The sequence below is a fragment of the Salmo salar genome, chromosome ssa03, assembly GCF_905237065.1.
Source record: "Salmo salar chromosome ssa03, Ssal_v3.1, whole genome shotgun sequence".
NCBI classification, from domain to species: Eukaryota; Metazoa; Chordata; class Actinopteri; order Salmoniformes; family Salmonidae; genus Salmo; species Salmo salar.
Genome location: NC_059444.1, coordinates 42,836,932 through 42,958,827, shown reverse-complemented (window position 1 = coordinate 42,958,827; position 121,896 = coordinate 42,836,932). Strand labels below are relative to the sequence as shown.

The window sequence follows — 121,896 nt, the reverse complement described above, 5'->3', positions numbered from 1 at the left end:
GCATAAGCAGAAAATAACCCCATACCTAATGTAAAATATTGTTGTGGGGCCCCTACTAATGACAAGCATCAATCACTACATCAACCATTGTCTCCTGACTCCCACTAAGAACTAAAGAGCAAGTATATGATATTACAGATGAATTAAACATTGCTACATAAAAATAAAGATCACCCAATCTCAGAAATGCTTTCTTGTATTTTATTGTGATGGTGGGGTCATAAAAAAAAACATATAAAAACAGAAATTAAACAGAAAATGTATAAAACAAAGTGTAGCCTCTGACATATAACAGTACAATGTAACAAATTGGCACACAACTGAAAGAAAGAGTATGTTGACAAAAAAAGGGAGTTACGTATATCTTCATAACAACAGCGAGGACTCATGCATTTAGTCACACAGTTAGTTTTCAGTAGCTTCATATCAAATTAAGGACAAGTCAGTCTAACAACTAGTCTGATGACGGATGCACATGGAACACTTTTCATTTCTCTCTTCATTTGTGACTTTTCTTGTTCTTTTTTTTCAGCTTAAACAGACATCATGTTAACGTAATACTTCAGGTTGTTTTTTAAAAAACAAACTTCATGACTCCTAGAGCTGTACTTCAGACCGCTCTGGATTCATTGACCTTCAAATCATTTTTCATACTAAAATATATTATTATTGTATCAATTCAAACTACAGTATTGTACACTACAATGTGTGTAATAAATAACCATAAAGAAATATAAAAATAAGACACATAAATATAAAAAGTCCTCTAAAAACTAAATAGGTACACTTTCATCAGTGAAAAGGGTTCTAATACTGCCATTGTTGAAAATGCACACATAAAAAAAGTACTAAAGCCAAACTGAAAGAATTAAGTAACACTGTTAGGTAAAATCAACTGAAACACGTCATAAACACAGGGACCATATTCACTAACATTTGTTACCTGAAGTGAGGGTTAGTTTGCCACCATTTTTTAAAACAAGTGCACTCAACTAATAATGGCTGACGCTCCAACACAGGAAAATCCCCTTAAATACAGTAAAAACCTTTCCATCTTATTCTCTTTGTCACTTTTTGTTCACACACACATGAAAGATTCCTTATTCATGCTATTGGCCGCATCCCAAATGGCCACTTTTTCCCTACATATAGAGCCCTATAGTGCACCAATAGGGAAAATGGTGCCATTTGGGATGAAGCACAACTTAACAAAAAATGTGTCCAAGCAAGTAAACAAACATTATTCAATATGGGCCTTGCGCAGATTGAAAGATGTACTGGCTACATCTGTGAAGTAAAAATAACACTGTTCAATGGCACTTACAGCACACAGGACTGGTCTTGCATAAGGCTGGAGGCATTGGGGTGGGGTACAATGCAGAACTGCCCCCCTCCTGCTTCATATGACCCTATAACACTGATGATCATTGATTAACAACTAACCTAACCAAAAACAAGGCGTATGTCCCAATAATCAAACCTTTCCCCAAACGTGTGCACTTGTTCTCTTCCCTTCATGGATTTGAAAGGAAATGACTGGTATACAAAATATTGTGGAAACTTCTTCTAGTTTAGCCCATGCCTACACCAATCCAATGCTTTTCAATTTGTGGGGAGTATTAACCTTTTAGGGTATAGGGGGCTGTATTTTCATTTTCGGATGAAAAGCGTGCCCAGAGTAAACTGCCTAATACTCGGGCCCAGAGTCAAATATTTGCATATGGCAGCGTGGCATAGAAACGACTAGTTCCTGCAAAGATGTTGGGAAATGCAAGATGTCTTGCAGCTAAGATGTCGAGGGAACTCCTCACTCTGTGCAAAAAGGGGATTTAATGTATATTCTCAGTTTTTTGGAGTTCCACCTGCAACTGGACACGGAGAGACAAGTTTCTTACAAATCTAGAACAATAAAAGTATCGCCAAAAAAAGGTTAGTTAAAATATTGCTATCAGGTGTAACAGCTGTATGGAAGCATTCACATATCACGTTACTATGTGTAGCTAGGCTGTGTATCTAAACTGATTTTATTTCATTTATTTTGTATATTATTTAACTTCTTATGGATGGTGGCAGTATTGAGTAGCTTGGATGACTGACGTGCCCAGAGTAAACTGCCTGCTACGCACGCCCAGAAACTAAGATATGCTTATTATTAGTAGATTTGGATAGAAAACACTCTGAAGTTTCTAAAACTGTTTGAATGATATCTGTGAGTATAACATAACTCATATGGCAGGCAAAAACCTGAGGAAAAATCCAACCAGGAAGTGTGGAAATCTGAGAATTGTAGTTCTTCTTTTGAATCCCTATTGAAACTACAGTGTCTGTGGGGTCACGTTGCACTTCCTAAGGCTTTCATTGGCTGTCAACAGCCTTCAGAAAGTTTTTCCATCATTCTCCTGTTACTGGGCAGAGAATAGTAGCTCAGTCAATGAGTGGAGCGCTGAGGACAAAGGGCTTGGTGATGCGCGAGCCCGACAGCGCGCCCCTCCTTCTTTTTCTTCTTGAATGAATACGCTATTGTCCGGTTGGAATATTATCGACGTTTTATCTTAAAAATACCCTAAGGATTGATTGTAAACAATGTTTGACATGTTTCTACAAACGGTAATGGAACTATTTGACTTTTCGTCTCTGGCACTGCGCTCGCGCGATATGCCTTTGGATAGTGATCTGAACACACAAACAAAACTGAGGTATTTAGACATAAATATGGAGTATTTCGAACAAAACAAACATTTCTTGTGGAAGTAGGAGTCCTCGGAGTGCATTCTGACGAAGATCAGCAAAGGTAAGAGAATATTTGTAATACTAATTCAGAGTCTTGTTGATGCCAGAACTTGGCGGGTAGCTGTATAGCTTGCTTCGATGGCTGAGCTATGTACTCAGAATATTGAACAATGTGCTTTCTCCGTAAAGTTATTTTGAAATCTGACAAAGCGTTTGCGTCAAGGAGTAGTGTATCTATAATTCTTTCAATAACTGTTGTAAATTTTATCAACGTTTATGATGAGTATTTTTGTAAATTGATGTGCATATTCACTGGAAGTTTTGGTTGGAATACATTTTCTGAACATCACGCGCCAATGTAAAATGCTGTTTTTGGATATAAATATGAACTTTATCGAGCAAAACATACATTTATTGTATAACATGAAATCCTTTGAGTGCCATCTGATGAAGATCATCAAAGGTTAGTGAATATTTTAGCTGTACTTTTGGTTTTTGTGATGCATGTCCTTGCTTGGAAAATGGCTGTGTGGTTTTTCTTGTGAAGTTTATGTCCTAACATAATCTAATTTTATGCTTTCGCCGTAAAGCCTTTTTGAAATCGGACAATGTGGTTAGATTAACGAGAGTCTTATCTTTAAAATGGTGTAAAATAGTTGATTGTTTGAGAAAATGAAATTATGAGATTTTTGCTGTTTTGCTGTTTTGTATTTCGCGCCATGCTATTTCACTGGCTGTTGAATAGTGTGTCCCGCAGGTGGGACGGTAGCGTCCCACGTAGCCCTGAGAAGTTAAACAAGTTTACACTTCAGGAAGGAGAGATTATTGGGACACGACCAAGGAGGAGCATGGTAAGAATGCTGGATTTGAAGTTGTGACACCTTCCCTGATAGGACAGTTTGGTTATGGCGTCAGATGCCACATCATCATCCACACCCTCTCACCCCTCCCTAGCCCGTTCCCAGATCTGTTTGTGCTTTTGCCAATTCCATTGCTGTCCTTGACAAGCCAAACATGGCAAGACAATGAGTGACAAGGAGTTAACATGATAGAACAAACAGACTGGCACTCAGGCTAACCCCCTCCCACCCATACCCCAGAAGCCTCTTTTCTTCTTAAGGCTAACAATCCAACTTAAAACAAAATGCTATGCGAAGGTTAGCTAACATAAAGAAGATCTATAGCTAGTGTGTACATAATCATACTAAAGGGTGAACAACACATCATGAGGCATGTTTTATCCATAGGTAAACCAGGAATACTGTAGTGCAGATGTTTTGTTTTTTTAGAACTCAATAAAATACTGATTTTAGCAAACACCATCATTTGGCAATAAAAAGGTATAGAAATCTTTCTTCAACTGTACAGGTTAAAAGGTTAAAACATGAGCTGCAAAATTAGTAATAACACTGACAAACAGAAATGACCTGGGATCGGATGTCTCACTCTCAGTAACAAATGTCCATGGGTGTTTTTTTTCTTCCTTCTTTTAAAATGTATAATACTTCTATAAACAAGGTCTAAGTAACACTGATTTTTTTCCACAAATAAAAGTCACTTATTTTTTGTCTAGTTCAGGCACACCTGGGTTTGAACACAGTAGTGGACCGACAACACAGCATCAACATGGCAGCCATGTTTGTTTTGTTTCTTCTTTTGACAACAAGACAATATTTTCCTGTCCTGCTATTTGACATTATCAACACAACATTTTTCATTCACTGTTCATCTTGTTTTCCTCTGTTTCTTTCTGTCCATTTTCTAATGTATCTGTAATGTTCTCCTTGTCCACATGCGGTTCTTTGTCCTCTGTTTCCTTACCTTTCTCTGTTACCACAGTTTCCTTCTCTGCCACTCCTTCCTCCCCCTCCCCCTCCCCATCTCCCATCACCTGTACCTCCATCTCCTCCTCCTCCTCTTCCTCATACACATCCTTCTCCTGCTGTACAGACTCCTCTCTGCTCTCTTCCTCTCTCCTCCATTCCTCTTCCTCCCCCTCCTCCTGGTGTGCCTCCTCCTCTCTCTTCCCTTCTTCCTCCACCTCCTCTCTTCTCCCTTCCTCATCTTCCTCACACACCTGCTCCTGCTGTACAGACTTCTCTTCCTCTCTCCTCCCTTCCTCCTTCTTTTCCTGCTGTGCCTCCTCCTCTCTGCTCCCTTCTTCCTCCTCCTCTTGCCTCTCCTCTCCAAACTCCTCCACCTCGTAGATCTCACTCTCTTCATCATCCTCGCCCACCTGCACCACTCGTATGTCGTCCATGCTCATGGCTTCCATGCCTTCCTCCTCTCCTTCCTCTTCCTCCAGCTCCTCCTCACTCTCCCTCTCGTCTGAGTCCAGTTGGGAGGGAGGGGAGGTGGGTCGGCTGTCTGACTGCTGCTCCTCTGCTTGGGGGCTCATTTCGGGGGTCATCCTGAGCCGACGCCCCACCTGATGATCTCCTTGGGGCTCCTTCTTGCAGTATGAGTATCGGTGGTTCATGTGCTGGGAGTAGGAGCCCGAGTGGGAGAAACACTTGCCACACTTGTCACACCGGTAGGGCTTCTCTCCAGAGTGCAGACGTGTGTGCTCTATCAAGTGGTGCTTGTGTTTGAAGGCTTTGTTGCAGATGCCACACTCGTGTGGACGTTTTCCTGAAAACAGAAGAGAGAAGAGTAGACTACTTTAGTGTCCAACAGAAACTTTATTTAAAACCCTCTGAAAGACACGCAGCCACATACTGAGTTTGGGTTGGAAAAGTTGGAGAGAGAAACAGAGTTTCAAACTCAACCAACTTCTCCATTAAACACACCACAAACCCTATAAAAACGATTTTTGGGGGGTGAGAAATCAATCCGTAACCCATTATTCTTGATTTGCTGTGTGTTTGTGTGTGTGTGTGTGTATGTCTGCGTGCGTGCGTGTGTGCGCACCTTGCTTTTACCATTACATCAGGTCAGTCACTCTCTACATTACACTACACCTGCCTGTAGACTTACAAACTGTGAAACCAACAGCATTTGTTATGGAAATAGTATCATAACTCAAACCCTCACAATTAAATATACTGAACAAAAATATAAAGGCAACATGCAACAATTTCAATGATTTTACTGAGTGACAGTTCATATAAGAAAATCAGTCAATTTCAATAAATTCATTAGGCCCTAATCTATGGATTTCACATGACTGGGCAGGGGCGCAGCCATGGGCTTGGGAGGGCATAGGCCTATCCACTGGGGAGCCAGGCCCAGCCAATCAGAATGAGTTTTTCAACACAAAAGGGCTTTACTAGAGACAGAAATACTCCTCAATTTCAACAGCTGTCCGGGTGGCTGGTCTCAGACGATCCCGCCGGTGAAGAAGCCGGATGTGGAAGTCCTGGTCTGGAGTGGTTACACCTTGTCTGCGGTTGTGAGGCCGGTTGGACGTACTACCAAATTCTCTAAAGTGACGTTGGAGGCAGCTTATGGTAGAGAAATTAACATAACATTCTCTGTCAACAGCTCTGGTAGACATTCCTGCAGTCAGCATGCCAATTGCACGCTCCCTCAAAACTTGAGACATCTGTAGCATTGTGTTGTGTGACAAAACTGCACATTTTAGAGTGGCCTTTCATTGTCTAAAGCACAAGGTGCACCTGTGTAATGATCATTCCGTTTAATCAGCTTCTTGGTATGCCACACCTGTCAGGTGGATGGATCACTAAGAGGGATGTAAACAAATTTGTGCACAAAATTGGAGAGAAATACACTTTTTGTGCATATGGAAGATTTCTGGGATATTTTATTTCAGCTCATGAAACATGGGACCAACACTTTACATGTTGCGTTTATATTTTTGTTCAGCATAAAACACTTCAGAATATTCCCCCAAAAGGATTCCAGCAGGTCTGTTGCATAGGAATATTTTTCAGTAAAATAAACAAACATCTTAGGGAGAATGGAGATCAAGCTAGCTGCCAAATGCTGAAATGTTCAAATATTCTGCTTGACCGGTCCCCTAGGGGCCCTGGTAAAAGTAGTGCACTATAAAGGGTTCAACTGGGCCCATCCAACGGGGCCGCTAAACACCCCTGTTTCTGAAGTAATTTGGACACTGCCTGCCTGTCCTACGCCAGGCCAGGATTGCTTCCCAAATGGCACCCTATTTCCTATATGGACCCAGGTCAAAAGTTGTGCACTGTATAGGGGATATGGGGCCATTTGGGAAGCAGGCCCAGGCTTCACAATGCCACGGGCTATGTGTGGTCTGAGAGTAGTGTAGTCATGGCTGGACCAGACCAACACCCACCTGCCCTCTCAGAATAGAATAGAGCATGGCTAATTGTAAACAGACTTTGTGTCCCAAATGGCACCCTATTCTCCTGTGGGTCCTGGTCAAAAGTAGTGCACTACATTTGCACTACATGTGTGCCATTTGGGATGCACTCAGAGCCTTTAATGGCAAATCCAAATCGAATCAAAGTGCTGGAGCCAGTGGTTACGCATGCATCTCACAGGAAATAATTCATGTGTGTTTTAGGAGGACATTAGGTGGTTTAAAGATGCACTATGCAGAAAAATCGCTCCTCCATTTCCTGGTTGCAAAAATTCAAATAGTTTGCCTAATTTCAGTTAATGTGACAAAACAAGCAGTTATTGGGTAGAATCTGTACCATCTAAACCGCTGTGAAATATATTTTCCATAACGAAAAATATTGTATTTTCAGCTGTTTGAAGCTGGTGTACAAAACCAAAAGTAAAAGACACAAAAATGTAAAATACCAGCTTCAGGGAAGAACCATTGGTTTAGCATATGAAAGTAACAGGTAAAGTAAAGACCTTGGTCTTTTAAATGCCTGTCAATGCTATCCACATTCTTCATATCATGCAAGAAGTGAAGTAATGTCTCATAGCACAGACGAGAAGGAATGACATAGGCCGGGCAGCACTCATTAAAAAGTAAAGAATTATCAGAGTAGGAGTGCTGATCTAAGATCAGGTTCCCACCTGTCTGTATAATCTTATTCATCGTGATCTAAAAGGCAAAGCTGATCCTAAATCCACAATCCTACTCTGAGATGCTTTATATGGCCCCTGACCCAATGGACCCGCAACCGCCGGGCATATGATTTACCTGTGTGTTCGTATTTATGCCTGAGCAGGGAGCTGCTCTTCTGGAAGATCTTGTCACATAGGTCACAGGCATACATGCCACTCTCCAGCCGACGCATCTTCTTCTGTGGAGGGGCTGAGTCCGAGTCGTTCTGCTCCTCTACCGCCGACACACTCTCTGAACTGGTGTCAGCCTTCTCCTCCTCCTCAAAGTAAAAGAGACATGCTTTAATCATTTATCATTATTATTAAGTATTTCACTTAGTATGCTTTTCATTACATAAACATTTTCCCAGTGCTTAAAAAGCTAAATAATTATAATGAAAAATTTGAAATCTGTTCTAATGTGACATTGCTATTACTGTATAATCATGCGAGACTAGACCATAAAAGCAGGAGTATGTGGAACACAGTGTTTCCACTGTCAAAGGCCTTTGTGTCAGTTCTAGTGAGCCAGCAGGAGTACTTAGAGAGATCTCTCTGCCAGACACTGACAGACGTGGGTTTTCAGACAGACACTGACAGACGTGGGTTTTCAGACAGACACTGCGCTGTGAGCTGCTCACATGTATAAACATGCAAGGATTCATTCTGCTAGTCTTTCTTCTCACACACACACACACACACACACACACACACACACACACACACACACACACACACACACACACACACACACACACACACACACACACACACACACACACACACACACACACACACACACCATCCCCTGACTCCTACAGGAAGAATCCAACTCAACTCCAGGCTGCGGCAGATAATTCTGTCTGCTGTCATGCACGCAGAGTATTAGGTAACTTCACCTGGTACATACATCATCCAGCTCCGGGAAGCCTGGAGGGAGCCCAAACCATTCAGCCAGGACTGCTTTCATTTTTCCACAGGCAGAGGGAATGTGTTCCAAATTGCACCCTATTCCCTATATAGTGCACTACTTTTGACCAGAGCTCTATGGGCCCTGGCCAAAGGTTCTACACTATATAGGGAATAGGGTACCAATTGAGACGCAGTCTTACTTCTTGGTGCTGGGTTATTCAGCCTAGTCAGTAAAGCTGCAGGAAACTAAGGGAAACTCACAGTGCATTCCTTCCACTGTGTTCTTCTGCTCTGCTCTTCAACTGAATCAATGTGTGCTGTTAGACATAACACTCTCGTCTGTTGGTGTCTGTACAGTGTGTGTGTGTGTGTGTGGTATCCCTCTCCTTCACTGATTGATTTTCCCTTAATAGTAATGAATAACCATCTCTGTGTCCCATCTACTTTATATCTTTCTATTGTCTCATCTCACACATTTCAAACATTCTGAATAGCTTGTTCACAAACCAACCTGGCAGCCATTCAGTATGACGGTCTTCTGGGCTCCGTCGGCCCCAGTGGCGTTGCTGCCTGCTTTAGTGGTGTATGTGTAGGTAAGCTGGGGGATAAGGATAGTCCGTTTGGTGGTGCCAGTGGAGATGGCCCTGAGACAGGGCACGCCACTGCCCTGGTTGGTGATGGCTACTAGCTGGGTGGTCATGATGTTAACCGGGCTGGAGGTGGCCATCTGGGGGGGGGAAGTGACGTAGATGGTGTTGGTGGTTCCCTGAGCCTGGAGCTGAGTTTGGAACCCTGGGAGCTGGGCCTGGAGCTGGGCCTGGAGCTGGGGTTGGAGCTGGGACTGGAGCTGGGGATGGGGCGTTTCCTTCTTCAAACAGGTGAGGTTGAGGGGTTGCTCCTGGGGGACATGGGGGACCTGGGGCTCTGATTGGGGCTGCTTGGGAAGGGACAGGTCCAGGGGAAGATCTTGAGACTCGCCCTCCGAGTCCTCCTCCGTTTTTACGATGACCCGGCCGCTGGAGGAGAGGTTTAGTGGTGAGGGAGCCGAGGCTGAGACCAAGGGGGAGGCGGAGGTGGAGGCAGGGGAACTGTTGGGAGGTTGGGAAGATGATGTCTCCTGGGTTTGGGCCGAGGCGAGTTGCTCCTCTGTCTGCTCTCCGCTCTTCTCCTGGGCCGCCTGGGTCTCTGTGCTAGGACCTGTTGAAGGTAGAGGGGAAGAGGAACCAGGGGGCTCGACAGTAATCTGACCGGACTGCATCTTCTCAAACCATTTCTTGACTATGTCCACGGGCAAGCTGACGTTGTCGGAGATCTTGGTCAGCTCTTCCTCGGTGGGCTCTGCGTTTAAGGCAAAGTAGGCCTTGAGGAGGGAGAGCAGGTTCTTCAGAGGGGGCTGGCCTGGTGTTATCCCTGCTTCTGCCAGCAGGGCGGCGATAGAGGGGTCCAGGGGGCTGCCTTTGCCCCCCTCCCCATTGGTAGGTTTACAGTGCTGGAGCATGTGTAGTGCATCCAAACCACCAGGACAGTCATCACACAGCAGACATGTTGTCTTGCCTGTCTGGGCCTTTGGTGTCTCACCCTCCTTACTCTGCTCTGCCTCTGCCTCGGTCTGAGCCTCCTCTGTCTCCATCTCCTTCTCAGACTCAGAGTCGGGCTGCTCGGTCTTGACGATGCTGAGGTCCTGGGTGAGTTTCTCTGTTACTTTGGAGGCTGGCTCTGGGTTTGTGGTGGTGGGGGCAGGGGGAGGTTCCTTCTTGAGGAGCTGAGGTGCGCTGGGCTGTTGGGCCAAGCTGGGCTCCAGGGTGTAGTTAATAATGATCTTGGTGGTTCCGTCCTGGTCCACGAAGCCAGGGAGGCTGATGGCTGAGATGACCTGCTGCCCAGCCTGCCCCACCACCCCCTGCTTGGACGTCACCAGCCCGTTGGCCGTCCCCAGCACCTGGCGAAACACGTTCCCATCCATGGCCACCTTGGAAATAAGAGGACCACAATGGAAATAAGTAACCTTTTTTTGTGCTATCCTTGATGAGTAGTGGTACTAAAGCTTATTGTTAAAATGTGTAAAAATCACTGGGATGATAGACACACCAACAGCAAGGTTAACAAATGCCCACAACATCAAGGGGCACCATACAATAGCTAGATTTGGCAATTTCTGACCGCAAGGGGCCCTTTAAACCTTTTTGTATTAATTTTTTATTTATTTTTAAATGCATGGTTGAATTCTGTTTTTAAATTGCCAAACAAATACAAATCAAACCTTGAGTACGTTCTGCAGGTCGCTGAGATTAATACTGATAGGAGACATCAAACCAACGGTGGGCAGTACCACCGCTTGGACCATGCCCTGTGGCAGCGCCGTGCCTTGGGGTACTGCCACGCCACCGGTAAACACTGTCCCGTTAGTCCCTGCTGCCCCGTTAGGCCCCACCGCCACCGGCTTGTACTCATATTCCACCGGCTCTGATTTGATCTGGTTGACGGGGAGCTGCTCCTGAAGGGGCTTGCCATCTGTCTTCTCCCCCCGGAGGAGCAGTCGGGTAGGGGCTACGGGGGCAGTGCTGGAAAGCTGGTTCTGGGTGGTGGGGGTCTGGGAGGCCTTCATGACTGGTCGGGGGGTACCGTTGACAGGCACCATGCCAACACACTTCTTACTGCTGATGTGGGAGCTGTAGGACCCCGAGTGAGAAAACCGCTTCTTACAGTTGGGGCACTCGTATGGCTTCTCTCCTGAGAGAAATTTGTAAAATAAGAAGAATAGAGTAATCAAATAAAGCTACTTCCAGGAAACATCTGAAAACATAAGGTTTCTGTCCCAAATGGCACCCTATTCCCTATATAGTGCACTATGTTTGACACCTATGGGCCCTGGTGATGGCACCCTATTCCCTATATAGTGCACTATGTTTGACAGCTATGGGCCCTGATCAGAAGTAGTGCACTACCTGGGGAGCAGGGTGCCATTTGGGATGCAGATGAACCTATTATTAACAAACAGGCTGAGGTAATGGAGTCATGTCCCTGAAGCCAACAGCAACAGAATTATGACACATTGGCCAGAACCACAGATTCAATAATTATCATAATCAAGAATCAGAAATTAAAGAACTGCATATTATAAACATATCAAAGGAAATGGTTAGTTAGATACATCTGGACCAACAGTGCTGTGAATATATTGGTGAGTCACTAGGGTTCTGTCCCAAATGACACCCTCTTCCCTATAGCCTATAGTGCACTACCTTTGACCAGGAGAGTGTCCCAAATGGCCAATAGGGCTCTGGTCAAAATTAGTGCCCTATATTAGAGAATAGGATAGCATTTGGGACTTAACCATGTGAGTCATCCCATGTGTGCGTTGCCACGGTGTTGCCAGTATTACTCACCGCTGTGAATACGCAGGTGCTCCTTCAGGTGGTGCTTGTATTTAAAAGCCTTGGAACACTCTGTACACATGAACTTCCTATTCCCCCCTGTTGTTGTCGTGGTTTGGGGCACGTGGCGCTAGCAGACAGACAGAAGGACAGACAGGGGTGAGTGAGGACACTCTCCAGTCAACGGGTACAGCATAGTTTATTCTTGCGTCCCAAATGGCTCCCTATCCCTATGTAGTACACTACTTTTGACCAGGGTCCATTGGGCTCTGGTCAAAAGTAGTGCAAAGTAGTGCGGTATATAGGGAATAGCATGCCATTTGGGACACAGACAATGTGTTTGTTGTGCATGGTGAGAAGTCTCTTCAGTCAATGTGTACAGTGTAGTTAATGTGTGAGTTGTTCATGGGGATGTTTTGGTCTGGGTGAATATATTATGTCCTAGAATGTCACAACAGTACTCTGTCTAAAGTCAGCGCATCCTCATGTTGCTGTCTGAAGGGCGTGTAATGCATTCCTAGTCAACAGTAATAGTAATCCTGCGTGGCTCAGTTGGTAGGGCATGGTGCTTGCGATGCCAGGGTTGTGGGTTAGATTCCCATGGGGGACCAGTACTAAATAGTATGAAACTGTATGCTGTCACTCTGGATAAAGACAGCATTGTTCAAATTGCTCTGTCAAAGAATAAAGGGAGAGTTCTGTACAGTACAATTCAAATACGGGTTTAAACATTTAACAGGTCAGCTAAAATGTTGTGTTCATCCCAAATGGCACCCAAATGCACATTTCTGACCAGAAAAAATAACGCACTATATAGGGAATAGGGTTCTATTTGAGACGCAGATTTAGTTTGCATATGTGTCAGCAGACAGTGATAAAAACAGCGTTGAGTTAAGACAGAATTATGAATCGTAATGCAAAACAGAAATCCATAAAGTTCATTTATTCAACAGGAGCAGATAAACATCCAGGAATTTTTATAATATACAGTATCAGTCAAAAGGACACACCTACCCATTCAAGGATTTTTCTTTATTTTTACTATTTTCTACATTGTAGAATAATAGTGAAGACATCAAAACTATGAAATAACACAAATGGAATCATGTAGTAACCAAAAAAGTGTCATACAAATCAAAATACATTTTAGATTTTAGATTCTTCAAAGTAGCCACCCTTTGCCTTGATGACAGCTTTACAGACTCTTGGCATTCTCTCAACCAGCTACACATGGAATGCTTTTCCAACAGTCTTGAAGGAGTTCCCACATATGCTGAGCACTTGTTGGCTGCTTTTCCTTCCCTCTGCGGTCCAACTCATCCCTAACCACCTCAATTGAGTTGAGGTCGGGTGATTGTGGAGGCCAGGTCATCTGATGCAGCACTCCATCACTCTCCTTCTTGGTCAAATAGCCCTTACACAGCCTGGAGGAGAGTTGTGTCGCTGTCCTGTTGAAAAACAAATGATAGTCCCACTAAGCCGAAACCAGATGGGATGGCGTATCGCTGCAGAATGCTGTGGTAGCCATGCTGGTCAAGTGTGCCTTAAATTCTAAATAAATCACAGGCAATGTCACCAACAATGCACCCCCACACCATCACACCTCCTTCTGCATGCTTCACGTTGGGAACTACACATGCGGAAATCATCCGTTCACCTATCTTGCTTCTCACAAAAGACACGGCGGTTGGAAACCAAAATCTCAAATTTGCACTCATCAGACCAAAGCACAGATTTCCACCAGTCTAATGTCTATTGCTTGTGTTTCTTGGCCCAAGCAAGTTTCTTCTTCTTATTGGTGTCCTTTAGTGGTGGTTTCTTTGCAACAATTCGACCATGAAGGCCGGATTCACGCAGTCTCCTCTGAACAGTTGATGTTGAGATGTGTCTGTTACTTGAACTCTGTGAAGCATTTATTTGGGCTGCAATTTCTGAGGCTGTTAACTCTAATGAACTTATCCTCTGCAGCAGAGGTAACTTTGGGTCTTCCTTTCCTGTGGCGGTCCTCATGAGAGCCAGTTTCATCATAGAACTTGATGGTTTTTGCGACTGCACTTGAAGAAACTTGAAAAGTTCTTGAAATTTTCCGGATTGACTGACCTTTATGTCCTAAAATAATGATGCAGTGTCGTGTCTCTCTACATATTAGAGCTGTTCTTGCCATAATATTGACTTGGTATTTTACCAAATAGGGCTATCTTCTGTATACCCCCCTACCTTAATGCTCAAACGCATTAAGAAGGAAAGAAATTCCCCAAATTCACTTTTAACACACCTGTTAATTGAAATGCAGTCCAGGTGACTACCCCATGAAGCTGGTTGAGAGAATGCCAAGAGTGGCTACTTTAAAGAATATAAAATATAAAATATATTTTTATTTGTTTAACCATTTCTTGGTTACTACATGATTCCACATGTGTTATTTCATAGTTATGATGTCTTCACTATTATTCTACAATGTAGAAAATAGTAAAAATAAAGAAAAGCCCTGGAATAGGTGTGTCCAAACTTTTGACTGGTACTGTATATCAAGTGGGAGGACTGCCCACTTCATGGTATATTAATGACAGGCAGTCTGTGAGGGGGAGTGAGTTCAAGCAATGACAGCATTAGTGTTGCAAAAGTCTGGTAACTGTCCCAAAACACACAGGTTTTCCAGAAATCCCATTTGGAGATCCCTGGAATCAGGAGGGAATATGTAGGAAAGCCAGAATCCTCCAACTGGGAATCCTCCAATCACAGGGACAAGGAAAGAACCAGGCACAGAGACAGGCACACGCGCACACACACACACACACACACACACACACACACACACACACACACACACACACACACACACACACACACACACACACACACACACACACACACACACACACACACACACACACACACAAACCAACATGTTGGTTGTGGTACCTGTACAGGTTCCTTGTGTTGAGTCTTGTGTTGGGTCATATGACGGTCCAGCTGTGTGCGGTAGGCGAAGGTGTAGCTGCACTGGGAGCAGCTGAAGTTGTCCTCACTCTTCTCGTGGCGCAGCTTGATGTGCTCCTTCAGGGCAGTGCAGCGCTTGTAGCCCCGCGAGCAGTACGGGCAGGTCAGGAGCTGGGAAAGAGCGTCTGGCGTGCCTGTATATATAGATAGAAAATACATTAAACACTGAAGACCACGTTTTATGTGCCGAATCACTGAAAAGCTCTGCTATCTCTCTGAAGATAGCGTCATTATGAGTAGAAAAACAAGGTACGAGTTTTACGGTGCAGTGATGTACCATTCTCGTCTGGGACCTTTCTCTCAGGCATGCTCTTCTGCTCGTCCTCTGGAGCTTCGGGGTAGATGACCGCTGTATCCCCCTGATGTAGCATCTCCTCTACCAGGGCATCCTTACCCCCATCCTCCTCCTCCTCCCCCTCTTCCCCTTCCTCCTCATCCTCCTCTTCAGAGCCACAGTCCTCCTTCACTGCAAAACATAAACACAGGGATACATGGCTTATTATATCATGAAGCTATTGCAGGTTCAGGTCGTTTTGTATGTCTCGTGGCTCTCTCAAACATTTGTATCTACAAGGAACTCGATGCATATAACCATAATCTGTTGACAGGTTAACGTGGACTAAAACGTCACTGCAACATATTAGGGTTCTTTCTTAACTCGTCCCCAAAAGCCATGTGAACTTTAAAATAATTTCAGATCTAGTCTGTAGATTGTGATATTGTTTAGGCATGTGGAGACATTTATTCCATGAGAGAATAGTTCTCCCTTCTCCCTCTGTGTGACTAGTCTCTCAGATAACCGCAGTACTGTGTGACCAGTCTTCCAGACCGTGTGCAGTGTGACAGCAGACAGCTGGAGGGCGCCTCAGGGCCTCTGTAACCTCAACCAGCCTTCAACCAGCTCTCCCTTCACATGGTATAGCCATGACTACAGCACTGTACAAGACCCTGGGCCATCTCTCTCTTTATCTCTCTCTCTCACATATTACTCACAAACGAACACACACACACACACAGCACGTTGAATTTCAATTACACCCAAAAACAGTGTCTAAAAGAATAACAATTCCAACCATGACCTGAAAATAATGTAAGGATAAAATGAAAACATGCATATACCAAGTTGATGTAGGTCTATACCTTACTAATACTGAACAAAGGTTAACCATAACCACATATTAGTGTAAAACTCACTGCTCCAAGCCTTCACAATGACTGACTCTTTCCATCTAATAAGGTGGCATGAGAGCCCTACAAGTTGACGAAGGCCGTCATCGACACGTCCATTTGACCTCTGCTAGACTTTCCTTCCCAGCCCCACTAACACCCCACTAAACCTTCCTTCCCGGCCCCACTAACACCCCACTAAACCTTCCTTCCCGGCCCCACTAAACCTTCCTTCCCGGCCCCACTAAACCTTCCTTCCCGGCCCCACTAACACCCCACTAAACCTTCCTTCCCGGCCCCACTAACACCCCACTAAACCTCCCTTCCCGGCCTCACTAACACCCCACTAAACCTTCCTTCCCGGCCCCACTAACACCCCACTAAACCTTCCTTCCCGGCCCCACTAACACCCCACTAAACCTTCCTTCCCGGCCCCACTAACACCCCACTAAACCTTCCTTCCCGGCCCCACTAACACCCCACTAAACCTTCCTTCCCGGCCCTACTAACACCCCACTAAACCTTCCTTCCCGGCCCCACTAACACCCCACTAAACCTTCCTTCCCGGCCCCACTAACAACCCACTAAACCTTCCTTCGGGCCCCACTAACACCCCACTAAACCTTCCTTCCCGGCCTCACTAACACCCCACTAAACCTTCCTTCCCGGCCCCACTAACACCCCACTAAACCTTCCTTCCCGGCCCCACTAACACCCCACTAAACCTTCCTTCCCGGCCCCACTAACACCCCACTAAACCTTCCTTCCCGGCCCCACTAACACCCCACTAAAACCTTCCTTCCCGGCCCCAACACCCCACTAAACCTTCCTTCCCGGCCCCACTAAACCTTCCTTCCCGGCCCCACTAACACCCCACTAAACCTTCCTTCCCGGCCCCACTAACACCCCACTAAACCTCTCTTCCCGGCCTCACTAACACCCCACTAAACCTTCCTTCCCGGCCCCACTAACACCCCACTAAACCTTCCTTCCCGGCCCCACTAACACCCCACTAAACCTTCCTTCCCGGCCCCACTAACACCCCACTAAACCTTCCTTCCCGGCCCCACTAACACCCCACTAAACCTTCCTTCCCGGCCCCACTAACACCCCACTAAACCTTCCTTCCCGGCCCCACTAACAACCCACTAAACCTTCCTTCGCGGCCCCACTAACACCCCACTAAACCTTCCTTCCCGGCCTCACTAACACCCCACTAAACCTTCCTTCCCGGCCCCACTAACACCCCACTAAACCTTCCTTCCCGGCCCCACTAACACCCCACTAAACCTTCCTTCCCGGCCCCACTAACACCCCACTAAACCTTCCTTCCCGGCCCCACTAACACCCCACTAAAACCTTCCTTCCCGGCCCCACTAACACCCCACTAAACCTTCCTTCCCAGCACCACCTCTCCACCTCTCTAACCACCAACTCACCCTCTACTGCGGACACAACTGTTACACTTGTGTTGTCGAGAATATTACACAACTAACATTTTCCTTGCAGACCTGTACTCCACACGAGACCTGTTAATTGAAATGCATTCCTGGTGACTACCTCATGAAGCTGGTTTAGAGAATGCCAAGAGTGTGCAAAGCCATCATCAAGGCAAAGGGTGGCTACTTTGAAGAATCTCAAATGTAGCTCAGTTGGTAGAGCATGGCGCTTGCAACGCCAGGGTTGTGGGTTCGATTCCCACGGGGGGCCCGTATGTAAAAATGTATGCACTCTACTGTAAGTCGCTCTGGATAAGAGCGTCTGCTAAATGACTAAAATGTAAAAAAAAAAATATATATATTTTCAGTTGTTTAACACTTTTTTGGTTAGTACATGATTTCATATGTGGTATTTCCTCATCTTGATGTCTTCAGTATTATTCTACAACGTAGAAAATAGCAAAAATAAAGAAAAACCCTGAAATGAGTAGGTGTGTTTAAACTTTTGACTGGTACTGTAGCTCTACCGTATAGCCTTTCTTCTTAGTAACACCATAGTAACAGATGCAGATCACATATTTTACAACAACCAATAGGCAATCCCTTAGCCAGCCACATGAAAGGATGCAGTCAATTCTTTCAAGCCCTTAGTTCTACCGCACTACAGACATTGGTTCATTGAAAGTCTAAGGATAAAAGAGAAACTCTGAGAAACTTGAGCACAGGTATTATAGTGTTCACAAGGTATTGTTATTCTGTTCTACATCTGCTGTCTCAATATTGGACTCACACCACACTTATGACACACTCACGTACTTACAAGCCTTAACCAGCTTGACAAAACTGTGTGTTTGAGTTTAAGACAGACAAGAGAGAGAGAGAGAGAGAGAGAGAGAACTTCTAACACGAGTGGGGCAGGTGTGGCTTTCATGACAATGATCAAGAGCAGTCACTCACCAATTTGACAGCTCCAACGCTGTTACAATTCCGACACGCCAAATCATCGGCTATGCGGGTGTCGGCTATCGCCGGTTAACGCTTGTTCTGATTGAATCTAGGCCTTAGAGACAATAACGAGGTCATTAAGGTTGATTAAAATGTGACACTAGAGAGGAATGTGACCTGTGTGTGTGTGTGTGTGTGTGTTTGACCTGAGGATGTAATGATACACAGCTCTGCTCTACCACGTTCACCACCCTTCCTCCACTTCCTCTAATTAACACAACATACTCTGCTCAAACTGGCCTCAGGGCACACACACGCTCACACACACGACTACACACATAACTTGGTTATGATGAGTAACGAGAGGGAGCTTTTCTTCCTGTATACCGCTCCGTGGGAATTCTCTGAATCCAACCTGAGAGAGAAGCTGAATTCCCATGGATGGGTTTTATGTTAGGTAGCAGGGATAAGATAAGAAGACACTTGATTCTAGTATGACTGACAGTCAGAGCTACAGTTTAAAGTCTCAGTCTCCTCCACTGAAAAGAGCTCTTACTGGTTCCACCACTCAGTGGATCCGAGCCACCGCTTAATACGACTGAAACTTCTGCAGGTAGCTATAGCGTTGCCATGGGGATTAAGCATTTTAAACAGTGCCAGGACCTGTGGCAGGAGGCCCTGGCCCTTCCTGCTGAGAGCAGCCCAGAGAGGGACAGGTGCAGCTTGAGAGAGAAGATTCTGCCATAGAATTAGAATAAAGTAGAACGGACATCCCCATTCACCAGCCACAATTGCCATGGTCAGAGCTTCTGCCCCTGTTCTACTCATTCTAATTCTATGGGCTCTGCTGCTAAAGGCCGTCTCATAAAAGGAGGGGAGGAGCCCAGGCTACAGGACTCCTGCTAACCCTCAATCCTTTCACTTCCCATGACCTCATTTTTTACCAGCTCTCCAAAACAATCCTGCTCTCTCTACCTCTCTCTCTCTCTGCCTCTCCCCCTTTCTCTTACTCCCTCGCTATCTTCCTTTCTCTATTTTACTCTCTTCTCTTTCTCTCTCTCTCTCTCTGAGCTCATTCTTCAGAGACCTCTGAGTATTTTCTTCCACATTCTTTAATTATGTGGCTTGATCTCTCTGTGAATCATCAGACTTGAGTAATTCCCATTAAAATACAAAAATGAACGGCAGCAGTCAAAGCCTCAATGGAAAATGTTCAATATCAGTGAGGAGGAACACAGTAAATCATCAGACCTCGGTTCAAATACTATTTGAAATATTTTTAAATACTATATCTGTGCTTGATTGAGCTTGCCTGGTACAATGGCACTAATAGAAAAGTTGAAAAGGTGAAAACCCTGCCCATCTGGCACTCCAGGTAGGCTAGAACAAACACTCAAAGTATTTGATAGATTTCAAATATTATTTGAACCCACCCAGGTCTGAATAGCTTATGGTGCACCACTGTTTAGGCTTCCCCACACCGCGCTACAACATTTCACACAGACCCAACTGAATGTACAACCCAACATGGTCCAACTGCAATGGAAAATATATACTGTATATAGAACCCCACATAAAAAAATGCTATAATATACTATGGTATAAATACTAGTATTCACTGTAGTGTTTCTGCAGACTTTACTGTAGTATTTACTGTAGTATACAATCAGTCTGCTACCATTCTCAATAGTTTCCCATCTAGGTTGTCTATACCTGGTGGCTTATCATTACTAGTGGATCAAAATAATTTCCCCACCTCTTCCACACAAACTTGACCAAATTAAAAACAGCAATCGTTCTCTTCCATTATTAAATCTTCAATACACAAATATGATGGTTCACTGTTCAATGTTGTCATTTCACTTCTCAGTTTGTCCACTTCCAGTGAAATAGTCATTGAAATGATTGGCTATATCAAAAGGTTTTGTTATAAATGGCCCATCATGAACGATGGAGATGAATTGGGTTTTCTGCCCATAATATCATTTAAGGTGTTCCAAAGTCATTTATCTTGTTTTGGTAATATAAAATACATATATTAGTTTAGTCACTGTCACTTGAGACATGTTGTATGTCAACCAGTCAGCTGAGCAGCCTGACTTGTTTTCCACTGTTTTTTTGCATAATTTCTTTGAACCATACCATTTTTCAGTTCTCACAGTTAGTTTCTTAACAGGTGCATCTTTGCCAACAATTGGAAATAATAATTTTACAAATACTAGATTCTGGATTATCCTCCTTTTTACGCATCAGACCAAAATAGATGTTTTACATGTTCAACAAAAGAGTCCTGAGAAAATGTTTTGGATGATCTCATATTTCCTTGTTATTGCCACAATGTCATGGCCACTACAGCCAATGGAAACTGATTCTATTTTGGAGCAAAGCCTGCATCATTAGTGAAGATATGATCAATATAAGTGGACGTCACAGATCCAACACTATTGGTATACACTCTAGTTGAGTTATAACCTGGGTCATGTTACAGGCATTAGTCAGAGTAAGAAACATGACATAATACAGAACATTAATAGACAAGAACAGCACAAGGACAGAACTATATAAAAACATTTTAAAGGCCTACGTAGCCTACATACCAATACATACACACAACCTATCTGGGTCAAATAGGGGAGAGGCGTTGTACCGTGAGGTGTTGCTTTATCTGTTTTTTTAAACCAGGTTTGCTGTTTATTTGAGCAATATGAGATGGAACAGAGTTCCATTCAAAAATGGTTCTATATAATACTGTACGCTTTCTTGATTTTTTTTCTTGATTTGGGGACTGTGAAAAGACCCCTGGTGGCATGTCTGTTGGGGTAAGAGTGTGTGTCAGAGCTGTGTGTAAGTTGACTATGCAAACAATTTGAGATTTTCAACACATTAATGTTTCTTATAAAAAGAATAAGTGATGCAGTCAGTTTCCTCAACTCTTAGCCAAGAGAGACTGGCATCCATAGTATTTATATCAGACCTCTGATTACACTGAAGAGCATGCTGCTTTGTTCTGTGCCAGCTGCAGCTTAACTAGGTCTTTCCTTGCAGTACTCGACCATACGACTGGACAATAATCAAGATTAGACAAAACTAGAGCCTGCAGAACTTGCTTTGTGGGGTGTGGTGTCCAAAAAGCAGAGCATCTTCTTAGTACGGACAGACCTCTCCCCATCTTTACAACCATTGAATCTATGTTTTGACCATGACAGTTTACAATCTAAGGTAACGCCAAGTAATTTAGTCTCCTCAACTTGTTCAACAGCCACACCATTCATTACCAGACTCAGCTGAGGTCTAGAACTTAGGGAATGATTTGTACCATGCAGCAGGAGATAGTTGGTGGGAGAGAGAGATAGCGAGAGATGGGTTGTTGTGGAGGGAGGCCATCTGAGGGGACCTTAACCCAATGCAGCCAGGGTATGTGACTAAATCGAGAGATTGTGTGTGAGTGTCTGCGTGTGATAATGATTTAACAGCTGCCTCCAGATCCAATGACCTTTCACCCTTACTTTCTGATCCTTAAGATCAGGCCCGTCAGCCTCCTGTCTCCTCTGTACAGAGAGACATCACAGAAAGGCATTTCACTGTATCACAGATAGGTATTTCACTGTATTTGTACACATGAAACAGTGCCCGCTTCCAAAATCGCACCCTATTCCCTATTTAGCGCACTACTTTCGACCAGAGCCCATTATATAATGAATAGGATGCCACTTGGAACGCCACTACTTTTCTGGGACACATCATTCTAGACTGTATAGAGACATCACAGAAAGGCATTTCACTGTTTCACGATAGGAACTGTATTTGTACACATGAAACAGTGCCCGCTTCCAAAATCGCACCCTATTCCCTATTTAGCGCACTACTTTCGACCAGAGCCCATTATATAATGAATAGGATGCCACTTGGAACGCCACTACTTTTCTGGGACACATCCACTTTCTAGACTGTAAATAGCTGTCGATGACTAATTACAATGTTTAACTCTCTGGAGCTTCCGGAGAAAGGCAGGTCATACACAGTCAGGGATTTTAGCAGGTATAGCTGCATGCCAGCAAGCCCACTACACAACACAACACTAAAGAATACATTAATTGCACTATAACGGTGACAAATGATGCCCACATACTGTTAGGGCCTACATTAAGCTGTCCCAACAGCAGAGTCCCAACAGCATTCCCAACATTTTACCACTGCTACACCTGGCTATCAGTGGAGCCTTTTCTAGCAGCGAAACAGTTCATTTTATGTATTTATTTCACCTTTATTTAACCAGGTATGCCAGTTGAGAACAAGTTCTCATTTACAACTGCGACAAGTGCGGCAAAAACAACAACACAGAGTTACACACAAACAAAGGTACAGTCAATAACACAAAAGAAAAGAAAAATCGAAAAATCTATGTACAGTGTGTACAAATGTAGAAGAGTAGGGAGGTAGGCAATAAATAGGTCCTAGAGGCTAAAATAATTACAATTTAGAACTAATACTGGAGTGGTAGATGTGCAGATGATGAATGTGCAGGTAGAGATACTGGGGTGCAAAAGAGCAAGAGGGCAAGAAATAATATGGGGACGAGGTAGTCGGGTGTGCTATTTACAGATTGGCTGTGTACAGGTACAGTGATCGGTAAGTTGCTCACATAGCTGATGTTTAAAGTTAGGAAGGGAGATATAAGACTCCAGCTTCAGAGATTTTTGCAATTCGTTCCAGTCATTGGCAGCAGTAAACTGGAAGGAAAGACGGCCAAAGGAAGTGTTGGCTTTGGGGATGACCAGTGAAATATACATTTACATTTAAGTCATTTAGCAGACGCTCTTATCCAGAGCGACTTACAAATTGGTGCATTCACCTTATGATATCCAGTGGAACAACCACTTTACAATAGTGCATCTAAATCTTTTAGGGGGGGGGGTTAGAAGGATTACTTTATCCTATCCTAGGTATTCCTTAAAGAGGTGGGGTTTCAGGTGTCTCCGGAAGGTGGTGACTGACTCCGCTGTCCTGGCGTCGTGAGGGAGCTTGTTCCACCATTGGGGTGCCAGAGCAGCGAACAGTTTTGACTGGGCTGAGCGGGAACTGTGCTTCCTCAGAGGTAGGGGGGCCAGCAGGCCAGAGGTGGATGAACGCAGTGCCCTTGTTTGGGTGTAGGGCCTGATCAGAGCCTGAAGGTATGGAGGTGCCGTTCCCTTCACAGCTCCGTAGGCAATCACCATGGTCTTGTAGCGGATGCGAGCTTCAACTGGAAGCCAGTGGAGAGAGCGGAGGAGCGGGGTGCGTGAGAGAACTTGGGAAGGTTGAACACCATATACCTGCTGGAGCGAGTGCTACGGGTGTTGCTTTGGTGACCAGTGAGCTGAGATAAAGCGAGGCTTTACCAAGCAAAGACTTATAGATGACCTGGAGCCAGTGGGTTTGGCGACGGATATGTAGTGAGGGCCAGCCAACGAGAGCATACAGGTCGTAGTGATGGGTAGTATAAGGGGCTTTGGTGATAAAACGGATGGCACTGTGATAGACTACATTCAGTTTGCTGAGTAGAGTGTTGGAGGCTATTTTGTAAATTACATCGTCAAGGATCGGTAGGATAGTCAGTTTTACGAGGGTATGTTTGGCGGCATGAGTGAAGGAGGCTTAGTTGTGAAATAGGAAGCCGATTCTAGATTTAATTTTGGATTGGAGTTTTTTCATGTGAGTCTGGAAGGAGAGTTTACAGTCTAACTAAACACCTAGGTATGATAGTTGTCCACATATTCTAGGTCAGAACCGTCCAGACAAGTGATGCTAGTCGGGCGGGAGGGTGCGGGTAGCAATCAGTTGAAGAACATGCACATAGTTTTACTAGCATTTAAAAGCAGTCGGAGGCCACGGAAGGAGTGTTGTATGGCGTTGAAGCTCGTTTGGAGGTTTGTTAACACAGTGTCCAAAGAAGGGCCAGATGTATACAGAATGGTGTCATCTGCGTAGAGGTGGATCATGGAATCACCTGCAGCATGAGCGACATCGTTGATATATACAGAGAAAAGACTCGACTGAGAATTGAATCCTGAGGTATCCCCATAGAGACTGCCAGAGGTCCGGACAACAGGCCCTCCGATTTGACACACTGAACTCTGTCGGAGAAGTAGTTGGTGAACCAGGCCAGGCGGTCATTTGAGAAAACCGATTGCACAGCGGAGAAGGTACGGTGGGTTTTGAAATGGTCAGTGATCTGTTTATTAACTTGGCTTTCGAAGACTAGAAAGTCAGGGCAGGATGGATATAGGTCTATAACAGTTTGGGTCTAGAGTGTCACCCCCTTTGAAGAGGGGGATGACTGCGGCAGCTTTCCAATCTTTAGGGATCTCGGACAATACGAAAGAGAGGTTGAACAGACTGGTAATAGGGGTTGCAACAATGGCGGAAGATAATTTTAGAAAGAGAGTGTCCAGATTGTCTAGCCCAGCTGATTTGTACGGGTCCAGGTTTTGCAGCTCTTTCAGAACATCTGTTATCTGGATTTGGGTGAAGGAGAAGCTGTGGAGGCTTGGACAAGTAGCCACGGGGGGTGCAGAGCTGTTGGCCGGGGTTGGGGTAGCCAGGAGGAAAGCATGGCCAGCTGTAGAGAAATGCTTATTGAACTTCTCAATTATCATGGATTTAACGGTGGTGACAGTGTTACCTAGCCTCAGTGCAGTGGGCAGCTGGGAGGATGTGCTCTTATTCTCCATGGACTTTACAGTGTCCCAAAACATTTTAGAGTTAGAGCTACAGGATGCAAATTTCTGTTTGACAAAGCTAGTCTTTGCTTTCCTGACTGATTGAGTATTGGTTCTTGACTTCCCTGAAAAGTTGCATATTGCGGGGACTATTCAATGCTAGTGCAGTCCGCCACAGGATGTCATTGTGCTGGTCGAGGTCAGTCAGATCTGGAGTGAACCAAGGGCTATATCTGTTCTTAGTTCTACATTTTTTCAAAGGGGCATGCTTATTTAAGATGGTGAGGAAATTACTTTTAAAGAACGACCAGGCATCCTCGACTGACGGGATGAGGTCAATATTCTTCCAGGATACCCGGGCCAGGTCGATTAGAAAGGCCTGCTCGCAGAAGTGTTTTAGGGAGCGTTTGACAGTGATGAGGGTGGTCGTTTGACCGCGGACCCATAGCAGATGCAGGCAATGAGGCAGTGATCACTGAGATCCTGTTTGAAAACAGCAGAGGTGTATTTGGAGGGCAAGTTGGTCAGGATAATATCTATGAGGGTGCCCATGTTTACGGATTTAGGGTTGTACCTGTTGGGTTCCTTGATAATTTGTGTGAGATTGAGGGCATCTAGCTTAGATTGTAGGAATGCCGGCATATCCCAGTTTAGGTCACCTAACAGAATATACTCTGAAGATAGATGAGGGGCAATCATTTCACATATGGTGCCCAGGGCACAGCCGGAAGCTGAGGGGGGTCTATAACAGGCGGCAACAGTGAGAGATTTATTTCTGGAGAGATTAATTTTTAAGCTGTTTGGGCATAGACCTGGAAAGTATGACAGAACTTTGCAGGCTATCTCTAGAGTAGATTGCAACTCCTCCCCCTTTGGCAGGTCTATCTTGACAGAAAATGTTGTAGTTGGGATATATCGGTGGTGACAGTGTTTCCTATTCTCAGTGCAGTAGGCAGCAGGGAGGGTGCCCATGGATTTAGGGTTGTATCTGGTAGGTTCCTTGATGATTTGTGTGAGATTGAGGGCATCTAGCTTAGATTGTAGGACGGCTGGGGTGTTAAGCATGTCCCAGTTTAGGTCACCTAACAGTACGAACTCTGAAGATAGATGAGAGGCAATCAATTCACATATGATGTCCAAGACACAGCTGGGGGATGAGGGGGGTCTATGAGGGACTTGTTTCTGGAAAGGTGGATTTTTAAAAGTAGAAGCTCGAATTGTTTGGGCACAGACCTGGATACTATGACAGAACTCTGCAGGCTATCTCTGCAGTAGATTGCAACTCTGACCCCTTTGGCAGTTCTATCTTGTCGGAAAATGTTATAGTTAGGGATGGAAATTTCAGGATTTTTGGTGGCCTTCCTATGCCAGGATTCAGACACAGCTAGGACATTCGGGTTGGCGGAGTGTGCTAAAGCAGTGAATAAAACAAACTTAGGGAGGAGGCTTCTAATGTTAACATGCATGAAACCAATGCTTTTACTGTTACAGAAGTCAACAAATGAGAGCGCCTGGGGAATGGGAGTGATGCTGGGGGCTGCAGGGCCTGGGTTAACCTCTACATCACCAGAGGAACTGAGGAGGAGTAGGATAAGAGTACGGCTAAAGGCTAAAAGAACTGGTCGTCTAGTGCGTTCGGAACAGAGAGTAAAAGGAGCAGTTTCTGGGTGCGGAAGAATAGATTCAAGGCATAATGTACAGACAAGGGTATGGTAGGATATGAGTTCAGTGGAGGTAAGCCCAGACATTGAGTGACGAGCAGAGAGGTTTTGTCTCTAGAGGCACCATTTAATCCAGGTGTAGTCACTGCACGTGTGGGGGGTGGAACATAAGGGAGGCTCTACAGTGAAATAAGACAAAAATTACTAACCAAAACAACAATAGACAAGGCATATCTACATTAGGGAAGGGCATGTGTAACAGAGTGATCATAGGGTCCAGTGAGTAGCTAGGCTAGCTGGTGGCACGGCAATTCAGACAGCTAGCAGGCCGGGGCTAGCAACAAGCTAGCAGATGGGCCTCAGGTGGACGTCGCAACGGGAGAGTCTGTTGAAACCCCCTCGGACGGTTACGTCGGCAGACCAATCGTGATGGATCGGCGGGGCTCCGTGTCGGCAGAAAATGGTCGAGGCCTATTGGCAGAAGAGGTATTGAAGCCCAGGAATTATCTGATAGAATTCTTCAGCTAGCTGGGAGAAGGGCCTAGCTCGAGGCTAGCTCCAGGCTAACTGGTGCTTGCTTCGGGACAGAAACCCGACCGGACGGTTACGTCAGTAGACCAGTTGTGATGGATCGGCGGGGCTCCGTGTCGGCAGCAAAGGGTTCAGGCCAATTGGCAAAAGAGGTAATTGAAGCCCAGGGATTGCTTGATGGAATCTCTTCGGCTAGCCGGGAGATGAGCCTAGTTCGAGGCTAGCTCCAGGCTAACTGGTGCTTGCTTCGGGACAGAGACGTTAGCCAGGAGTCGCCACTTGGATAGCAGCTAGCTAGCTGCGATGATCCGGAGTAAAGGTTCAGGAATCCGGAGATGTGGTAGAGAAAAGCAGTCCGATATGCTCTGCGTAGATATCGCACTGTGCAGGCTGGCAGGAGTTGCCCGGGCTGAGGCTGGCAGTCCGCGTTAACGGTGACGACCGCTAGCAGTGGCTAACTGACTACTAGCTAGTTAGCTTCTGAATGGGGTTCCGGTTAAAAAATGTAAAAATAGCAGATCCATATTGGGTGAGGCGGGTTGCAGGAGAGTATGTTCAGTCCATGGAAAATTAGATTAAAAAATTATACAAATATATATGAAATATTTACGAAGAAAAACGATATATACAAGGGACAGGACAAGACAAAACAGACTGCTACGCCATCTTGGAAATCATTCAGCCTCATTTACTGCCTTTTAAAAAAACATCGCTGATATGGCTGACTTGATTAAACAAATGTGGTTTCTACTGACAATTGAGATGTACAAACTACGGCATAAGGGGACAACGAGCGGATAAGAGGCACTCCGTAATTTCAATTTAGACATTAACGAGCGAGCTGGGACGGACATAGTTAATATAACTATATGTTCAGAACTTTTGAAATGTACAGTGACAGAATTCAGAACATAGGCCCTTCTTACAGTATTCTCCCTGTACACCAAGTCAGAACCGTAGGATAAATAAAGGGGGCATATAAGCAGATAATGAAAGCTCTTACAATATTAGATCATTACATTTCTCTAAAACAGGCTATAGGCTACATGTGCAAGTCAGAACAATAGGCGAAATTAAGAGGGGAAATGGGACCAAATTACTAGGGTGATGCACATGAGCCACTAACAGCTTACTACACAATATACACTTAGAATTACTTTCTCAGCTACAGTATACCCATCTCCTTGGCATATTACATAATTTATGCAGCAGCATACAAGACATTTTTGGACTCACCTTGTTGTGCTTTGTTACTTGAACAGGGAGGTGGTGCGGCGGTCCTTCGTGGGCAAATTTTGTCATCAAACTTTATCATCAAAGTCTGGCTTTCTCTGGATTTATGGTGCTTCAAGACAACTGGGAACTCGGACAAAAACAAGGTTGAATCATGATGACGTCAGTGATCTTCAGGTCTGAACTCTAAAAAGAGGCCAGAGTTCCCGACTTGCAATTCCGAGTTGGATGACCGTTCAAAACATATTTTCCCAGTCGGGGATCGTTTTTTTTCAGAGTTCCCAGTTGTCTTAAACTTACTGAAATCTGATTTCCCAGTCCTGAGTTTCCAGGTTGTTCTGAGCGCGGCAGAAGTCATGCTGGATTGACACCATGGCCAATATTGAATGTTTATCATTTTAAGCTTGGAAAAGACACCCTTAAACCCAGACTTGGGACCACACACCCACTCCACTGAATAGCAGGCTAGTGATTGCTTTGCAATGCTTGTCGTTAGTCACTGATCCCATCCAAACCACTCATTGTTGAATTTGCGATTTCCAACTTGTTGTGTAATGATTATATCCAATGGCCGATGAGTACCGAGGCTGATACGTTTTATCTATTATTTCTTTAAATTAATTATCCTCATTATGCCAAGGATTAAAAAGGATTTGCCAGTAGACTGTCAACTTGATTCATGATGATGGCTGCTAGCTTGCTAGCTAAGATTTTGAAAGTCCAATCAAAGCTGCTGTAGATATAACATGATTTGACATAATTTTATCTGTGGCCAATGACCTCGAGCCTTCTTGGATGGGCGCTTCTAATGTAGATCTATGGCAGCACCCAAGGGGCTTGAATATTCTAGCTCTACCCATAGATTTAGCGGTCACGTAATGTCCCCATGAGTGACAGAAGACTGAGCCAATCATGGCACAACTAGAGAACATTACCAACCCCTACGCTCTGTATTTTCTGCTGGCTGCCCCACCACCACAGAAAGCACTGAGCTAGGCTGAAACACCTACATTTTGGAGCTGCCTTACTCAAGGAAGAAAAAAAGAGACCAAGTTTGTATGCGGCTTTATTAACTGGTACTGATATGTGACTCGTATTAATGCCAAAATAACATGCAAAACAGGCACCCCCCCAGGGTTTTTCTTTATTTTTCAAAATGTTCTACATTGTAGAATAATAGTGAAGACATCAAAACTATGACCTAACCAATTTTTTTTTAAACAAATCAAAATATATTTTACATTTGAGATTCTTCAAAGTAGCCACCCTTTGCCTTGATGACAGCTTTGTACACTCTTGGAATTCTCTCAACCAGCTTCATCAGGTTGTCATCTGGAATGCATTTCAATTAACAGGTGTGCCTCGTTAAAAGTTAATTTGTGGAATTTCTTTCCTTCTTAATGCGTTTAAGAAAATCAGTTGTGTTGTGACAAGGTAGGGGTTCTATACAGAAGATAGCCCTATTTGGTAAAACACCAAGTTCATATTATGGCAAAGCAGCTCAAATAAACAAAGAGAAACGACAGTCCATCATTGCCTTAAGACATGAAGGTCAGTCAATCCGGAAAACTTCAAGAACTTTTAAAGTTTATTCAATTGCAGTCACAAAAACGATCAAGTGCTATGATGAAACTGGCTCTCATGAGGACCGCAACAGGAAAGGAAGACCCAGAGTTACCTCTGCTGCAGAGAATACGTTCATTAGAGTTCACAGAGTTCAAGTAACAGACACATCTCAACATCAACTGTTCAGAGGAGACTGTGTAAATCAGGCCTTCATGGTCAAATTTCTGCAAAGAAACCACTACTAAAAGACATCAACAAGAAGAAAAACTTGGGCCAAGAAACAATAGACATTAGACCGGTGGAAATCTGTCCTTTGGTCTGATGAGTCCAAATTTGAGATTTTTGGTTCCAACAGCCGTGTCTTTGTGAGATGCAGAGTACGTGAACTGATGATCTCAGCATGTGTGGTTCCCACCGTGAAGCAAGGAGGAGGTGTGATGGTGTGGGGTGCTTTGCTAGTGACACTGTCAGTGATTTATTTAGAATTCAAGGCACACTTTACCAGCATGGTTACCATAGCATTCTGCAGCGATACGCTTTCCTACCTGGTTTGCCCTTAGTGGGACTATAATTTGTTTTTCAACAGGACAAATGACCCAACACAGATCCAGGCTGTGCAAGGGCTATTTGACCAAGAAAGAGAGTGATGGAGTGCTGCATCAGATGACCTGGCCTCCACAATCACCTGACCTCAACCAACCTATTTTTTTTATTTAACCTTTAACCTTTATTTAACCAGGCAAGTCAGTTAAGAACAAATTCGTATTTACAATGACGGCCTACCCCGGCCAAACCCTAACCAGGACGACTTAGACCACTGCACCACTCGGGATGAGTTGGACCGCAGAGTGAAGGAAAAGCAGCCAACAATTGCTCAGCATATGTGGGAACTCCAGTTGTGGGAACTCCATTCAATCTCTGTCTTTTGTTTGACAAGCTCTTTCATTAATTGAGTTGAACATGAAATTAATCCACCCCCACGGACGGGCTGTCCCCACAGAGATGGAACTGTTTTATTATCTATGTTGGCCTGGGTCTTTTTATTTAAAATTGTAAACAACACGGCAACTGTTTTATTCCTCAAGCTTCTGAAGTAGCAACCGTGTAGAATGATGGAGACAGAAACGAGAGAGGAGACCAAAACATAACCAGCTGAGAGTAGAGTGTAGAGAGTAAGAGACACTACTAATATGATATACAATCCTCCCTGCCTCTCCTCTCCCTGTTCAGTGCTCTACGGGCTGATTCCGACCCGAGTTAAGCGAGCGTAAATGGAAAGTAATTCCCTTTTTATGCACTTTTCTCTCTGTGCGTATTCTGATCTTGAATTTAAACATGAGAATAGCATGCTATTCACCCGCTCGCTATTCGAGATGACGGTGTGGCCGAGTGTGTCTACAGATACACCGTATTCTGACCTTGACTTAATTCTCTCATAATATGCACGAGGAAACCATGAATAAGATCTAGCGAACCTATCGGTTCCAAGTGGAAAAAGCATCTAGGCTACTTCATTTTTTTCCAATAGAAAAAACAAAAGCTACTGATAAGAGCTAGGTAAATGAGTAATTCGTTTGGAGATAATTTTTCCTTATGATCCCTGGAGATGAATGTGAAACCAGTCAAATAGAAGCAAACTGAAAATCATATAAACATGACATATATTGTGGCCCCTTTTCCACAGTGAAGTAGGCTATAAATAACTGCGCCTTTATTTAGAATTTTTTTGCGTGCCATCATAATTTGCATGGATGACATTTGGAGACGCTTCTGTAGGTTTGAACCTGACGAGTTCATGTATGCGCTTTAGAATGTTTTAATTATATAACCAGGCTTTTCACCTTTTTATTTTACAATTTGTATCATTTTAAATATTAGCCACTATCAGGAGCCACCCATCAGTAATACCCACATACATTTATAACTGTTACTTTAGTGTTAGTTTTCTTCATTTGTAGTTTATATTTTGCATCATTCCATTTCATTCCGTTTACCTTTCTTTCCTCTGTCATGTCTGTGTAGTTGTTCCTGATGGTGGCTAGCATTAGTGGATCATATTAGCCTAATAATGTGCAATAATCTGGGACATGTAGCCTATTTTAATCATTATGGAACGCACAGTTTACGACGACTCGACCGCTGTCATACAGTTCCATGATTAGTGAGGATCAGGGTAGCTTTATAGGATTATTGTCATACAGTTCCATGATTAGTGAGGATCAGGGTAGATGTATAGGATTATTGTCATACAGTTCCATGATTAGTGAGGATCAGGGTAGATCTATAGGATTATTGTCATACAGTTCCATGATTTGTGAGGATCAGGGTAGATTTATAGGATTATTGTCATACAGTTCCATGATTTGTGAGGATCAGGGTAGATTTATAGGATTATTGTCATACAGTTCCATGATTAGTGAGGATCAGGGTAGATTTATAGGATTATTGTCATACAGTTCCATGATTAGTGAGGATCAGGGTAGATCTATAGGATTATTGTCATACAGTTCCATGATTAGTGAGGATCAGGGTAGATTTATAGGATTATTGTTCAACCTTTATTGTACACTTTTTTCAACCTTCCAATATTTTACTGATGGAACTTGAATATGAACATTTTCAGGATGAATCAAATCACTGTATTTTTGATTCATCAATATATTTTGTGTGTAAAGGCTCTCCAAACCAGATTTTTTTATGATTCAGACATACTTTACTAACCCTAAATAATCTACAAAATCTGAGTGTTTTTAAATCTACCAATTGGTGCTGAAACGGAGACGATTATGCATATATTTAGATGGCTTCCTTTCATTGATCCCTATATTCTGAACCCGTTCTCTTGATGTATTCTAGTCTATCGACAAAATTGTAATTAAAGGTAAACCGTATTTAAAGGAATAGCTTAAGATAATTGTACTGAAAACCCTATTGAATGAAAACTCCACGAGAAAATCTGTTGGCCAGCAAGTGGGAGGGTTTTCAGCATTTTAATTAAATGTATTCAGCGTGCGCAAAGGGAACCACGCCTGCAAAGCCTGTTACGCACCTACTTGAGGCAAGTCTGAATACCAACTACTGACATAGGAAAGGCGTGCATAGGAAAAAAGTACATTTCCTAAATCGTAATCGGCTCATAGTGCACTTCGGACTGTACAAATGGTGTGGAGTGGAGTGGCTCAGCGTCTGATTTAGCAGTGTAAAGTCAGATGTTTTTCTATTATCAGGCCAATCGAACAAGGTGACAGCAGCCATTACCTGCTGCAGTATATATCTCTTCTGCTAGGCAGGAGAGAAGGGGAACTAGAGCAGGGACCAGGTTTAAATACAGAGGAGAGCCTTTCACATAACTCAACCTAGGTTTTAGTCAACACAGAGTGAGAAGGGGGGGGGTGGAGACAGAGAGTTTAACACTGAGAGTACTAGGTTTACTGAGGTAGGTGGGTGCAGATGGTGATGGCAGCATCATGCTGTGGGGGTGTCTTTCAGCGGCAGGGACTGAGAGACTAGACAGGATCGAGGGAAAGATGAACAGAGAAAAGTACAGAGAGATCCTTGATGAAAACCTGCTCCAGAGAACTCAGGACCTCAGAGTGGGGTAAACGTTCGCCTTCCAATAGGACAAACGAACCTAAGCACATAGCCAAGACAACGCAGGAGTGGTTTATGGACAAGTCTCTATATGTCCTTGAGTGGCCCAGCCAAAGGCCGGACTTGAACCTGATCGAACATCTCTGGAGAGACCTGAGAATAGCTGTGCAGCTACATTCCCCGTCCAACCTGACAGAGCTTGAGAGGATCTGCAGAGAAGAATGGGATAAACTCCCCGAATACAGGTGTTCCAAGCTTGTAGCATCACACCCAAGAAGACACAAGGCTGTAATCGCTGCTAAAGGTGCTTCAACAAATTACTGAGTAAAGGGTCTGAATACTTATGTAAATGTAATATTTCAGTTTTTTATTTTGAATACATTTGCAGACATTTCTAAAAACCTGTTTTTGCTTTGTCATTATGGGGTATTGTGTGTAGATTGAATATGAATTTTAGAATAAGGCTGTAACGTAACAAAATGTGGAAAAAGTCAAGGGGTCTGAATACTTTCAGATGCACTGTATATAGCCATTTCAAATAAGCTGCTCTCTCTCTCTCTCTTTCTCTCTCCTCCTTTAACCCCCTCTCCCTCTCTCGGTGTATTTAGGAGTCCAGCCAAAACCAAATGGAGTTTTATTTTACTAATTATCCCTGCCGTAGAGGAAATTACCAGCTTTAAGTGCCAACAGGCTCAACAGAGACTGTTTGTTTGGGCAGTGACTTAAAGTGATGGAGGTTAGAAAGAGTCTAAGAGGTCAGGGTTATTGAGAGAGAGAGAGAGCGAGAGAGAGAGCGAGAGAGAGTTTGTCTGCCTGTCTGCCTATCTGCCTACCTACCTACCTACCTGCCTACCTACCTACCAACAAACCTACCTACCTACCTACCTACAGTTGAAGTCAGAAGTTTACATACACTTAGGTTGGAGTCATTAAAACTAATTTTTCAACCACTCCACAAATTTGTTGTTAACAAACTATCGTTTTGGCAAGTCGGTTAGGACATCTACTTTGTGCATGACACAAGTAATTTTTCTAACAATTGTTTACAGACAGATTATTTCACAATTCCAGTGGGTCAGAAGTTTACATACACTAAGTTGACTGTCCCTTTAAACAGCATGGAAAATTCCAGAAAATTATGTCATGGCTTTAGAAGCTTCTGTTAGGCTAATTGACATCATTTGAGTCAATTGGAGGTGTACCGGTGGATGTATTTCAAGACCTACCTTCAAACTACGTGACTCTTTGCTTGACATCATGGGAAAATCAAAAAAAATCTGCCAAGAATGGGAAGAATGGGATAAACTATGCAGCCAAAGTCCGACGAGAGTAGATACAAATTCATTGCTTTTAACTAATTATGACAAATGTTAAGAAAATGTTTAGCAACGTAATAAAGTAATGCCTTTTCATAAGTTACATTACACGTTATGTTTTGTTAGCTACACTAGCCTTACGAACCGCATAGCATATCATTACAGCAGTTGCTTGTATGTACCGGTATGTTATGTTGATTATTCACCTCATTATTAGCTAAGCAGTACCGTTGTTGTGCGTTCTCAATGGATTTTGTTAATGAAGTCGTAAGATGTCTAGCTAGTAATTTGTTAGCCATACTAACAAGCTAGCAAGAAGCATCAACTTCCAGTAGACAGGCGAAGCGCTAGTACACTCAACTGAAAGGATATCATTTGTTTACAGTATACTAAAATGAACTAATAGTATGTAGTATATACTCATTAAGTATGTAGTATACAGTATGTTAGTATGTTAGTATTCAAACACAGCTCTGGTGTTTTATCTTTATTGCCCGTGAATTAAAATATGCGGCCAGATTCTCTCTCTGTGCTTTGGCTCCAACAATAATTACCTCATTCTTGTCTTGATTTAGCTTAGGAAGTTGTGAGCCATCCAAGTATTTAAAAAGGGTTAGGGTTAACCCTAACCCTAAAATCCTCTGGTGACACAAAAATATAAAGTTGTGTATCGTCTGCATAGTATTGAAAATCAATGCTGTGCTTTCTGATAAACTGAACAGTACCGGACCCAAAATTGAACCTTGTGGAACCATTTTCTTTGAGTTATGTTCACCAAGGGTGACAAAAAACTCTTGACCGGTAAACTTGGTCTTAATCCATTTAAAAACTGGACCGAAGAGGCCAACCCACTTCTCCAGTCTGTCCAGAAGAACATCATGGTCAACAGTGTTGAATGCAGCACTTAAATCCAAAAGTACAAGGACAGAGAGCTGTTTGACATCTGTGTTGGCTCCAAGATAATTTACCACTTTAACTAAGGCTGTGGTGGGCCCGAAAACCAGAATTGAAAAATAAAAACTAAAAACAGTTGGCACTTAAAAAAAACATTTAGGTGTTTGAAAACCAATTTCTCCAGAATGTTGCTTAAGAATGGATGGTTGGAGATTGGCTGGAAACTGTTAAGAGCTGGAGAATCTAGATTACTTTTCTTCAGAAGGGGTTTCACCATAGCAGTTTTAGTGCACTGCCTGTGAACAGGGAGGGATTAACAATAGCTTGCAATTCTTCAGATATGCAATAAAACCTGTTTTGAAGAAGGTGGTGGGGATAGGATCGAGAACGCAGGTGGAAGGCTTAAGTTGTGATATCACTTTCCTGAGCATGTCTATGTCAACCAGGGAAAATAAATCCATAGTCCCTCTGCGTGGTAAGCTAGGGCATATATCAAACTTCTCATCCGGTCTTGCTTGACTTATACCAAGCCTAATGTTTGTTATGTTATCTTGCAAACTCATCACATTTAGATGTGGAGGAAAGTTTGCATAGGTCTGCGGGGGTAGGATGTATCAGGCCATCAATGGTGGAGAAGAGCACACCCACATTATTCTGATTATTAGTGATCAAGTCAGAAAAATAAGCCAGTGTGGTATTTCCAATTGCCTTGTTATATATGCCTTGTTATATATGCCAAGTCTCAGAATATCATAACGGACCTGCAACTTTGACTCCCCACTCCCACTCTGCCTTTCTGCAATTTCTCTATAATTTATTAGTTTCTTCACTCATCCAAAGGGGTATCCGTTTGGATGTGGCCTTTTTCAACTTCACTGTAGCTATGGCATCAATGGTTGCCCTTAATTTAATATTAAAGTTATCAACTAAATCATCACAAGAGGAAGGCAGAATAGGTGATGGAGTATTGTTCTTACACTCAATAAAATCTGCAGCAACTTCAGCAATAAGATAGCGTTTCTTAATAATGTATTCAATATTAACCTGTGCTATGGCAACAAGGTAGATAAAAATACACAGTGGTGATCAGATAAAGCAACATCAACAATAGAAATCCCCTTAGTAGGTCTAGGTCCAAAGTATGCCCACGGTTATGGGTGGGCCCAGTAAAATGGGATAAAGTATAGACCTAAAAGATTATAATTAATGGCCTTGGAGTCAGTCTCTTTGTCAACATTAATTTTAAAATCACCCAACACAATGATTTTTTTTCATAGTTCTCAAGGACAACAGACAATAGTTCAGAGAAATCAGTAAAGAAAGTGGGGCAGTGCTTTGGTGGCCTATACAGGGTTATGGCCAGCACTGGTGGCTGACATTTAAACAGTATAGCATGATCCTCAAAAGACCCAAAGTCGCCAAATGAAATGTCCTTACAGCTGAGAGCATTAGTAAAAATAGAGGCTGCCCCTCCACCCTTTTCCCCTTTTTTGATATGAAACGCTGTAGCGGGGGAGGCTTCAATAAGAGTGGAGCTACAGCTTGAAGACAGCCAGGTTTCAGTGAGAAACATGCAATCAACTTTATGCTCAGTAATGAGTTCATTTACAAGAAAGGTTTCACTACTGATTGCTCTAATATTTAAAAGTGCCATATTCAATTAGTGTGGGCCACTCTGCCTTGGGGCGTCTGCCTAGAGGTAACCAATGGAATAATAACCAAATTATTAACGTTACAACCACGTTTTCTGACAGTCTCCAATCGATCAGAATGGTAGGAGATGACAGTTTGTATAACTCTCACTAGAGTTAAAGGAACATAACCTAGGTTATGTTACTTACAATAACCATAGTGTCACAGGCGTCATAGTGAACAGACCAAGGCGCAGCGGGTATAGTGCTCATCTTAACTTTTATTTTTAGAGAACACTTAAGCAAGATAAACAAACAACGACCAAAAGTTCCGTAAGGTACAAAGACTAATACGGAAAACAACCACCCACAAACCCAAAGGAAAAAACAGGCTGCCTAAGTATGGCTTCCAATTAGAGACAACGAAAAACACCTGCCTCTGATTGGAAAGCATACTCGGCCAAACATGGAAAAAGAAACATAGAAATTGAAAACTAGAACCAAAATCCCCTAGAACCAAAAACCCCAAAACACACAAAACAAACACCCCCCTGCCACCCCCCCAAATGTGCAGACCCCGACTGCACCTCCAAAACAAAAAACCCCACAAAACCAACCCCAAACCTAAAGGGAGGGAAGGGAGGGTGGCCACCGTCAACGACGGTTCCTGTGCTACACCCCCCCTTCACCAATCCTCCCACTACGGAGGTGGCTCTGGTGGCTCCGGGCTGAGGAGCGTCGATGGAGGCTCCTGACTGGGGAGCGTCGCTGGAGGCTCCTGACTGGGGAGCGTCGCTGGAGGCTCCGGGCTGAGGAGCGTCACTGGAGGCTCCTGACTGGGGAGCGTCGCTGGAGGCTCCTGACTGGGGAGCGTTGCTGGAGGCTCCGGGCTGGGGAGCGTCGCTGGAGGCTCCTGGCTGAGGAGCGTCGCTGGAGGCTCCTGACTGGGGAGCGTCGCTGGAGGCTCCTGACTGGGGAGCGTTGCTGGAGGCTCCGGGCTGAGGAGCGTCACTGGAGGCTCCGGGCTGAGGAGCGTCCTTGGAAGCCTCCTGCGTAGAGCTGGGACCGGTCTCCCCAGACTGGGAAGACTTACAGGACACTGGGTGCGCAGAGCAGGCACGAGGCACACTGGGCCGTGGAGGCGCACCGGAGGTCTGGAGCTCAGGGCTGGCACACTCCGTCCTGGCTGGATGGTCCCTGGAGCCCGGCACGGGCGGAGCACTGGCACAGGGCGAACTGGGCTGTGCTGGGGAATGAGGGCTGCCGTGTGTAGAGCGGGCGCAGGATAAGCTGGGCCGAGGAGACGCACTGGCGGCCAGACACGCTGAGCAGGCACACTCCTTCCCGGCTGAGTGCCAACTCTAGCACGGCAATGCTGCGGAGCCCGTACCGACCGCACCAGACTGTGTGTGCGGATTGGCGAGATAGTCCGCATCACCCCGTAATGCATCGCTCGCCCCTCTGCACGCCTGCTCAGTCGTGCCCTCTCCGCCAGTACCTCCTTCCGGAATCTCGCGTCAAGCTCGGCGCTCGACTCCTTTCTCGGCTCTGGTTTGCTCCACGGCTCCCTCCGAAGTGGCCGGGAAGTTAGGTCAGGGTTCCCCCCTGACCTAGCAAAACTCCCCTTATGCCCCCCCCCCAAAATGTTTTGGGGCTGCCTCTTCACCTCCTGAATAGGAGGATACAACGCCTCGTACCTCCGTCGTTCCCTCTTCGCCTCCTCCAGCTCCTCCTTCGGGCGCTGGTACTCCCCAGCCTGGCTCCATGGACCCTTTCCATCGAGGATCTCCTCCCATGTCCATGACTCGAGCTCCTTACCCCGCTGCTTGGTCTTCTTTTGGTGGGTGGTTCTGTCACAAGCGTCGATGAAAGGGGACCAAAGCGCAGCTGGTATAGTGCTCATCTTAACTTTTATTTTTAGAGAACACTTAAACAAAATAAACAAACAACGACCAACAGTTCTGTAAGGTACAAGTCAGTGTACATGTCATTCGTGTTCATCGTGTTAAGCAGGTTTTCCTTTTCTCACAGCCTGCTAACAGCCAGAGGATCTCTTCCTAAAATGCTTGATGGTGGTGGATTTAGGGCAGACAAATCCCTGTCCATTTTCCAGTTCCACCTTATCTTTATCTTGTGATTGTGTGGAAATCATATCACACCTGAAGCATTTGTGCCCAGCTGTGGATAAAAAAACTTGTGGGTTAGCACTGCTAGCGTTAGCCTGATCCATTTTCATGATGGCTAGCAGCTAACTGCTACTTAACAGGAATCCGGGACACAAACTTGCAGTCCCAGCTGTAAAGGCTGTCTGCGTCGTGGAATCAGTAACAATACAAACTTTAGCTATGATTAAAAACGATTTCATGAAAACGATTTCATAAAAACAACAAACCGAGTGTAGACAGTACACTGTTCTGTTGCACGCTATAGTAACCACTTATCAACATAGACAAAGCTTGTATAAATTATGTTGAATTTGTACCTTTGAAACAACATCAGATCTTCAACGTTATATCCATTAAAAAAAGTTGGGCAGCACCGCCTACTGGAGAGTTGCTCTATGTACAGCTATCCATTTGGTCTCCCATCCAGGGTTTTAACCAAGCCCACCTACTGGAGAGTTGCTCTATGTACAGCTATTCATTTGGTCTCCCATCCAGGGTTTTAACCAAGCCTGCCTACTGGAGAGTTGCTCTATGTACAGCTATCCATTTGGTCTCCCATCCAGGGATTTAACCTTTATTTACAACTGCGACCTGGCCAAGATAAAGCAAAGCAGTGCGACAAAAACAACAACATAGAGTTACACATGGGATAAACAGACGTACAGTCAATAACACAATAGAAAAATCTTTATACAGTGTGTGCAAATGTAGTAAGATTAGGGAGGTAAGGCAATAAATAGGCCATAGTGGCATTAACACTGGAGTGATACATATGCAGATGATGTGCAAGTAAAGATACCGGGGTGCAAAAGAGCAAAAAAGAACAACATGGGGATGAGGTAGTTGGGTGGGCTATTTACAGATGGGCTGTGTACAAGTGCAGTGATCGGTAAGCTGCTCTGACAGCTGATGCTTAAAGTTAGTGAGGGAGTTATAAGTCTCCAACTTCAGTGATTTTTGCAATTCATTCTAGTCATTGGCAGCAGAGAACTGGAAGGAAAGGCGGCCAAAGGAGGTGTTGGCTTTGGGGATGACCAGTGAAATATACCTGCTGGAGCGCGTGCTATGGGGGGGTGTTGCTGTGGTGACCAGTGAGCTGAGATAAGACGGGGCTTTACCTAGCAAAGACTTATAGATGACCTGGAGCCAGTGGGTTTGGTGACGAATATGTAGCGAGAGCCAGACAACGAGAGCATACAGGTCGCAGTGGTGGGTAGTATATGGGGTTTTGGTGACAAAACGGATGGCACTGAGATAGAGTACATCCAGTTTGCTGAGTAGAGTGTTGGAGGCTATTTTGTAAATGACATCGCCCAAGTCAAGGATCGGCAGGATAGTCAGTTTTACGAGGGTATGTTTGGCAGCATGAGTGAAGGAGGCTTTGTTGCGAAATAGGAAGCCGATTCTAGATTTAATTTTGGATTGGAGATGCTTAATGTGAGTCTGGAAGGAGATTTGTCACTGAGTACTACTAATGTGCTATCATGAGAATTACTACTGAGAAATGTCTTAATAATTAAATAGATGAGTTACTACTCGTTCTAAATAGTATAATCTAATCTGTTCAAAAAAGTGGCAGCATGTGCAGCAGTGGTCATTCGGTTTTTGACATGCAAAAGTGAAATAGGTGTATTTATGCTGTTGTTCAAATGCACAGATCGCTTTATATATCTTCTCAAATAAACTACCGGTAGTTCGAAAACTTGCCATCATATTTCTGTCATGCTGCTTTGTTGACAACTCCGACCACCTTGCACCCCCGGTATCCAGCCAATCAGCAACCGCCACTGTCCAAGCATTAGATACAGTACATCTCAAGCATTCCAAGATGGCGTAGCAGTCGGACGTGTGTTTTGTCTTGTCCCGTCCTGTCCCGTGTAAATATCGTTTCATATATAATTTTCTTTCGTACATATTTTAATCTCACTTTCCATCTATGGACTGAATATACTCTCCTGCAACCTGCCTCACCCAATGTGGTACGGATCTGCTATTTTTATACTTTAGAACCGGAACCCCCATCAGAAGCTAGCCAGGTAACTAGCTACTAGCTAGTAGTCAGTTAGCCACTGCTAGCGGTCGTCACCGTTAACCCCTGGTCGGGCTCCGTCCCGACATCCAGCGAAAAGTCCTATCGCCATTAGCATAACGAAATTTAATATTATTTTTTTTTCAAATATAGGACTATGTTATATCGTTTTATAGATACACCTCTCCTGAATCGAACCACGTTGTCCGATTTCAAAAAGGCTTTACAGCAAAAGCAAAACATTAGATTATGTTAGAGGAGTATATCGTAAAAGTAGCCACATAGCCATTTTCCAACCAACCACATGCATCACAAATAACCAAAAAACAGCTAAATGCAGCACTAACCTTTGACAATCTTCATCAGATGACACCCCTAGGACATCATGTTACACAACACATGCATTCTTTTGTTCGATAAAGTTCATATTTATATATAAAAATAGCATTTTACATCGGCGCGTAACGTTGACTAACTATTTTCCCTCAAATGCATCCGGTGAAACAGGGCTACAATTTACTAAATTACTATTCGAAAACATTTTTAAAATGTAATATTGTCATTCTAAGATTTATAGATGAATATCTCTTGAAAGCACCTGTAATGCCAGATTTAAAAATAACTTTACTGGGTAATCACACTTTGCGATAAAAGGGGATGCGATACTCAGAAAAATAGGCTACCGTTACAGGTCAGCGCCATCTTGGAACAATCGCATATCAAATCTAGTCTTGTATACTATTGTCAATAATCCCTTACCTTTGGTTGTCTTCATCAGAAAGCACTTCCAGGAATCCCAGGTCCACAACAAATGTATTTTCGTTCGAAAAAATTAATCCTTTATGTCTTCTTGTTAGCGCGTTCTGAAGGCTGCTCCAAAACCTCCGTCGTGTGCGGGACACCTCTTTCGAAAAAAATGCATATTTTTTTTATTTAGGTTCGTTCAAACATGTCAAACGTTGTATAACATAAATCTTTAGGGCCTTTTTCAACCAGAGCTCCAATAAGATTCAAGGGGGATGATTGCATTGTCTTTCAAAACGTTTCGAAAGGGGAGGGTAGCCAGGGGCGCCGGCGTCATAATGGTGATGGCCCTCCTCATGTGACCAATTTCCACAGCGTCTCATTCATTCAGTTTTCACAGTAGAAGGATCAAATCACTTTGTAAAGACTGGGGACATCTAGTGGAAGCAATAGGAAGTGCTCAATGAACCATTGCTCACTGTGTGAATTACAGGCAAAGTGGTGAAGTTGAGTCCGCAATTCAGAATTCCACATCCTGTTACGATCGGTCTCGGGGTTGTGACTGCCATATGAGTTCTGTTATACTCACAGACACCATTCAAACAGTTTTAGAAACTTTAGGGTGTTTTCTATCCACAAGTATTAATTATATGCATATCCTAGCTTCTGAGTTTGAGTAGGAGGCCGTTTAAAATGGGCACAAATCTTTTTCAAAAATCGCTGTAAGCGCCCCCTATCCTAGGCGACCGTCAAGAGGCTAACTCGGATAACAGCCAGCCTCAGCTCGGTCAAGACCTGCCAGTCTGCACAGCGCAACCCAGAGCATATCGGACGGCTTTTTCTCTACCACATCTCCGGATTCCTACCGCTAGCTCTGAACCTTTACACTGGATCATCGCAGCTAGCTAGCTGCAATCCGAGTGGCTACTCCTGGCTAACGTCTCTGTCCCGAAGCAAGCACCAGTTAGCCTTGAGCTAGCCTCGAGCTAGGCCCATCTAGTAGACAGCCTAGTGGTTAGACTATTGGGCCGGTAACCAAAAGGTTGCTAGATTGAATCCCCAAGCTGACAAGGTAAAAATCTGTCGTTCTGCCCTTGAAAAAGGCAGTTAACCCACTGTTCCTAGGCCGTCATTGTAAATAAGAATTTGTTCTTAACTGACTTGCCAAGTTAAATAAAGGTTAAATAAATAAATCTCCCAGCTTGCCGAAGAGGTCTACCAGCTAATTCTTGGGCTACAATACCTCTTTTGCCAATTGGCCTGGACCATTTACTGCCGACATGGGGCCCCGCCGATCCATCACGACTGGTCTGCCGATGTTATCGTCCGAGGTGGTTTCAACAAGCTCTTCCGTTGCGACATCGCCGAAGGCCCATCTGCTAAGCCCGGCCCGCTAGCTGTATGAATCGCTGTGTCTCCAGCTCACCTAGCGTAGTAGTGACTACTGAATCGGCTCCCTGACTAACCTATTGCTACTCATTGGACCCTATGATCACTCGGCTACACATGCCTCTCCCTAATGTCAATATGCCTTGTCTATTGCTGTTTTGGTTAGTGATTATTGTCTTATTTCACTGTAGAGCCCTGCCCAATATGCCTTTTGTCCCACCACCCACACATGCGGTGACCTCACCTGGCTTAACTGGTGCCACTAGAGACAAAACCACTCATCGTCACTCAATGCTTAGGTTTACCTCCACTGTACTCACATCCTACCATACCCATGTCTGTACATAATGCCTTGAATATATTCTTCCACACACAGAAATCTGCTCCTTTTACTCTCTGTTCTGAACGCAATAGACGACCAGTTCTTACAGCCTTTAGCCGTAGCCTTATCCTACTCCTCCTCCTCCTCTGTCCCTCTGGTGATGTAGAGGTTAGCACCACTCCCATTGCCCAGCTGCTCTCATGTGTTGACTTCTGTAACCGTAAAAGCATTGGTTTCATGCATGTTAACATTAGAAGCCTCCTCCCTAAGTTTGTTTTATTCACTGCTTTAGCACACTCCGCCAACCCTGATGTCCTAGCCGTGTCTGAATCCTGGCTTAGGAAGGCCACCAAAAATCCTGAAATTTCCATCCCCAATGTCACGACTTCCGCCGAAGTCGGCCCCTCTCCTTCTTCGGGCGGCATTCGGCGATCGACGTCACCGGCTTACTAGTTACCACCGATCTATGTTTCCTTGTTCGTCTGGTTTTGTCTTAATTATACACACCTGTTTCATATTCCCTGATTATGTTCATTATTTAACCCTCTGGCTTTCCTGTTTGTCTTGTCCGTGATTGTTTCCTGTTTTGTAATTGTTGAAGGAGTTTCTCCCAACCATGTTTTATTGCTGTGGGAGAAGTTGGATTATTGTTTTGAGTAAACACGTTTTGTTTGCACTCATCCCTGTGTCCTGCGCCTGACTCCGATACTTCTCCTACGAAAATCATTACACCCAACTACAACATTTTCCAACAAGATAGAACTGTCAAAGGAGGTGGAGTTGCAATCTACTGCAGAGATAGCCTGCTGAGTTCTGTCATACTATCCAGGTCTGTGCCCAAACAATTCGAGCTTCTACTTTAAAAAATCCATCTTTCCAGAAACAAGTCTCTCACCGTTGCCGCCTGTTACAGATCCCCCTCAGCCCCCAGCTGTGCCCTGGACACCATATGTGAATTGATTGCCCCCCATCTATCTTCAGAGTACGTACTGTTAGTTGACCTAAACTGGGATATGCTTAACACCCCGGCCGTCCTACAGTCTAAGTTAGATGACATCAATCTCACACAAATTATCAAGGAACCTATCAGGTACAACCCTAAATCCGTAACCATGGCCACCCTCTCAGATATCATCCTAACCAATTTGCCCTCTAAATACACCTCTGCCGTCTTCAACCAGGATCTCAGCGATCACTGCCTCATTGGCTGCGTCCGTAATGGGTCCGCGGTCAAAAGACCACCCCCATCATTGTCAAACGCTCCCTAAAACACTTCAGCAAGCAGGCCTTCTAATCGACCTGGACCGGGTATCCTGGAAGCATATTGACCTCTTCCCATCAGTAGAGGATGCCTGGTTGTGCTTTGTTTATGTGTAACTCTGTGTTGTAGTTTTTGTCGCACTGCTTTGTTTTATCTTGGCCAGGTCGCAGTTGTAAATGAGAACTTGTTCTCAACTGGCCTACCTGGTTAAATAAAGGTGAAATAAAAAATAAAACAATATATAATAATCTCCTTTGAATGTTGATATTTGTCTGCGTTGTCAACCAAATACAATTTCATATTAATTTTGTAATATCCTAAAGTTAATCTTACACACGAATGTAACCGTATTTGTTTAACCTTAAAATGAGTAACACATCTATGGCCACAATCTGAGGTCACCGTTACTAAATGTCTTCTTATGTAATCATAGAAAGTGTGCATGTTCAAGATAGCATGTAAAGGTTGCAGGTCGTGGAGATCTTCACTACTGCTATAATAATCTGCACTAAATCTCAAACAGCAAATTAGGGTTAAGTGCCTTGTTTAAGGGCAAAAGTTTTACCTTGTCGGCTCGGGTAGTCAAACCAGCAACCTTTCGGTTAGTGCAATCCAGGACATTTGGTTGTGCTATTAGATGAAGCACAGTGATAACTCATTAAGTTTCTGTATAAATACAAAATATCTGACATTGTATTCCCATTTGAACTTTGTTGTGCTTTTACATGGTTGAAAGGGGGTGAATAAAAGTTGAAATCTCATTGATCAAAGTCTCAACCAAATATTACCCAAATGTCCATGTTGAAATGACATGGTGTTCCCATTGAATGAGTATGTGTGTGTGTGAGTGTGTGTGCACGTGTCTGTCTCAGATCTCCCAAAGGTAGCAGCCCTGCCTGAGGAGAGTAGAGATAATCTGTTCAGGGAAAGAGAGAGAGGGAAAGAGATTACTCCCAGGCTCTGAGTACAGTACTCCCAGGCAGCTCCCAGCCCACACTAAAACACAGTACCACACAGGAAGCCGGGTGGCGCCAGCCAACAGGGGCTATATGAAATCAAGAGTGTAATGGAGTAACCTCCCATCAAGTTTCCCATCTCTCTTCTTTCCCACAGCATACAGAATGGACACTCACAGAGGATATCATGTTCACCTTCATTATTTCCTAGAAAGGTGTTTTTTACAGAAGAAATGCCTTTAAACGCCCTTAACATACATTTTATTCAACAATTTTCAGAAAGACTCATATTCCAATAGATTGAAGGAGAAAAAAGAGTCACTGCTTTGGTTGCGTTCTCTGCTTCTAAATCCCTACTCACTCAAGATATTCTCACGATGAACCAACCCTGGCGCAAGAGGGATTTGGTGAGTGAGGCATGTTTTTGGCACTCGTACTGTGTGAGACGTATTGGAGCAGGTGGAGGGATCAGGGTGCACAACTGTTTCCAAATGGACAGAGTTAGTAAGGCTAGTGTTGGCACAGGATTACAGTACGCTCTTAGATAAAAAAGGTGCTATCTAGAACCTAAAGGGGTTCTTTGGCTTTCCCCATAGGAGAACCCTTTGAAGAACCCTTTATGGTTCCAGGTAGAACCCTTTATGGTTCCAGGTAGAACCCTTTTGGGTTCCATCTTGAACCATTTCCACAGAGGGTTCTACATTGAAACCTAAAAGGGTTGATCATTTGAGTCAGCTGTGTAGTGCTAGGGCAAAAAACAAAACGTGCACCCCGGGACCGAGTTTGAGAAACCCTGACCAATATAGTGCACTACTTTACAACAGGATGCAGCCTATCAAATATAACATGGTCCTCTGTGGGTCTATGTGAGGAAGATTTGCAGTATCAGGGGAAAGTGGAGTAATGCAGTACTGATTTGAGCAGCACGTGGGACTAGACAAGCATTTTTCAATATGAAAGTGTGTAAATAAGATGGCAGCAAGTGTCCGCGGAATACCATCAAAATCCAATGTTCTGTGACATATCTAGTCTAACTGAAGAGAGGGAGCGAGAGGGAGCGAGAGGGAGCGAGAGAGCGAGAGAGAGCGAGAGAGAGAGAGAGAGAGAGAGAGAGAGAGAGAGAGAGAGAGAGAGAGAGAGAGAGAGAGAGAAGCTGGGTAAATAGTGGACAGAACACGTTGAGTTATTTTCGACCCAGCCAGTTGGGTCACTTAGTTGGGTTATTGATCAATGATCTACCGGGTCAGATCAGAAGACTGAAGGTGCGGCTTGGTAGGATTGTGGCTTTCAGATAGTTATTTTTGGCCACATGTGAGAGTAAATGTCATTAAGGTTAATCTGTTCTGTTGTATTGTCAACACATGTTAAGGTTAAGCACTGACACTTTTGTAGCTTAATGAGTCTTACACAATTTGAGTTCCTCAAATGCCTATGCATATACCAATGTCGGGATAGTTACCACTTTGTTATGGTATTTAAATAATAATGTAATTCATTTTATATACAAATATGTAATGTGCAAAAATATTGAAGGGAAATTTAATTTTGCAGTGTACAAACATAAAAAGCATGAGCTGGCGCACACCCAGATAAAATTATTTAGTGTAGAGGTACTGACTAATGGCGAATAAACTGTAAGCTATAAAAACAAAGAGAGTCGCACACTCCATATGTATAAACTCCCAGTTATTTATTGGGTAAACCGCCAATGTTTCGGCATCACTGTGCCATCTTCAGGGTGAACATAACATGATGAACAGGAACGACATTTACTCTCTCCTGAAAATAACCTATGGATTACATTAAAAAAAGACCCCTCTGCTGGATCAACCCAGCATGAAAGTGAATAAAAACCCAACTGATGGTTAAATTAACCCATGTTTGGGTAATCCAAAGTTGTGGCCTATTGGGGCGTGGCTTTCAGATAGTTATTGTAGGCCACCCGTGAGAGTCAATGTCATTCATGTTCATCGTGTTAAGTTTGTACACTGAAAATTTCAATGTTCCTTCAATATTTTTGCACATGAGATATTTTCATATACAATTTATAATTATTTAAATATTATAACAAAGTGGTAACTATCCCAGCATAGGGATATATATAGGCATTTAAGGAACTCCTACTCTTGTGTTAGCCTTATTAAAGCTACAAAAGTATCAGTGCTCAACCTTAACATGTGTTGGCAACACAACAGAACAGATTAACTGGAATTACATATGCTCACAGGTGGCCAAAAATAACTATCTGAAACCCACACCCCTACTAAACCACTTCTCCAGTCTTCTGATCTGACCCAAATGGATCATAGCTCAAAAGGCCACCATCAACAACTCAACTTAAAGAAAACAGTGGGTTGTTTGTGACCCAACTGGCCGAGTCAAAATAAACCAATGTGTGTTCTGTTCAATATTTACCCAAATTGGGTTGTTTGAACACAGCATTGATTTGTGTGTGCGCGCAGACAACAGCATAAATGGTGCATAAACTGCCAGCAGTCATGTAGGTGTCCAGTCCATGTGTGCAATATTCAATACTATAGCACGTCCTCAAACAGACCACACCTAAAAAGACATCTTAACCACAACTATTGTCTTTACAGTGCACTAACTTTTGACTAGGGCACATAAGGCTCAGGTCGAAAGTAGTGCACTACATAGGGAATAGGGTGCCATTTGGGAATCAGCCATAGCGTGAAGGAAGACTGAAATTCACTGCCTTAAGACAGACCACGTGAAACAAACATCACGGAAACCATGTAAGAACATTCCAGGTCCAGGGGAAAAGTTCTGTCTTAGTTGAAGCTTAGGCCAAATGCCCAGTCTTTGGCGAGCAGGATAATGTAAATGTAGTTGTCCTACCTCTTGCATATGCCTGATGTGTCAGTGTCATTACCAGTTGAAGTTGGTGTGTTTCTAAAGTCAATGAAAAGATGTTAACAAAACAACGAAACAGCACTGTGGTTGTATGTTCTGTTTCTTTCACTCACACCTACAGTTGTTTTTTTCTTCCTGGCACGGATTCTGCTGATAGCAGCTATTTCGAAGAAGGACAATGACTTGCAATGACTGTCATATGCAATATTTTTTCCCTACTAAAACTTAGTTGATGCATTGACTGTAAATCGCTCTAGATTAGAGCGTCGGACAAATTAATACAATTGAAAAGTAATTGTTCTGTATGTACTGTATAGTCTAACCACACACACACACACACACACACACACACACACACACACACACACACACACACACACACACACACACACACACACACACACACACACACACACACACACACACACACACACACAAAGTTATCGTATTCTATGTTCCAGCCTAGAGTCTCACCTCCATCCCAAGTGTCTTGGTGCGTCTCTGTACCGTTCTGGGTTAATACTACTGAGGCGTCTTCTGGCACCATGCTGTCACCATCAGGGTCCTCCTCCACTATGTGTAGCTTGTCCTCATCATCAGAGTCTGACTGGCCCTCCACAACATTGTTGTAATTTGTTACTGTGGAGACACAGAGAGAAGAGAAAGAGGACGGTCAATGAATAAGTAAGTAAAGAAGTAAGCCTTGTCTCAGCCAGAACAGCCCATAGAGCAGGAGCCTATCTCCTGTTTCTGTAGTAAGGTAGCTTGATGTACAAGTACACCCCCTGGACAGGACGCTAAGTCAATGAGAGATAGCTGGAAATAATCTGGTAGTCGAAGTGCCTGGGCTTACAGTTTAGTGGGTTACTGTTGCATTGTTGTTGCAGATATCTAACATACTATTATAACTGCTTAGTAGAAAGATAAGAGAATTACTAGGCCTACATATAGGTGCGTTGGAATTGTTAAGTGGGAAAAACAGATATAAAAAGTTTGGAAAACGTAATGGAAAATGCTAAAATCATTCCAAATACAACAAATAAAGAGTAACCTTTGTCCTCTAACCTTTGCTCTCTACGACATGTTGAAAGTTGAAATGATCCATAATAACACTGCTAGCTATCTTGAATGTAATTTTCTCAAGTGATGAACCCTGAGACCTCTGTTCCAGTGTTTACACAGCCCCATTGACAGATAAAAGAGAGAGAAATAGAGAGGGAGAGAGAGAGAGAAGAACGTGTCGATTTGATGCAGAGCAGCAGCACCTTTAATAAAGCTAGGCAGTGTATGCTAAGAATATTTGTGTGCTAATGCTGCATCCCAAATGACACACTATTCCCTACATAGTGTACTACTTTTGACCATACGGGCCCTGGTAAAAAAAAAGGCTCATATTGTTACTAAGCAGTCATTGGTAGATTTTATAGTATTCTGCCCAGTTTCACAGAGGTCGTCAGAAAACAAGCTACATTTAATAGGTAGGCTATGTCTTAAAAAAGATGAAAGGTGACCCAGGTAAGTATAAATAGCTTTCTAACTTTGAATTCATGATTCATGCTCTTTCAGGTCGTCACACACAAAGTGGCGTCTCATCTTTTCTGTAAAGAGCTGCTATGCTGAGTTGGTGATGTGTGTGCCAACTGGCACCTTATTCCTATAGTGATCTACTTTGGCTAGAGCCCTATAGAGGGGGTTGGCTGACAACGTCACGAAAATGATGAGCGCGCATCGATGGGGCCAGAAGCCGTGCTTTGTTATGATTCTGAATGGTCAGATCGCTAGCAACAATTTGGGGAATCATAGGTGGCTCATTTTATCTTGTCTTGATACCATGTCTTGTTTTGAGGTGTTTTCACTGATTTCATGTCAATGCTAATGCGGCTCAAATTCGCTAGCTAGCTAACCAACAACTGTAACATTGTATTTGAGAGACAACAAGTGCTCATTGTGCAAATGTATTTATGTTTTCAATAAACATTTGGAGACAAAATATAGTTTACATCAGGGACGTCACTAGACATTCAGAACATCGGGGGCTCAGCCCTGAAGACCTGGGGCTAACTCCAGAAGGGGGGATTTTATCTCTGCGTGACCAAAATGAAGAGCCCCGCACTCTTGGCCTCGCACGCTAGCAGTGAACATTTTGCAAAAATATAAGGCTATGTTGCATATCTCACTGCTTTCATCCATGCGCTGTGCTCTCCTGACACCTAATAATTAAAACTTCTTAATAGTAATTCAATGGATTGGGGTCAGTAAACCCATGGAATATGGTGTCAATATTTAAAAAAATATATATTAGCAAGTACAAATTACAAGTCCATAACTATATCTTAATTTTCCATGAGGAACATTTTTTGGAAAAAGAATTTATAATTTTGTTGCAATGTTTTCATAAACCATGTCCAATATTTGATTGGCCATAGAAAGAAGCCTCTTGTTGATGTTGGTGATGTTACTGCTAACTAATGTGATGCTGCGCGCACTGTCATGCTGCGCGCACTGTGCAGTTTCAAAATAATCAAAATGGTGGCAGCCTACACCACTAATGAATGTTTTGCACAAAACACTTTTCTAGTTACATGTAATATAGCAGGATTGGGATTTTAGGTTGACTTCCTTTGGATTATGTTTGAATTGCATAAACTCACGTTAGCAGTAGGCTTGAACTTTAACTGTAGAGTGTGGGGGGGGGGGACAACTTTTGCAGATAATATGTACAAACACGCTTGAAAATCATGATTTTATCATATTTGGGGTAATAAATCACAGATTCCAAGGTCAATTAGCTACAGGACAATATTTCTACCTAATTAATTACACAAAAATAAATACACCCCCTCCAACAGCCCTGTAGTAACAACACTTCACACTTTTACACACATGTACAACTAATTATTCACTATGTTACACACATGTACATACCAGCATACACTCCCTTCTCCAACTAATCATTCACTATGTTACACACATGTACATACCAGCATACACTCCTTTCTCCAACTAATTATTCACTATGTTACACACATGTACATACCAGCATACAATCCTTTCTCCAACTAATTATTCACTATGTTACACACATGTACATACCAGCATACACTCCTTTCTCCAACGAATTATTCACTATGTTACACACATGTACATACCAGCATACAATCCTTTCTCCAGCTAATCATTCACTATGTTACACACATGTACATACCAGCATACAATCCTTTCTCCAACTAATTATTCACTATGTTACACACATGTACATACCAGCATACACTCCTTTCTCCAACTAATTATTCACTATGTTACACACATGTACATACCAGCACACAATCCTTTCTCCAACTAATCATTCACTATGTTACACACATGTACATACCAGCATACTGTAACGCCCTGGCCATAGAGAGGGGTTTTTTGTTCTTTATTTTGGTTAGGCCAGGGTGTTACATTGGGTGGGCGTTCTATGTTCCTTTTTCTATGTTTTGGTATTTCTTTGTTTTGGGCCATGTGTGTGGCTCCCAATCAGGCACAGCTGAAGCTCGTTGCTGCTGATTGGGAGTCACACATAAGGAGCATGTTTTTCCTTTGGGTTTTGTGGGTAATTGTTTCTGTTTTGAGTATTTTCCTAACAGGACTGTTTGCTGTCGTTTTTGTTCATTTTGTAGTGTTCTCTTGTTTTTTTAATTAAAATTCTAATGATGAACACATCCTCTGCTGCACCTTGGTTCCCTCTTCCAGACAGCCGTTACACATACACTCCTTTCTCCAACTAATTATTCACTATGTTACACACATGTACATACCAGCATACACTCCTTTCTCCAACTTATCATTCACTATGTTTGCAAGTTATATTACACAGTACTAGAATGTTAGTCCATCCATAAAGATAAAAAATCTAACAAAATGAAACTATAGGTGCAAACCTGTCTATGACTTCACTCTTTCCCAATGGTGTTAGTATGTACAGTACCAGTGAAATGTTTGGACACACCTACTCATTCCAGGGTTTTTCTTTATTTTTAAATAATAGTGAAGACATCTAAACTATGAAATAACACATATGGAATCATGTAGTTACCAAAAAAGTGTTAAACAAATTTAAATATATTTTATATTTGAGATTCTTCAAAGCAGCCACCCTTTGCCTTGATGACAGCTTTGCGCACTCTTGGAATTCTCTCAACCAGCTTCATGAGGCGTGGAAGGCATTTCAATTAACAGGTGTGCCTTGTTAATTTGTGGAATATCTATCCTTCTTAATGCGTTTGAGCCAATAAGTTGTGTTGTGACAAGGTAGGGGTGGTATATAGCAGATAGCCCTATTTGGTAAAACACCAAGACAATATTATGGCAAGAACAGCTTAAATATTTATGCCCCGTGGAAGCGCACACATCGTTTTCATGACGTTGTCAGACAACCCATCTATGTAGCTAGATGCTAAATAATTGTAATGTAACACACACACACACACACACACACACACACAATCTATTCACTTACTCCTGCAAATACAACAACCGCCTCTGTGTTTGCTGAGCTACATCTTCAATTCTGTATGGCCAGCTTTGTTTTTTCAACAGACAACATTAATGTTAGCTAGCTAATTGAGCTGAATTTAGCCATGTTAGCCTTAAGCTATCTTTATTAGTAATTTTAGCATATTTGGACAGTACTTGATTACACAGTAATTGGTTACCGTAATTTCCGGACTATTAAGCGCACCTGAATATAAGCCGCACCCACTGAATACATTTTTTATTTTTTATTTTGAACATAAATAAGCCACACATGTCTATAAGCTGCAGGTGCCTACCGGTACATTGAAACAAATTAACTTTACACAGGCTTTAACGAAACACGGCTTGTAACAAAAATAAATAGGCTTTAACGAAACACGGCTTGTAACAAAAAATTAAAAATTAGCAGTAAGCTTTAGTTGTCTTTTTGCACTGAGTCAATTCCTCACGCTGCTGTTTCCAATGTCTTATCATCGACTCAATAAGACCAAGCTCCCGTGCAGCAGCTCTATTTCCTTTTCCAACAGCCAGATCAATCACCTTCAACTTGAAAGCTGCATCATATGCATTTCTCTGTGTCTTTGCCATGATGAGGGTGACAAAATGACTACCGTAATCAGAATGATGGGAAGTTTGAGAGCGCTCGATTTAATCTAAACAGTAAACAAAAAAGTTGTTTGACCTTAACCTGTTCGGCAACTTCATTGGTCTAATGAAAGCTTCATGCCGCCAAAAAAACTGAGCACGTCACAGAATGTGTTTTTTTGGAAGAAAAAAAATTGAAAGCGGGAAAAATCCATATATTAGCCGCATCATTGTTTAAGCCGCGATGTTCAAAGCGTGGGAAAAAAGTTGCGGCTTATAGTCTGGAATTTACGGTAGTTAGTGATACTTTGTCGGGTGCTGATACAGAGCTCCAGCAGTTGTATTCAGTGTTCAGATAGCTAATCAATAACTGTACTGACAAAGTAAAAATCTGTGGTTCTGCACCGCACCTCTCTGATTCAGAGGAGTTGGGTTAAATGCGGAAGACACATTTCAGTTGAAGGCATTCAGTTGTACAACTGACTAAGTATGCCCCTTTCCCTTTCCTGTCAAAACCCTGCGCATAAAATGTGCTAGGTTGCTAATGAAGCAGCACTGCTAGCTAAACTGGGTAGTCCGTCAGTGAAGCTTTTGAGTCAACATGTTTAATGTAAATTACTCGAATCTGGCTTACGAGGTCAATAACTCTGAATAACATCATCATGGGCTAACAGAATGTGCTACAGTAACAGCAACCTAACAAAGTTTACCTCCGGTTCTCCTTCTCATCTTTGCGCTCTCTCCCTCAGAGAATGAACAGTCACCAGCACGCCGGATTATAATTTCTTTGGGCAAATAAGAAAATACTTTGGAAAACCACTTTGACTCTGCCTTCTAAAGTGGCAGGGCAGGGTAGGGCTAATGTTTGGGGGTATTAATTGCAGTGTGTAATGCAGTGTAGCCTAGCTTGTTTTAAACCATCCCAGCAGGGAAAAAGCCTCGGGACGGAGACAAAATTATTTGGGGCTAAAGCGCTGAAAGCCCAGGTCTGGTGACCTCAATGGTTTACATGTTGTCAGCAATCTAAGCCAGGGGTGTCAAACTCATTCCATGGAGGGCCTAGTGTCTACAGGTTTTTGTTTTTGTTTTTTCCATTCAATTAAGACCTAGACAACTAGGTGAGGGAAGAGATTTACTAATTAGTGACCTTAATTCATCAATCAAGTACAAGGGAGGAGCAAAAACCCTCAGACACTTGGACCTCCGTGGAATGAGTTTGACACATAATCTAAGCCAATCCCATCTGTTTTGCCCCATAGTTGTGCACACGTCTATGGGTTGTGACAATATGGTGTATAGTTTTTCACAGTTGCTATTGCATTGATAATGAAGTCTCCCAAGTGGCGCAGTGGTCTAAGGCACTGCATCTCAGTGCTAGAGGCGTCACTACAGACACAGGTTCGATTCCAGGCTGTATCACAACCGGCCGTGATTGGGCGTCCCATAGGGCGGCGCACAATTGGCCCAGCATGGTCCGGGTTAGGTTTTGGCCGCGGTTGGCCATTGTAAATAAGAATTTGTTCTTAACTGACTTGCCTAGTTAAAAAAAGGTAAACATTTTTTTTTAAATCACCTCAATTTCACCAGCAGTACCTTACATCACTGGCTGAGGCATTGCTCTCCATCTTGACCACTGGCCCACTACTCAAGCTTCTCTCCTCTGCTATCATATCATCATGGCCCTGCTCTGCCAGCTTCCACACAAAGACAAGGGAATGATGCCACACCCTGCCTCACATCATCAGTAGCAAGCTGTGCCTCTGTCATAGGAGCCTCTAGTATGAGCAAATAGAATTAGAGTCTCTCTGTGTTGCTACATTCCCCCCACTAGCCCCCCAGCTGCGGCTGCACCCATGATTGTCTATGTCCAACCCAGCCCACCCCTCCCTACCCCACACCATCCCACCAGCTGCACACAGTCATACTCACCCTGTGCATGCCTTGTTTCAGCCAGGTGTGTATGCAGGTCTAATTACACACAGCCATAGGAGGAGATGGGAAATTGATTTAGCGGCAAGCTGTGACGACTGGCTGTTATCTAAACACTGTGAGTGTAGCATGGTGATAACACGCAGGTAAGACTTAGATGCTCCGGGGCTGCCATCTGTCTGTCTTACTACTGCCTCTCTTAAGAACAAAGCAGATGAATGGTTAAAAACAGCAGAACGCCGTACTATCGCCTCTGACCACAGAACATCGGCCGTCATTTTCGGTTAATTTCACAACGATTCTAGCCTAGGCTATATGTTAAATCTGGTTTTTCAGATGTACTTTCCAATCTATGGCTGACAATGTATCAGTATGGCACTTCTCATCACTCATTTCAGGTTGGAACCAGACATTATTGTTCCCGCCCGGCTGCCCAACACATCATCCCAGAGCTATTTCTCCTGGAGAGTTCATCTGAAAAGGACAAACTGCAGCCAGGAGGAAAAATAATCACTTGCTTATCACCCTGGAGAGAGCAAATGTATTTCACATGGCTGCAGTCACTGATTTTATCTGTAGGCACTTTGTTTTAATGGGGGACTGTGTGAAAAATTGCCACCCATACTGCTTGAATGAACTGCTCCTGTACGGATGCACAGGGAGGCGGGTGAAGAAGGCTACGGGTAGGAGGGAGGCGGGAGGGAGGAAAGATGTTTGCATGGTGCTGGAGTGAGGAACGAGATCCATTTGAAAATGCAGGAGGGTGTGTGTGTGTGTGTGTGTGTGTGTGTGTGTGTGTGTGTGTGTTGGGAGCGATGAGGAGGTTGTTTAATGAGGGCTAAGAAGTGGTTGTTTGTTCACAGGTGACAGGTGCTGCAGTCACAGTGCTTCTTCATTACTCTGTGGTTAGGTGCATGTACCGTAACTCTACACACACACACACACACACACACACACACACACACACACACACACACACACACACACACACACACACACACACGGTCACTAGCACACCCACCCTCCACATCGATACAGATTGTCATCGACCCCGACCTGCTCTTGTCTGGTCATGATGGCATGATCGTCTGCCTGCCCGGCAGAAAACACCGCATCAGCCCAGAAGGAAATATGACTGGACTAAAGGGGAGGAGGAGGCATAGGCTGTGTCCCCATGGTGCCCCATTCCCTATATAGTGCCCTACTTTTGACCAGGGCCCATAGGGCCCCATAGGGCTCTGGTCAGAATTAGCGCACTATGTAGGGAATGGGGTGCCATTTGAGACGTATCCAGATGGTGCTAACACCGCCTTTACTGAGTGGTCATATAAATCAGTACAGATAGGGGGCAGCAAAGAGCAGGTTTAGCAACAGACAAAACAATACAAAAGCTACTACATACACCCACACTGCTAGTTATTTACTGAGCAGCAGCTTCTCCTGGTATTGTGTGTGTGTGTGTGTCTTTCTGGAAGTAGTACACTACATAGGAAAGAGCGTGCCATTTGGGATGCAGAAAGAGACAAGTACATTCCTGCATTCACACGGACACAGCCTGTCTGTTCGATTGAGCTGTTAACATACAACAGGGAGGCCCATCAACAACGTAGGGGTCCTCTGTAGCCACGTCACAGCAGAATCCGCTGTTAGACAAACCTTCCACGTTCTCCGGCCGCTCTGACATAAACTGCCGAAGCAAACAGCAAGAAAAAGGTCAACAGTGGAATCATATAGGAAATATGAAGAACATACAGGTTGCCATGTTTCAAAGCACTCTCAGTATAAAGACGTGCACAGACAGACACACACACACACACTTGCAAACATACACACTCACACACTGTGACAGCTGGGGTCCTTAGGTACATTGAATCAGTTCCTCTCACAGGTTGGAGTTGGACCTGTGTTGCCCCTGGCTTGAAACTCTATCACATAGATTTTCATTATTCTCCACTCTCTTTTCTGGCATTTGTGTGCTAGCTGAGTGGTTTCTGAGAGAGACAGAGTGACTGAATGGATGCAGCAGAACCGTAAGCCCTCTGGCTCTTCTGCTCTGCTCTGTGAAGAAGCATCGTAGGTGACATCAACTACACACAGCACAGACCCATTTCCTTCTCCTCCCACCTTAGTGTGTGTGTGACTTGTTCCATGTGTGTGTGTGTTTATGAGTGCTTTACACTATTTGCTTACATTATATACGTCTGTATTTTCTACAGTATAGGCTATGTGTATACGTCTTATAGTAGTGTATATAGGCTGTATGTGTGATATGTGTGTGTGTGTGGGATATGTGTTATTCCTGTGATAAGTTGTGTAACGTACTTCACGTCACTATCCTCTGGGTCAGTTTCAAAGAAGGAGGGAAAGGGGGTCAGCACAGTTTCTCCTAATCTCTTATTCTTGGCAGAGCAGGCTTAGCTGTGACACACACACACACACACACACACACACACACACACACACACACACACACACACACACACCTGTGCTATTTCTGCTCCAGTCCCTCCCCTCAGCCCTGCACCAGCCCAGGGGGAGGCTCTTACCAAACACAGACATGCCACGGCCACAGGGAGGGGGAAGGCCATTTTTGTGGCCCACCCAAATGGCACCCTATTCCTTATATAGCGCACTACTTCTGACCAGGGCCCATAGGGAACACGGTGCCATTTGGGACGCACCCTAAATCATCCTCTAATATTCCAGTCAAATAAGGCTCCAGGAGGAAACTCATGGAAAACCTTGGCTGTATTCACTCGGCACCAAACGCAAGGAGGGACTACATGAACTTGTTTTCATTTTCCGTTGCAAATAGTTTAGTACTGTGTACTAACGAATATGACCCAGAGCTAGACACATACAGTTGTGGCCTGATCACTCCCTCTCTAACCACCTCACAAACATGTTTACATAATACCACAGAATTGATTTAGGCTACATCAGTATTTCTCTGAGCCCGGTGTATAAACACAGGAAGGCTACATCAGTGTTAAACACACTGTATAAACAATAGAACAAAGAGCATGATGCAGATTCATTCATTAATCATAGATTATAAATCCCTATAATCCAGGAGAGAGCGTATATCAACAACAGTGTCACATGAGATTATGAGGCTGGTTGTGTTTGGCCTGTTGTTGTCACAGTAGATTAGTACTGTACTTGCTATCTACAGTATATCAGCTCTGATCATCTATCTGCAGGTTGTTTGGAGAGGAAGAGGGGCCACGCCCTGTGTGTGTGTGTGTGTGTGAGTGTATGTGTGTGAGTGTGTGTGAGGGACTTTGGCAGGCGGGCGGTCGATCATGTTACATGCACCAGGCACCTCGGAGTGCAACACACACTAACACACACACACACACACACTAGTGATGGGAAAAAATCAATAGTTACATATCAGGATATTATTTCTGACGATTTCGTTTTTGACAATATCGCAATATTATTTTGACACTAGTTGGCTGTACCTGCACCAAAACTACAGTATTTTTCCTTCACAGCTTGTTCTGCATCTTTTCAAAATAGGGAACCAATTTGTTTTCAGCACTTTTATTTCCATGATTGATCAAAATGTGTTTACTCATGGCTCTCTCTTGTCCCTCTGCAGCAGACATATGGTGAGCAATATGTTTGAAAAGCTCTATCGCATTAAAATCACAGTATCGAAACGCAATACATAATCGTGAGAATCGCAGAACAAAGTATTGTGATAATTTCATATCGTGAGGTCCCTGGCAATTCTCAGCCCTAATACACACACACACACACACACACACACACACACACACACACACACACACACACACACACACACACACACACAGCAGACAGATATCACTTGGTAACCAGATACCCCCTCCTCTTTAACGTGAGAGCTGTAAGCGGGCAGGCGTGGTGACTTCTTGATTTGATCACTGAAGTATTTAAAGACCATGTGCCACCATGCATAATGTAACACACACACACACACACACACACACACACACACACACACACACACACACACACACACACACACACACACACACACACACCAGTGTCTGTCTGCTATCTAACAGATGATCCCTTGAGTGATCCGGAAGCTATTCGAAGAAGCTAAATGGAGAACTGAGAGTAAAGGGGGTGGAGACAGAGGGAGTAATCTCAATTGCATACTCCTCCCATCCTCTCTCCTCTCCTCCTTCTCAAAACCCATTGGATAAGAAAGCCAGAGGTGCCTCCCCCTCTGACATTCTCCTCCAATGGTTTTGAGGAGGTGAGGACTCTGCCCTCTTCTCTGTAGCTATACATCACATCCTCATTGTGCATTCTATTTATTAGATCATCTGTCTTCTCTATGGGCTCAGAGAAGACAATTCAGACATTTTGCTAGATTTTCCCACATATTTACTCAAGGGTTTTTGCGGTGTGTGCGTGTGTGTGTGTGCTAGGTTGTGCTTATGTGTGATTATGGCTGTATTGCTACAGTTATCTGGTCAGGGAGCCGGTGGGTATTTTAAATGGCTGTTGTCACGCTTGGCTGCTTCCAATCACACCTCACTGGACAGATAGCATGGTGTGTGTGTGTGTGTGTGTCTCCAGTCTGCCAGGTTACACTGCCCTGCCCTCTCTCCTAGATAAATAGCCTCTCTGAATGAAGCTGACTGACTGGCAGATAACTCTCAGGAACTGACTGCTCTACTTTGTCAAATCACAGTATAAGGTTGTGGGTCTGCTCTGCTAGCACTGTCATACTGGTTTAGAACCACGGAAAACACTCTGCGCATAAAGACATAACACACAGATACATGTGTGATGATGGTGGTGGTGATGGGGATTATGATGGTATTGTAGTGTACTCACTGAGGATGCTGCTGACACTGTTTGTGTGTCTTGTTAGCAGCCCTTCCTTGGTGATTGGTCCAAAAGGTGGAAGAGTGTGTTAGGTACTGCTGAAGGTACACAGTACAAACATGCACGAACGCACGCACAAATGCACACAAACACACACACAAATTCTCTCTCTCGCTCTCTGATGGACTCTGTGTGATTGTGATGACGTGTTACCTTGTCTCCAGTACAGCAGTACAGTAACTCTCTCTGGCAGGTAAATGTCACATCCTAAAGTGTTGTCTGGATGGAAAACCACATTATTAAGCTAACACTCCACACTGTAAAGGGGTTACCATGAATTTGACAGTAGCTTACAGGCAGCTCAGTCGCAAGTATAATACTGTATTTCATATTACAGTACACCTACTGTAATATAAATACGGTATCAAAGGAATTATACTGTAAAAAAGTAAAGGCTACTGTAATCGGTATGAATGAATGGATTAATTAAATTCTTTGAGAGGAGGGGTTTGTATTTCACAGTATTTTACTGTAATTACAAGGGATTGGTGCAAGCTGGTTGGCTGCTAGGTAAAGTGTTTACAAACATTACAGCATATTAATGAATGATTGGTGTTTTACATCACTTGACTTCTAGAGGTCTACCAAACTGGCAGTGACTACAAGGCAAAACAGACAAAAAGGACATTGTCACGGAACTTTCATTACGCACAACTGGCCCTTATTCCCGGTGATTAGTAATTGTATAAGTGTGCCCTTGGTTTACCATTGTCCTGACGATTATTGTTACAATGTCCGTTGGTTCGTGTGAGTACCTGTGCTGTGTGTTTTGGCTTTCGTGCCATGTATATTGTGCAGATGATTACGGGTCTCGTCCCGTGTGATAATCATTGTGCGCTTGTGTTATTTATTTTAGGTACTCCTCGCTCTTTTGTTTGGGTTTCAACCCTGTGTTTTGTATACGTGTTTGTCCCCGTGCCTTTACATGGCACGCCGTAATTTGGGTGTAATAAAAAAAAACGATTACGCATTCCTGCGCCTGTCTCCCGACCCTTTATGTCAGCGTGACAGATATGGCAAAAATGCTCAACCATTTAAATTTTAAGACTAGCTGGCGAAGGTTTTTGGTGCTCCAAAGATATGGTTGAGTACTACTGTATTCTGTTGGGTGGAATTACAGTACCATTATAAATACAGCAATTTTCCCATTTACTGTTGATAAAACCTAAAATTACCATACACAGTTTTCCATCACAGTACAGGAGAAAGGCTGAAAGGACATTTAAGGAGTTGGTTACAAAAGTGTATTTCTGAACAATAGCCTATCAGCAGTTCGGTGTTTTACCATGTGGAGAAAAGGTAGCCTAATTAAGATATTACTTCTATAGAATGTTGGATGGTTCACACACACACACACACACACACACACACACACACACACACACACACACACACACACACACACACACACACACACACACACACACACACACACACACACACACCTCAAAATCTCCCCCACACTTCCCTCTAAGCATCTGCGCTGAGTGAGAACGGAGTCACTAAATTTCCCCTCCGACTGCATTACTAAATCATGATGATGTCATTGGATTTGCCAGGTAGCACACACACACGAACACAGCAGACTGATTTCACTACATCACTAGGTTTGCCAGGTAGAGTCTCATCTGATCCACTCCGAGCCACCGTTAAGGCAACCTGCCCTGTTCTGCCCTGGGCTCTAGTCTAAAATCCTAGAGCTTTACACTGGAGCTCCTCCAATATTGATTAGACTCAGACATGCACTATGAAAGTCTCTGCAACCAGAGGAAAGCTAATCTCATGAAGAGTGACTGTGTCAAATTGGACTTTGCCCAATATTTTCCCCTGGGGGTTCTCAGTGTAATCGTTACTCAGTGTATTACTGTTAAGAGACTGACTTTACCTTAGATAACCAATGGTTACAGATCTGGGGTCAGTTCCCCCTGTCATCCATCAGCTAAACGATTGTGGCCAGAGAATAGTCGAGGTAGTGAGGTCATGGCCCTTAGTTTGGGATGTTGTTTGTTTGTGTTCAAACACTGACGAGGGAAGGGGGAGCTATTAAGGAGACTGCTTGTGTGCGTAGTGTGTTTGTATGTGCATGTGTCACAGGTGGCACCTTTCCACAATTTTTTTCATTTTTTATTTCACCTTTATTTAACCAGGTAGACCAGTTGAGAACAAGTTCTCATTTACAACTGCGACATGGCCAAGATAAAGCAAAGCAGTGCGAAAAAAACAACAACACAGAGTTACACATGGGATAAACAAACGTACAGTTAATAACACAATAGAAAATCTATGTACAGTGTGTGCAAATGTAGAAAGATTAGGGAGGTAAGGCAATAAATAGGCCATAATGGCGAAATAATTACAATTTAGCATTAACACTGGAGTGATAGATGTTGATGTGCAAGTAAAGATACTGGGGTGCAAAAGAGCAACAACAACAAAAAATAACAATATGGGGATGAGGTAGTTGGGTGGGCTATTTACAGATGGGCTGTGTACAGGTGCAGTGATCGGTAAGCTGCTCTAACAGCTGATGCTTAAAGTTAGTGAGGGAGATTAAGTCTCCAGCTTCAGTGATTTTTGCAATTCGTTCCAGTCATTGGCAGCAGAGAACTGGAAGGAAAGGCGGCCAAAGGAGGTGTTGGCTTTGGGGAGGACCAGTGAAATATACCTGCTGGAGCGCGTGCTAAGGGTGGGTGTTGCCATGGTGACCAGTGAGCTGAGATAAGGCAGGGATTTACCTAGCAAAGACTTATAGATGACCTGGAGCCAGTGGGTTTGGCGACAAATATGTAGCGAGTGCCAAACAACGAGAGCATACAGGTCGCAGTGGTGGGTAGTATATGGGGCTTTGGTGACAAAACGGATGGCACTGTGATAGACTACATCCAATTTGCTGAGTAGAGTGTTAGAGGCTATTTTGTAAATGACATCGAAGTCAAGGATCGGTAGGATAGTTAGTTTTACAAGGGTATGTTTGGCAGCATGAGTGAAGGAGGCTTAGTTGTGAAATAGGAAGCCGATACTAGATTTAATTTTGGATTGTAGATGCTTAATGTGAGTCTGGATTGAGAGTTTACAGTCTAACCAGACACCTAGGTATTTGTAGTTGTCCACATATTCTAAGTCAGAACAGTCCACAGTAGTGATGCTAGTCGGGCGGGTGCGGGCAGCGAACGGTTGAAGAGCATGAATTTAGTTGTACTAGCATTTAAGAGCAGTTGGAGGCCACGGAAGAAGTGTTGCATGGCATTGAAGCTCGTTTGGAGGTTTGTAAACCCAGTGTCCAAAGAAGGGCCAGATGTATACAGAATGGTGTCGTCTGCGTAGAGGTGGATCAGAGAATCACCAGCAGCAAGAGCGACATCATTGATATATACAGAGAAAAGAGTCGGGACGAGAATTGAACCTTATGGCACCCCCATAGAGACTGACACACCTTAATTGGGGAGGACGGGCTTGTGATAAAGGCTAGAGGTGGAATGGAATCAAATACATCAAACACATGGCTTCCTTGTGTTTGGTGCCGTTCCATTTTCTCCATTCCAGCCATTATTATGAGCCGTCCTCCACTCAGCAGCTTCTACCGATATGTGTGTGTGTGCATGTGTGTGTTTTTTGCGGGGTTTTACTGTCCTTGTGGGACCCAGAGGTCCTCACAAGGATAGTAAAACAAGGAACATTTGGACAAGTGGGGACATTTCGCCGGTCCCCACAAGGAAAAATGCTATTTTAGGTTAATTCAGGTTATTGTTAGGGTAATGGGGTTAGGTTGAGGGTCAGGAGTTAGGGGTAAGGTTAGGAGTTTGGGATTAAGGTTAGGATTAAGGTTAGATGAAAGGTTTAGGGTTAGGGAAAATAAGATGTTGAATGAGAATTAATTGTTTGGTCCCCACAAGGATAGTAAAACAAATGAGAGAGTTAGTGTGTGTGTCATGTGTGTTTGCTTCTGTATATGTCTATGTGTGCTTGTGTATTTCTGTCTTGTGTGCCTGTATTTGTGTGTGTGGAGGCACAGAGGTTAACTCCTCTCCCATTCCAAGTTCCTGCCATTCTGTGCTGGGGGCCTGCACTGGCTCTGTCTGTGTCCCAAATGGCACCCAATTCCCTATATAGTGCACTACTTTTGGCCAGACAACATTGGGCTTTGGCTAAAAGTAGTGCACTCTATAGGTAATAGGGTACCATTTGGGACTCTGGCGCAAGCTGTGTCTCTGGGGGGAGAAAGGGCCTGAGCACCTGGGTCTCCCCACACAGGAAGCAGCTGGAGAGGCCTGATTACTGCTAACCCTGATGACTCCAACACACTTCCCTCCCTGCTGGGGTCTCTCTCACTACATTCCACTATGTCACACACACGCACATGTGACACGAACACACACACAGCGCACACCTACAAACACACAACCATATGTACTCAAAAGTTTTGGGGGAAGTCCCTGGCTTACAGCACTGGCTACCTCTAGAGGGGCTTTCCTCTGTGTGTGTCCGGGTGTGCATGAGTGTGTGTCGGGGTGTGTGTGTTATTTGCTGAGAGTGGGCATGGAAACACTCGTAGTGTGCCTGGGAATTACTGGCTGCCTCTCATCTCCATGGAAATGACGATTCCTGAGTCTTACTTCATGATTCAGAATTTTGCCAGACACGCCATATGACACAAGGAAAGAGCTGTTTTTAACCTGCATCGTAACTACGATACTGGATTCATTCCAATGATGTCCTAAGCCACATAAACATTCATATTCATCTCTCATCTCCCTCTCTCTATGTTGCCATTTATCATGGTTATATTCACACTGTATGTGGGTTATTTGTTGCGGTATTCATGTGATTGTCAGTGCTTAAGTGAACGAGCTAGTAAAGTGATCCACGCACCGCATTGTTTGTCAGTGTCAATCTGCACCGTCATTCATCACCACCTGGCAAAAACAATGGAGGGAATGCCATCAATTGACCAGCGATTCAGCATCATCAGAGGCGTGACAAATTACAACGACACCTGAATTCAACTGTTAGTTGCTATTCTTTTATAGAAACGCAGCATTAGGCCTCTCTTTCTCTCGCTCGCTCTCTTTATCTGTCTCTATCTCTCTCTCTGTGGTTCTATCTACTCTCTCTCTCTCTCTCTGGGCCTCGTCACTAAACTGTCTGTCAGAGCAGCTCAGAGCAGAGCATCGTCAATGTCTTACCTTTAACACTGACAGAGAAAAGGAGCGCAATGCTGCAGAGCATCCCACCTTAGTTCACCTCTGCCCCCTCCCCTTTGACACTCTCTCTCTCTTCTCCCTCTACGCACCCCGCTCTTCACTCTCTCTACCTCTCTGTCCTATCTCTTCACCCTCTCTCTCTCTTCTCCCTCCTCCTGGTCTAACTCTATCGGGCTGTCCGCTGTGACACACTCACCCCCCCCCCCGGCCGGCTTCATGCACAAATGAGCACCAAGGACTGACAAGCCAGGTTTTGTGTTTTTGAGTCATTAGCAGTTTCTCCTCCATCTCAGTCTTCTCTCTCTATCTGCTTCTCTTATATCACTCACCAGACAGAGCAGGCTAAAAATGGGGTCCTCACTTCACCTCACTGTAGAAAGCCTGATTCAGATTACTCCTGTTTTCAAGTAGGCTATTACAGGCAGTTGTTGAGTTCCTGTTTTGGCAGTAAGATGTGTGTGATTAAGCCAGGGGCAGCAGGAAAGGAGGGCTCAGGAGAGGAGGGCTCAGGAGAGGAGGGCTCAGGAAAGGAGGGCTCAGGAGAAGAGGGCTCAGGAGAGGAGTGGAGGTAGGAGGAGTTTCTCCCAGGGGCTTGGGGGGTAAAGCAGGGTAGAGCAGGAGGGGTTGAAGGCGAAGCGTTCCGCCTGGCTGAGATTACTGACTTCACACCTGGTGCCCAGCAGCATTGACCCTGGCAGCTGGGGGGCGGAGGGAAGAGGGGGCTGAGGGGAACAGCTACTGGCACAACAGAACTCCCTCTGGCTGAACAGCCTGGCAGAGAGATGGAGTTTGTGACCCAAATTACACCCTATTCCCCATGGGGCATAGTAGTACACTATGTAGGGAAATGGGGTGTCATTTTAGAAGCACCCGGAGGGGCAGAGACAGGCCTCACCACTGCAGGTCATTCACAAAGTAGTTAACCACTGACATTCACTGATCTAATCAGGCTTACAGTTACTAGGGTCCGGAGTTAGTTTTTTTACCACATGACCTGATCAGGAACAACTCCCTAGATGGCCTGATTGGTCATTTGTGAACCACTGTAAATTGCCAGTGTCAGCAGTTCTGGCTAGACACCTATTTTTCCCCTCTATTGTTAGACTCAAAGCTCTTATACATAATCTATGATGCATCTTTTCTTTCTGCTACCCTTGCTAACAGGCAATAAGTTATTAGACTATATGTGTTCAGAGAAGCTTTATCAGAGCCATATGGTTTCAGGTGAAGGCAGTGTTAATATGCAGTCAGCCATCATCCAGGCACCCAGAAGTCTCGAGTGAGTGAGTGAGTGAGTGAGTGAGTGAGTGGGTGGGTGGGTGAGTGAGTGAGTGAGTGAGTGAGTGAGTGAGTGAGTGAGTGAGTGAGTGAGTGAGTGAGTGAGTGAGTGAGTGAGTGAGTGAGTGAGTGAGTGAGTGAGTGAGTGAGTGAGTGAGTGAGTGAGTGAGTGAGTGAGTGAGACTGACTGGCTGGCTGGCTGGGTGGGTGGGTGGGTGGGTGAGTGAGTCTGCATGCACTACAGTCCCCTCACCTTCTCTCATAAGCAACAAGTAACAACCACACCATGACCAAAATAGTGCCGATATTGGGCATGTGTTGGTTAGGCTATATGAGAGAGAGAGAGAGAGAGAGAGAGAGAGAGAGAGAGAGAGTTAGAGATTCTGCATAGCATTTTTTATTCTTATTTTCTATAGTGCCTGAGCATTAGGGTTTACTTCAGTGTTTAAACTTTAACATCAGGAGTTTGAGTAATCGCATAAGTTTAAAAAAAAGATAAGTGTGAGAATCTTTTAAAACTGTAGCTATATGGGAATACTTGTGGTATTCTGGTATTCCCTTAATAATTGTACATATACAATGCTGAGGAGTATGACTGAAACAGCAGTGTATTGTACTGTATGGTACATAGCAAATTGTCCTGTTTTACCTAGTGTTGATTTTTCAGTGTAACCTTTCTAGTGTTGATTCAGGAGTTAAATTAACACTCAGTGGTGTAAAATAACCCTAGTGTTGTTAATAACCAGAGTGTGATTGTGTCATTTTTACTCTGCGTTGCTGTGTTGAGTAAAACACTCAAAAGCCAAATTATTATAAATGACGTCCCATACATTGTAGAAGGTGCGCAGAGTAGCCACTTTTTGTCTTCTACCATCACCAATACCAAAACGATCAGGTGGTTGTTTGACGAAACGAAGCTTCGGACGTCATCGATAAACGTGCTTCTGATAAAGTGACGGAGGCATCAGGCAAAGTAAACCGCTTAGCGATTTCAACCGCATGCTTCGGAGCTCCGGTATGAAACGTAACATCACTAGTCCCAGGTAAAACCATTTACATTCGGTTCTATGAAAACCCCAGCATAGAGGGTTTCTACGTAGCACTTTCTTCCTAACAATGGAGGGGACGGAATCCCCCTGACCCTTTTTTGATTCCTCTTTCTTTTTCTCCCTCCCTTTTCTGTCTTGCTTTCATTCTCTCTCTTTCTCGTGCACTCTCTCTACTGAACTCTCTCTGCCACACCACCAGGTCTCCCCCCACGTAACAACTCCCGTAACAAGAATAACACTTTAGAATCTTACTCTGGAATGCCCAGACAGGCTCCAGTCAGTCACCTGTTCCCACAATGCAGCAGCTGAGCTCCCCAGAAGCAGTTCCACCTAGGTGGGATTGAAACCGGTTCAATCCGGTTGTGGCCCCTTCTCTACTCTGAGCTGAGGGACCTGTCGAGGTAGAAATACTTTCAAGCCTTTTACGACCTCAGAGTGCAGCAGTATCACAGCTGATCCAATCCACATTGACTCTATCATGAGAAAGAGAGGGAATGAAAGCAAGATAGATAGGGCGGGAGAGAAGGAAAGAGGAACAGAAAGAGTGAGGGAGGTTTCTCCTATAAATGAGCTCCACACCTCTCTCCTCTCTCTCTCGCTTTCTCACTCTCTCTTTCTCTCTTTCTCTCTCTCTCTAGGTGTAGGCAGCCACCCTCACAGTCTATAGTTCCTGTAAAATCATGTTGTGTCTGGGAGCAGAATGAGGCACATGCAGGGCAGAAAAGCTATTAAACCTACCGCACCACCACACTGTGAATGACTAGGCCATTTACACCACACAACTGTTTCTTCCGGTGTTAACTTTACTCTCTGTCTGACATTACCTTTTTCTCTATCTCTCTTTCTATCGCCCTCTCGGTGGACTGCTCCCCAGAGTGCTGTCAGTCCCCAGGCTCTAGTTTCTTCTCCACAGTCCCTGAGCTCCCCTTTCATCTCTTCTCCTCAGTTTTACCACTGTCCCCTGTTTACATTCCCCAGGAGTTGACTCACCTCAGGCAATCCCCCCCCCCAAAAAATGTACAAACACAGACGGTATACACAGTCGTACATGCTGTACTATCCCTTTCAAACAGACACACTCTCTCTGCCTCTCATGCACATACAAACAAACGCACACACAATCCTATTGCCCAAAACATAAAGGAAGCATCAATAACCATAAAACACTAGCAGACCCTAGTCACGTGACATGTTCTACTACTCCCTGAGGAGAAGGCTGGTCCACATCCATGCTGGAAGCCCAGTCACACACACACACACACACACACACACACACACACACACACACACACACACACACACACACACACACACACACACACACACACACACACACACACACTGCTTCTGCTTGCTGCTGTCCTGATGTGAACCTATCCTGTACACATGAACCGTTCTCTCTCTCTCCTTTCAGCCAACTACCACTGAAAGGTCCCACTCATCATTGCCTTCTCAGGCTAATTGAATGAAATATACCTCAAAGCAGATGAAATTGCTAATCCCTATATAATGCACTACATTTGTCAAGAACCCTATGGGCCCTGGTCAAAAGTAGCGCACTACATAAGGAATAAGGCTCCATTTGGGACACACGTTTGAGAAGTTTAGTCTAAAATATATTCTCCAGCAAGCAAAAGACCTTATGCATGTTTCAGGATGTCTCCCTGATGCACACTACTAAAAACCTAACTCAATTTAACTCAAAGGGCCAAAGGTAATATCGGGTTAATTCAATAACAGAGCCATGTTACATTTAGTTACAGTCTCAGGAACTGGTCCTTTTAATTCAATCATTGAGCACATTCTCCATTCCAATCCCATGTCTTAAAAGAGGACGCATCTTTAGAATCAATTCTATATTATAACCTTGGGAGGAAGTGCAATACACAAAATCATGGCAATCTGTGATAGAGATTACAGCATTATGCTATGTGAAGGCAAACATAGGTTTAAAGTGTAAACTAGTCTGCTAAGTGGGTTTTTATAACATATTATGAATGTCAGAAATGCACCTGTATTCAACAGCAACTGAAAATAATGTAACGGAACACTCATTCTGCCTACACCTCTGTGCACAGTTATAATCTTGGTCCACTTCTAAATACATAGGGTGCAGCCAGGCAGAGTGAAGTGTAAAGTAGGACCTAGGACTCCGGTCAAAAGTAGTGTCCTACATGGGGAATAGGGTTCCATTTGGAACACAGCCTAGCTTTAAGTGAACAGTTGTAGAGTGCAGCCAGGCATTGTGTAGGCCTAGTAGTGTAAAACCAGGAGCTAGCAGACAGAGGCAGCCAAGCAGAAGAGCAGGCTACACTAATCACTCTTAAAGAAGTCGTAAAGGTCACCAGAGAGGCATCTGGGTGTCCATTGACTGGGAACAGCCACAAACCCGTGGAAAGAGAGAGGCCACAGTGGGGGGGAGTGGGGAGCCTGGAGGAGGAGCTGCAGCCTGCCTCCCAATTTTGCAAACTAGTCCCTATATAGTACACTACTTTTGACCAGAGCCCGATGAGCCCTGGTAAAAAGTAGTGAACTATATTGGGAATAGGGACAAAGTCACAGTCTCCTCTGATGCCTTGTGACCATAGACATAGATTCATCATTACAGACCTACTGACTTGAATGGCGATGCCATTCTAGTGATTATATTTCTATTCATTAGAAATGCACAGCTAGAGGGAGAAGAAGGCATGTTGGCAAATACTGTTCTTACATCAATCTCATATCCTGGGTCGTTCCTGATTCGATAGTCAGAACCCTTTACATTCCATTTTGGCCTATTCTAAACTGTGCAGGTGCGGCCTTTGTAGAGCCTGAATATAGGCCTTACTGTGGCTATATATACTGTGGCTGATTTAAGCATGAACTAAACTAGACCTATATAATTGTCACCACATTGTTCAGCCTCCTACCTGAAGCAGGTCATGTAATAGACAATGATCATGGTGCCATGACAACCCCTGACTGCTTCCTGCTTCCTAGGATGAGGCATTTTCTTATGTTCGATGCCGTCACTCCAATGCAACGCTCGTTCCTCAACAGATTTGTCTTGTAGGACGTGAAACTCATAAAAATGTTATAATCCCGAGCATCTGCCATTCAAAAATTAAAACATAGTTCCTTATTTATGATATCACTGTGCTCTCGCATGTAGTGTTGCTAACTTAGCAATTTTTTTCTATGGATTTGATAGCATTTAACTACATTTCCCACTCAATTCTGCCACAAACGAGAGTGGGAGAAGCTGTCTGGCTAGATTTTTGTTGGAAGCATTCAAGATTGTGTGTGCAGCACTAAGTACTGTAGGTGGCTGGTTGGTTAGCAGAATCGTTTCAGTGACTGGCTCGGTGGCAAGCTAATGTTGGACAAATTTATGCTCGTTTTCATGCCCATTGTCAAACTTCAGAAATACTGTGGACACCGTAGATTGAAATCGCTTGCATTGAGCGATAGCCCTGGTTCCCAGTAGTATTTTTGTGCCTATTTGACATAGGATGTGAAATCTGAAACCACTTGAAGCTGGGATGTCCCTCCAACCATTTCATTTGCTCTTCCGACTGTCCATCAACTCCTGGCTGAACCCTATGTCACAGCCATTGACAAAGGACATGCCTGCTATCCATCGTAGTGCAGCAAGAGAGAGTGGTTTAATCACTATTGCACATTCAGATTTATAGCCATTAATTCAAAATAATTCATAGATTTTAAACAAAAACCCTTCCTGTTTGTCATAGACGGAAAATATCAATATGAGATGAAAAGAGAGTTCCTCACAAGTTCAGGAAGCCAAGCTGGAGCTCTGTGTGACGTTCACAGCGGTGGGGGCAGATGTTTTGATCAAGAGAGATATGCACATTTTCTCTAAGACTAAATATACAAATATGTATTTTACAGTTATAAGGAAGGTGAAATATTATAGTTAGTGGTTTTATAATTTGATTATACTATATTTAGAAAGCATATAAGTCATGTCAAGCCGTATTCATACAGTTTTGTTGAATAGGAAATAGGTCATATAAATATTTCTTATTTTCATATTTTGACCATATTTGTACTGTGAACTTAAGCTTATCCTTAAAAGTGACTGCACCTCAGTAATTTATAAAATAAATGATCAGAAAGGTGAGATTTTATCCTTTGTTGGAGTATGCAGCATTACTAGTTATTGTTTATGGTCCTCTCATGATAAATAATTACTTTAGGGGGTTACGTAGATTACATTTTTGATTACTTGTAGTTACATTTAAGAAGTTATTAAATAGATCTGAAATTGTTCGACTATGACTTTCCTAACCAAAACACATCAACATTATTTACAGATGTATTGTTTTAGCTTTTATTAATTCAGCCTGTTTTGAGGAATTAAATGGGGTTTGTTAGGGGAAGTTACATAGGTCATATTCTTTTACGTTAGACAGCACATTGTAGCCAAACTACTTTCGTGCTATCTCATTACCCTTTGCGAGATACGAGAGAGATCAGTGGAGGCTGTCAGGTTCTCTATCTTCGAACTCCCTGTCGTAGATCAACCAAGGCGCAGCCTGCTTGTAATTCCACATACTTTATTAGAATAAACCAAACAAAACAATAAACAGGGAAACAGAAAACAACGTGACGCAACTGAGGCGCACACAAAACACTCACAGAAATAATAATTACCCACAAACACAGGTGGGGAAAAGGCTGCCTAAGTATGATTCCCAATCAGAGACAACGATAGACAGCTGCCTCTGATTAGGAACCATACTCGGCCAAAAACAAAGAAACAGACAACATAGAATGCCCATCCCACATCACACCCTGACTTAACCAAAATAGAGGAAATAAAACGTCTCTCTAAGGTCAGGGCGTGACAGTACCCCCCCAAAGGTGCGGACTCCCGGCCGCAAACCTGAACCTATAGGGGAGGGTCCGGGTGGGCATCTACCCATGGTGGCGGCTCCGGTTCGGGGTGTAGCCCCCGCTCCGCCCACTGATCCCTCCGCTTTTGTATCACCGGACCGTGGATCGTCGGAGGAGGAATCGGACCGTGGATCCTCGCCGGAGGCTCTGGACTGCAGACCGCCACCGGAGACTCCGGACTGCAGACCGCCACCAGAGACTCCGGACTGCAGACCGCCGCCGGAGACTCCGGACTGCACACCGCCGCCGGAGACTCCGGACTGCACACCGCCGCCGGAGACTCCGGAATGCAGACCGCCGCCGAAGACTCCAGACTGCAAACTGCCGCTGGAGACTCTGGACTGCAGACCGCCGCCGGAGGCTCCGGACTGGGGGAAGTCGCCGGAGGCTCTGGACTGCAGACCGCCGCCGAAGGCTCCAGACTGGGGGACGTCGCCGGAGGCTCCGGACTGGGGACCGTCTTTTTGTGGTGGGTAATTCTGTCACATTCTCTATCTTCGAACTCCCTGTCGTAGATCAACCAAGGCGCAGCGTGCTTGTAATTCCACATACTTTATTAGAATAAACCAAACAAAACAATAAACAGGGAAACAGAAAACAACGTGACGCAACTGAGGCGCACACAAAACACTCACAGAAATAATAATTACCCACAAACACAGGTGGGGAAAAGGCTGCCTAAGTATGATTCCCAATCAGAGACAACGATAGACAGCTGCCTCTGATTAGGAACCATACTCGGCCAAACAAAGAAATACACAACATAGAATGCCCACCCCACATCACACCCTGACCTAACCAAAATAGAGGAAATAAAACGTCTCTCTAAGGTCAGGGCGTGACACAGGCAGAATCGACGCGCTGTCAGACGTAAGACAATGACTATGAGGTTATTGGTGCAACTTGTTAAGTGCACATGCCACACTGACCCCGTTTTAGTGCATCAGTCAACCAATCACAGTGTCAGACTGATGCAGCTCATTATTGGTCATTGTCTAAAAACAATGGGAATTCACCAAAACAGATTGTGAAGTAAAATAAATGTGTTAAAATCCTACCTTGATTCAAAATGACATACTTGAATGACACTCAAGAGATACGCTCATCAAAAGCCATCAACTAAACCTTGAGGATGGAAATTATGCTGCGCAGCAACACTACCATAAACACCTGACGTGAGAATTGAGAATAGTGCTACGATAGCAACAAAAACAGCCTGGAAGCTCCCCTAGAATTTGCCATCAGCAGCCATGTGACTCTCCCTGTCCTCCCCTGCTGTGTGTGTCAGCTTTGGGCACATCTGGAGAACACAGCCCAACCCCCGAACCAGCTTGTTAGAGTGAAGCAACATCCCACCCCAGACTCCCCCAGAAAGAGCCTACGCTTCTCTTTCCACATCCCACACATACAGTACTGTACAGTACGCTTGTGCATGAAGTACAATCAAACAAACAGACAAACATGCAGGGCTGACACTTTTATAAAACAGCTGAGGTACTGGGGGTTTTGTGCCTCGTATTTCGCCCTCCCAAAAGGATCCTTGATTGCTCCAACAAAGTGACAGAAGAGGAGGTGAACTGGCCAATAATATTGTGATAACTTGAGCGATATCGCCACACTACATGACCAATAGTATGTGGACACCTGCTTGTTGAACATCTCTAACCAAAAATCATGGGCATAAATATGGAGTTGGTCCCCTTTTTGCTGCTTTAACTAACAGCCTCCACTCTTCTGGAAAGGCTTTCCACTAGATGTTGGAAATTCTTCTGTTGATATTGTTGGAAGACAAGTCGACAATGGTAGTTTTACTGTGTAATCTTGTTATTTCTCTTAATGAGCCTATTCACTGTAAAGAGGTGTATATTGCTGTATATTGCTGAGGGGACTTGCTTCCATTCAGCCACAAGAGCATAAGTGAGGTCGGACATTGATGTTGGGCGATTAGGCATGGCTCGCAGTCTGCATTCCAATTCATCCCAAAGGTGTTTGATGGGGTTGAGGTCAAGGCTCTGTGCGGCCAGACAAGTTCTTCCACACCAATCTCGACAAACCATTTCTGTATGGACCTTGATTTGTGCACGGGAGAATTATCATGCTGAAACAGGAAAGGGCCTTCCCCAAACTGATGCCACAAAGTTGGAAGGACACAATCCTCATGTCATTGTATGCCGTAGCGTTAAGATTTCCCTTCACTGGAACTAAGGGGCCTAGCCCGAACCATGAAAAAAACATTATTTCTCCTCCACCAAACGTTACAGTTGGCACTATGCATTTGGGCAGGTAGCGTTCTCCTGGCATCCGCCAAACCCAGATTCGTCCGTCGGACTGCCAGATAGTGAAGCGTAATTCATCATTCCATAGAACGCATTTCAACTGCTCCAGAGTCCAATGGCGGCGACCTTTACACCACTCCAGCTGACGATTGGCATTGTGCATGGTAATCTTAGGATTGTTTGCGGCTGCTGGGCCATGGTACCCATTTCATGAAGTTCCCAACGAACAGTTATTGTGCTGACATTGCTTCCAGAGGCAATTGGGAACTCGGTAGTGAGTGTTGCAACCAAGGACAGACGATTTTCAGCACTCAGCAGTCCCATTCTGTAAGCTTGTATAACTTACTACTTTGCGGCTGAGCCATCGTTGCTCCTAGAGGTTTCCAGTTCACAATAACAGCACTTACAGTTGACCGGGGCCGCTCTAGCAGGGCAGAAATGTGACAAACTGACTTGTTGGAAAGGTGGCATCCTATGATGGTGCCACTTTGAAAGTCACTGAGCTCTTTAGTAAGGCCATTCTCCTGCCAATGTTTGTCTAAGGAGATTGCATTGCCGTGTTCTCGATTTTATACACCTGTCAGCAACGGGTGTGGCTGAAATAGACAAATCCAATAATTTGAAGGGGTGTCCACAGACGTTTGGATATATAGTGTATCTTACAGGAAAAGCTGTGACATTATTGTATAGAATACCCTTAAGATAAGGCATATTAGCAATATGAATAATATCAATATGAATAATAAATCTATGTGCATTAAACAAAAATAGATAAACAAAAGCATGTATTTCAGAAGCAATGCTGAAGAACAGGTTTCAAGTGAGATACAAGTACTGCTTAGAATTTCCAATGTAGTTAACAGTGCAAAAGATGACTGCATATCCTACAATATCCTTACCAATAAATCCACACTAGGTTGCATCCCAAAAGGCACCCTAATCACATTGTAGTGCGCTACACTTGACCAGGGCACATAAGGCTCTGGTAAAAGTAGGACACTATATAGGGAATAGGGTGCCATTTGGGACACATACGAAATGTGCTTTTGCAGAGGCTCTGGGTCTCTAACATGGACTTTCCGTTTGCAGTACCAACACATTATATTATTTCCATTTAGCTCAATCCAATCTTTTTCATCCACCTCAGTCTGCCGAACGGAATACTAGCACGTAGCCTAATCCACGCAATCCAGCAAAACATCTATAGCAACAACCATGTAATAATATAGAAAGCCCCTATATGATATAAAGCATATTCTCTCTGTTGGTGTGTGTGTGTGTGTGTGCCGATGCACTGTTTGTAGGCGTAGGCCTATATCAATGAAGATAACTGTTAAAAAGTCTCTAATACGGAAATTCATTGCCGAAGACGTAATATCTATTATCTAGCAACTCAATCCTACCCTGTATGACAGGAAACCACTCCACTAGCTTCTATGTGTCTGATAGTACAGTACATCATACAGGCACGCAGCAGGTAGGCCTAAGCACGGTACGCTGATGTTGATTTGATAATAATGTACTGCTGCTTAGCTCTGAACTCTTAATTTTCTCTACTGACTCTCAACATCCACTTCACACACACACACACACAGACACACACACTTTGCATGAGAAGAGCTTTCCATTGTGTGATGGAGAAGAGCAACCACATCATGACAAATCTGCCAGGGGTGGGATGTGGTGATGGTGGAACAGTCATATAAACAAGCCTGTAGGCGCAAGGTGGATAGTCCATTCCATGACTCTTTCTGTGTAGTGTGTGTGTGATTTGATTTTTCTATCCTTGTGGGGACCAGAAGTCCTCACAGAATCAAATCAAATTTTATTGATCACATACACATGGTTAGCAGATGTTAATGCGAGTGTAGCGAAATGCTTGTGCTTCTAGTTCCGACCGTGCAGTAATATCTAACAAGTAATCTAACAATTTCACAACAACTACCTTATACACACAAGTGTAAAGAAATGAATAAGAAAATGTACATGTAAATATATGGATGAGCGATGGCCGAACGGCATAGGCAAGATGCAGTAGATGGCATAGAGTACAGTATATACATATGAGATGAGTAATGTAGGGTATGTAAACATTAGGATAGTAAAACAAGTGTAGTAAAACAAGTGGCCGGTCCTCACAAGGAAAAAGGCTATTTTAGGCTTAGGGGGTTAGGTTTAGGGTAACAATTAGGGTAGGGGTTCAAATCAAAGTTAGATGTTAGGTTTAGCGTTAGGAATTAGGGTTAGGTTTAGGGTTGTGTTCGAGACCACCTAAAGCGAGACCGATTCAAGACCAAGACAGGCCAAAATCAAGTCAGAGTCAAGACTAATTGTCACGATCGTGAGGAAAGACGGACCAAGGCGCAGCGTCAGTTGAGTTCCACATATTTATTTAACGTGACACAAACAAAACAAATAAACAACGAAATGTGAAGTAGTGAAGCGCACACAGGCAACTAAACAAAAACAATAACCCACAAAACACAGGTGGGAAAAAGGCTACCTAAATATGATCCCCAATCAGAGGCAACGATAAACAGCTGCCTCTAATTGGGAACCATATTAGCACCAACATAGAAATAGAACAGCTAGATAACCCCCCAGTCACACCCTGACCTGAAACACCATAGAGAATTCACATGGCTCTCTATGGTCAGGGCGTGACACTGATACCGGAAGGGGGATGAGGGGTCCAAGACAGAGACCAATAAAATGTGAGTCCAATTCAAGAATATAATTGTAATTGTGTCAAATAAGAATTCAAAATGTCCAGTATTTCCGTGTTCATATTTCAGAAGAACATATGGATTCTTTAGACCAGGGATGGGCAACTAGGAAATCAGCCGGGGTCTCAATTTACTGTTGAGAGTTAGAATAGTAGAATACACAAAGTGCAATTTCAAAATGTTGGTTGTGCATCAGCAGTTTTTCTCTTGTTACAGTATGCCAGTCACTCAATTAGCCTATGTCAGCTAAAATGTTTTAGTTAGTCCACCGGCCAGCTAATAAAACCTGCAAACATTTGTCTCCACCCTATGGCCAAATCTCAAGTTCAACTGTCAGAGTCAGTTGGCGCGCCGGTGCGCAATGCCTTCATATCAAAGGCCTGCAGTATAATAGGCTAATAGCCACACCACACTAAACCTTCACAAAAGTTTTAAAACTTTATTAGGATAATATCAAAAGTAGGCCTAAGTCAAATCATTATTTATAGGAAAAATACGAGCAAGATACTGTATTATACTGCGGCAAACACAGCATTACATTTAGAACTTAATTTGGCTAAAGAAAATGGCTCAACAGAATAAAAAAAAACACTTATGAACACAAAAGTTTTTTACAGGCTATATTGCAGCAATTACCAAGTAAGGCCAGTGCCTACCGTATCCAACAAATGACAGCAATAAGCTAATGATATTTATTTTACAACAGGCCTACTTATATCTTACACTAAATACTGTCCAGAGCACACAATTAAAAATATTTTTGGTTTCTACTCGTCAGTAATACTTACTAAAACTGTTGTTACACTAAGGTTTTTATTCTAAGAGAAACAAAAATGTTCTATTATATTCCATGATATTCTTAAGATATACCCTACAGTTCAAAAGTTTGGCGTCACTTAGAAATGTCCTTGTTTAGGAAAGAAAAGCACATTTTTTGTCCATTAAAAATAACATCAAATTGATCAGAAATACAGTGTAGACAGTGCAATGTTGTAAATGGCTATTGTAGCTGTAAACGGAAGATTTTTTATGGAATATCTACGTAGACGTACAGAGGCCCATTATCAGCAACCATCACTCCTGTTTTCCAATGGCACGTTGTGTTAGATATTCCACGTTTATCATTTTAAAAGGCTAATTGATCATTAGAAAACCCTTTTGCAATTATGTTGGCACAGCTGAAAACTGTTGTTGAGACTAGTTGAGTATCTGGAGCATCAGCATTTGTGGGTTTGATTACAGGCTCAAAATGGCCAGAAACAAATTACTTTCTACTGAAACGCATCAGTCTATTCTTGTTCTGAGAAATGACGGCTATTCCATGCGAGAAATTGCCAAGAAACTGAAGATCTCGTATAGCACTGTGCACTACTCCCTTCATGGAACAGCGCAAACTGGCTCTAACCAGAATAGAAAGAGGAGTGGGAGGCCTCGGTGCACAACTGAGCAAGAGGACAAGTACATTACAGTGTCTAGTTTGAGAAACAGACGCCTCACAAGTCCTCAACTGGCAGTTTCATTAAATTGTACCCGCAAAACACCAGTCTCAACGTCAACAGTGAAGAGGCGACTCCGGGATGCTGGCCTTCTAGGCATATTCTTCAGGCAATGGGCACAGCCATCTTTGACTTCCTTTATTTGCATTATATAGTGAATGGCATTCTGGAATTAGGGAGTTTTCGCTTGTCGAACATAAACAAACATGGCTGCCATCATAAAGAATTTAGCTGCGGTTAGTTTAGCTGATACACATCTCTTTTCTAAACAATATTACATTTCTCCCTTGTTCAAGTCTAGCTGTTAGGTCGCTAACTTTTGTTTTACTTTTTTTTTTATGGAATGAGTTTGTCTTTGGATGTATTCCGTGTGATGTTCGCATTTATCTTTTACAATAAAAGGTGAAATTGAGAAATAAAGTTGTGAAGACCTTTATTTCCCATCAGTACAAAACATTGTTTAGATGCTTCTTAGACACGTTTGTGTTGCATCATACGTTCTGTTGCTACTATTCCAATCACATATTTGCGATGATACGCTGCAGGGACCACTCAACAATGATCACAAGTATGTGATGGTACGCGTCAAAGGGTTAAGCCGATTTAAGCCAATGCCTATGCGCCAGAAGTTTCTCCAAGTCTTTCTCTTTTGGCTAATGAAGGCCAAGTTTGACACATTGGTCCACCAGACTCTTCGCGTACTTGGGCGGAACTGTCTGGGAACGAGATTAGGTCTAGGTTAGCGTGGGCAAGGCTAGCTACAGTTTGAATGGCTGTAAATGAGCCCAGCATCAAGCTGTGGGATGGGACCGCTAGGACACTAGAAGCTGGCAGCTAGTCAGTTGAGTTGATATGAGTGGCACAGACCCCAAATGACACCCTATTCCCTATATAGCGCACTACTTTTGACCAGAGACCTATGGGCCTTGGTCAAAAGTAATACACTATAAAGTAGTGCTTAATAAAGGGAATAGGGTGCCATTTGGCACAGACCAAGAGTGGAAAAAGCTTTGCTAGTGCCGTTATATTAGAAGCTTGACTGAACCACTGGGGTGGGGACTGGGCTGGGAAGGAGTTGTGTCCAGGATAGCCTAGGCACGATGGAGAGGTGATCTGTAACGTCTGCTTCCAACTCACACTCTCAAAACACGTTGATCCCCTGAACGCAGCTCACTCTCCAGATCCCAATCACCTGAATTCTAATCACCTGTTCACACACCTGATAGGTCATTTACACACACTATTTAGTTTAGTTCTTTGTACCGCATCATTGTGAGGTATTGTTTGTTTTGTGACACGTTCTATTCGGAGCTCTGTTTATTTCCGTATTAGTCTTCCTGTTTATCGTAGTTTTTGGCCATCCTCATTAACGACACCTTTTTGCCTATTCCCTGCCTGTACTTTTGCCTATCAGATTTCCTGTCATCAACCTCTTGCCTGATCTCCCGGACTACATTATTAGCCTGTTCCCTGCCTGTACTGTTACCTTTCTGGAGTCCCTGTGTATTACCTTCTGCCTGCCCCTGGACCCAGCTACCTGCCCCTTCCTGTGGTCCTTTACTAACAAACACCTGCTGCGCCCTTCGCTTGAAACCAGCACTCTGTCTCCCATCGTATTCATTACATGATCACAATCATTCTTCAGTCAGTTTGACCTCACTGGGCACTGCACGCGGTGCAGGTTAAAAATGATTCCCCTTACAACATAATTAAATGATTGTGAATTTGGTAATTAAATTGACTAGAGTACCTAAATATAATGTTCATTTGGTGGGAGGATGAAATGTAAATGTGTTTGAAGCCTTTGTATTGTACTACATAGGAGAAAAATAAAAAGAGGGATTACTGTATGTATGTATACAGGAACAATAATCCTCAGCCTAGCTGTACAAGTACTGCTGCACTGTTATCCCCAAGGGGCATGCAGTCTGTCACAGTGTTTTCACTGCACGTTTAACCTGACTACATCCCAAATGGCACCCTATTCCCTACATAGTGCACTACTTTTGACCTGAGCCCAGGTTACTATATAGGGAATAGGGTACCATTTTGGATTCACCCCCTAGTTACACAATGCAGTGCAGAGTGGGGGAGAAGCAAGGAAACGCAAGGACAGGCAGGACCCTCCGAACGCAGTTTAGCAAATGTCAGACGCATTCAGAGAGCCGTCTTCTAAAATGTCACCCAGATGAGGAGGCAGGAGAGAGGTGAAGCTGAGGGGGGAGATACGGAGGTGCGTGCATGCAGCGAAGAATGCCACACACATACATAAATAAAATTAAATGACAAAAACCATGCAGATAGCTGCATTGAAAGTATGAGAACCAGTCTTACAGTTACAGTACACACACACTGTGAACTAACATTCACAAAGGCAAACTGACTCACAATGACAAACAAACTAAACGAAACACAACACAAACAATGTGGTAACCAATTTGAGACAGAAATAAGATACGTGACTGTTTTTGTTTCTTTCTGAGAAGCATGTTAACCAGATATTTCAGGTACCTTTGAAAACTTCTGAGGGTCATTGCACACGCACATGAAACTGAAGTGTTATGTCTTCAGAAGAGAATGTCAGTGTCTTTCAGCCTATTAGCAAATTCTAAACATTGTCTGTGACCCTACGGGCCATGGTCAAGTAGTGCACTACATGGGGAATAGGGTGCCATTTGGAAAACAGACATTACAGTTAAGGCATTACATGTAGACTATACCAGGACTTCCTGCTAATACTAGCAGCCACACTAGTAGCAAGTACCCTTGCTTCACAGAGCCTGATAGCTCTATCCATCTGTCTGTTGCTTTGACAGCAGAGAGTAAAGCTGACAGTTTACCTAACCATGTAAAAAGTTAAGAGAAACCCAGGGAAACCAACCAGCCATTCACATCCTGCCATGACAGACCCACCTCCTCTCTCCCTGACAGCACACACACACGCATACACGTGTGCAGACACACGCTCACACAGGCACAAACTGCCAGGTGTATAGTTAGGCCTAGGTAGGGAGGTGTGGAGGAGGACCGGGCTCTCACTAGTGATAGGGGAGCTGTGCTGTAGTGGAGCAGGTTGAGAGCTTCAAGTTCCTCGGTGTCCACATCACTAAGGATCTATCGTGGTCCAAACACACCTACACAGTCGTGAAGAGGGCACGACAACGCTTCTTCCCAAAAGGAGGCTGAAAAAATTTGTCATGGGCCCTCAGCTCCTCAAAAAGTTATACAGCTGCACCATTGAGAGCATCTTGACTGGCTGCATTACTGCTTGGTATGGCAACTTCTTGGGATCCAACTGCAAGGCGCTACAGAGGGTAGTTTGTACGGCCCAGTACATCACTGGGGCCGAGCTCCCTGCCATCCAGGACCTCTATACCAGGCGGTGTCAGAGGAAGGCCCTGAAACTTGTCAAAGACTCCAGCCACCCAAGTCATAGACTGTTCTCTCTGCTACCACACGGCAAGTGGTACCGATGAACAATTCTGGAACCAACACGAGTCTGAACAGATTATACCCCCAAGCCCTAAGACTACTAGAAAGTTTGTTAACTAGTTAACCAAATAGCTAGCCGGACTATCTGCATTGACCCTTTTGGTACTAACTTTTCTTTGTCATCACATACGCTGCTGCTACTGTTTACTATCTGTTACTTTATTCCTAGTTATATGTACATATCTACCTCAACCAACTCGTCCCCCTGCACATGGACTCAGTACTGTTACCCCTTGTATAGCCACGTTATCGTTACTCATTGTGTATTTATTATTACATGTTTTAATTTTCTATTATTTCTCTATTTTCTTTCTCTCTGTATTGTTGGGAAGGGCTCGTAAGTAAACATTTCACCTTTAGTCCACACCTGTTGTTTACCACGCAGGTCATCCCTGTGGCTCAGTTGGTAGAGCATGGTGTTTGCAACGCCAGCATGGTGTGTGCAACGCCAGGGTTGTGGGTTCGATTCCCATGGGGGGCCAGTACAAAAAAAAAAGTAAAAAATGCATGAAATCAAATGTATGAAATGTATGTATTCACTACTGTAAGTCGCTCTGGATAAGAGTGTCTGCTAAATTACTAAAATGTAAATGCATGTGACAAATACAATTGTATTTGATCTGACTACAAGGAAATAAAATACAATTGTATTTGCCAAATTCAACAGGTGTAGACTTTACAGTGAAATGCTTGCTTACGAGCCCTTCCCAACAATGCAGAGTTTAGAAATAGTAACATGAGAGGAATAACAAAACATGGAGCTATATTCAGGGAGAACTGATACCAGATCAATGTGCAGAGGTATGAGGTACAGTTTGTGAGATAGACATGTACAAGAAGGCAGGGTAAAGTGACTAGTCATCAGGATAGATAATAATAAGGTATTTGAGGTAGATATGTACATGAAGGCAGGGTAAAGTGACTAGGCATCAGGATAGATAATAATAAGGTATTTGAGGTAGATATGTACATGAAGGCAGGGTAAAGTGACTAGACATCAGGATAGATAATAATAAGGTATTTGAGGTAGATATGTACATGAAGGCAGGGTGAAGTGACTAGGCATCAGGATAGATAATAATAAGAGTAAAATAAAGAACAGAGCAGCAGCAGCAAATTATCAGTGTAAAAGTGTTTGTGCGTGTAATGTGTATGTATGTGTGTTTATGTTGTGTCGGTCTGCGTGTGTGTTATGTATGTGTGAATGTTTGGTGGTTTTGTGAGGGAGTGTCAATGTAGTGTGTGTGTGTGTGAGTGAGTGTGTCTATGGTTTGTATGTATAGTCTAGCAAGTGTGTGTAGGGTCAGTGCAAGATAGAATCAGTGCAGATAGTTTGGGTTACTGACTATTTAGCAGTCTGGCTATTTAGCAGTCTTATGACTTGAGGGTAGAAGCTGTCTCGGAGCCTTGTTGGTCCAAGAGCCGATGCTCTGGAACCGTTTGCGGGACGGTAGCAGAGTGAACATTCTATGGCTTTGGTGGCTGGAGTCTTTGGCAATTTTTCGGCCCTTGACTGTGAAATTATACTGTGAGTGAGCTCAGGGCAAACTGGAAAACATTGGATACATCGCAAATGGCGCCCTGGTAAAAAATAGTACACTACATGGGAAATAGGTTGGCTTTTGGTGTGCACATACACTTCAGGAACTAGGGAGGGCTGCTGGCACGGAGCGTATGGTATTCTCCAGGATACAGGAAAGAGAGCAAGTGTTCCAGATCTTATCCACTCAGCAGGAAGGTAAACCAAAACAACAACAAAAACAACAACCACAATGACAGAGGACAACTCTGAGGGGAGGTAAATATTGTGTGGAGACAGAGAGACAGATATATAGGGGGAAACTCTGTACCCAGACCCAATCACCTAAGTGAGTCAAGATGTTTTATGCAACCGGGCCCAGGGCCCCTTATTCATTAGCCCACTGTTAACCCATAGTGGGTTTCTTTCAGACAAAGACGACACACACAGTAGGCATACAGCTTTCTCCTAACAGCCTCATCAACATAGCCTCCGCTGACACACCCTCTGCTCACATCACCTCTGAAGAGGACATTTAGCTGACATAACCTCCAATTCAATACCACACATGTACACACACACACACAAGCGCACACACTGCACCGAGCAGACACAATCACGATTGCACGTGCACACACACATATAATATACACTGCACACACACCCTGCAACATAAACCCATATTAGGCCACGTCTTTCGATCATCAATCTGCTCCAAAACAACAAACCTTTCCAGTGTTCTTTATACTGACGTACCCCCCACACACACACACACACTCCCAGGGGCCTCTTTGTAGAGTACAGTACCCCTCACCCACCTGTCTGGCCCTGATTAATGTCCTCAAAGACAAGATCTTCGTCCCAAATGGCACCCTATTCCCTATGTAGTGCACTACTTTTGGCCAGAGCCCATGCAAAAGCAGGCACTATATACAGTGGCAAGAAAAAGTATGTGAACCCTTTGGAAATACCTGGATTTCTGCATAAATTGGTCATAAAATTTGATCGGATCTTCATCTAGGTCACAACAATAGACAAACACAGTATGCTTAAACTAATAACACACAAACAATTATACGTTTTCATGTCTTTATTGAACACACTGTGTAAACATTCACAGTGCAGGGTGGAAAAAGAATGTGAAGCCTTGGATTTAATAACTGGGTGACCCTACTTTGGCAGCAATAACCTCAACCAAATGTTTTCTGTATTTGTGGATCAGACCTGCACAATGGTCAGGAGGAATATTGGACCATTCCTCTTTACAAAACTGTTTCAGTTCAGCAATATTCTTGGGATGTCTGGTGTGAACTGCTCTCTTGAGGTCATGCCACAGCATCTCAATCGGGTTGAGGTCAGGACTCTGACTGGGCCACTCCAGAAGGTGTATTTTCTTCTGTTGAAGCCATTCTGTTATTTTGCCGGTAGCACTGTGGAACATCCAGGTGCACTTTTGCAAACTTCAGATGTGCAGCAATGTTTTTTTTGGACAGCAGTGCCTTCTCCATTCTTGTGTAGTGTTTTACGTATCGTAGACTCGTCAACAGAGATGTTAGCATGTTCCAGAGATTTCTGTAAGTCTTTAGCTGACACACTAAGATTCTTCTTAACCTCTTTGAGCATTCTGCACTGTGCTCTTGCAGTCATCTTTGCAGGATGGCCACTCCTAGGGAGAGTAGCAACAGTGCTGAACTTTCTCCATTTATAGACAATTTGTCTTACCATGGACTGATGAACATCAAGGCTTTTAGAGATACCTTTGTAACCCTTTTCAGCTTCATGCAAGTCAACAATTCTTGATCTTAGGTCTTCTGAGATCTCTTTTGTTTGAGGCATGGTTCTTGTGAATAGCAAACTCAAATTTTGTGAGTGTTTTTTATAGGGCAAGGCAGCTCTAACCAACATCTCCAATCTCGTCTCATTGATTGGACTCCAGGTTTGCTGACTCCTGACTCCAATTAGCTTTTGGAGAAGTCATTAGCCTAGGGGTTCACATTCATTTTCCAACCTACACTGTGAATGTTTAAATGATGTATTCAATATAGACAAGAAAAATACAATCATTTGTGTGTTATTAGTTTAAGCACACTATGTTTGTCTATTGTTGTGACAGATGAAGATCAGATCAAATTTGATGACCAATTTATGCAGAAATCCAGGTAATTTCAAAGGGTTTACATACTTTTTCCTGCCACTGTAGGGAATTGGGTGCCATTTCGGACACAACAGAAAGCGGCTGGGCTGAGGCAAAGGTGCCTGCTGCTGGGAGGTCTCTCTCTCTCCCTCCACCCACCCACCCACCTCTCTCTCTCTCTCTCTCCTTCTATCTCTCTCTCCCCCTCTCTCTCTGGCTCTCTCTCCCTCTTCAGTTTCCCTCCCTCCGCTCATAACTCAGCAGATAGCAGCACCAAAACCACCATAGCTGCTGTTAGCACTAGCTAATGATCCCTCATTACGCTACATCACAGCTCCTCTGTACTGTCAACTCCCCAGCCATCCCACTCTAACACTGAATCCTTGCCTCTCCTTATTACTGTACTGTATTATGGTTTGGGATAATGTTAGTGAACCCTGTTAATGAAGACTGTCTGTTTTTAACAGATATCACAATAGAAACTACTGTATTTCAATGACCACCACCAGGACGACATAATGCCTAGAGGGGCTAAGAGCCTAGGCATAGCTAGTGAGATTTCAAATGATTTCATAACTTCCTACAGTGGAGTGCCTCTCTAACTCTGTATTCTTTGCTGAGGCTTCCATAATAAAGAGCATGGGAGGATTTGCAAATGAGCTGGTGAAAACAAGGAGGGCTTCCCACCAGCCGAGTGTGAAAGAAAGAGAGTTCCCCCCTTCTCAGTATTGCCTGTGAATGGACTCTTTCTTCTGCCTCACACTTTAAAGGTAGGAGGGAGGCCAGTCAATGGCAAAGGTAACTAGGGATGCGTCCAAAATGGCACCCTATTCCCTATATTGTGCACTACTTTTGACCAGGGACCAATATATTCCCACTATAAAGGGAATAAAGTGCCATTTGGGACATAAGGGCCTTCTTGGGCCTTCTTTCACTCTAAAGCCAGCACACAATAGCTTAGCCTAAGCCATCACAAGACCCAATAATGCACCTATAGGCTATTGCTGGTATTCAGGTGACTGAATGAAGCTAATTTTTTTAATCCTTTATTTAAAACTAGGCAAGTCAGTGTAGAACAAATTCTTATTTACAATGACAGCCTAGGAACACTGGGTTAACTGCCTTGTTCGGGGGCAGATCGACAGATTTTTACCTTGTCAGCTCAGGGATTTGATCTAGCAACCTTTCAGTTACCAGCCCAATACTGTAACCACTAGGCTACCTGCAGCCCCAGGTAGTGTGTGAGAGAGAGAAGAAAAACATGTTATTTCTGGAATGAAGTTTCTCAAACAATAACGTGGTGGCCTCTGGAAGAAAGCCTGTAAGAAATCAGTCCAACCCACTCTCAAATCATTCCAACTGTACTAACTCAGAGTTAAGATAAGCCTATAGTTTGACATTATAAAAAGCCTACCTAAGCCTAGAATTTCTGGTAACAGCGTAAAACATTGATCACAGCCTAGCTGACGGGACATTAGAACTAGGCCTACAACTGGATGAGATCTCTTTCAGAGGGTTGAGAATTAGCCTATGTTTATAATCATAGCCCCCGTCCCCACAGGAGACCTTTTGCGTTCTGGTAGGCTGTCATTGTAAATAGGAATTTGTTCTTAACTGACTTGCCTAGTTCAATAAAGGTTAATTAAAAATATAATAATAAAAATTCACTAGGAACTAAATGGAAACTGAAACAGGGAAGGACTACTATCTGAACATGTCCAATAAGGAACCATTGTTTTAGTTTTTCTGTTGCAAAACATATTGTTACAGTGTGCACTGATGAATATGACACTGCAGTTCCGTATTTTGTATCACTTGAGTATTTAGGATTGTTAACATGGATATAAATGTTCCTGTAAATCTAAAACACAATAATTGCCTATATTAGCCTAATTCATCTGAATAATTAAGCCATCTCTCACAAACAATCTGGACAGTAATAACCTAAGAGTTATCTGGCTAGTGGCTACATCATTTCATTACAACACCAAATACTCACAATTGGGAACAAGTGCCTAAAGGAAAACTGCACCCAAAAACTATCTTTTGGTATATGTTTCATTAGTCCATTGTTGATATAGTCCCAAAATGTTTTGCATGTCAGCAATCAAGTTTTCATGATATATAACTTTCAAAATACCACATATGATGCAAAATGCATAATTCCGGCAGTATTTCTGTATTTTGAAAGGTACCTATCTTGAAAACTTGATTGCTGACATGCAAAACATTTCGGGACTGTATCAATAATGGGCTAATGAAACAAATACCAAAATATAGTTTTTTGGCGTGGAGTTTCCCTTTAAGCCTTGCCACACATTAATTCATGTAAATTCACCGACCATTTTGAATCCCACCGTACCTTCGCCGCTATGCAATCTGGTTTCCGAGCTGGTCACGGGTGTACCTCAGCCACACTCAAGGTCCTAAACGATATCATAACCGCCATCAATAAAAGACAGTACTGTGCAGCCGTCTTCTTCAACCTGGCCAAGGCTTTCGACTCTGTCAATCACCTCATTCTGATTGGCGGACTCAGTAGCCTTGGTTTCTCAAATGACTGCCTCGCCTGGTTCACCAACTACTTCTCAGATAGAGTTCAGTGTGTCAAATTCGAGGGCCTGTTGTCCGGACCTCTTGCAGTCTCTATGAGGGTGCCAACAGGGTTCAATTCTCGGGCCGACTCTTTTCTCTGTATATATCAATGATGTCACTCTTGCTGCTGGTGATTCTCTGAACCACCACTAGACAGACGACACCATTCTGTATACATCTGGCCCTTCTTTGGACAATGTGTTAACCTCTTTGGGCTGGGGGGCAGTATTTTCACATTCGGATGAAAAGCGTGCCCAGAGTAAACTGCCTTCTACTCAGGCTCAGAAGCTAACATATGCATATTATTAGTAGATTTGGATAGAGAACACTCTGAAGTTTCTAAAACTGTTTGAATGATGTCTGTGAGTATAACAGAACTCATATGGCAGATCCAACCAGGAAGTGGGAAATCTGAGGTTTGTAGTTTTTCAAGTGATTGCCTATCCAATATACAGTGTAAATTTGGTCAGATTGCACTTCCTAAGGCTTCCACTAGATGTCAACAGTCTTTAGAAGTTGTTTCAGGCTTCTATTGTGAAAGGGGACCAAATAAGAGCACTCTAAGCAGATGGCCCAGGTGAAAGCCTTTAGTTTAGTCACGCACACGGCCGTGGGCACGAGCTCCATTCCCTTTCATTTCTAAAGACAAAGGAATTGTCCGGTTGGAATATTATTGAAGATTTATGATAAAAACATCCTAAAGATTGATTATATACATCGTTTGACATGTTTCTACAAACTGTAATGGAACTTTTTTGACTTTTCGTCTGGACTTAGTGTCCGCGTCTTGTGCATTTGGAATAGTGAACTAAACGCGCAAACAAAAAGGAGGTATTTGGACATAAAGATTAACTTTATCGAACAAAATGAACATTTATTGTGGAACTGGGATTGAGTGTATTCCGATGAAGATCATCAAAGGTAAGTGAATATTTATAACACTATTTCTGACTTTTGTTGACTCCACAAAATGGCGGGTATCTGTATGGCTTGTTTTGGTGGCTGAGCGCTGTACTCAGATTATCGCATGGTGTGCTTTCACCGTAAAGCTTTTTTGAAATCTGACACAGCGGTTGCATTAAGGAGAAGGTAATCTATAATCCTATGCATAACACTTGTATCTTTCATCAAAGTTTATGATGAGTATTTCTGTAAATTGATGTGGCTCTCTGCAAAATCACCGGATGTTTTGTAGGCAAAACATTACTGAACATAACGCGCCAATGTAAACTGAGATTTTTGGATATAAAAATGAACTTTATTGAACAAAACATACATGTATTGTGAAACATGAAATCCTATGAGTGCTATCTGATGAAGATCATCAAAGGTTAGTGATTAATTTTATCTCTATTTCTGCTTTTTGTGACTCCTCTCTTTGGCTGGAAAATGGCTGTATGTTTTTTTGTGACTAGGCGCTGACCTAACATAATCGTATGGTATGCTTTCGCTGTAAAGCCTTTTTGAAATCAGACAATGTGGCTGGATTAACAAGAAGTTTATCTTTAAAATGGTGTATAATACTTGTATGTTTGAGGAATTTGAATTATGAGATTTCTGTTGTTTTGAATTTGGCGCCCTGCAATTTCACTGGCTGTTGTCGAGGTGGGATGCTAGTGTCCCACATATCCCAGAGAGGTTTTAACAAACCTCCAAATGAGTTTCAATGCCATACAACTTCTTCCGTGGCCTCCAACTGCTCTTAAACGCTAGTAAAACTAAATGCATGCTCTTCAACCGATCGCTGCCCGCACCCGCCCGCCCATCTAGCATCACTACTCTGGACGGTTCTGACCTAGAATATGTGGACAACTCCAAATACCTAGGTGTCTGGTTAGACTGTAAACTCTCCTTCCAGACTCACATTAAGCATCTCCAATCCAAAATTAAATTTAGAATCGGCTTCCTATTTCGCAACAAAGCCTCCTTCACTCATGCTGCCAAACATACCCTTGTAAAACTGACTATCATGCCGTTCCTTGACTTCGGCGAAGTCATTTACAAAATAGCTTCCAACACTACAGTACTCAGCAAATTGGATGTAGTCTATCACAGTCCCATCCGTTTTGTCACTAAAGCCCCATATACTACCCACCACTGCGACCTGTATGCTGTTGTTGGCTGGCCCTCGCTACATATTCGTCGCCAAACCCACTGGCTCCAGATCATCTATAAGTCTTTGCTAGGTAAATCCCCTCCTTATCTCAGCTCACTGGTCACCATAGCAACACCCACCCGTAGCACGCGCTCCAGCAGGTATATTTCACTGGTCATCCCCAAAGCCAACACCCCCTTTGGCCGCCTTTCCTTCCAGTTCTCTGCTGCCAATGACTGGAACTAAGTGCAAAAATCACTGAAGCTGGAGACTCATATATCCCTCACTAACTTTAAGCATCAGCTGTCAGAGCAGCTTACCGATCGCTGCACATGTACACAGCCCATCTGTAAATAACCCACCCAACTACCTCATCCCCATGTTGTTATTTTTTTTTTTTATCATTTTCACCCCAGTATCTCTACTTGCACATTATCATCTGCACATCTATCACTCCAGTGTTAATGCTAAAATGTAATCCGCCCTGCAATCTGCCCTGGCATGCTGTCAATTAACTTCTGGGCTACATCCTGACTGATGGCAGCCCATTCTTGCATAATCAATGCTTGGAGTTTGTCAGAATCTGTGGGGTTTTGTTTTTCCACCCGCCTCTTGAGGATTGACCACAAGTTCTCAACGGGATTAAGGTCTGGGGAGTTTCCTGGCCATGGACCCAAAATATCGATGTTTTGTTCCCCAAGCCATTTAGTTATCACTTTTGCATTATGGCAAGATGCTCCATCATGCTGGAAAAGGCATTGTTCGTCACCAAACTGTTTCTGGATGGTTGGGAGAAGTTGCTCTTGGAGGATGTGTTGGTACCATTCTTTATTCATGGCTGTGTTCTTAGGCAAAATTGTGAGTGAGCCCACTCCCTTGGCTGAGAAGCAACCCCACACATGAATGGTCTCAGGATGCTTTACTGTTGACACAGGACTGATGGTAGCGCTCACCTCGTCTTCTCCGGACAAATCGGAAAGGGGATTCATCAGAGAAAATGACTTTACCCCAGTTCTCAGCAGTCCAATCCCTGTACCTTTTGCAGAATATCAGTCTGTCCCTGATGTTTTTCCTGGAGAGAAGTGGCTTCTTTGCTGCCCTTCTTGACACCAGGCCATCCTCCAAAAGTCTTTGCCTCACTGTGCGTGCAGATGCACTCACACCTGCCTGCTGCCATTCCTGAGCAAGCTCTGTACTGGTGGTGCCCTGATCCCGCAGCTGAATCAACTTTAGGAGACGGTCCTGGCGCTTGCTGGACTTTCTTGGGTGCCCTGAAGCCTTCTTCACAACAATTGAACCACTCTCCTTGAAGTTCTTGATGATCCGATAAATGGTTGATTTAGGTGCAATCTTACTGGCAGCAATATCCTTGCCTGTGAAGCACTTTTTGTGCAAAGCAATGATGACGGCACGTGTTTCCTTGCAGGTAACCATGGATGACAGAGGAAGAACAATGATTCCAAGCACCACCCTCCTTTTGAAGCTTTCAGTCTGTTATTCGAACTCAATCAGCATGACAGAGTGATCCCCAGCCTTGTCCTAGTCAACACTCACACCTGTGTTAACGAGAGAATCACTGACATGATGTCAGCTGGTCCTTTTGTGGCAGGGCTGAAATGCAGTGGAAATGTTTTGGGGGGATTCAGTTGATTTGCATGGCAAAGAGGGACTTTGCAATTAATCTGATCACTCCTCATAACATTCTGGAGTAAATGCAATTTGCCATCATACAAACTGAGGCAGCAGACTTTGTAAAAATTAATATTTGTGTCATTCTCAAAACTTTTGGCCAAGACTGTACATAGATTTTTCTATTGTGTTATTGACTGTACATTTGTTTATCCCATGTGTAACTCTGTGTTGTTGTTTTTGTCACACTGGTTTGCTTTATCTTGGCCAGGTCGCAGTTGTAAATGAGAACTTGTTCTCAACTGGCCTACCTGGTTAAATAAAGGTGAAATAAAAAAAAATAAAATGTAAATCAAATCCAAGTTTATTTGTCACGTGCGCCGAATACAAGCATTTCACCTTACAGTGAAATGCTTACTTACAGGCTACTAACCAATAGTGCAAAAAAAAGGCATTAGGTGAACAATAGATAAGTAAAGAAATAAAACAACAGTAAAAAGACAGTGAAAAATAACAGTAGTGAGGCTATATACAGTAGCGAGGCTACAACAAGAGGAGGCCACGCAAAGCCCAGGGGAAAGGAGCCATTTCCCACCTTCCTAAACACACACACACACACACACACACACACACTAGCCACAGCAGCCCCTCCCCCAGTCTAGATTCACCTCCCCTTTACCATAAAAGTAGAGAGGTGGGGTTTAGGCCTAGGACATCCTCTAGTGCGTTGTTATTCCTCAGCACCATTTCATTAAAGGGACACATAGGCACACACACACACATACATACATACACACATACTGTATATACACACACACCCTCAGGGTCTAGGATAAGGGGAAAGTGAAATTTGATGTCTCCGGTCACAGGTCAATCAACACTGTTAGGGCTACTGTGGCAAATCACTGCCATTGAAAGTGTGAATGAGCCCCTTTTATAATCAACTAGGCGCCTTTTAGCCAGGTGCCAATTGCAGCTACATCAAAGTCAAAGCAGAATGGCTTTAATTTAAATACTCTAAACACACTGTTAAATAATTAATATCTAGACACCACTATCAGAAACGGTTTGTAACATCTAGGCAGTCATTGAGGGTGTGACTTTACACACGGATTTGGCTCGTCTTTAATCAGGTCCAATAGTCCCAAATGGCACCTTTATTCCCTATTCAATAAAGTACTTTTCACCAGAACCCTATTGGCCCTGGTCAAAAGCAGTGCACTACATAGGGAATACAATGGTGCCATTTGGGACGTAGACAGTGAGTCTAAGTGAAATCCTAAGCAGCTACAGGGCCAGTGCTGAGAAGGCTGTGTTTATACTGTGAAGTATGTTAACACGAGCCCACATTCCTCTATTCCCAAATTGTAGTGTTAAAATTACAGCCTCGGCAGAGAGGCGTGACAAAAGCAGCGCGATTAGGGATGGCCAGCACCTGTTTAACCCAGCCAGGACACACACACACACCGTCCTCCTTGCTGCCATTTGCTGAACCTGACGCCCTGATTTTTACAGCTGCATGGGGAATAATATCAGGAATCAAGAGTCTCAAATGGCACCATATCCCTACATAGTGCACTATATATGGAATAAGGTGTCATTTTGGACACCGTTTGGGATGCAACCCATACCTTCATCTGTCAGTCAAGGCAGGGCACTGAGCAGCCTTGGTTCCTTAGCAGGAGGTCTTGCTCACACACCACACACCACAAGATCAATGTGCTTGCATACTAGTCTCTCCAACAGCTGGTAGAATAAGTCCCAAAATCTGAAGTAGGCTATGATACCATAATTGGCTACAAGATGGAAATAGCAGCTTAACTACAAGATTCAAGTACCCGAGAAGAAACAGCATCAAGATAATGAAAACATCCCCCCATGTACGGAGGAGAGACACCACGTGACACCCTTCCTGCTCTAACATCTTTTGATTTGCTACTTGTAGGGAAAGCTTCATTAAATAACACTGTTATTGTCCATTATTACGCATCAATAACGTAAACATATCACATCAGTCCAATATGTAATGAATTATTTCAAATGTAGGCCTAACGCAAATTATTAATAAGAAGCGGGACAATGTTTATTTTTCAAACAATAAAAAATGTCAGAATGACAAAAATAACACTGAAGGGTTTAAAACATAAGGTGTAGGCTAAAATAAAACAGCATGAAGACTTGCACCTCAACCCTATGCCCCGCGGTCAACCGTCAAATGATCGTTGCCCGTTATGGAATAACACTAAACATGCCTTGCTATCATAAATGATACGTGATCGAATAGACTGGATATATATTAAAACAATAAAATGGCCCAGTAATATAAAAACGATATAGTTCGAGGCACCTTTATAGGTGTTGCATCACCTTGCATACCTGGCCGTCTCACAACATAAAAAGCAGCAGCCCCGCCTTCACTGCAGTAACGGTACACACCGCCATTCCATTCCATCGACCCACTCGGAAATTGCATAACGATATAATTGAAAACAATAGATGGAAAACATTTAGGGGTGTGCTGTCTGTTTCACAATATTGCTATCTATTACAGGAAATAACGGAGTCCTTCGTATTCGCAACCACCTTATGTACTGCTTTCCTTTTCCGTCACAACCTATTCTTCCCTTGCCTGCACCGTGACACACACAGGGCGGTAGGCTACACTAGAGTAGATTATACATCACTTGTTTCGACAAAAGAAAAAGAACGGAACAAAAACCATCATAATCAAACATCAACAAATTGGACATCATCATGCATGTTTATGAGCGAAAATCCCGCGAGAACAAAACCAACAGTGAGAAACCAAGAATCTACTGACGCTGATATACACGGATAAACTAAACAACCATAATGTTTTTCTACCTGCACAAGTTGCCATTTGCTGCAGCGTATATTGGAGTCTTTTCCCCCGTCTGCTCTAGAATGAAGATAGGTTTAAAATAAACAAATACTTTCCCGCAATCTGTGCCAATAATACTGTAAAGATAAATGCCGCAGGTAGGGTTTTATAGGAGGACATTTGCGAGCCCCGTTTTCACTGTTCAGGTGAACATGTTGATGGCTCCTGCCTGCGCACGGACGCTGCCTGGGCGGCACGGCGCTCAGCTCTGTGTCACATCTTGTGTCGTCAGCGGCCACAGGAAAAGGTGCTTTCCTGTTTCCAGCCCTCATCTCACTACTCGAATAACGGTACTACCTATAATATGTTATTGGCCGGTAGGTAGAGTGAAAGTGAGGAGGATAGGTAGAACACAGGTAAGAGAGGGAGCTACTCTTTTCTGATCAAATCTAAAGTGGAATCCAAGCTACAATCATTTGCTGACAAACTTCATAAAATCAAGTGAACGACTAGGCTACATCGAAAAACTAAATTGCCGTTCTATGCTATTGTAGGTATAATGTTGTTAATTTAGCAAACTGAGGATCATTAGCCTGTTTATGCTCATGTAGAAATTGAACTATTGAATAAAAAAAATATTTCGTGCAGTGTATTATGTTCTGTTACCTTTCATTCACGTGAAGTTTGGATCGTTAGACAGAATGTCCAGGCTGCGCTGTTGCTGCTGCATAACTAGATTCCTTATATAGACTGCAGCAGTTGCTCACACACATAGGAAGGCTATGGGCTGTGTGACGCCCATTTCTTTCATGCCTTGCTTGCACCACCCAGCATAACAGGTAAGTACTAGCCTAGGCAATATATCAGCTTCTCTTCCACAAATTAAAATCATCACAAGCTATTCAACAAGCTAAATTTGAGGACTATAATGTAAAGTAAAATGGAACGGTTATGACCAAAACAATGTTATGCTACCTAAAAAGGAGACCACGAGAAGCCTGAGTGTGATGTATTCAAATCTAAATGAACAAAAGTGGAATAATAAAACAATACTTTGTACAACACAGATCTCCTACCTTAGCAAACCCCTCGACAACAATGCATCAAACAGTGTTGCGTGCGGATAATAGAAGGGGTTGCTGCCCAAGTCACAACACAAGCCCGATTAAATGTATTTTATTTATCTAATAATATAGGCCTAATGCAAGTCCAGATTGACATGCAACTAGTGAGTCTACAAAGTCAAATGGCAGAATATACTATGCATCAAATAACTCTGCTACCTGGAGCAAAACACGACAGACTAGCTATTACCATTATCTCGTAATTCTTCAGTAAAATTTCAGGTGGCTGAGTTTAACTGAATGCCTGGGACTGCAAGTTAGCAAGCTGCTAGCCTGTTAGCTTAGAAGTTTTTTGTTGAGCAAAAGCGTAGCAAACGACAGGATTTCTGTTTACAAATGTAACACGTTGCATCTTGTCTTTTGTAAAAACAAGGTGACAAGTGAACGTAAAAGAAAATTGGATCGAGGAACAAAATCAGGCTCTCACTCAAATCCACGGGATGATAGGTGCGTATAACGGTACGCTCGAGCAGTGCTGCTGCGCTAGGCGGAGAGAAGCGAGCCAGGTATAACGGTACACACCACATTTGAATATACGTACTACTTTCCAGCACTTCAACTCCCTAAAACGTGGGTCAGAAAAGTCCCAAAGTCGGCGAACACAGTTGAATGAACCCAAAAGTACGTAGTCCATCTCACTTAATCGTTTCCCGTCGGTTTACGGAGTTTGGCTTACCGTTATTCCTCTTCGGGTTCGCCTGTTTTCTGCGCTTACACCTGGGGCCATCCGCCATGATCCTTTCGCTCTGTCTGAATAATGCCTGCCGGGGCGAGTCACCTCCTCTCTCGCCACCTCCCCCCGTACCCCACTCCTCTCTCCACTCCACCTCCCTCCCTCCTCTGCACCTGGTTTACGACACTTTCTGCTTTACGACATCACCTTCTCCAGTCTCCTAACCTGCTAAATTCTTTCTTCTAACCTGCAACGTAAATTCTAACCTGCTACGAAGAACTCACTTCGGTATCGAAGTGGCGTGAAAAGAGTGTTTCCCCCACTGCTAACACCCCAGCACATGGCCCATCTCCCGACTGGCAGCACACAGAGTCCACCCCGAGCTTTTGCTTTCGCCGGACTCTTGATGTTTGCTCCTGTTGCCGAAAGTATAAGATGCATAGTCAAAATAAGAACATGGCAATGTGTTTTGATAACAGGTAACATTTTGACAGGTAACAGACAGTCCATCATTAGGCTGCTACAATTATAAACTCTTCTTTTGGAAAGGAAAATACTTCAAGCGACAGGGAACAGTTCACGTGACAGAGCATTAACCCCTTAAATGCCAGACTGTTGCTGGCGCACGACTACGTTTCAAGTAAGGTATTCTATAACAGTTTTTAACACACACACACACAGTTTAGCAACACGTTTGATGGCAACAAATGCACTATTTATACATTATTGTGATCATGATGAAATTGATAACAACAATTATGAAAAGTATGATATCCTGATTATAATAATGATAATAGCACAATGATTATTATGAATATAAAATAATATTCTCATATTTTTTTTAACACAGACAGCACTTTTGGGACCTATGTCTTTGGCTTGTGTCTTTACTTCCAGTGAAAGTGAGAAACCAGGATGTTATGTTATACGTGGACAGTCATGGGTTGAGTCTCTGGAGGCTCCTCAAATGGCACCCTATTCCCTATAGTGCACTTTTGACTAGGGCTCCATAGGGCTCTGGTCAAAACTAGTGCACTATATAGGGAATAGGGTGCCATTTGGCATGCAGACTCTGAGATGGGATGCTGTACACAGAGAAAAGACCCGCTGTTCTCACTGAGCAGGAGGAAATATGACGTATGCAGGATTCCTGGCTTTATAGACATACATTTTTTCTCTCTCTCTCTTCATCTGTCCAGATTCAGATTGCTATCACTGTATCACATCTTGCATAAGCCTAACCCAGATAGTTTTTTATTTATTTAACCATTATTTAACCAGACAAGTAAATTAAGCACAAATTCTGATTTAGACATACATTCTTAAGATGACCCACCTGAGAGAGGTAAGATCGAGGGAACAAGAGACACAGTCCGATGCAGCGATCAAGGTTTGTCTCTTCAAACAAGAGTACACGGTAAGGCTACACTCCTTTCCTCAAAAGGGACAAGCAGCCATAAGTTCAATGACAGTTCGTTACCGGTCAATAGAGCAGCTTCCAGACTGAGTACCCATCAAGCTATTCTTGTACCTGAGGTCAGTTTTCGGACTGAACCTGGACTTGCCAGGTGCTGTATATGTTCCATGCCTTTCCTTTCAAAATCGGCTAGTCTAGACTGTTCATCATTTCCCTTTGATAGGCCTGTGTCAGTTCCAGTACAGTACATGAAATAGACATTTTACAGATTGTTACATTCTATTTCAGTTCTTATGCATTTTATGTCCATCTTCACTTTCAATTTTTGGCATGGATCTAAGTTTTCATTTTTCACAGTACTGAACACAGTACGATGACATAATTCAAGTTTTGTCTTATTTTTCATTTTTAGCAAATCTGTTTTAAAGCAGCAATTAGCAGTTAAAACAATAACAAAGCTAGTCCCCACCCCTGTTTTAGTAAAAAGCTGAGCGATAGGGCTAATTCATAGACAGAGCTAATGGATGTTTACATTTACTTTGTTTGCAAACATTGGAGTAAAACAAGCTTATATTTGGGGTTCTGATGGGGTACGCCAGTTGAACTAAGCTCATGAGACATTTATAAGTTGCATTCTTCAAGAATCAATGCGTACATATAATTAATTTATATGTTAAACAATTGATGTAGCAACTGCGGAGTGCCCCTTTAAAGATTCTAGTAAATTAAAAGCTCTATTATCTTTATAGAGGGTGTAACAACATTTCTAGTTCACAGGTCATGATGAAGTCAATTCCCAGCCCCTGATGACAGCAACAAACAACTCACCAGTCTCCCCCATGAGGCTTTACCACACCCACCCCCAGGGGACAATCTCTGGAGGTATCTTATTGCATGAAAACATTTGTTTATGTTCAACCAATCAAATAAGTATTGAATGTAACCCAGGTTTAACTGCCAGGTGCTAGATTACATCACCCAAAATATTTAATATTATAACACAATTTGGCTGCAATCTGAACTACAAAGGGAGGAAAATAGCATTGAAGGAGCAGGGAGCTATTGTCTAAATCAGAGCACATCTGTCAAGCCTGGTCCTCCTGTACTCACGTAGAGCTATAACAGCGCTCCTGGGTCTCTCGCTGTACCTTATTCCCAGTCTGCCCCGTATGGAGATTGCAGGGGCCCGGTATCCAAACATTCATGGCTTGAGAGATGTGGTCATCAGTCAAGTGTGTGTAGCTGGCTATCTAGTTTGAATATCAACAGTACTGCCACAGCAGCATAACATTTGATTAACACTTGATAACACATGATTTAGCTTACATCATCATCATCATCAATATTCAGTCTAGTTGGCTGATACACAGCAGAGAGAGGCAGAAACACGAGGTAAATAACAATCAATAAAATAAATTGAGCTAGCTAACTAGCATGAACAATTATATTATTTTGTTTACGGGGGAGGGGTGTTCTTTTAACATTTTGAGTGCCTGCCCCCTGAAAGGTCTGTGAACGGCCCTCGTGACAGTGCATGGTCCAGTCCATAGGCAGTGTTTGTGTTCTTTTGCCCATCTTAATCTTTTCTTTTTTTTGGCCAGTCTGAGATATGGCTTTTTCTTTGCAACTCTGCCTAGAAGGCCAGCATCCCGGAGTCACCTCTTCACTGTTGATGTTGAGACTGGTGTTTTGCGGGTACTATTTAATGAAGCTGCCAGTTGAGGACTTGTGAGGTGTCTGTTTCTCAAACTAGACACTCTAATGCACTTGTCCTCTTGCTCAGTTGTGCACCGGGGCCTCCCACTCCTCTTTCTATTTTGGTTAGGGCCAGTTTGCGCTGTTCTGTGAAGGGAGTAGTACACATCGCTGTACCAGATTTTCAGTTTCTTGGCAATTTCTCACATGGAATAGCCTTCATTTCTCAGAACAAGAATAGACTGATGAGTTTCAGTAGAAGGTTATTTGTTTCTGGCCATTTTGAGCCTGTTAACGAATCCACAAATGCTGATGCTCCAGATACACAACTAGAGTAAAGAAGGCCGGTTTTATTGCTTCTTTAATCAGAACAACAGTTTTCAGCTGTGCTGCCATAATTGCAAAAGGGTTTTCTAATGATCAATTAGCCTTTTAAAATTATAAACTTGGATTAGCTAACACAATGTGCCACTGGAACACAGGAGTGATGGTTGAGGATAATGGGCCTCTGTACGCGTATGTAGATATGCCATTAAAAATCAGCAGTTTCGAGCAAAAATAGTCGTTTACAACATTAACTATGTCTACACTGTATTTCTGATCAATTTGAAGTTATTTTAATGGACCAAAAATTTGTTTTTCTTTCAAAAACAAGGACATTTCTAAGTGATCCCAAACTTTTGAACTGCGGTGTAGTTTCTGGATGGCAGGAAGCTTGGCCCCAGTGATGTACTGGGCCGTACACACTACCCTCTGTAGCGCCTTACGGTCAGATGCCAAGCAGTTGCCATACCAGGCGGTGATGCAACCGGTCAGGATGCTGTCGATGGTGCAGCTGTATAACTTTTTGATGATCTGGGGACCCATGTCAAATCTATTCAGTTTCCTTAGGGAGAAAATGTGTTGTCGTGCCCTCTTCACGACTGTCTTGGTGTGCTTCGACCATTATAGTTTGTTGGTGATGTGGACACCAAGGAACTTGAAACTCTCGACCGACTCCGATAAAGCCCGTCAATGAAATTGGGGCGTGTTGGCCCTCCTTTTCCTGTAGTCCACAATCAGCTCCTTTGTCTTGCTCACATTGAGGGAGAGGTTGTTGTCCTGGCACCACACTGCCAGGTCTCTGACCTCCTCCCTATAGGCTGTCTCATCATTGTTGGTGATCAGGCCACTGTTCTGTCGTCAGCAAACTTAATGATGGTGTTGGAGTTGTGCTTGGCCATGCAGTCGTGGATGAACAGGGAGTACAGAAGGGGACTAAGCACGCACCCCTGAGGGGCCCCCGTGTTGAGGATCAGCGTGGCAGATGCGTTGTTGCCTACCCTTATCACCCTTAATGACCAGCCATTAAGGATCAATTGGAAGGATGTCCTAGTGCGGCCTTTACAGACATACTTCAGAGAGATCCTGTGGCGGACTGCACTAGCATCGAATAGTCCCCGCTATATGCAACTTTTCAGGGAAGTCAGGAACCAATACACGCAGTCAGTCAGGAAAGCAAAGGCTAGCTTTTTCAAACAGAAATGTGCATCCTGTAGCTCTAAAAAGTTTTTGGACACTGTAAAGTCCATGGAGAATAAGAGCACCTCCTCCCAGCTGCACACTACACTGAGGCTAGGAAACACTGTCACCACCGATAAATCCACGATAATCGAGAATTTCAATAAGCATTTCTCTATGGCTGGCCATGGTTTCCCCCTGGCTACCCCAATCCCGGCCAACAGCTCTGCACCCCCCACAGCTACTTGCCCAAGCATCCCTAGCTTCTCCTTCTCCTTCACCCAAATCCAGATACCAGATGTTCTGAAAGAGCTGCAAAACCTGGACCCGTACAAATCAGCTGGGCTAGACAATCTGCACCCTCTCTTTCTAAAATTATCCGCCACCATTGTTGCAACCCCTATTACAAGTCTGTTCAACCTCTCTTTCGTATCTTCTGAGATCCCTAAAGATTGGAAAGCTGCCGCGGTCATCCCCCTCTTCAAAGGGTGTGACACTCTAGACCCAAACTGTTACAGACCTATATCCATTCTGCCATGCCTTTCTAAAGTCTTTGAAAGCCAAGTTAATAAACAGATCACTGACCGTTTCTCAAATGACTGCCTCGCCTGGTTCACCAACTACTTCTCAGATAGAGTTCAGTGTGTCAAATCGGATGGCCTGTTGTCTTGACCTCTGGCAGTCTCTATGGGGGTGCCACAGGGTTCAATTCTCGGGCCGACTCTTTTCTCTGTATATATCAATGATGTCGCTCTTGCTGCTGGTGATTCTCTGATCCACCTCTACGCAGACGACACCATTCTGTATACATCTGGCCCCTCTTTGGACTGTGCTAACAAACCTCCAAACGAGCTTCAATGCCATACAACACTCCTTCCGTGGCCTCCAACTGCTCTTAAATGCTAGTAAAACTTAATGCATGCTTTTCAACCGATCGCTGCCCGCACCCGCCCGCCCGACTAGTATCACTACTCTGGACGGTTCTGACTTAGAATATGTGGACAACTACAAATACCTAGGTGTCTGGCTAGACTGTAAACTCTCCTTCCAGACTCTTATTAAACATCTCCAATCCAAAATTAAATCTAGAATCGGCTTCCTATTTTGCAACAAAGCCTCATTCACTCACGCCGCCAAACATACCCTCATAAAACTGACTATCCTACCGATCCTCGACTTCTGCGATGTCATTTACAAAATAGCCTCCAACACTCTACTCAGCAAATTGGATGTAGTCTATCACAGTGCCATCCGTTTTGTCACCAATGCCCCATATACCAACCACCACTGCGACCTGTATGCTCTCGTCGGCTGGCCCTCACTACATATTCGTCGCCAGACCCACTGGCTCCAGGTCATCTATAAGTCTTTGTTAGGCAAAGCTCCGCCTTTTTACGTGTTTATTGTTGACGCGCCAGACTGGTTTGTTTTTTCCCTGGTATTTCACAAAGATGTTTATTGTTAAACATAATTCTTGTGACTATTTTGTGCGTTTTGCACTTTTGCCTCAATAAATTGTGTGCCTGTTCACAAATCTCTGCTCTCCTGCACCTGACTTCTCTACCAGTACGCACACACCTGACAATATCTCACTGGTCATCCCCAAAGCCAACACCTCCTTTGGCCGCCTTTTCTTCCAGTTCTCTACTGCCAATGACTGGAACGAATTGCAAAAATCGTTGAAGTTGGAGACATATCTCCCTCACTAACTTCAAACATCAGCTATCTGAGCAGCTAACCGATAGCTGCAGCTGTACACAGCCCATCCAATCTACCTACCTCATCCCCATATTGTTTTTATTTACTTTTTTGCTCCTTTGTACACCAGTATTTCTACTTGCACATCATCATCTGCACATCTATCACTCCACTGTTAATTTGCTAAATTGTAATTACTTCGCTACTATGGCCTATTTATTGCCTTACCTCCTCACGCCATTTGCACACACTGTATATAGACTTTTTTTCTATTGTGTTATTGACTGTACGTGTGTTTATTCCATGTGTAACTCTGTGTTGTTGTTTTTGCCGCACTGCTTTGCTTTATCTTGGCCAGGTCACAGTTGTAAATGAGAACTTGTTCTCAACTGGCCTAGCTAAAGGTGAAATAAAAAATAAAAAAAGTAAAATAGAGATAAAAGTAAACACCATTTAAATATACTGTATGACATCCTCTGTGTTTAAAAATCACTCTGCCATTTCCTGGTTGCTAAAATTTGAATAGTTTGCCTATTAAAACAAGTAGTCATTGTGTAGAGTATCATTGTACCATCTAAACCGCTATAAAATATATTTTCCATAACCCAAAATATTGTATTTTCAGCTTTTTGAAGCTGGTGTATAAAGCCGAAATTAAAAGACATAAAAACTAAACTTCAGAACGGGAAGCATAGAAATAGCGCTTCTTAGACTTGCTTTTAATGAGAATGAAAGATCTATAACTCACATTTCTATGTGAATTTGGTCTAGTCGCCCAAAGAGTTGTATCTTTAACTGAAGGATTTGTGTGACATGTGTCGCTGTGAAGTCGTCATTGATATATATTCATACTTAACAATGCCATTAAATGCCATTAAACTACACTGAGCAAAAATATAAGCGCAACATGCAACATTTTCAAAGATTTTACAGTTCATATAAGGAAATCTAATCTAGGACCTAATCTATGGATTTCATATGACTGGGAATACAGATTAAAAAATATATATTTAACCTTTATTTAATTAGGAAAGTCAGTTAAGAACAAATTCTTATTTACAATGATGGCCTTAACCCGGACGACGCTGGGTCAATTGTGCACCGCCCTATGGGACTCCCAATTACGGTCGGTTGTGATAGAGCCTGGAATCGGACCAGGTTCTGTAGTGACGCCTCTAGCACTGAGATGCAGTGCCTTAGACTGCTGCGCCCCATCTGTTGGTCACAGATACCGTAAAAAGGTAGGGGTGGATAAGAAAACCAGTAAGTATCTGGTGTGAAGAACATTTGACTAATGCAGTGTGACACAACTCCTTCGCAAAGAGTTGATCAGGCTGTTGATCAATGTTTCTTCTAAACTGCGCGTGCTCCTCCAGGACTGCCGCGCAGAACAAATGCCATGCTGTGCAGAGATGCAAGAGATTGAACTTCACTAAATTCGCCCCATTGGTTTGCGCTATATAGATAAAATATTTTTCTGTAATCGAATAAACATTATATTAGCCCCCTTTCAATGCAACAAACCTAAACAAATCTAACTTTGCAACATTGAGTCTGATTTTGTTGTAGGCAGAGCCGGAGCGTAAGGAGGTAGAATTCCATTGGTGGGGGTAGCCCACAAGCAGTCTTTCAATCACTGCAAGTGAATGCGCTTTTCAGATCAGAGCGCAGAGTCGCGTGTGTACACGTTTGTTGACATTCTTTGCTAGTTAGCGAGTTATTAGCCCAGTTATAGATAAGTATAGGTCAGCAATGGGGAGTTACTGCTTCCTACAAGAGCATAAAACATGTAGGCTATATTTCAAGTTGTCTTTGAAAAGCCAGCCAATTAAAGGGGCAGTGTGTAATTTTGAGACAGGCTAGAGAGCCTGCATTGTCTAATTCTCAGTATGTTAATAGTAATACTACATTTATTTTGTAGTGTTTTTTTTGCATCTTACAACACAATACAATGCAATTTACAGTCACCTATGTGTTACAGACCAAGTAAAAACAATCATTAATTAATGTAAAGCCCTTCATAATGTAAAAACGTTTTTAAAATTCTCATGCGATGTATGCCTGCATTGAACACCACATATAGGCAACTGTAGGCTATATCATAAAAATGAAAATCTATTTCCATGTGAAAATGTTATGGGATTTGCTCCATTGTTTTTGTTGGTAGGTATCACGTTTAAGGGAAGACCCAGATGCAGACAGTGTCGAAGTAACGCACGTTTATTACTAGAACAGGGGGTAGGCAAAACGACAGGTCAAGGGCAGGCAGAGGTCAGTAATCCAGATCAGAGTCCAAAAGGTACAGAACGGCAGGCAGTCTCAGGGTCAGGAAAACTAGATCCAGGAAAACTAGAAAACAGGAACTAGAAACAGACAGGAGCAAGGGGAAAACCGCTGGTAGGCTTGACGAACAAAACGAACTGGCAACAGACAAACAGAGGTCGACCGATTAATCGGAATGGCCGATTTAATTTGGGCCGATTTCAAGTTTTCATAACAATCGGAAATCGGTATTTTTGGACACCGATTTGGCCGATTTTTAAAATTATTATTCCCCCCCAAAAATGTACACCTTTATTTAACTAGGCAAGTCAGTTAAGAACACATTCTTATTTTCAATGACGGCCTAGGAACGGCGGGTTAACTGCCTTGTTCAGGGGCAGAACGACTGATTTTTACCTTGTTAGTCAAACGCTCTAACCACTTACATTGCACTCCACGAGGAGCCTGCATGGCTGGCTGACTTCCTGTTACGCGAGGGCAGCAAGAAGCCAAGGTAAGTTGCTAGCTAACATTAAACTTATAAAAAACAATCAATCTTCACATAATGACTAGTATATCTAGCGTGTCCTGCGTGTCCTGCGTTGCATATAATCGATGTGGTGCCTGTTAATTTCTCATCGAATCACAGCCTACTTCGCCAAACAGGTGATGATTTAGCACTGTCGTTGCACCTAACCATAAACATCAATGCCTTTCTTTAAAATCAGTACACAAGTATATATTTTTAAACCTGCATATTTAGTTAATATTGCCTGCTAACATGAATTTCTTATAATTAGGGAAATTGTGTCACTTCTCTTGCGTTCCGTGCAAGCAGTCAGGGTATATGCAGCACTTTGGGCCGCCTGGCTCGTTGCGAACTGTGTGAAGTCCATTTATTCCTAACAAAGACCGTAATTAATTTGCCAGAATTGTACTTAATTATGACATAACATTGAAGGTTGTACAATGTAACAGCAATATTTAGACTTAGGGATGCCACCCGTTAGATAAAATACGGAACGGTTCCATATTTCACTGAAAGAATAAAGGTTTTGTTTTCGAAATGATCGTTTCCGGATTCGACCATATTAATGACCAAAGGCTCGTATTTCTGTGTGTTATTAAGTTATAATTAAGTCTATGATTTGATATTTGATAGCGCAGTCTGACTGAGCGATGGTAGGCAGCAGCAGGCTCATAAGCATTCATTCAAACAGCACTTTCGTGCGTTTGCCAGCAGCTCTTCACAATTCTTCAAGCATTGAGCTGTTTATGACTTCAAGCCTATCAACTCCCGAGATTAGGCTGGTGTAACCGATGTGAAATGGCTGGCTAGTTAGCGGGGTGCGCGCTAATAGCGTTTCAATCAGTGACGTCACTCGCTCTGAGACTTGGAGTAGTTGTTCCTCTTGCTCTGCAAGGGCCGCGGCTTTTGTGGAGCGATGGGTAAAGATGCTTCGAGGGTGGCTGTTGTCGATGTGTTCCTGGTTCGAGCCCAGGTAGGGGCGAGGAGAGGGACGGAAGCTATACTGTTACACTGGCAATACTAAAGTGCCTATAAGAACATCCAATAGTCAGAGGTATATGAAATACAAATGGTATAGAGAGAAATAGTCCTATAATTCCTATAATAACTACAACCTAAAACTTCTTACCTGGGAATATTGAAGACCCATGTTAAAAGGAACCACCAGCTTTCATATGTTCTCATGTTCTGAGCAAGGAACTTAAACGTTAGCTTTTTTACATGGCACATATTGCACTTTTACTTTCTTCTCCAACACTTTGTTTTTGCATTATTTAAACCAAATTGAACATGTTTCATTATTTATTTGAGGCTAAATTGATTTTATTAATGTATTATATTAAGTTAAAATAGGTGTTCATTCAGTATTGTTGTAATTTACATTATTACAAAAAACAAACAAAAAACAAATAAATAAATAAATTCGGCCGATTAATCTGTGGCGGCTTTTTTTTGTCCTCCAATAATCGGTACCGGTATCGGCGTTGAAAAATCATAATCGGTCGACCTCTACAGAGAACACAGGTATAAATACACTGGGGATAATGGGGAAGATGGGCGACACCTAGAGGGGGTGGAGACAAGCACAAAGACAGGTGAGACATATCAGGGTGTGACAGTAGGTCTACATTATGCTCAAATAGCCACAATAGCCTATTAGCTACTGTGTAAAACTATAAAGGTACAGCCTCAGTGTTCACTGTAAACGCGCTACGGAAGTTGCACAAAATTCTCACAACGTTCAAGTTTCTGCTCACACAACCAAAGATTTTCCTTGTCCCAAAAAATTTGAGGAAACATTTCTGTTGATTGTGGCCTGTGAAATGTTGTCCCACTCCTCTTCAATGGATGTGCGAAGTTGCTGGATATTTTGGTGGGAACTGGAACACGCTGATATACATGTCGATCCAGAGCATCCCAAACATGATCCAATGAGTGACATGTCTGGTGAGTATGCAGGCCATGGAAAAACTGGGACATTTGTGCACTGGGTCAACTGTGTACAGATCCTTGCAACATGTGCATTATCATGTGGGAAAATAAGGTGATGTCGGCAGATTAATGGCACGACAATGGGCCTCAGGATCTCGTCACAGTATGTCTGTGCATTCAAATTGCCATCAATAAAATGCAGTGTTCATTGTCCGTAGCTTATGCCTGCCCATAGCATAACCCCACCTCCACCACATGGGGCACTCTGTTCACAACGTAGATATCAGAAAACCGCTCACCCACATAATGCCATGTCTGCCATCTGCCCGGTAAAGTTGAAACCGGGATTCATCCATGAAGAGCACACTTCTCCAGCGTGCCATTGGCCATTGAAGGTGAGCCCACTGAAGCCCACTGAAGTCAACGCCAAACTGCAGTCTGGTCAAGACCCTGGTGAGGACAACAAATTATTACTGCCAATTTATCCAAAACGACGGTAGAGAAATTAATCTTAAATTCCCTGTCAACAGCTCTGGTGGACATTCCTGCAGTCAAGCATGCCAATTGCACGCTCTCTCAAAACTTGAGACATCTGTGGCTTTGTGTTTTGTGTCAAAACTGCACAATTTAGAGTGGCCTTTTATTGTCCCCCGCACAAGGTGCACCTGTGTAATGATCATGCTGTTTAGTCAGCTTCTTGATATGCCAGACCTGTCAGGTGGATGGATTATCTTGGCAAAGGAGAAAATGCTCACTAACAGGGATGTAAACAAATTTGTGCGCAAAATTTGACAGAAATCGTCTTTTTGTGCATATGGAACATTTCTGGGATCTTTAATTTCAGCTCATGAAACACGGGACTAATACTTTACATGTTGTAATTATATTTTTGTTCAGTATACATCAGTCATGAGTTATGATTGAAGCATTAGACACGTGTTTTGATACTTGAGTAGGATTAATGCTATACTGTGTTAGACTGAGCATTCCTGACTGACTGTGGGTGTCCGTAAAGGAAAGCAAGACATGAGCAATTCCCAGTCAACACACATTGACTTTGACTTTCATCTCGAATAATGTCAAATAAAATGACTCATGTTTCCAGAGAGCTTAATTAGCCAATGTGCAGACAACAGGAGAACTCTGGGGCTGCATTCTAAAATGGCACCCCAGTGCTCTACTTTTGACCAAGGCCGTAGGTTATAGTAGTAGTAGTGGACTATATAGGGAATAGGATGCCATTTGGGGCAGAGACTGGCTCTGCCCTCTATCCTATCGTGCAGTGGGAATCAGGACATGAGTGAGTTCATCATTGAGGTGAAGTGGGGTCGTCTGAGGGTGAGATGTGGATGGGGTTGAGCAGACAGGGCTCAATTCTCGGGCCGACTCTCTTCTCTGTATACATCAATGATGTTGCTCTTGCTGCTGGTGATTCTCTGATCCACCTCTACGCAGACGACACCATTCTGTATACTTCTGGCCCCTATTTGGACACTGTGTTAACTAACCTCCAGACGAGCTTCAATGCCATACAACTCTCCTTCCGTGGCCTCCAACTGCTCTTAAACGCAGGTAAAACTAAATGCATGCTATTCAATCGATCACTTTCCGCATCTGCTTGCCCGTCCAGCATCACTTGTCTAGACGGCTCTGACTTAGAATACGTGGACAACTACAAATACCTGGGTGTCTGGTTAGACTGTAAACTCTCCTTCCAGACTCACATTAAGCATCTCCAATCCAAAATTAAATCTAGAATCGGCTTCCTATTTCGCAACAAAGCATCCTTCACTCATGCTGCTAAACACACCCTCGTAAAACTGACTATCCTACCGATCCTCGACTTCGGTGATGTCATCTATAAAATAGCCTCCAACACTCTACTCAACAAACTGGATGCAGTCCATCACAGTGCCATCCGTTTTGTCACCAAAGCCCCATACCCTACCCACCATTGCGACCTGTACGCTCTCGTTGGTTGGCCCTCGCTTCATACTCGTCGCCAAACCCACTGGCTACAGGTTATCTGCAAGTCTCTGCTAGGTAAAGCCCCGCCTTATCTCAGCTCTCTGGTCACCATAGCAGCACCCACTCGTAGCATGCGCTCCAGCTGGTATATCTCACTGGTCACCCCCAAAGCCAATTCCTCCTTTGGTCTTCTTTCCTTCCAGTTCTCTGCTGCCAATGACTGGAACGAACTACAAAAATCTCTGAAGCTGGAGACTCATATCTCGCTCACTAGCTTTAAGCACCAGCTGTCAGAGCAGCTCACAGATCACTGCACCTGTACATAGCCCATCCGTAAACAGCCCATCTATCTATCTACCTCATACCCATACTGTATTTATTTATTTATCTTGCTCCTTTGCACCCCAGTATCTCTACTTGCACATTCATCTTCTGCACATCTACCATTCCAGTGTTTTAATTGCTATATTGTAATTACTTCGCCACCATGGCCTATTTATTGCCTTAACTTACCTCATTTGCACTCACTGTATATAGATTTTTTTTGTTTTCTTTTGTTCTACTGTATTATTGACTGTATGTTTGTTTATTCCATGTGTAACTCTGTGTTGTTGTATGTGTCAAATTGCTACGCTTTATCTTGGCCAGGTCGCAGTTGCAAATGAGAACTTGTTCTCAACTAGCCTACCTGGTTAAATAAAGGTGAAATAAAATAAATAAAAAACAGACATTTACATTCAGTGCTACTGAACCCACAGAAGACATGGAGATCTGACCTAAATCAATACATAGGAACTGTACACACACACACACACACACACACACACACACACACACACACACACACACACACACACACACACACACACACACACACACACACACACACTGCTTGTTTTGCATGCTGTCATAACCTAACACTCATGTATGCAAGTAAATTCCATGTGCATGCATACATTTGGCTACAGTGGTGGAATTATGCAATACAGTTGCAGTTCTCATGTCAGCAACACAAGACATATTTCTTCTCACACATAGCTTGCTTGTATTAATAGAATGATTTATACATTCCTTGAACATCAGAAGCTAAGATTGACTTTAATGACTTTTTATGATGGCTGGGATGTTTGTGATGTTCTAATGTAATGTACTTATTATTGTATCTTCTCTTATGTCCTGAGGGAACCATTGAAAATGAGACCCTGGTCTCAATTTGTCTCCCCAGAATAAATAAAAGTTAAAAAGAAAAGCATGGTATATACTGTAATTAATGTTTCCTCAGCAGGCCCTCTCTTCTCTGCCTGTGTTCTGCACAGCGGGGTAGCAGAGGCACATAGTATTTTAAATGTCGAAATAAATACAATACGACTTGAAATAGGTTTCCACCCTTGATGTAATATGCATGTGTCACAAGGCCAATTGACTGCAGTGACATTAAACTGGTTGGGAGCCATGATGCTGCTGTTTGTCTGGGAAGGAGGATTAATCATACGATTGCATCCAAAATGGCACACTATTCCTTATATAGTGCACTACTTTTGACTAGGGCCCTGGCCAAAAGTTTTACACTATATAGGGAAAAGGGTGCCGTTTGGGGGACAGACTTTATGTGGGCACCAGAGGAACCAAACTGGGCTCTCTCCCTGCTCATAGACAGTATAACTTTTATTTCCTCTATGAAATATGCACAACAACTGAAGACAACAAACATCGTCAGTGTTGGTTGGCTTAGCTGTGTTAGGTGCATGCGATGAGACCGAGTCAATAGAACTTGAGGTGTTTAAGTCGATGTGATTTCAGAACTTTTATCAATTGAATGTTTTTCTGAAATATTGTATAAAATATGCAAATTAGGTGAGATGTACTGCAAATCAGTTTCTGGACACTTGATGGAGTCTGCCTAAATATTTTGGTTTAATTTTCAAAAAAAGAATTGAAGACATTTGGGTAACACTTTACTTGACACCCAGCGTCATAATATGTCACAACCAGTCATAATATGGCCATACGCATATATGGTCATGACGCATATATTTACACCAGTTGTGACATATTTTCCATTATTTTATGGTTGGATATGATATGTCAAAAATCTAGCTTACAAATTTTACAAATTCTCTCTTATTAATTCTGGAGAATTTATCTAAGGATAACCATACCAACCTTGGTGAATGAATATGTTTCTGAAGCTGAGAAAAAAAAGTGTTAGCGTGTGGGAACAGTCTGACTTTCGGGAAATGACAGTTAAAGACAAGTACATTGAATTTAGCCTACCAATCGCCAAATGCCTATTTTGACCCAATCACCATCTATTCAAAGTAAGTTACAACATATAGTTCAGTTTTGTAACGTTCTCTGTGGAATGGGCTTTAAGACTATATGAGCTTTGAAATTATGGATGTATGTCCATTTAAAAGGGGTTCAAATTCATTAAATATTGCTGAAAATGCACATTTACATAAAGTTTTTGAAATGTTATATTTTGAAAGTACTCATGGGTGTCCCTAAACCGGGATGGTTGTTGCTAACATGTGCTAATGTGACTAGAATGACATTGTATACAACAACCAACTCTCCGGGACATAGACATGTCTTATATGGGCAGAAAACATACATTCTTGTTAATCTAACTGCAGTGTCCAATTTACAGTAGCTATTACAGTGAAAAAAACATGCTATTGTTTTAGGAAAGTGCACAACAGTTTTGTTTGATAGAATCAATTTTTATTTAAAATGTAGGAACTGGGTTCTACAGTTTGACCCCACTGCTGTTTCTGGCTCCACACCGACCATGCCCGGCCATCTAGATGTGTGAAAGTTAGTGTTTTAGCTAATGATCCATAATGTAAGGCATTCCTGGGAGTGTGTAAACTTAAATGTTTTATTACCATAACATTTTTGTATGTTCTCTATAGTTATGTACTTGAAAATTGACCAATTCGGCACATTTGGGCAAACTCCTGGCAGACTTGATACAAAATATTGTGCAGTAATGTAATTCTTCACTGGATCAGTATGAAACTTTGCACACACACTGCTGCCATCTGGTGGCCAAAATCTAAATTACACATAGACTCCGATCTGAAAGTATGGCCTTTCTCTTGCATTTCAAATATGATGGAACAAAAAAAATCATGTTTTTTGGTTTGTATTATCTTTTACCTGATCTAATGTGTTATATTCTCCTACATTAATTTCACAAAGGTATCAAGAATATGCATATCCTTGCTTCAGGTCCTGAGCTACAGGCAGTTAGATTTGGGTCATTTTAGGCACATTTTTTTAAAAGGGTACGATCCTTAAGAGGTTTTAAATGACCAAAAAAAACCAAAATCTCAAAATGTATAAGTAGATAAGTTGTTAAAATGTAATTTCAGCCTGTGGTGCCTGGCCTTATTTTAAGAAGTAAAGTGGTGTTGAAGTTGTGATTTCTGTTGGTCATTGATTATTAATGGAATCACACAATACTGTCAGAAGTGTTGGTGATAAAAAGGTGACCTAGTTCCTTCCAGGTTGTAACACATATTTTGGGGATCAAAGTCTGTGAGGAGGATATTTGATTGGGCAGACAAACAGACAGCTAAAGCTGGGGTCAACTGGCTGACCGGTTTATTTCCTCCAATTAACAACACAAAACACACACCAGGGCCGTTTCTATCCTTTTGGGGGCCCTAAGCGAGATTTGGTTGGGCCCCCCTCCTCACAGGCTAAATATTTTACGCTTCACAGTGAATTTCCTGCAATTCTACACATTTTGCCATGGCTTATACCATGTTAATAGTACTGTATCTGAGTGAGTGACTAACAAAATCAAAGGGAGTTCAGGGTCGGTATTCGGCCACGATTACTACAAGTTTAGATAGCCGGCTAGACTAATTTACAAATTAAAAAAATTGTAAGCTGACATGGCTAATTGAATGACTGTCTTTGACTGACATAAGAGAAAAATTACTGAACCAAATTTCGAACTTGCACCTTGTGTATTCTACTATTCTAACTCTTAACAGTAAGTTGAGACCCGACTGAGTTGGGTGCCCCCTAGCGGCTTGGGGCCCAAGCGACCGCTTATGTTGCTTATACCTGGAGCCGGCCCTGACCAACATACACCCACACACAACAAAAACACACAGACACAAAGTAGCAGGAAACAGGTGATAAGTGAGTTAGCCAACAGACAGGACCTGAGCGGTCTCTCTCTCTCTCTCTCTCTCTCTCTCTCGCTCTCTGTCTGTCTCTGTATGTGTAATTTAGGCTTCTCTAAGTTACGTAATGAGTCACATACAGTATGTAAGGAGAAGATGAGGACAGGGTTTGATGTCACTGAGCATCACATCATTCCCACTGGGGACTGTGGGAGACTTCTCCTAGGGGACCGCTGCTCACCCTTTGTGTGTGTTTGTGTGTGTTGCAGGGCTGGGAGTGCTTTTCCTATGGGACCGCTGCTCACCCTGTGTGTGTGTGTGTGTGTGTGTGTGTGTGTGTGTGTGTGTGTGTGTGTGTGTGTGTGTGTGTGTGTGTGTGTTGTGTGTGTGTGTGTATTGGAGTCAGTTGTACTCCTGTGGGACCGCAGCTCAGTGCTTGGTGCTAAGGCCCATACTTGGATGCTGACCTCATTGTTGCGGCAGCAGTGGACACGCAGATTGCATATCACTGAGTACTGAGTTAGGTTAGATCACAGCTCCCTCTGGAGCCTTGCTCTCCCCCTTCCTGTCTTAGGATGCGTCCCAAATGGCACCCTATTCCTTATATTGGGAGACCAAGGCCCATAGGACTCTGGTCAAAAGTAGTGCACTATGAAGGGAATAGGGTGCCTTTTGCTTTTGGGACGCATCCTCAGTCTCGGAGACTACATTACATTACTAAATTCCCCAGCCGCTCATTCAGACACGTGATTTATGCTGACATCACTCATAGTAACACAGCATTCTACATTATTCATTTGTTTGTTGATAATCCTCCTTTACTGTCTGTATGTGATAGAACTACATAAAGTAGCCAACAGAGTATTAATTGATGGCCGAAGCTATGAATACAGAGTGTTCACTCTCAATTGTATGTATACCCCTCGTGTCCTCTCCACTCGCGTCCTTCTCAAAACCCATTGAATGAGAAAGCGAGAGGTCCCGCCCCTCTGACCTTCTCCTCCAATGGGTGTTGAGAAGGAACTGAGGAGAGAGGAAAGAGGCCATGAGGAGTATGCAATTGAGATTCTCCAAAGGTGTGAGTGAGTACTGAGCAGCAGCTGAAACAACTCGAAAGGGGAAGCGCGCATGCATATGTCCCAAATCTTCCGTATCTTTAGTCCAAAACTACTGGGTTCCAGAAAATCCGGAACCACAGCAACTACGTTAATTTATTCATGCAAACTGTAACAAAGGAAGGAACTCTATTAACAAAAAAGCAGTGTTTAACCTATCCAGGTGTACAGGCTCATTCATTTACCCCTCATTCACAGAGCCAGCTCCCTCAAAAAAGGTAGAAGACCTACAGTACAGTAGTTATTCTCCAACATCACAATACACAGCACTAAGGAAGAGGTCATGGGGGCTTTAGGCCTGTAGAGATGATTCATTCTCAAAGGCAACATGCAGGCAATCCCCATTGGCCTATTCTTACACAGAATAACATTCAATAAACCTGTGAATGACTTCACTGGAGAAAGGACGGCTTAGCTTCACTTTAAATTACAATGTTAATGTTGAAAATAGCATCCAATAGCATCCTCTCTGGGTTCTCCAGTAGCATGACAATGGGTTGTCTGTTGTTAAGTAGGACTCCCTCCCTGACTAAGGCTACATCCAAAATGGCACCCTATTCCCTACATAGTGCATTACATAGGGGCTCTGTTCAAAAGTAGTGCACTATGTAGGAAATAGGCGGCCATTTGGGACTCACAATGAGGCTCATCAAGCCGAATCCGTCCCGGCAGGAAATGCAATTAGCTCATTACTGAAGCAGAGAGGAGAGCATCATGTCCGCTAATGGGACGTATCATCTTACTGCTACACTGATGCTGTAACCATGTACAGTATGTGTGTGTCTGTGTGTGTACAGTATGTATCTCAAATCAAATTATATTTATCACATGCCCCGAATACAACAGGTGTAGACTTTACCATGAAATGCTTACTTACAAGCCCTTTACCAACAATGCAGTTCAAGAAATAGAGTTAAGAAAAAATTTCCTAAATGAACTGAAATCTAAAAATAAAAAAATGACATAACAATAACGAGGCTATATACAGGGGGTACCAGTTCTGAGTCAATGTGCAGGGGTACAGGTTAGTCGAGGTAATTTGTAAAGTGACTATGCATAGTATGTGTGTGTTTGTGTATGTGTGTGACTATTAAACATTGATCAAGCCTGAACATTGAAAACATATACTGTAAGTGCAGGTTTGTATGTTGGATCATTAGGCTATGCAAATAAACTGCATTGAAGACAAATAGGGTTAACATTTTGAACCACAATCAACCCAAATTTAAATATTGTGTGTTTAAAACGACACATCTTAATGGAAAATAGCGTTCATTTGACTTAGTAAATCATTCAACTGTAAATATTATTTTCTGAATGAGAATTCTCAAACCACTATAGGTGTGTCAATGCATGAAAATCACATACTGCACTGTTGAATTTAATTATAAGAAGGTTAACCTCTCTGGTATCAGTGGGACGCCCACCTCGACAACAGCCAGTGAAATTGCAGGGTGCCAAATTCAAACAGAAATCCCATAATTAAAATTCCTCAAACATACAAGTATTATACAGCATTTTAAAGATAAACTTTTTGTTAATCCAACCACAGTGTCCGATTTCAAAAAGGCTTTACGGCAAAAGCACACCATGCGATTATGTTAGGACAGCGCCTAGCCACAGAAAACCATACAGATATTTTCCAGCCAAGGAGAGGACTCACAAAAGTCAGAAATAGCGATTAAATGAAGCACTTAATCTGGTGGCACTCCCAGGACTCCATGTTACACAATAAATGTCAGTTTTGTTCAATAAAGTCCCTCTTTATGTCCAAAAACCTCAGTTTAAACTGGCGCGTTGTGTTCAGTATAATGCATTGTCTCAAATAACATCCGGTGAAATTGCAGAGAGCCAAATCAAATTACAGAAATACTCATCATAAACATTGATGAAAGATACAAGAGTTATCTTCTTTGGGATAGGGGGCAGTATTTTCACGGCCGGATAAAAAATGTACCCGATTTAATCTGGTTACTACTCCTGCCCAGAAACTAGAATATGCATATAATTAGCAGATTTGGATAGAAAACACTCTAAAGTTTCTAAAACTGTTTGAATGGTGTCTGTGAGTATAACAGAACTCATATGGCAGGCCAAAACCTGAGAAGATTCCATACAGGAAGTGCCCTGTCTGACAATTTGTTGTCCTTCTGTTGCATCTCTATCGAAAATACAGTATCTGTGCTGTAACGTGACAGAAAGTGGAATGGGGTTTCTGCTGTCTCTGGGCAAAGAACAGCAGCAGAATTTGTGAGTGGTCAGCCTGGGGACAGTGACACTGGAGATGCGCGGTCACGAGACTACTCCATTTTTTTCTTTCAGCCTTTGAATGAATACAACGTTGCCCGGTTGGAATATTATCGCTATTTTATGAGAAAAGTAGCATAAAAATGTATTTTAAACAGCGTTTGACATGCTTCTAAGTACGGTAATTGAATATTTTGAATTTTCTTGTCACTAAATGCGCTCGCGCGTAACCGTTTGGATAGTTACCTGAACGCATGAACAAAACGGCGGTATTTGGATATAACTATGGATAATTTGGAACCAAAACAACATTTGTTGTTGAAGTAGAAGTCCTGGGAGTGCATTCTGACGAAGAACAGCAAAGGTAATCCAATATTTCTAATAGTAATTCTGAGTTTAGGTTGTCCCAAACTTGGTGGTAGTCAAATTAGCTAGCCGTGATGGCCGAGCTATGTACTTAGAATATGGCAAAATGTGCTTTCGCCGAAAAGCTATTTTAAAATCGGACATAGCGATTGCATAAAGGAGTTCTGTATCTATAATTCTTAAAATAATTGTTATGTATTCTGTCAACGTTTATCGTGAGTAATTTAGTAAATTCACCGGAAGTTTTCGGTGGGTATGCTAGTTCTGAACATCACATGCTAATGTAAAAAGCTGTTTTTTGATATAAATATGAACTTGATTGAACAAAACATGCATGTATTGTATAACATAATGTCCTAGGAGTGTCATCTGATGAAGATCATCAAAAGGTTAGTGCTGCATTTAGCTGTGGTTTGGGTTTATGTGACATATATGCTTGCTTGGAAAATGGCTGTGTGATTATTTGTGTCTATGTACTCTCCTAACATAATCTAATGTTTTGCTTTCGCTGTAAAGCCTTTTGGAAATCGGACGACGTGGTTCGATTCAGGAGAAGTGTATCTATAAAATGGTGTAAAATAGTCCTATGTTTGAGAACTTTGAATTATGACATTTTGTGGTTTTAAATTTGGCGCTCTGATTTGTCACTGGCTGTTGAATAGTGTGGGACGATTTCATCCCACCTCCCCTAGAGAGGTTAACCTGTTAGGGCTAGGGGGCAGCATTTGCACGTCTGGATAAAAAAAATGTACCCGATTTAATCTGGTTACTAATCCTACCCAGTAACTAGAATATGCATATACTTATTATATATGGATAGAAAACACCCTAAAGTTTCTAAAACTGTTTGAATGGTGTCTGTGAGTATAACAGAACTCATTTGGCAGGCAAAACCCTGAGACATTTTCTGACAGGAAGTGGATACCTGATGTGTTGTATTGCCTTTAAACCTATCCCATTGAAAAACACAGGGGCTGAGGAATATTTTGGCACTTCCTATTGCTTCCACTAGATGTCACCAGCCTTTACAAAGTGTTTTGAGTCTTCTGGAGGGAGATCTGACCGAACAAGAGCCATGGAACGATGATGTCCCATTAGACACCTGGCGCGCGAGTTCATGTTGGGTACCCTCGTTCCAATACGTTATAAAAGAGTATGCATTCGTCCACCTTGAATATTATTCATGTTCTGGTTAAAAAAGGCCCTAATGATTTATGCTATACAACGTTTGACATGTTTGAACGAACGTAAATATATTTTTTCCCCTCGTTCATGACGAGAAGTCCGGCTGGCTTAGATCATGTGCTAACAAGACGGAGATTTTTGGACATAAATGATGAGCTTTTTTGAACAAAACTACATTCGTTATGGACCTGTGATACCTGGAAGTGACATCTGATGAAGAGAATCAAAGGTAATGGATTATTTACATAGTATTTTCGATTTTAGATCTCCCCAACATGACGTCTAGTCTGTATCGCAACGCGTATTTTTCTGGGCGCAGTGCTCAGATTATTGCAAAGTGTGATTTCCCAGTAAGGTTATTTTTAAATCTGGCAAGTTGATTGCGTTCAAGAGATGTAAATCTATAATTCTTTAAATGACAATATAATATTTTACCAATGTTTTCTAATTTTAATTATTTAATTTGTGACGCTGACTTGACTGCCGGTTATTGGAGGAAACGATTTCCTCAACATCAATGCCATAGTAAAACGCTGTTTTTGGATATAAATATGAACTTGATAGAACTAAAAATGCATGCATTGTCTAACATAATGTCCTAGGAGTGTCATCTGATGGAGATTGTAAAAGGTTAGTGCATCATTTTAGCTGGTTTTATGGTTTTGGTGACCCGGTCTTTGAATTGACAAAACATTACACACAACTCTTGTAAATGTACTGTCCTAACATACTCTAAATTTATGCTTTCGCCGTAAAACCTTTTTGAAATCGTAAAACGTGGTTAGATTAAGGAGATGTTTATCTTTCAAAGGGTGTAAAATAGTTGTATGTTTGAAAAATTTGAATTTTGACATTTATTTGGATTCAAATTTGCCGCTCTTGAAATGCACCTGCTGTTGATGGAGTGCACCACGGGTGGCACGCTAGCGTCCCACCTAGCCCATAGAGGTTAAACATAGGATTAAAGATGAACTTCTTGTTAATCCAGCCACTGTGTCAGATTTCAAAAAGGCTTTATGGCAAAAGCACACCATGCGATTATGTTAGGACAGCGCCTAGCCACAAAACACCATACAGACATTTTCCAGCCAAGGACAGGACTCACAAAAGTCAGAAATAGCGATTAAATTAATCACTTACCTTTGATGATCTTCATCTGGTGGCACTCCCAGGACTCCATGTTACACAATAAATGTTCATTTTGTTCGATAATGTCCCTCTTTATGTCCAAAAATCTCTGTTTTGTTGGTGCGTTTAGTTCAGTAATCCAAAGGCACAAAGCGCGCTCTCAACATCCAGACGAAAAGTCAAAAAAGTACAATAAAAGTTCGTAGAAACATGTCAAACGATGTTTAAAATCCTAAGTCCTAAGTCTTTGTATGGTGGATAGGCTTTCAATGGAAAAACAGCCTTTCAAAATAATAGTACTTCCTGGATGGATTTTACTCAGGTTTCTGA

At 43.1% G+C, this 121,896-nt stretch overlaps 1 protein-coding gene across 8 annotated transcripts; it reads right to left on the bottom strand.

The window, feature by feature from the left end:
- Positions 1 to 3,319: 3,319 nt before the first annotated feature.
- Positions 3,320 to 98,887, bottom strand: LOC106600604 (zinc finger E-box-binding homeobox 1). 8 transcript variants are annotated; one of them, XM_045714868.1, is made up of 10 exons: positions 97,252 to 97,348; positions 49,901 to 50,065; positions 49,412 to 49,465; positions 15,292 to 15,480; positions 14,937 to 15,148; positions 12,027 to 12,144; positions 10,901 to 11,370; positions 9,152 to 10,609; positions 7,826 to 8,009; positions 3,320 to 5,361 (listed from the first exon to the last, which is right to left on the bottom strand). In XM_045714868.1, exons 1-10 carry the CDS (start codon positions 97,256 to 97,258, stop codon positions 4,445 to 4,447), a joined length of 3,774 nt encoding a protein of 1,257 aa, XP_045570824.1. In that variant the 5' UTR covers positions 97,259 to 97,348; the 3' UTR covers positions 3,320 to 4,444. The 8 variants fall into 8 exon arrangements, with proteins under 8 accessions (XP_045570824.1, XP_045570823.1, XP_014047571.2 ...); XM_045714867.1 differs by lacking the exon at positions 97,252 to 97,348 and adding an exon at positions 96,609 to 97,166; XM_014192096.2 differs by lacking the exon at positions 97,252 to 97,348 and adding an exon at positions 98,386 to 98,887 and having other exon boundaries at positions 3,321 to 5,361.
- Between the last annotated feature and the right edge of the window lie 23,009 nt (positions 98,888 to 121,896).

Coding starts and splice junctions, on each gene's coding strand:
- LOC106600604 (XM_014192096.2), bottom strand. CDS start 98,443: ATGGCGGATGGCCCCAGGTGTAAGCGCAGAAAACAGGCGAACCCGAAG. Junction 49,466..49,900: donor CCAAGACACTTGGGATGGAG/GTGAGACTCTAG, acceptor CATTGACTTTAG/AAACACACCAACTTCAACTG. Junction 15,481..49,411: donor ACATCAGGCATATGCAAGAG/GTAGGACAACTA, acceptor TATGTTTTGCAG/TGAAGGAGGACTGTGGCTCT.